The following is a 135,872-nucleotide window of genomic DNA, read 5'->3' as shown; positions in this document are numbered from 1 at the left end:
CCGGACTGTATATCCAGAGGGATTAAGGCTCATGGTCAGCATCTTGACTCCTAATCCACAGGGGCGCTCCTGAATCTATTTATAACAATGTCAACACAGTCCTAGATGTAAGCAGTTACTTCAGAGAATACTGATAGAAGTGATGTCTGCTAAATGTTTATTGCAGCAGCAGAACACAGCTTGTGTTTGGCGTCTCGGCTCCGACCTCTTCACTCCTCACAGATTCATTTTACATGCAGAAATTTGAGGAGTGATGAGATAATATCTTAAACTCCCCCAGCCGGAGCCTGCAGGTGGATGCTGGGGCTGAAAGTATGCAGGGCAGCGGTGGCAATGACAGAGCAGAGGGAGAGACCGAAAAATCTTGCAGGTTAAATAGACGCCAAATGTGTAGGACGTGTTTGTCAGGTGATTGAGGAGAATGACGCATGTCAAGTGTGAATTCAGTGCAGCTCAAGTTGCCTGCCTGAACTAGCCCGCAGGCGTCGCTCCATTTGTAAATGTCATTTAACATTATGCTTGCAGAGCTGTGAGGTCAAATTAAGGCACTGTAATACTTTGAGCTAAATTCCAACATACTTACAATAACAATGCTAACATGCTAATGCTAACCAGATATATAATAGCTGTGTCCCAATCCGGGGGCTGCAGCCTTGAAAGGCTGTATTTCAAGGCCGATTGGGTCACTGCGGCGCGTCGAAGGCTGTCCCAATTCAAAGGCTCCTTCAGATGCAGCCGACAAATGTGTCCTCCTTTTCGCGGGCCGTGAAGAATCCATCGGGTGCATCCTTTGCGGCCCATCCTGCGCGCCAATTCAAAGAAGATGGCAGACTCTTACGCGGCCAAGGAATTCACATTTAAATGTAAAAGTTTTGGGTTTCAACTCAATCGAAAAGCTAGCGTTACACACGTTTAAGGAAACGAAAGGGCCCTTGAATTTTTATTTTTAAATAATAGGTTAACTTACTCAACGTTAGTTATGCTACCTATTTAGCCCGCAAGCTACCTGTTGCTAGGCGTCAGGAGCGGCATTTGGTGACGCAAGGGTAAGGGCGGGAACAGCTGCTGACGCAAACAGGAAATCCACTGTAGACCATACTGTCTCATTTCAGCTCGGCCTTAGCGGTCTTTGCAGGCTTTGAATGATGCATCCTCCGTGGACCGCCTCTTTCGAAGGCTGCAGCCCCTGGATTGGGACACAACTAATGTTCACCATGTTAGCTTCACATGCTTGCTTACCAAAATCTGCAAACAAGCCCAAACATCGACCACATCTGAGGTGGATCAGAATGTCATTAGTTTTGCAGAGCTTTGGTGTGGATAAAGATATTGGTAGTGAAAACATTGGACAAATTGAAATGCTGACTATTTTGTCAGACACCAAACAAACAAACACTGATTATGTCCATTGAATTTGCTGTGTGAATGCTCACAAAGAGAGAATGAATATTAATACAAGTCAAACGTTTCTCAGAGCTTTTAGTCCTTGAAAACTTCCATCCACTGCTTTCATAAATACCTCATAAATACAGCTAAAAAAGTGTTTAACTCGAATGAGTATTCATCACTTTAAAGACGCCTCAGTCGGTGTACTATATCCAGAACTGCAGAGGTCGTCTCATGACCTCTCATTAGCATTAGCATTAGCGTTACAGACTGACCTCACCTCTCCGTAATCTCCTTGCCCATATGACGGCCACATCAATTATTGAGCCATTAATTATTGGCTCAAACAGATGTCAGTCAAGTGAGACGGACACTTTGACCCTGATGAATAACGCAGAGCTATAAACACACAGTGAGTGTGTCCGACCGTCCGGCCATGAGCACTCGTGTGTGAACACATTTGAGAGGAGCTATAAATTTCAAGGACAGGGAGGGAGCTAGTAAAAGGAGAGCTCCTCTGACAATGACTGACTCATATATCAGCCTGTACGATGGCATAAATACTCACTCTGCTCCATTTCACCTCAAGTAACCAAATAAGCATTGCAGTAGATGATATTAGCGCATTTAATTTGAGCCATATGGATGGAAAGCACCTGGATAGACTGGATGAAAGATGCACTGCTGCTCTGCAAGGTGATGGCTGCCGGAAGATCACAATCTCTTAATATAACCTTCCTGGAGCCCTGCAGAGGAAAAAAAAGCTGAGCTTAGAGGGTGATTTTATCTTCTGCTCAGGCTTATTGAGCTTATTTTAGGCAGTTCAGACGGTATGAGAGCTGCTCTAAAGCTCTCAGGGTTGAGCTTTTATTCCCTCTAAGGCCACAGACGCTGAAAATATATGTTCATTTATGACACTTGTGGCGCTTTGGAGAAAAGTGTTATGTAAGGCGGATATGCTAATTTAATGGATCTAACATTCGTGGTTAGATGATGTCAAGGATAAATCAGGTGATATCTATGTTTCATTTTAGTCAAAAAAAAATACGACATAAACACCAGAACCATAAAGAATTGATATTAAAAACATGAACTGATACATAATAATAAGTAGTGGTAGGCCTGTAGTTAAATTTATTTTTAATCCAATCCCATAAACACAGTCTTGCTGCCAGAACTACTCACTAGAGCACTAATCCACGGCGGAAAATAGTCCCTTACAAACACACAGTTCGCACTTGTTTGAGCACCACTGGCTGAAACTCAAAGAGACCTTTCATTTGCTGCTTTTTTTTTTATTCTATCTATATTGAATGAAATGAATTGTAATTAAATATTCAGCCGCTCTCTTCTCAAAAGACTTTCTCCTCATCATCCTATCTGAATATTCTCAGTCATCCAGGTCATGGTGTATCCATGGGGCTCATATTGTTACCAGTGTGACGCCTCAGAAATATAATTAAAAAGCTGAAATATGGAACAGATTTAATGACACAGTTAAATGAAGTTTTTCATTTTCGCTTAAAATCAGCGGCTAGACTGTCGGACGAGTGATTAGATACTGTTGCTGTCTGCAATTACAGGTGGACAAATCAGATCTAATAAAAGACAAACTCCCTCATTCACATTTAGCAGGCTGTGGTTGTCAATCAAAGGGCAGCCGTGCACTAAAACATACCCTGCTGTACTGTCTGTTTTACTCTAAATGGAACCAGAATTTACCAAGAAGAAGAAGAATTGAAACTTGTGATTGAGACCGTAAAATCATTAGGAAAATGTTTACTGGGGGAATATATCGACTGAGACATTTCTTATAGACTTTAACCGGTGCAGTCGCCCTCTGCTGGCCATTAGAAAGAATGCAGGTTTTTTTGTGTGTGGCTATGTTAGATAGGACAGCTGAAGATTGACAGGAAATATAGGGAGTAGAGAGTGAGGGTATGACATGCATCAAATGATCGGCAGAGCGGGAGTTGAGCCTGCGATCACTGCGATGAGAATAGCCTCTGTATATGGGGCGCCTACTCTACAAACTGAGCTCAACCAGCGCCGCATAAGAATTCAGGTTTCAGTCTTTTCCACATTTGCTTCACTTTTTGGTGATGTCTCCTTCTTTATAAAGTCTTTCTTCTACACCTGACAACCTGCATCACCAAAACAAAAGGACCTGCAGGTGTAGAAATGTTGATGTCGCCCCCTTCAGGCCAGTACATTTACAGTTGCTGCAATTTAAGCACTTGCACCACCTGCAGGCAAAGAGTGGATTTGTTTTTTTTTATGTTCGTTTGAATTTTGTAATAACTCTTTTTTATGACACTTTACACAGCAAAAAAACATGTAATGCTTTTGTATCGCACAACCTCCCGCATATACAAGAAAACAACAAAAAAATTGTGCAGCTCGTGGTTGTAAAATCCAAAATGTTAGCCCCTTTTTAAAACTTTATTTTACTTACATATTAGAAATGTAGGTGTTTGATTGTGTGTGCATATTTTCACCTTCACGGAGCAAAATATCAGGCCAATAAAATATTGAACATTGAAAGGAAATAATTTTAAACACACCTCAAACACATTTAGCACCAAGAAATTAATCCACCTCGTGACGGCCTTCCTGCTATGTGTTCCTTGTTTCTGGTTTGTTCTTTCCTGTCTTGCAGGTCCCTGGCAGGCGTGGCTTCCGTGCACCTGGGAGTACCTGGCCAGCCTCCTTTGGTGCATGTAAGCCCTGGCCTTCCCTGCGTGTGGATCTCTGTCATGATCGCTCTCCATGCTCCGGGCACCGTGTTATTGTTTGGTTGGCTTCGGCCGTCTTGTGTTTCCCACCATACAACATCACTCAGGCACCCATCACTCAGGCACCCATCAGCAGACACCCTGATAACCCCAATCAACACGCCCCATAACCTTTGTATTTAAACTTTGTACTTTTGTAATGAACATTTGCATCGTTAAATTAAAACAAACGTGTATTTCCTCCTTTATTCATGGCTCACGAGCCGGGTCATGACCTACACTTGTAATGTTCTGTCTTTTCTTTAAACGTATGAGCTCTGCATCCTTCAGTCCTAACTGCATCCACTCATACGGTTGCTTTTCTTGCTTATAAAATGTACTTTATTTTTTGCATCTATATATAACACCATATGACCTGTTAGCTGTGAAGGTGTGAGCCACTGGAGAGCTGGCTGGGTTAGATAAGCATCAGGCACATAGTGATAAACCACAGAAGCTTATAGGCCGGGGACGCTGCGGTTTGACGCTGTGTAACCGTTTCCTTCCCCTGTCTTCGGCCTGCAGGTCGAAGCTCCACGTAGATGAAATATCTCCCAGCCTGCAGCTCAGGAGTTAAAGTCTGCAGAACTCTCTCTCTCCTGCCCCCGGTCATCACTGCAACAGCGCACATCATAACATCAGGAGGAACATACCGAAATGTTCTGAGCCTGCAGAGTTATCACTATAATGAGGCTGTCACGGTGGAGACATCCCAGGGTTAGCGGTGACAGCCAGGACAGGTGACGCATGCCGGCGGCTCTGGAGATCACAGCGGGCAGCAGGCGTGACTTTCAGGAGGTCTGACCTTGTGTTTCACCCTGACGGCTCAAACGCAGGCAGACAAACAGCTCTGTGGTGTCGCCTGTCTGCTGGCATTTCTGCTGACTGACGGAGAAAGGTGGAGAAGGTTATCTTTTCTAAATAATCTTAATTTCTTTCTAACATTTTTTCTCACTTAAATTCTGCTATGGCTAGGTTAAATTATTATAATGGGTTTTCTGTTCCCCTGTGGAGAACAGTAGTGTATCAGTCAACAGACTATTTATTAGTATAGACTCTTTAACGAGTGTTGAAATGGAACAGCTAATTTTGCAGGCTAGTTACACTATTAAACTTTGGTTAAAATAAGTATCGCAAAGGCTTTACAGTAAGTGTTTGTGTATTTGACAAAGTGAGTATAAGTAAGCTATACTAAGCCACACACATACTACTGCGTATGTATTTAAGTACAAGTACTAGCATTGAAATTACAATACATTTAATAAGTAGTAGAGACATAAACAATCGCACTTTGAGAATACACAACTGTAGTAGAAAATATTTATGTAAGATTATGTAATCTGGAAGATCTCAGTTTCGTTCTCTTTGGCGGCATCTATGGCGATAAACGGTAATTGCAGGAGCACACACCCCAGATATCCAGTGCTGCATGTGTGACGTCCACGGTTGGCTCCGGTTGTAACTCTTGACTTTCCTGGCTGACGGTCGCTTTCCTTTTTAGACTGTTTGCTTCATCTGAGCGTCGAGTTTGTTTTTTTTTCTTTGGATTTTCACTTATTTTTGAAGTTGTATCTGTAGTCATCCATCTTTTCTTTGTTTGTTCAGCCATAGTAGATTACTGTTTACTCGCAACACTTGCAGAGAGCGGAAAAGCAGCCGCTTAGCTCCGCCTACCCTCTCTGGCAGACCAACCACTGCTGGGTGATGGAAAAAGCGTCACTAACTGGCGATAGCTGGTGACTTAACAGACATTTATTTAAATGAAGATCTTTGAGATTAATACTTTAATAGCGTCCTTGTAATCACAGGCTACTTGAGGTTTATTTGAAATACCATGATCATACAGTTATAGGTAAGGCTGTCAGTGTCAACAAAAAAAAATACTCAGTATACACTGCTACAGTTTTACAGTATTGTAGGAAGTATTTTCAAAAATGTATTAAAGAAATATACTTATTTACATTTATAATAACATATTAAAACTAGATTTTGTTGAAGTGAGTAAACTACTGTGCTCTTTGTTTTTTACACACTTACTAAAAACCAACAATAAATACACAGAAAAATGAGCACCTGGGACGCCTGTTTAGCTCAGTGGTTAAATCAGGTGTCCCATATGGAGGCCACAGTTCTTGATGCAGTGGCCCTGGGTTCGACTCCCACCCTTGGCCCTTTGCCATGTGTCATCCCCACACTCTACTCTGTACTCTACTGTTTCTGACAGTTCACACGGTCCTCTCCCTCAAATAAAGACAAAATAATAATAATTATTATTATAAAAAAACAAGCGTCTAAAAAGTGTACTTCAATTAAATACAGTAAATATCAACGACAAGTGTATTTCACCACAATCTATTACTTATAAGTATACTAATTTACAGTTTACTAGAGTGTGATCAAACTGCTCTGACAAGCATTAAATGGTATTCTATATTTTGAGCATGAAAGTAAATCATGTTTATTTACCACATACTTGGGAAAATGTAATTCTATTTAAATACATTAAGCAGATTTGTTTTTCCATATCAAAGCAAAAGTTTTGTACTTCTAACAGCAACAACAAACATCATGTTCGTAAGAAGTGATATCTGATAAGTGCAGCGTAAACTCACCACGACTGATCACTTAGAAACAAAAGTTTCTGCAAACGTAGAAGAAAACAATCACGTTATTGCCCATGTAAACACAGTCAGTGGCTCATTTGATGATTGATCTGCTTCGGGCACGATACCAACTGGACTTGTTCTGCATATTTTCCCTTTTTCCAGTCTGTGAGCAGCAGCAGTGTCGCTTCGTCAGGGCTGACAATACTGCAAAGAATAAAACTTGTGCACACAGGCCGACTTCGAACCAGGATTAATTAGCAAATGATCCCTCTATAATCTCGTTCTTTCATGTTCTTCTTTTTGTTTTAGTTGTAGAAAAATAGAAGCAAGAACTATGCTGTGACGAATGTTAAACATTTCTTAGTTGTGATTCACTCAACAATCGGTAATGGAACTGACGAGCGGTGAGAAGTAAACATCAATCCAGCCAGTCAACATGTTAAGTGCAAATGCATCCGTTTCAAAAGAGGGTGAGTGATGTATTTTTGGGACATTTTTCAAACATTTTTCAGAGATGTTTGAGCTGGTAGGAATTTTGTAAACCAAGATACAGTGCTCTGCTGCCCCCACATGGCAGCTGGAGTAAATGCGAGAGAAGGTATTGAACCCTTAGTGTCTATTATGAGGAATAAAGCAGACGTGGTTGAAAGATTAATACATTTTTCATTATATTTTGGGATCATTCAGTTGTTTAAGCGGATTTATTTTAGAACATGCAGCAAGAAAACCAACCAAAGGAAGAGAGGAGTGACGTAGTTAGAGTGGAAGCCACTTGAGTAAGCTGAGGCCCAATTAACTCAGGTGCAGGCGGTCTCCTGATGTCCACCCCGACTCTGCCCATCAACTCCAGAACCAGGAAGTCAACCAAACCAATAGCAGGCAGAGAGGGCAGGGCGTCACACGGCTTGCTTTCTACTTAAATGCAAAAGGCACATGTCTGGAGGTATCTTCAAGAAAGACAAAAAACAATTATGTGTCTGAATGAATTGATTTACCCTTGAGTGATTACAACAACAAGCATGTACAAGAAATAATGTGGCTTATCTAATGGGCCTTGAAGACATTTAACTTGTGCTAGAAAAAGGAAGGAGAGGCGCAGGTGTTTCAAATTAATGCTTTTCCTATTCCAGTGACCCACTAAACCGCAGTGTTATTTTAGGTGCACAAAACCAGGCCACTGAAACCAAAGCAGCTAATGAATGCACACCTGTGATTCCTAAAGGGAAAATGCTGATTGGAGGCTGCAAAGAAGTAAAGAAGAACAACTTTAAACACATTTACATGGACGTTAAATATATTTTAATAACATTTTAGATGTTTAAGAAACCTTTAAAGTCTATGTTGAATAGTCAGGAAAGGATGAACACCACTTTATTTACCTATCTTAACACAGTTCCCATCAAACAAACAGCTGATAGACATGTTAATGGAAATAAACGACTGTCTAAGCAAATACAAACTTTATTTATAGAGTTTTCTTTCTGCCAGCTAACACATTTTTGCAGTTTATGCCTCAAGATCCAAAAGTGGCCTCATTAGTAGAGTTCCTGTTCATCAACATGCTTTTCATTTAACATGTGTGCAGCTTAGTCTTGCTGTGCACATAAACAGGAGTTTGCTGGGTGTAAACAGGAGCTGATCCATTGATAACAAATACAGAGAGAGGAGATAAATACAGGTCTGTCTTCAGGAAAGGCTTCTCTGTTTTATTCTGTTTAGAGGGTGAAATGCCAGAAATGCTTCAAACCCACTCAAGAGAAACAAAGAGCAGACATCAGTGCTGGCATTTTAAAAAGTGTTGACACACTTTAATACACTGTTGTAGGAAAAGTTTATTCACACAGTGAATTTTGTTTTGAATGGAACGAGTATTTTCCACGTCCACGTCGGGAGCTCGGCCAAAGAGTGTGAAGGGCCAGAAATGGAAGTGAAACAGTGTGTGACAGACAGAGCTGAGTACTGATACGATCAGTCTCAGACAGAAATAGAGTCCAGTTTGAGTTACGTAATCCTCAAATATGTCAAAACTTCACTGCAGATTTACATAAGAAAACTTTAATACACCTCTACAGGCTTTGAAAAATGATGATTACTGTAGTTCTTACTTTGTGCAGGCTGCAGACGGTCACGTTTCAAAAGGGGACTGGTGAAACTGTGAGAGGTCGAGAAACAGATGATTTTGATGGACTGCTCTTATGTAGCGCTTTTCTAGTTAAAGTGCTTTTACACTACATGTTACATTCATCCTTTCACACTCCATTAAGGATCTATAGGCATTCCTACACCCATGGCTCTGCCTTCCGGAGCTGTTTGGGGTTCAGCGTCTTGCCCAAGGACACTTCGACATGTGACTGTAGCAGTCCGGGATCAAACCCCCAACCTACCGATTGAGAGACTTTGAAATCTTCAGACGAGCAGAGATTCCATCGATCTTCCTTTATCTGTATGTCCATCCAAAAACCTTCAACACTCAACTCACAATGAGATTCTTTCAAAATGTCCCCTCTGAGGAGTTATTCTTACAGCAGCTACCTCTCCTTTGATGGAAATAGCTTCGGTATGCTTCAAAGGAAATGTTTGTCGGATGGTTGAAAAGCATCTCAAACTTCTGAGACTGAAAATCTGACAAGAAAGCCTGCATGATGCAGCATACACACGTCTAAACTTGGCTTAGTTTCTCTCCTCTGCAGACATGCTGTCAAAACTTCTAGTTTAATGCCGTGAGCAACAAAAGGAAATCTCTTCTCAATTATATTGAGTTAATGGCAAAAACCTCAGAACCTGGGCAACCCTTCATTATTAGATAGTTCAGAATTTGATCCGTAATTTTGGTGAAACGACCCTTTATTACACAGCACTGTCTTGTTGAGGGCCGAGACTCTATATAAAAGTTACAGAAAAAGCCAGGACCTCATATAAAGGTTTGTCATTTTGAAGCCTCAAGTTTGACATTTTGTACGTCGCCATCTTTTTCTGGAACCAAATTTGGAACCAAAGCGACCAAATTTGGACGACAGGGTGGATATGAATTGTTACACCTTAATTGTGATTGGTAGGCTGCCATGCCCTGGTTTAGAGTCTATTTTACTTTAAAGTAGCCAAATAGAAAAGATTTTCATGTAAATAAATGTCTGTTCAGTCTCTATCTATCGCCGAATGAGGTAACACAATGGTGATCAAGCCTATGGCTCCCTCTGATGAAAGCCTTTGCATTTGCAGTATTACAGACTGGGTGTCTTTGGCGACTTTCACGGCAAAGATCACAAGCGGCGCCCAGTTAGTGACGCGTTTTCCATCACCCAGCAGTGGTTGGTCTGCCAGAGAGGGTAGGCCGAGCTAAGCGGCTGCTTTTCCGGTCTCTGCAAGTGTTGCGAGTAAACAGTAATCTACTATGGCTGAACAAACAAAGAAAAGATGGATGACTACAGATACAACTTCAACAATAAGTGAAAATCCAAAGAAAAGGAAACAAATTGGACGCTCAGATGAAGCAAACAGTCTGAAAAGGAAAGCGACCGTCAGCCAGGAAAATCAGGAGTTACAACCGGAGCCAACCGTGGACGTCACACATGCGACACTGTCTGGATATCTGGGAAGTGTGCTCCCGCAATTACCGTTTATCGCCATAGGTGCCGCCAAGGAGAACGAAACAGAGATCTTTGAGATCATAACTCTAAGTGAGGCCATAATTTACTAGATTAACCTTACGGTGTTTGAAGAAAACTTGAAAGTACAATTAAGATAATTAAATCATCAGAAAAATGTCTCCTGAAGTAAAAAGTCAACAAGAAGGTGGGTCCCCTTCTCACAGACTTTAATTTCCACTTCTTTTATACAGTCCGTGGTTAAGTGACATCATCAAGGCTACCAGAGGTCTTTGCCACTTTACTGACAATGAGCTTAATCACTTATTGATCAGCGAGCCCTGCAGCCTCACAACTGCTCTTTTTCTCTCTCCTGCAGTGATGTGTGGGCGGTGCTGGATGAACAGGCTGTTAATGAGGATGTAAGGGCTGTAATTGCCGGGAGTAGGAGGTCATTGCTGCACGGAGGTTTGAGTGTCGGCCAAACGTGCGATCGGGTCAGAAGAGATGAGTTCAGAGGACTCATCAATCAGGACTTTAAGGATGAGGAGGGAGTGCAATGTTTGCGTGGAACAACAGTCGAACAATTATAATGTCTTCTGTGACTCTGGGGAGCTTCGTCCAGTGTGACAGAAAAAAAGATGTTTTTAAGTGATGTCATTATCTGGCTTTTGGCTTTGAGAGTGCAATTTTAAAACTGAAGGCACGCGTGCTGCCCAGGGAAGAAATGTCTAATAGAAAGAAGCTATCAAGTTGCATTATGGGAACTGTAGCATCCTGTATTTTTGAAGTTCAAGCCATTCTAGGAACATGAAGTCTGGACATCTTGGCTTCTGCAGCATTTATTTTGACCACTGTCATGTAAAAATACCAGGGTTTATGGACGTGCACTGCTAAATTATGGGAGTATACCTTTTAACATTTAATTGGTTACTCTTTAAAATGCTACACACTGGCGAAAATGCAGATCCATCCATCCATTTTTTTACGCTTATCCAGGGTCAGGTCGCCGTGGGAGCAGGCTACGCAAGGTGACCCAGACGTCCCTCTCCCCAGCAACATTTTCCAACTCCTCCTGGGGGATCCCGAGGCGTTCCCGGGCCAGACAGGATATTAAATCCCTCCAGCGAGCTCTGGGTCTACCCCCGGGTCCCCCTCCCAGTTGGACGTGCCCGGAAAACCTCCAAAGGGAGGCGCCCACGAGGCATCCTAATCAGATGCCCGAACCACCTCAGCTGGATCCTTTCAATGCGAATGCAGATCCATTATTCCAGATTGTTATCAAGGTGCTCATTTTGTCCAAAAACTAAACATGTTGTAAACAATATCAAACACTATCCACACTTTTCCTTTTAGTGCGACATTGAGGTCGACATTTTGAGTGAAATGTTGATAGATCACATTCACACCTACGGGCAATTTTAGAGTCACCAATGAACCTAACGAGCATGTGTTTGGACTGTGGGACAAGGCCGGGGTACCCAGAGGGAACCCACGCATGCACGGGGAGAACATGCAAACTCCACACAGAAAGGCCCACTATGTCCAGGTGACAGCGCTAACCACTGCACCACCGTGCAGCCCTGATCTCGAGATATTGAGATAAATTAATCGGTTAAAATGGGAAAACAAGCTTCATTATCCTGAGATAACGTGAAAAATAAGTCGAGATCTCAAGAAAACAACTGAAATGAACTCATTATCACGAGAAAACCAGCGTTGTTATCTCTAGATAACGAGATAAATAAGTCGAAATCCTGCGAAAATAAGATTATCACAGGAAAACAGAGTAAATAAAATGTATGGATGCATGTCCACTTCGTGCTTTCGTAATAGAGTCTTCCATCTACAATAAATTGAAACTCTAGTTAGAAATCCCCACAATCCTCCAGGGGACTATGAGAACCCTGAACTTGGATCTGTGAACATTTTTTGGATCTGACTTTATTGGATGAAAAACAAACATCTGTTTCGTGCTCATTCAAACAGGAAATATTCATGTGCATGTGATGCCACTGACACGGAGCAAAAAAGGCGTACAAGAGACCTCTTTATTGAATTTATTAACTTGTATTCAGACACTCAAAACTGATCAGCCCATCACTAGTAATGCTGTTTTACATCATTAAAATTCATTGAGCTGTAAGAGAGACCACCAGTAAGGTTAATGATGCTACCTGCTTATAGCTGTAGGTTAGCAAGTCCAATACAGTCCGTCATATAAAATCGAAGGGCAGTCATTAATTAAAACATGATCAACACTGTGCAATGCAATAAAAGTTCCTTTCAAACATGACCATGGACCATTTCTGAGAAAAGTAACAAGACACCAGAGAGGGATTCTGTTAATAACACTACATATACCTAGAAAAGACCACCACTGCGTAACATTTGACCAGTTTGTGACAAAGGTCTAGGATGAAAGTAAAAATAAAATAAAATAAGCAGACCTATATTGAACTGTACAATTGTTCGGAATCTCTAAATAAATTTCCTTGTGAGCTCTGTAAGCTGTACTAAAGGAGGAAGAAGACAACATTGCACCCTAGAACAACATTAGAGTATATTTTTTTCCACAGACTCGTGACAATGGGTAGAAGTCCAATTTGTGTGCTGTCTGAACTCTATTCTAAAAAAACACCCCCCCCACTTTGATTGAGATCATCCAAATTGATGCAGGTTGACGACTGGCCTGAACAGAAGCAGAGCGGATTCACGAAGACGACATTGAACGCGTCGTATGTTCAGAGTCTTTGCGAGACAAATCGCAAAGCAGGATGTTTGACGGTCTTCAGGTTTCCTGTTGGTTTTCTTTCTAATGTGAGTCCATTATGTCAGAATTAAAATGTTATATACAGAGTATTCTAATACAGACTTGATGATCCCGTAACATGAAAACATTTTTTAAAAAAGCAAAGCCCAATCTAAAAATCCTGTCATACCAGCCTCACCTAAAGATGCTGTTTCCTGATGTTTGTGCATGTACAAATTCCATGTTTTCTGCAACACAAAGACTTAATATAATGTACAAATGTTTGCACATGATGGAAGCCAGATGTGTATCAAGGTGTTTTTTTTCTTCTATACACTAAAAAATCTATTTCGCAAAACCAGACAGTTCCAAATGTGTTTTCCGCACTTTCCATCAGGAGCCTCGGATGATCTTCTTGTGTAACAGATGTGAGGATGGAGGGATTCTTACTTTGCACAACAGTCCTTTCCTGGCTCCTGTCTCGACGCCTCACAACAGACAGTCTGAGAAATCAGGCGTCTCAAGATGGGAACAATTTGGTTTTCTTCTGATTGTGAGCATAACTTGAGCCGCACGCTTAAATGTATTTCAGGCAACGCATCCACTCGACCCTGTGAAGTGACAAATGAGGCTACACCTTCTCATCAGCAGATCACACTCGGTAATTCACACGCGACACAATCACACGTCCTCAGGTGTCTCGCACGCTCATCTTTCCTAAATGGGGTTAGTCTTCCAACTGAGTAAGAGATAAAAATGTGTGTTTTTTAGGCGTTGTAGTGATACATGCATCCATTATACTGATATACACTTCTTAAAAAAAGTTTAAAAAAAAGAAAAAAGAACATCAACAAAAAAAAGGTATTAGAAATGCAGCTATACAGAGTCTTTTAGCTATTCCAGGGGGAGTGAGGTCTGACGTCAGGAAGCCAAGGAGCCCGATGTCCAGATGTTCAGTTGGGGGAAGGGGGGTGACAGGAGGGGGTGTGTGTGTGGGAGGATGAGCTGGGTTAGTTACTGCAGCAGGAACGGCTGGTGGGCTGAGCCGTCTCTGTCAGGTCCACTCCTCGGTTCCGCCCGCTGCCGGCTCCGGCCGCCTGAGGCTCGTTCTTGGGAAGTTTCTTTGCTGTAATGACACGGCAGCAAGATCAGTGATGACATCACCGTAAAATATGACAGACTGGAAATAATCACACCACTAAAATCAATTCTTTATCATTGCTCACACTAAATCCTCTTGCTGCGATACGTAATATGTTACAACAGAAGTTTTTCAGAGTAAATATACTTTTTCGGTACCCAAAATTTGACAAATCTATGAGGATCATTTGCACATCACCCCCAAGAAATCAACGGTCGTCACACTGGACGGTAAGGAGTTGGTATTTGCAAGCAAGACAACAGCTAGGATTGTTTTTTATTAAAGGGCCAGTTCCCCGATTTTCAACCTCAGTCCTATCATGCTGTTATGGGGAGCTAATGCCATTAATATAGAAAAAAAATATGCAATTTTGCTCTGTGCCTTTAGAGGACGCTATCCGCTTCCTCCAATGGGCCCTGGAAAACCTCCATCAGACTATGTAAAACACTGGCGGAGGCCAGGGAGTTTGCTAACCTACACTTCCTCAATCTAGGACGCCCGCCTCCGATGTCATGTCTCGTTTAAAATCGTCAGGTTTGAAATGTAGACTGCAGACCTGAAGATTTTTTAGACGATCCACCGGTATATTCTAGTCCTATCTCAGATTCTGTACCGCTCTGAGCCATTGCCTGCAGTGAAACGGTAGTATTTCACTCTCGCTGTGCCATTCCTTTCAGAGGGAGGGGCACAATGCACGCTGGGTGTTGTAGGAATGTAGAATGGGCAGAACCACGAGCTGTTTGTACAGCTTTCTCCGCAGCTATGGCGCCAATTTCAAATATTATTGCTTCTAGTGATTACAGAGAACACCAGCTTTGACTGACAGTGGCTTTGATGATGATAATGATACACTTACCAATGGCCATGAAGATCTCATTCACGTTCATAGATGTCTTAGCAGAAGTTTCCATAAAAAGCAAGCTGTTGTCATCTGCATACGACTGTGCATCCTGTGAAAGTAACAACAGGAAGTCATTAGTCTAAATGACCTCACACTTTAACTAATACTCATCTAGTTGTGGCAGGTGGAAAGTACCTCAAGATTTGCATTGACAAAAAAACACATGTGGAGGAAGCAGTTATCAGGAAATAGGTACGTGCCAAGTAGAAGACAGGATCAAGGCCAATCAGAAAGCCTTATTCTGTCAGCATGAATGTTTTACATTTCCTCCAACAGACACTGACACAACCTTTGGTCGATCTATAATGAGTTTTCTGCGTCTGTTCACATCCTCCAGTTAATTAATAAGGACTTAAAGAAGACAAACCTGGAAGTCCAGTGCTCTCTTGTTTGCGAGATCAGCCTTGTTCCCAGCCAGAGCTATTACAATGTTTGGACTGGCTTGTCTCTGAAGCTCTTTAACCCAGTTCTTCGCCCGCACAAATGACTCCTGGCAAACACAACAGGGAGAGGAGGGGTGGGGGGGTGACTCAGTTAGAGCAAATAAAAATAAGATCCATGTGATTGAAAGATGAGGACTTCCCATGATGTCTGAACAGGCTTCAGCTAATCTTCTGATCAATGCCCAGAGACTCGTTATAATGACGGTTTGATAAAATATGAATCAAATATCTTTGGCTGACGTATATTTAGTAGTATAGGAGCAGCAGTTTGCACAGTACAGGAGGCACACAAGAAGTATCTACTACTGCACATGCCTGTTCATAAGATATCTATTGAAGAGAGTCTTTACTGTTCAGAAGTTGTTTTTAAAAGGATAATCTTGAAGATTTAATTTAAATAAATGTCTGTTAAGTCTCAATCTATCACTGAATGAGGTAACACAATGGTGATCGAGCCTATAGCCCACTGACGAAAGCCTTTGCATTTGCAGTATTACAGACTGGGTGTCTGTAATGACAAAGTGAAAATCCAAAGAAAAAGAAACAAACTCGACGCTCAGATGAAGCAAACAGTCTGAAAAGGAAAGCGACCGTCAGCGAGGAAAATCAAGAGTTACAACCGGAGCAAACTGTGGACGTCGCACACGCAGCACTGTCTGGATATCTGGGAAGTGTGCTCCTGCTGTTTACTGTTTATCGCTATTTGTGCTGCTAAGGAGACTGAAACTGAAATATTCAAGATTATCATTTTAAAAGGAAAATCTACTGAAATATAAATGACTTTATCAAGTCATAATATAAAACTTTTATTAGTGTCAGAAGGTACTTCATACCTTTCTGTGCATTTCGTCTTTTGCAAAATGTAAGTTGAACTAATTTAAATGTTATGATAGTGTATCACTCCTGTTCAATTGACACATAGAATACAACAAATATCAGCTACTGTCTTAATGCTGGCTGTTTGTTCCGGATGCAAATTGAATTTCTAAAAGTAAAAGACTGAGAAGTGGACACTCGCTGTTTTACATATGCGCAGCGGAGGATTCAATTCTAAGTCCAGTATGTCGTCTTTGTAATGAAAAATCTGTCAGCACACGCTGACATATTTGTGTGATGTGTAACCTGCATTAGGTTACGCATCACATTAGGTGATATCCATTGTCAACAAAACACTGTGTTGTTTAGTGATGACTCATCACTGTTGACTAATCTCTAAGATATAAAAATAAGGCTCCTATTTTGGCTCGACTACTAACCCCCACTGTTTCCTCATCATTGATAAGACTGCATAGGTTTACATGCACACTAGTTTCCCACTGTTATTAACTATATGAATATATTCCAAATTGGATACAGTTCATGTAAACAATATTTTGGTTGTACATTTTAAATAAGGCCTTATACCAAGTGTAACATTCTGATACATTTTAAGCATTTTTTAACCACAGTTTGCTACACACAGCCTCTTTTCTGTTAAGCTCAGCTCTGCTTGTTGTAAACAACTTATTAGAAAACAGTTTGTAAGACTGAAGTTAATCAGAAGTAAGATAGGCTGCCATGTAAACAGTTTAGTAGTCATTGTCTTTTTCTAGAATAAGACCAGAGTTGGCATATTTTGTGCACGTAAACATAGTCAGTGCTGTTCCAGCTCTAAAGGTGACAACACTGCTGATAAGAGCAACTGCATGACAGAAAACTTGGCACCTGACTCACCTCATTTGTAATGTCATACACCACAATAGCTGCCTGGGCACCTCTGTAGTACATGGGAGCCAGACTGTGGTAGCGCTCCTGACCAGCTGTGTCCCAGATTTCAAACTTGACTGTTGTGTCGTCCAAACATACTGTCTGAGTCAGGAAGGCAGCTGCAGGGGCACAAAGCAGAGGAGCCAATGACAAATGAGCCTGTAGCTACTGAACTAAACAAATAATGCTACTGTGGAGGTAAAAAAAAAAAAAGAGGAAATGATGGAAACATAAACAGAGAGGCGGATTTTCTGGTTCACCTACTCCACATTTAAAAATCTGGAAAAAAAGGGGGCCCGAAATATCAAACAGGTTTTATGCTGAACACCTAAAATGTGGACGGGTGCTGAGGCTCTAAGTAGGATGAATTCAGACAAACACATTTAACCTCTGTTGACTCTGGGAAGCTCCACGGACAACAATGATTTACACTCATCCACACCTGGAAACTGCCCAGTACAACATCACCTTTGCTCTTTTACCTGTGACCTATGATTCACCTTTAGGCCATTGCTATCCACCTAATACATCTCTTTAGTTCTAATCCTACTCAGAATCTCTGTTTTATTCTTACTTTAGAATGTATTTTGAAATATACTGATCCTCAGCCGTTACTGCATCTTCACCTTGTTAATTTCTTATTGTCCAGTGTGCGCATATTTACTTTCTGTGATCAGTGCTTTCTAGAATTTGGAAGTCTACAGGTGATTTTGTGTAGTAGAAGTTGAGTCTGAAAAAAGCAATTGAATGGAATGAAAATAATTTGATTATTGTGTGATACCAGTAAGTATTTCATGTTTGCTGCATAGCAGTCAGTGTAAGATTAAGTAGATGATTACAGACAGCTTCAACCTTCTGTTTGCTGCAGGACATACCTGAAACTAGGGCCAGGTGTCCAGAAATTCACCTGATTATTTCTACATTTCTCTGTTCCCATTGGCCATTTTTCACACTCCATCATTATTTGAATAAAGCCTGTTCACATCATGGCCTTATGAAGATTCATACCTCCGATTGTGCTCTCTTGGAATTCGTGAAACTGTCCCTTGACGAAACGAAGTACAAGACTTGACTTCCCCACAGCTGACTCTCCTAAGAGCACAAGTTTGAACTGGCAGATCTTGTTGCCTGCATTCGGCCCATTGGGTCGTGTGGCTCCGCCTCTGTTTGCCATGTCACACTGTCCGGTCTCTTCCTCTGCACGCTGATGGACTGTCAAAAACTGCAGAAAATACCTGAGCAGGAGAGAGAACATAAAGCACAGTGTCAACACCTGTCTAGCCCCCCAACCCCGAAAAAACCTCAATCAATGTTGGGACGTTTTTTTTGTTAATTTGAGTACCATCATATATTTTGACAATTTATTGTCTGCAACTATATATCATGGTTAGAACAAGTAAAGTAAACCAACAAGTAAACTGATTCCTATTAAGCTGTAGCTTTTGGAAACATACAGCAATTCATACATATTTATCTAATGATTTGAGGGTAAATATGAAACATTGTGGTTATAGAGAACTGTAGCAGCAAACACTATTCTCACTATTAGGTTCTAAGTGAAAACATGTGCATAGGGCTTAACAAAGATGCTGCTGCTTAATATTATATGTAAATAACAAAGTAGAAATGTCTTGTCCGGGTGTTCAGCTAAGAAAGGACTCATGGAAAAACATGCAAATGAAATTTAATAATGCAGCATTCCTGTTAATGTTTAATTATTGTTATATTTATGAAACCATATACCGTTAAATTAATACATTCTTAATAACTAACAATTTTAAATATATTATACCATACTAGATAAGACTATCTGTACTAGGTATGCTTTCAGCTAAGTCGTCTGTCAGCAGTTAAAATGTTTCTCCACTTTGTTAGTGATTAGGGGAGACATTCATTAATTGGAAAATTATAGGTTAATGTTGTCGTTCTGACTAGATTTCTTTAAAATAAAACAGTTACTATCCAAAGATAAGATAATGATCATGGAAGGAAACTGTAGTTCATTACACACCGAGTCAACAAGAGTCTCACATTACCAGCTACACTTTTTCACTCTCCAAACAATAGTTGCTTTTTTGCCATAATGATTTGAGCAAATAAGGATGAGAAGTATGGCAACAAAGGTTTTTCTGACACAGTAGTGACGGTAAACTTTTAGTACATTGAGCCATTTTTGCTTCCAAAGTGACTCACCTGTATCAATTTAACTGCAACTTCTAGAAATGAAAAAAGTGGACCAACTGTAGTGTAGCCCTGAAAATCTTTAACAACAAACCTCTGATCGCTGCTTGTAGCTTTAAGTTATGTGAGACAGAGTCACAAATGGGATTATTATGACACTGGTCTGGGCACATACGTGTGAAAACCTTTCAAGGTGAAGTTACAGGCAGATTTATACCTGCCGGCCTGTAGATTTCAGGTGAATAACAACAACTAGAAAACACCTCCTTTCTGTAACTTTGAGATTTCGCATTACCATCAAACAAGTAAACGGGGAGCCTTGAGGCCCAAAATAATTACAGTCAACTTCGTCGAAATCGCATTACAACAGACAGCTAACCACAAATAACCTGTTATGTTGTTGTTGACTAGCTCGAATTAGCAGACAGCTAGCGTTAGCAACATGACGTTAGCTACATTGTAAGTTCAAAATCTCTAGACCAAAACAAAAGTCTGCTTCTGAGAAAGCACAATTTAACCCATTGTAACGTTAGTTTCTATGTGGGTAGTGTAGTACATGCCAAAATTGAACACACTAGATGTGACATTTATATGTCGTTTGAGAAAAACACAGATGATGCAGTTTTGGGTGTGTACAGCTAATGACAGCTAGCTAACCTTAGCTGCATGACGTTAATTTAGTGGACTGCCTTATTAAACAGTGGACTAAATAGATTCGCAGATGTTCGTTAGATTAAGCATGGGTTAATGTTAATGTATTAATGTTTATACCTGATGACTGATCCGGATTCAATAGCCGCACAGCGTTAACTTACTATGCTAACAAGCTTGGCCCTTCTAGAGTCGGCTAGCTAACGTAAGCTAGCAGATAATAGACACAGTAAGTGAACGTTGTTTAGCTGTGGCCGCATCGGGAGGAGCCCTCCGGATAGCCGATAGCTAGCTAGCTAACGCTAATATTAGCTACTCACCAACAAAAACAGGAAGCTAGTTGATGTGAATGGTGTCTCCAGGACAATATTTGCAGCACTTCACAGCGTGTCGATCACCCAGCCAGCTGTTGTAGCGTTAGATTTCATAAGGCTCCGCGATGTCCCTCTCCCACTTCTTTCAACTTCCCTTTTCGCATTGTACGAACGATGATGACAGATCGTATGACTGGAATTGACAATCCGCCTACGTCATAGTTCGACGGACCAATCACGTGTCAGGATGTTTTCCCAATTTACCTTTCCAGAGAAAATAAAAAAAACAACAAACCCCTGACCCACTATAAAGAGGGAAACTCGGCCAGGATGAGGGATTTTGTAATAACGTTACTGCTGGATTTTAAAAACTCTGTACAGTTCTCAATTTTAAATATAAAGAAATACAAAACTATTCGTCATTTTTGTGATTTACTTTTAATTTTGGACACATAAATATCACATTTACATTCCCTTTGGCTTAGCTTAGGCTTATGTAACATTTACCTGAAATTTCTTTAGAACATTATTTTGAATCAAACTGACCGATGTTGCTAGGCAACATAACTCAAACAGGTGCACTACTCAACGTCGAACAGGACAATTTGGTGGAGCCAGCTAGGAAGTTGACACAAACTTTTCCCCGGTAGGAAAGTGGAAGTTTAAAGATAAAAATATTAAGGACAAAGCTACCTTTGTTGCCTCTGTTGCTGCTACGTGTTTATTTAAGATGGACATGACTGAAGGAAACACTTGTTACCACCTCAAATATGCCGATAAACGTCCAAACATACCGAGGGTAAGTCAAAGTTAGCTAGCTAATGCTGCGTTAGCTCAACGTTATTCATAGTAGCATAGCGTTTAAGCTAACCCTAAGTAGACATTTTTCTTGGTGGATACTGTGTACTGGATTCTGAATATATTTTTTAACCCCATGCAGGCTGGAAAACTAATTCCTACAGGAGACAGAGCTAAGTTGTGCTTACAAGAAATGGCAAGGGTAAGACCTTTTTTTTTTATCAGTGTAAGCACTGTCACAATGGGATGTGGGCGCTGAGTGTACCTTTAACTGTGGAGTGAATTGCTGCATACACGTTAGTTTAATCTCTGGGTGTTTAGGCATAACTGAAGGCAAGGTCATAATTTGAAGCAGCAGACAGCTCTAACAATTTTGAAAGTGAAGGTTCATTCTTATTGATATATCAACATTTTTACTTTTCAGCCCCCTACCCCACCGGTGGTAAGGAAATTTCGCAACAGCACCCAACCAGAACCAGGAGCTATCAGAGTGCACCAAGGGAAGGCAAATGATCCTGATGTTGCCAACACCCTTGTTCATGGAATCAGCACCAAATCTTCCCTCACTGTAAGTACCACATAAATAACACACACTCACCTTGTTTTTTGGGGTTGGAGGGGCAATACTGAGGGTTTTAACATCCACTAATTCAGTGGATTGATATATATTTTAAATAATTACTAATTAATCACTATTTACTCTGTTTGGTGAGGAGATTTGTAGCTTTTAAAACCTATGCTTTACCTAAACTGAAAAAAACTTGTGATTGTAGGAATTTAAACTGTACTTACTTGCTTACGCATTTTTGGTATACAGTACCATAGATAAGATCAGTGGCAATTACTGTTGTGAGTTTCTTATTTGTTTAACTTGAGGAACGTGTTAATATAAGACATTGGGTTATCAGTATATAACACAATCCAACCTTTCATACGCAGTTTTAATCATAAAAAATTGGGATGATTACACTTCGATTACTTATTTAAGTTTCCCATTTCTGTGTGATTCCAACAGGGCAAAAGCTTGCTTTATCCTCCCCGAAAGACTTTGTTCCAACAGAAGTTGCATGAGCTCAGTGAAGCAGGCTACGCCTCCAGTAAAAAAGCACCAGTGGGAAAGTCACATGGTCAGCATGTTGGACTTCCAACCTGGTATAACGACAGCACTACATTTGGTGTGAAAACAGTAAGAGGTACAGTTTGTATGCTGTCAAATAAGGTCATGGTTAATACAATTTATACAAAATGAGATAAGTGTTTTAAGTCTGGTAACATGAACATGAAAAGGTTGATCAAATCAGAAGAAGTCAACCCTGTACTAAAACATTGCTTTTTTTCAGGGTCGGGCGTGGGTGAGATTATTCACCCTTCAAAAACAACAGAGGAGGCGGAGCAGGAAGCTCAGGAGGGACACGAGTCCTACATTCGCAGCCACAACGCCTATTTCGTTGGTAGGAAAGATATTTCATTATCCAAAAGGCCTGTTACTACCAATTGTCTATTTGTTGAATTGTTTTGGTCATTATGAATATGATATCTGCCTTCCTTTTACAATAAAATCACCTTTTTCTCCTTCAGATGAGAAGATAGATCGGAAGTATGACTGGAGTCGCTACAGTAAAGACAGTAGGTTTGGGATCCTCACACCTCATTTCAGTGACGGAAGGGATCTTTGCAAATCTCTCCGCTGGCTGGGGGAGTCACAGAAGTAAGATCTCAATAAGTGTTTTGTTGTTAATTTCCACAACACTACATGTTCATTCAATTTATATAGAAAATGAACTCACCTGACCGTGCTCTCATTTTTTTTGCCATAGGTTTTACGATCCAAAGCCTGTTTGGAAAAGATCTGGAAACAGGGAAAAGTTGATGGCACAAATCGGCACAACAGACAATATGTAAGTGTCTGTCACACTTCTTCTGACCAATTCTGTAAACTCTGACACACTTTAATAACTTGTGTTTAACTTTATTCTCTTTTCTTTTCAGTAGAGGAAATACCTTCAATGAACCACCAGATCGTACCTTTGGAAATCTTGTGCCAGCCGATGAATTTGGTAGAGTTTATATCATTTTTTTTTTCTTTTCAATGTTACATTTTGAAATATAAAAACGGTAGCATTTTATGTTCAGGTAATCAAATATGATAATTTGCCTGCTTCGTGTACAGGTGCTGGAGAGATAATCCACTCCACAGAGCCGGGCCAGTACACAAGAGGCCGGGACCATCAGCGCAGCCTGGTTAACGCAGTGCGACACCACCTCAAGAGGGTTAACTTCCAAAACTTTAACTCCCTGCTGGAGGCGTTCAGACATTATGACAAGGTACAACTGGAATCACTACAAGCTGATAATCAAATAATTATCAGTGTCAAAGAAATCAGAGAGCTGTCCTTTCTCACAGTGGACATTTTTAGATTGTATATTGCATCAGGTAAAGCGCAGGTGCAACGGACACCATTTCTAAGGCTGCTTTTCATTTAGGTCTGGGAGCCATTATTGATGTTGTTGGTTACGCCTGTGTTGAACAGGTCAAATTGTAGGCTGTGAGAAAGGTAGTCTGTAGGTTTGAGTTAAGGCCAGAGATGTGACCCTCGTGTTAAGACATGTAATGATGATACTATAATTCTCCTATGGAAGTCTCATGCTTGAACAGCATTTTGAGTGTTTTGTTGTGTTTATGTTAATCACCAGAAAGGCAAAGGAATGATTGACAAAGAGGACTTGCAGGCAGTGTGCGATCAGTTCCAGCTGGGCGTGAGAGGGCCGGTTCTAGATGACCTGATTGACTACTGTGACCTAGACAAGGATGGACTAATCAACTTCCTTGAGTTTGCCAACTTCCTCAACTGGAAGGACAAGATGCTGATCAACAGTCGAGAGCAACGCATTAAGACAAATGGTCAGTTAATGCATTGTAATGTTTCAATTTCATCATGACAGTTGACACATGACAGTTTAGATTGAGGTTACATCTCCTTCAGATCGTCAGACCAGCTCTGCTCCAGCCAACATAGAGAGGAAGCCTTCGTCTGAATCAGCACAGCTTCCTGTCTCCCTGACCGTGGTTAAGCCCGAGGACCTGGAGCCTGTTGAGCCAGGCAGCTCACTGAAGACCCTCAGGACCCTGAGGCGACCCAGGGCAGTCCCAGACCACTTCATGACGTCCTCCTCCCTCATCGGGGCCGTCAGTGATGGTGCATTGGTATCAAGTAAGTCCGAAGTGTGGTAGTAAGTCTGTTGTGCAGCAGCCCATTTTGTTGCACCCAATAATACATTTAGGGGGGAATTCACTAAGAATGAATTGTGGCCGCTGATAGCTCCATAAATTGCGCATCATTTGCACCCCTTATCTGCTCCATCTCAATATTCAAGCGCAAACACGACAGATCTTAACTCCAAGCACAGCTCGATGATGAGCAAGGAGAGGAGGGGCAGCTCTTTTAATAGTGTATTGTAAAGACCGGGCTCGACAGGTGTTTACTAGTTTAACTGTCTGTAATGCAGCTTCATTTTTTTTAAACAAGCAACAACAACAGCAGCTCGTCCATTTAATAATCCCCGTCATGCGTGATGGCTCCACAGTGTGCCCGTGTGCCAGGGTTGAGCCTCGCACAGCCCTGGACTGATTGGTCTTCGGATTCGAATAATAATGACAATATTTTATGAACAGATTGTTTTCACAGACACATTTTTTGATCCCGAGTTGTCGTCATGATCAGTGTAAACTCAGGGTGTGACAGCCCTTATAATACTGCGCCACAGTTACCACCAGCTCTCGGCAGGCGGTAATAATTTTTATTCTAACTGCACGGTGCTGTTAGCGACGAGGCTCATTTGCATAGAAAGGGGCCAAATTTGCCCCAAATATCTGCATAATGTCTCATTTAAATACACGCAAACGGCCCTGGAGCGCAGAGATGCTGTTTGCTCTGCAGCACACTTTGAGGTGCGTTCAACCCTCTGCATGTTCTTGGAGAATGAGGCAGAGTCTTTTTGTGCCATTTGCACAGGTTTTGCGGGCACAAAAGCATTGCAATTCCCCCCTTGAAGTGTCACCTTTTCAGTTTCCTTAAACATTGAGTTTGAAATATACCTCTTCCTTTCATCACGATAATCTGTGAAAATAATAAAGGGTTGTTCAGTGGCAGCTGGCAAATATTCTAGGTGGGGCTGCGCTGTATTCAGTCACTTTTAATAACTATCTCAAAACAATTGAAGACAAACCGCATGATACCAGTGCTCTGGGAAATAGTCTGTAATTATTTAAAACCAATAATTAAAAGTTGAGGCAATTTAAGACAGAAACAAAAACATATTCTCTCCTGTTTGTTGTGTACAATGTTTGTTTAGTCTTCTGCCCGCCTTGATAGATTGACGGCAATTCTCTCTCTGCATGTTTTTTCATATTGTCTTCTATAAGTCGCAATTCTACGAACTAAAAGATACTCACTTCCTTGAGAATATCATACATATACGTTTTCTTGCAACACCCAGCTTTTTGAGAACATCAGCTTTGTTTCTGTGATATGCAATAATTTTATGTGCACTATTTTAAAGGTTTTATATGTGATTCAATCGGATCATTTCAACATCTTACTCTTCATGTGGTCTCTCCTTACACAGGCAACCGCACCTTTGGGATACCGAGCGTGCGCTCCGACCTTCCTGCACCACGCATAAAGAGAGTCAGTGACACTAACAACTACGGTGATACATCCACGGCTAGAGATCTCCTGCATCCATCAGTTCATGCTGTTCAGGGTGTTTATGAAGAACACTTCTTCTGTCCTCGCACCAAAAAAGAGGTATGCACTATGTTCAAGATCAGTGACATAACACAAAATAAGAATAAAAGTATGTTTTGTATGATTCTGACACTCTCATCCTCCTCTTCACAGATGGCAGAGATCTTCAAAAATGTGGGTGTGAATCTTTCGGAGGAGTTGTTCGAGGAGGCCTGGAAGCTGGCATCCATGAAGCATCCGTCCGGGGAGGTTTGTGTCGAGGTTTTCCGTAACACACTCAAGGAAATAAAAGCAATGTAATGCTCAAGACGTTTTTACCAGCACAGTGTTTCCTCATTACAGTCAATATTTGTGTTTAAACAGTATCACTGCTGTCCGGAGAAAACTTTTTAGTTCCGTTTAACCAGAATGCATATTGACATGATAAAGAAGAATGGATTATTTAAGCCAGGCAGGGGTAAAAATGTGTGTGAAGTGCATAATACTGGTGCTATTATGAAGAAATCTAAATCTATGTATTTGAAATAATATCACAATTTAAAATCCTCCCCTTTACACGAACATTCTCAGAAACCTTAAAGACAATAGCTGTTTAAAAAGAGCAACAAAAGAGGCCTCTATTTGAGCTGGTTGGGCACAGCACGAAATACAAGAACATTCTCCCTGTGTGATTGTTTGTTATATATTCTACTGCTATTGATTTATCCAACTGCCTTACGCTTTTGTTTCACATTGTTGGTGGTGTATAGGAATCTGACACAAATACTCCAACATCACTAATGTGTTTCATCCTATGGGCCGGTATCAGTGCATCCTCTTGACCAAACGTTTTTTGAGACTGTTGCTGTTCCTGTTATTTTACAAAATAGCAGAAAGCATTCTACATTTAAAAACATTAAAGCATAAAAAAACAACAACTACAAAACAAACATATAATTAAAGGCATATGAGAACAAGAGTTTTTAGCATGGATTTGATAGAGGCTAGGATTGGAGCTCATATAAAGTCATTTGGTAGTTGGTCATTTCTATTATAGTAGCTTAAAGCAACAACAACAAACAATTTGTGTGATTTTGTACTATACACAGTTTTGGTGTAGCCATTAATGAATCAAGAAGCACATTTTACCACCAGTAAATGAACTTTCACTGTCCTTAGAATTCCCCAGAGAGTACTCACCTGTCCGTATGGATGGGTTTTCTTCTCTCAATAACAACCAACTCTTGTGATACCAACCAGGCTTATATTTTCTTCACCAGCAGGGGGCACATCAGCACGCAGGGAAATAACAGTACAGTACATGTATTGGTGGTACTAAGCAGAGCATGGTTATCATTATCACTGTCTCTTTCCTTTCCTCTTGGTTTTCAGATCACAGATTGTTTTAGTCTCAGTCTTCACTTGTTTTGACTTAACATGCCTTAGTTCTTGTCTAAATATGAAGTCCAGTTTTATATCTGTCAAAACATTTTTAATGAGTACAAACACACAGTAGAGAATCTTCTGCCCAAGTTTGTATTTCATGAAAAGTAAGCTTTGTATAATATTTAATCTCGGGGTTCCTATGCAGTATGACAAAGTATGGAATTTTATTTTGGTCATTTCCAGGTCTGGATAAGTATGGAAACAAGAAAAGAGAGTATGGAAGAATATTTGTTTCCAGACAATTAGCCCTATTCTGTTTCATAAGATAAAAAATTCAGAATTTCTAAATATAAATTGATCATGGAGGATTGATTTGGAGGAGACAGCCAGCGCAACCAAAATGTGTTCTGTGTGGAGGAGTGCGGGCCAGAGCGAGCTTGATCTCTAAAGCAAGGCACTCCTGAAGGGTGGACTGAACGACTGCGATGGGGAATTGCAAGTTTTCCGAGTGCTGGCTTGAAAATCCCAAATATAAAGGTTAGCTGACTAAAGATTCCAAATTAGAAAAGAAAGCTAGATGCAAACTTTGTCTAGAATTGTTCAACATCTCCAAAAAAAGAATAACAAACTGAATAATATAATAAAATGCTGTGCTTTGAACTTGTCTGGGTTTGGTGTTAATTGATTTGTATGAGCTACAGTACCTACAGGAACAATCTTCTGGCAAGTTTGATTTTAAAACAATTGATTTACATAAATATGTAGCTATTTGCACTTTGATGTCAAATCTGGTCTGAAAAATCTACTGAGAAGTCTGGAAATGTGAGTCTGAAAAAGTATGGAATTTTAAAAGGTGTAGGAGCCCTTTAATCTCCCTGTACAAATGACAATATACACTAAGGCATTTAGGGTTTGTATTCCTGTCAATTCTTCAGTAGCAAAAATAAAAGACTCATAATTAATAACACCACAAATTCAGAGATAAACATGTCAGCAATCAAAAACTCTTTTTTCCATATGACATGCTATTTTATAGAGAATGCATCTTTGTTGAAATGAAAATAGAACTTCATGCTCTGACACAGCTCATTAGTCGCGTCAACATGTCACCTTTCTTTTGTTGGAAGCAACATGCCATCTTTTGTTTGTACACCTAAGCTGCTGTGAAACAGTGTTAAATCTTTCGGGTGATTGCTTTGGACTACCACTATAACAGCCGGTTAGACAGTTTCAATGCTGATGAAGGACCCTTATGCATACTGAGAGTTTCACTTTAATTGTTATAATCAACCTTGAAATGGGGGTCTGAACAGATAGCACAGTTAATGACTGGCTTTTTGAGACTCAGACACATGTAGACGTACAAACAGACTCTGAAAGAGATACGAGGAATTGTTTGTAATCTGTTTGCTAACAAGATAAATAAAATAGGTTTGCATGCAGCCTTGCTTGAGTCTCGTCAGAATATTACACAAAAAGCGCTAATGATGAAGTCATCAGCTTTTTGTATATTCAACACTTGTTTTTGTTTTCCTGATAATTTCCATTAAGCTGAATGATGCACAGGCGTGGTAAATTGTTTAATGTGCTCTCACCATATCCATGTGCATATTGACATGTGCTAAGCTAACCGCACTCACTTAATCTTATTATGACTCTGTGTGATGCTCCACTGGAACCAAACACCCCCACGCAATCTCCCACAGACCACATATTAATATGCAGCAAAAATTACAATAATCCTCAGTGTAGTTCATTATGCATGAATAAGCGACCGCTAATGACAGAATTCTCTCTGTTTGTTGGATATGTTGTCAACATTAATGATATTGCATGCTTTAACAGAATGGGATGGCATGCAGCATCAAGTACCTGCCGTACGATGATGTTTTTAGACGCAACATGTTTCTGGCAATGACCGCAGGCTTCGTTACAAGCCAAATTGGAGTTCGTTAAATGGTACGGGAATTTTATGGTAGAGTCTAGCTAGTTTTTCTTGTAGCCATGCTCTGCCACTTTTTGCACTTGGTAAAAAACTTGTGTCGTGGCTCCATAAAGCACAAACATTTGCAACCTCGTGCGTGCTATAGAAAATTGGTTATCTTGTTGCTTGTTATCAGAAGTACCACAACGCTACTGTAATTGGTCCCTAACAGGTTTCATGAATCATATGCAGAGAATTAAGTTATGGAAAACAATGATTTCACCTTGAGTGCTTTTTTAGTTTGTGTTATTTTAGCCTGTTGATGTTAAGGTTAGTTGGATGTTAAAAGTAAGGAACTGTATGGAGGTTTTTTTTCTTACCCTGAATGTTTTGACTTTCCCATCAGGAAGATGACTTAAATGTTGCCATGGTCCCTAAAAGTGTGCTTCATCGTGTGAAGCTCTGTCTATGTACACAATGAAGCACATTGTACTATTATATTGACATGAGGAAGTAGCTGTTGTAGTTTGGAGTAGCCAAGGGAGGTTTTGAGAAGTGCATAATGATGGGGAGGGCCTTGCTCTTTTACAAAGAGAAACAAAGATCAGCTGCCCTGTATCACTCCAATCATCTTTGTACAGTCCAGTAGTTTGTCAGTGCAGTCTCAGCAGCTGCAGTTAAATGGTTAAATATTTCTTTAATCTGATTGAAACCATCCTGATTTGAGATTCCAATTCAAGTGTTTACACCTAATGTTACTCATTAGGTGTAAACATGGACAAAATTAATCTTTATTTCAGATGGAGAGAAAGGATGGGATTAAGAATTTACATTGCTATTAGGCACTAATATTTTCCAAATTAACAGATTATCTAAAGGCTCTTAGCACCTCTTTAACCCGATTGAAAATTCCCTTTGAAAAAGCCGGACTGGGCCTCGTCCTACTGATTTAGGTATTTCTCGGATGCATTTTTTTATTATTGGGATGTTTGTCTGGTTTTTAGTTAAAGTGATAATATTGAAGATTTTAATTTAAATAACTGTCCGGTAAGTCTCTATCTATCATCAAATGAGGTAATGCAATGGTGATTGAGCCTTTGGCCCACTGATGAAAGTCTTTGCATTTGCAGTATTACAGACTGGGTGTCTGTGGCGACGCGTTTTCCATCAGCCAGCAGTGGTTGGTCTGCCAGAAAGGTTAATCTACTATGGCTGAACAAACAAAGAAAAGATGGATGACTACAGATACAACTTCAACAATAAGTGAAAATCCAAAGTAAAAGAAACAACTTTGACGCTCAGATGAAGCAAACAGTCTGAAAGCATTGACGTCAACCGTTGACGTCACACATGCAACACTGTTTGGATATCTGGGAAGTGTGCTCCCGCTATTACCGTTTATTGCCATAGGTGCTGCCAAAGAGAACGAAACTGAGATCTTTGAGATTACAACTTCAAGTATCGGGGTCCTTGTACAACAGCTAGAGAGGCATTCTGTTGGTTAAGTCTAGGCAAGTTCTTTGAAGTATTCACAGAGTAGGAGAGGGTCAGAATTCCAACATAAATTAAAGGCTTTTACAAACTGAATGGAGTTGAATGTTAAAGTTTATTCTTGACCTGAAGAAAAGTGGTTTGACAAAAAACGCCCACTTACCAGCTTTTTCTCGAGCTTTCAACTGAATTTCATGGTCTTTCTCAGTGGATGGATTTTTATTGGATGCTATGCAGATGGATTCTTTGCCATCACCTGACCTACAGTAAGTTAGGGACTTTGTTCATGGGACAATAGTGACTATATGTAAGCACTTGTTGCCATGACATATGTACTGTAGGTTTAGTGATCGCAAATAAGCACTCTCCATTTGGAAGATTGTGCGATGTGATTGAAAGCTCAGGAAAAAAGCAAGTAAATGTACCTACATGGAGTGGAGTTTCTTTGGCAACACGCTCAACAGATTTTTCAGCAACAGAGAGTTTGTCGGTCTTCTTCCAGTGACATCATAAATCTGTTCATACACTGTATCTGTGCTAAAGATACCTGATGTGTTGTACAGGTGATTCAGAGAGGTTGTACAGTATGCTGTGTAACAGTGAAGTCCCTGAAGGGGGCTTAAAAGGCAACTAAGGGTCTGAGGACGACCTTCAAGTAGGAAGAAGTGTTCATTCAAGTTCTGAGGTCTTTAGGTGTCTGCACAGCTTCAGTGATATGGCTCTGGGTCCCGTTTCATGTGAATCTTATAGTCAATTTATTCAACCATCAATCTGCTGCTTGCTTCGTCTGTGGTCCAGTTTAATGTTGTCTTCTTGGTGTGAAGCCAATCTGTTCTCCCCCCGTCGTGTCCTGATGACTGGCTTTTCAGGGCAAAGTCATATCACTCAGCCATTTTCCAGTGCCAGTGCCAAACAGTTGTGACCATCCAGTCAGGAGAGGCTCCCCTCGTCAGCTCTCGGTGGAATCTGAAAGGAAAGAGGCAGGCATGTTTAACAGGAGCTCAAATAGTTTATACTTTCACAGCTCCCGAGACACCCTGTGTCTCCAATAATGAAAATTCAGAAGAGTAAGTCGATTTAGTCGTACGAGTACAAGTGGATTCTAAGTGAAGGAAAAGGCAAATTGACCAACACTAAAAGTTCTGCTTCTTGTCTCACCTTGAGAGCGATGAGGTGAGGATTGAAAATTGCTTCCTTATCCTGTCAAACTGTTTGCTAGCTCTTCGGATAACAGTTGAAATGTAATAGGCTTTCTCTGCGGGGAAGCTAAGACCTGAGACAATAGGAAAGAGAACCGGGCTAACTAGATAAGTGGGCATTAGGAACAACAGCCACAGCATGTGGTCCTGCAACTGACCAGATTACAGAATGGCAATGGAAAGAGGCTTTGACTGGTACATGCACTAGAAGTTTAAGTGTTTCCCCTTTTGTTACAGCAGGAAATCATATCAGCAGTTCTTTGGACCCAAATCAGAACAACTGAAGAGAAGTGTGGTAACGGAATTTTACATCAGCCAGAACTGAATTCTTTACTTATTGAACAAGACACAAAGGTCCTTTTCAGACACGTAACATTGCTGGGTTCATCCAGCTTGTATGGTGATGAAATGGGCGACTGTTGTATTCCTTTGCCTCATGACTTCATTCAGACTCGACAAGATATTTCAGCGACAATAATGCTTGTTATGATATTTGGCACCAGGTGCACGAGACGTAGCAGTGGCACCGCTGAGAGCAGCGGTGAGTTATAGAGATATCAAGGATGAATGGTTTTGTTTGTTCTGTCACAGGATGAGAGCCTGTTTCCAAATGTTTGACAGTAATCAAGAACGGAAAGACAACATTTTTTGATGGGACTTTTGTTCTTGCACATGCTTTGTGTGAAGAAATTTGTTAGATACTTAGAAATTCATCCATCCTGTTGGCATAATTGAAGATCTAAAACAATAAAGGAGGAGACGGCTTGTCTGATTGTTGATGTGCTTTACAAGAGTTCAGGATTTGGACCTCTTTTGCCGAGTGTAGGACTTGGCAACGGAAAAGAAATACACTCAGCGACTCATATCTGACACTATTCAGTTTTATGAGTGCAGACAAAAGCTCAGATTGGCGCTGGCTCCAATAAGGGACAAGGATTTTTCAACCTCAGTCCTATCATGCTATTATGGGGAGCTAATGCCATTATGGCAGAAAAAAAATGCATTTTGGCTCTGTGCCTTTGGAAAACGCTATCAGCTTCTGATCTATTAGCCGATGACAGCACAAGGTATAGGGCAATGGAAATATCAGTGGAGGGGAGTCTTAACGGCAGCAGCAGCGCGTCATATTCTTATCTTTTTCTTCCTTCGGACTTGTGCCGTGTTGAAAGTGATTCGGAAACGTTCACAGATCTGACTGTTTTCTTTGTGAAAAGTTAAAGTGAAGATCAAATGATTGCAGCTTGTGTGGCTTTTAATTATTTTTTCTTTCAATCGATGCTTTTATTATTTCTTACTTTTAAATTATTTAGTGGCAGTCCTCAAATGAAATCAAAATATCACATTCCTCAAGTGAAGCATCAAATATTCGCTGAACTTTCATCCACCCATGCAGGGCGCTTTGGACCGATCCTCTAAAATGATTCTTTCCATATATATTAGAGAAACATTTAACTCGCCACCATTAGCTGTGGCTCTGTTATCCGCCCAACAAAAACAGACAAGCCATATGTTGTGAAGCCTGCAGGTAACTCTGAGCTTTTGCCAACTTATAATTATCTCTCTAAGTAAATATTTGTACCTTTTTGATTGTGATTCAGCATGCTCTATATGGGGAATTAAACCAAACAGACATTTTGGCACATAACATCTGAGCAAATTAATGATCAAAAATGAGTTTTTTGAAGAAATCAGCACACACACGGCATGAAATAGATTTGAATATGAATGAGGGAAGATTTGATTATAATCCATACTTTTGGATGCATGGCATGGTTGCAATGTGTGCAGATGAAAAGCTGGGTTCTTACTCATAGACTGCTGTGACTATTTTCTTCTGTGGGCTGCCGTCTTCACTCGAGGCCACTCTGAAGATATTTGTGCCCTCTGGGTCATCAGGGCCTTCATGTGTCGACAGGAGCCAAAACCTCATAGTGATGTAGCAGAACTTTCTACCTGCAAGGAAAAAGGAAGAAACCACAGAGCATTCAGCCGTGAATTAGCAGCACAGACAGTGACAGAAGTTTTTATCCATCTTATTCTTTGGGGAAGTACTGTCGAAATGATGATGATGAGTGTACTTCCACAAAGATAGTGGAAGCAGCTGTAAGCTAGTACGTCCATCCATTTTCTATACCGCTTATCCTGTTCAGGGTCGCGGGGGGCTGGAGCCGATCCCAGCTTTCATTGGGTGAGAGGCGGGGTTACACCTGGATTGGTCGCCAGTCAATCAGGGTCCCATAAGCAAAAGTGCATGGTGACTTCTTTGGGAATCATGGACAGTTTTATAACCTTTGACTTGCTATTTCAGGAAGCAGACTCCAACAATCTTTAATCATACAATTTTTTAATCTGTTCATGAAATCAAGGAAGACTAATCGTGCAAAACTCACCATGACTATCGAACACAACGGAAACGTCTTCTGGCAGCACAAATACAATATCGTCCTCTGTGACGGCCAGCTGCTGCCTCTGAGCATCAGTGAGAGACCTGCACCTCGTTTCAACATATTCTATCATCTGAAACGACAAAAGAGATCGTCAAAACAACACAATACATATTCTGTAACCCTACAAACAGACCATTCAGTGTTACAATATTTACTTTTCTTTTAAACATATCTCCTGCATGTGTGTGCATGTGCGTGATCGGTTACCTCTTTGGACACTATCCCAACTAGCCTGTGGTAACTGCCACTAGACATCATGTTGGAGACATGGACCAAAGCCTGCGATGGATGACAAAAAACAATGTGATTTATTCTCCTGTGTAACATTAGATAATGTTAAATCTTCTATGCGCCATCCATGTTGTTTTAACATTACAGCTATATAAACCTGTCAACACATCCAACGACTTCTCAGCTTAATCCGGGTAATGATTAGTAAATCTCTTCTACATAATGTATCACCACAAGATTCATTGGAAGTTTGTTCTGAAGCTTTCAATTATATAACGTGATCTTAACCAGCAGATGCAGGTTGAAGTTCAGATCTTAAGTTTTCGTCAGGTGCTTTAAGGATTTGGACCTCAGCCTCAATCCAGAGAGCTTTGAAAAAAATTGAAATTTGAACAAATAAACTGACATGACAACTACGAAAAATACATGCTTGTGAAGATCATAACTTATGATTCAAAGCTCCAATATAGCAACTAAACAGACCTAGTGGTGAGAATGGAATTAGTTTAATATGAAACTAGATTTTGTGAGTTACAGTTGCTGTTCAAGATAAATTATCTTAAAACTTGTGTCATTCTCATATTATGTTTGACCTCTGTGAAACCACGTGTGGATATGAAAGAATCAAGAATGCATCTGAAGAACCACAGAAAACACGAGAGAAAATAAACGCTGCTGTTAAGATGTTGTGCTTAAATGTTTGCAGCAGTTTATGAGGCCTACTGATGCAGTAGCAGTTATAGTTGAAGGTTGTTGGTACGTTGTCAGTAGTTACCTGCTTTACTCCTTTATCAAACTCTGCAGAGTTTATGTCTAACTGAAAGTATAGCTCGATCAGAAAGATGGTGACTCTGCACCGGATCCATGTCAGCGGGTCCGGGATGCCGACCACAGAGATAGCCGGTTGCCCCCCCGGCGGCCCCTCTCCTCCAGGCTGCGAGCTGAACAGTCTGTGTTTCTGACCGGCGAACACGACCCTCCTCCTGCACAGCCTCCGGCCCTGTGCTCCTGGCTCCGCTGTGAAAAGGCGCGCAACACGCAAACACATCCCAGTCCGCTGCCGTTTAAAGGCCGGCTGCGTGCTGCAGGTCGGGCCCCTCTTCCAGCCGCAGACCCCGAGTGAACACACCGCGAGGCCGCCGAGCTCGCGACATGCAGCGAGGCTGGTGATCCGCTGCATCAGAGCGGCGAGGCTTCACAGCCGGCTTCTACACTACGGACAGGGGCTGAAACAGCCACCATTGTCACAGTTGCCTTTGGTAACCTTATGCAACTCACCCCATGCTGTACCCACAATCCTTCTCGTGTTCACAACGTAAACACACATGACTGCTGCCTTCAGGTACTGTTGGACATGCAAGAATTTGAAGAACTTTTTGGGGGCTTTATTTAATTGGCATTGGCTGAAAGTTTCAGCTTCTCAAGATTGAAGTAGTGCTTTTGTCTTTGTCTCTGTCTGCTGCTGTTTTTTTTTTTTTTTAATTATCTGAGTTATTTTTTATTTTTTTACCATGCCTATTTTTATTAAGGTTATGAATATATAATATATTACTGTAATGTTTTTGACTAATGCTGCTTGATGGTTCAACTTTTTTAGATGATGTTGGAGAGTGGAAGGTGGGAAATGAGGAGATGGGGGCAAGTGTAAGTATCAAGGTCAAAAGTTAATATTTACATTTGATATGTATAAGTTTAATGAGATGGGGATGTGGAGGGCTGTTATCTCCCTAACAAAATGACAACATATTATTAACCAATACCAGCTAAGCCATAAAAGGTATTTTCTAGGACACATAGCTACATATTTATAGCTTTGATTCTCATTTGGTTTTTGCATACATATTCAGTCTTGTTCTTTACATTTAGATAAGTTACATGCCTGATGTGAAGTCTCCCCTCATTCTGCTCCTTGATACAGTAGGTCTGAGGTGAAATCAATCAAAGGCATTTTAAAGGATAAATCAGTAGAAATATTGCTGCTGATTTAGTGTTTTTTTTCTCTTTATGTTGAGAAAACTGGAACTTACAAGCAGCACTTAAATGCAGCAAAGTGAATTTACTGACAGAATCCAGTAGAGGGAGACAAACACCCATTTATCTGCCTCCTGTCTCGAGCGTGTGTGAGAGATGACGCATGAGGAAAAGTGCAAAACAAACTTCAAGTGTGTCTGTGTTCGCATGTAGGCCTATTATTAACAAAATAACAGAGGAAATCTAAAAAGTCAGTTAAAGTATCTGCACACACACAAACACAGTGAAACACACACACACCACCAGTTGTTCGCACGGGCCAGCAGTTTCCGCCAAGGCATTGTTTTCTGCGCAGGTGCCCAAAATGATTGTTCGAAAATGTGAAATTTGATCAGCAGACCAAAACATCATTAAGTCCCCGCTGTTCTCGGTGATTACAGGTCAGCGCCGTTTCCCCGTCGCTCTCTCCCTCCTCTGCACGCGCTCACGCACGCGGCAGACACCTGCTCGCGGCCCCGCCCACCTGAAGTTCTCTCCCAACTAATTTTATTTATCAATAATTAGCAGCGCAGCACTTGGTTATTTGAAATTGCGCTCAGACACGGAAACCTTTCCGGGATGTATCATAGTAATTATGTGTGTCAGTTGAGAATGCTTTTTACATCTGCGAGTCGGATGGAGCAGAATATTAACGAGTTCACACTGGATGGGATTAATTGCTGGAGAATCTGCAGATGAACACACGACTGAAGAAGAGTTAGAGTCCAGGGCTACACAGTAATCAAGATATTTAACCAGGATAGAGGACGGGAGGAGAGAATTAAAAAGGGAGACAACAAACATGAAGAGAAAGAAAGAAAGAAAGATGGAGGAGTAAGAAAAAGAGATGGCAAAATAAAGGGAAAGAAAAGTAGCAAAAAAGGTAACATCTATTATTCACATTTTAAACTGTCAGAATAAAGATATATTTGCATTTATCTATTTTAATAAGAAGAATAAAATAAGCAACTAACAGAAATACTGATGATGTGGCCCTCAACTTAATGATTCACGTTTGAAAATGGCTTCATACTTAAATATAAACCACAAACATTACTTAACTGCCCTTTCAAACAGTTCAAAGCCAACATATCAGGTCATTTACAGCCAATAGGGTTGCATCTACAGGCCACTAAAGTCACATAATATGTCTTGTTACTGTAGATTTGGACATTTCAACATCCTGAAGGGGAGTTCAAATCCATCAAATATCTTTCAATGTGACCAACAATGTAATTAAATGATATTAAGGGTTAAGTATTTTCCCCACAAATTATATATTTCTCTTAGTGCTGAAAATTCTTCAAAGAACCTGTCAGACCCTTATTTAGAAATAAAATCAAAAGAAAACACAACAATAAAACAACTTAATTGATTTAAAGGCAAAAAAGACGATACAAATATGTAAAGATTTTGTTAGGGTGGCACTAAGTAGAGGAATTGTACCCATGATGTCAGTAAATCTTTCCTGCGTAGAGTTGAAACAGTCTTTTACATTAAGGTGATTCAGCTTCATGATGCTGTGTGAGCTGTACCGTCGCAGCCCGCGTCTCACCTCAGCTCCTTCCTCTGCTGGGCCACTGAAAGGCACTGTTGTCCACAGCTGAACCTCCTCTGTTACAACACCCACTGACTGGGACGAAGATGTCGTGTTGATCAAACCTCCAGAGAGTGTTTGAGGCAGGTCACTGGTGGAGCCACGGGTTAAATACAGAGGCTGGTTTATCGATAATAATGAGACAACTGGATCAATCAAATATCACACGCTTCAATATTTCCTGCAGGTTTAAATAATTCTGAAAACAGCATTTAAAATCAATATGACTTTATTGCTTTCATATTTAAAAAATCTAATGGCACTTTACATATAACAAAATATAACAATTAGATAGGAAAGAAAGAGCACGTTTCAGCTCCATACAATTATATAATTCCCATTTAATTATATAGTTTACAATATTTGCTTTGTGTTAATTTAAATGAGTGTCCAAATTCTGATGGAGAAATATGTCCAGTGCCTCAAATTTACCCTAAAAAGTAGTAAGTAAAAGTAGTTTCACTGCTTTCTGCTAATAATTTATGAATGTAATTACATATAAAATGCAAAAATTACAGTTGCATGACACAAAACCAGTAAATAAATTCCAAAATCCCAGTTTAGTGCTCACGATAAACTAAATTCAAGTGTCTTTTATTTAAGGAGAAATGAACGAGTGAGTAAGGGAGTGATTTTGGACACAGCTTATGTTTCTATTTCTCTGTTTTCATGCTGCTGAAGCTTCTCTCCTTAAACAGCATCTTTTGTTGAGTTGGTCTCAAACCGAAAACATGTGAAACCTGTGTCAGGTCGACAGTCATTACTTTGTTTTAATGGTCAGACGCCACAAACGGATTGAACACATTGTGGTAACGTATAAAACATGACATAACATGAAATGGATTATATGTTTTAAGTCTTTTCCACGATTCGTTTATTCTGACTCAAACTGCATCTTGTTAAAAAGTGAAGCCATCGTAGATTGTAGTTTTAGTTTCCTTCTTTCTTTATTCTCAGGTTTATGAAATAACTTGGTCAACTTTCAGCTGGAAAAGGATGGCATGTTAAACCTGGAAAAATGTTGTTTTTGTAAATATGAATTTAATCTGGGCTACAGGTATTGGATTGTGTGTGTGTGTGTGTGTGTGTGTGTGCTGGCAGGGAGCCACACACAATAGCAGGCACAGGTGTTGACCAGAAAAAAAAAGGCGAGAGAAAAGGGAAAGGCAGAAAGTGATTTGAATTATCATTGTAGAATTCATTTGGCATCTCTGCAATAGAGGGAGCTTTAAATAGAGGCACAAAGTTTTATGTAAAATTGGGGCATGGATGGATATTTCCAAAATGTCTGTCTCTACGTTTTTTTGTTTTGTCTGTGTTTCAGGTTTGACTAACTCTGGAAGCTTGTTGATCAAGAGTACAGATATCTTTGACTGCGGCGTGGCGTAATGAGAGAAATTAGCACAAATGCTCTTAGTAATAGTTCCTGATTTTTTTTTTAAACTCACAAATTATTTTTCAACTTGTTTTTGTATCTGTGCATAAATTAAAAAATCTGCTGAAATTTATTATTCATCTGAGATGTGATTAATATGCAAAATTATGCAAATTAAGATGCAATTAGGCTCCAATTCTCTAGTGGAATTTTCCATTATAATTTAATACAAAGTAACAGAGTAATTGGTGTCACGTGTAATTACGGTTACTCAAGTGCACTTTCAGGCATGCAAATGATTCGCTATATGTTGGTTATCCTATGCAAATGCACCATGTGGTGTTTTAACAAGTTGAGGAAAACACAATGGGTGCGTGGTTACCCAGTGGGGTTGGAACAAGGTAAAGCCACCGGGGTGCGTTTTTTTACATGAGAGGAGTTGGAAAAGTTTCAGCGCTCAGATTATCACCAGTTAAGACTTCCAGTTACTTTTTTCTTATCTGAATTTTTAATGAAACGAGAAAAGGCGCAGACTTCCATCCATCACCAATCAATTAATGAGAGAGAACTGCTTTTGGATGTGACTTCAGACTCTGTTTCCAACATGAAACTGTTGCTTCAGTTGACGAGAAGTGTCACCCCAACACCTCCACCTCCACCCCTCCTCGACTCAGTCATTCACATCTTCATTACCGCTGCGCCCTGTTTGATCAATGACACTGCAAATGTCACAAGCAATCACAAAACGTTATGCGCGGAGGGACAATTACGCCGCAGCTCTGTGTGACAAACTTTGCAGTCGGCGTCCGCGCAGAGAGAAGAAAAGCGATTATGTAATTGATATCTATTTGGATAGAATGAAAGTCCTGTAAACGCTCGGAGGGAAAAATGTCTCGCAGAGCAATTCCTTCTTGGGAGGCAAATTGATTTTAAATTGTTACATGGCTGGTTACATGTCCTGACATCTTGCTTTGCCTGCTCTCGCTCTCTCCCTGACACACACACACACACACACACACACACTCTGGCTTTAAAAACACACACAGATACACTCACACTCACGCAGACACACACCCTCTGCTATCTGTCTTGTTCATGATCAACGCTCTGAACAAAGACATCCTCCTGCCCCCTCTCCTCACCCATCCTCTCTCTCTCTCCCTTTCTCTCTCTCTCTCTCTCTCCGCCTCCACTCTGTGTGCCTGCCTGCTCACACAACTCTCTCAAAGAACATAATCCCTCAACAAAATGGAAACACAAAGGAAACTTGAGCTCAATCCTATAAACGCGCGGACACAGCAGACAATGCCTCCTCCCACCCGTTTCCCCCATCCCCGTCCCCCTGCCTCCCCAACAGCCATAAATGCCCTGTGGCACAGATCAGGCTTTATCAACCCTCCCTTCTTCCTCCTCCTCCTCCTCCTACATCCATCCATCCCTCCCCGATTAGTACCCCACCACCAGCGCGTCTACCCCGCCCGTCCTGCTCCCAGCATCTCCCATACCTCCACACTGCTGGTTCTCCTGTAGCAGGAGGGTGGAAGGCCGTTTGAAGGGTTGGCTTCGGTTTCTGTCAGTTTTTTTTTCACTTCTTACTCGTCTTTGATTCCAGAGGCGTGTTGAGCTGCTGCATCTGCTGCTGTTAATGTAGACAGAGGTGACGCTCATGTAGGTGTTCGTCAGAAAGTTCGACTCGAGCAGCAATCAGTTTCACTACGTGCAGGTTGATCCGCTATCGCCATCTTTTCATTCTGCGAGACGCTCACTTAGCTGTTGCTTTTCCTTTGGTGTTAAAGTTCATTGATGCGACAGCCGCTTGTCAATCAAACCTCAGCGTCCAACACCTTAACAGCCTTTCTTTCATTTTTTTTTTTTTGTTGATGATGTTCTGGTATTCGTAGGTGTTTTCAGCCACGATGCTAACCAACAAATTCCCGTAATTAAGTTACATTGTTCATCCATGCCCTCCAGAGATACATGGGGGTGTTTTCTGATCTGACGCCCGAATAGACAAGACAGCATTGTTTGTCAGCACCTTCCAAAGCACGGCTGAAAAATAAACAGTTTTCGGGATATTGCAACGCTATAGTAAAGTTGGTTTGAGGAAAGATCGTTTTGGTTTTTTAACTGGTTCCAAAAAAGTCACTTTATACTCATGATTCTCTAGCAAAACAAACCAAGATTGACTTTATCTATATCGTTATTTTAAATGGGTTTCTTGCAGTCGGAATCAAATGAAGCGATTTACATGCAAACCAAAAGAGCCTTTGTTTACCTTCTCCTAAAGTTTCACACTGAGTAGTACGTTAGCTGTTGTGACTGACAGCAAAGGCCATCCTGGAAGGCCCTCACCACCCGCTTCATGCAGAGTTTTAGCCAACAGGGGGAGGTTCACTTACACTCAGAGGGCCAAACACAACAGATATCTGAGGTCATTTGTTCCATCAGCAGTTGGGTTCTTATGCTGCGTTCCAGACAAGTGGGAACTCCAGAACTTCCCAATAAAAATTTTCTGACTTCCGACCTCAGAGCGTTCCAGGTGCACGATGCCAAACGTAAATAAAAAACATGGCCGACCGTGACAAAGTGATGCTTCTTTCTTTCAGAGATTATTTATAGTAACCAGCTGCCTTATCACATTAGCAACATTTTTATGCAGAACATGTCTTACTATATGATGGTAGTAGTTATTTCAATTATTGCTTTTCAGCTGATGGTTTACCATTAACTCCAATGGGTTCGGCCATTGTTGTGTGACATCAGAAATCTGATTCTCGTGAACTTGTAGATGAATCTGCTCCAAAAAAAGTCACACTCATATTTCGTTGGACCGCCTTTAGCTTTGATTACGGCATGCATTCGCTGTGGCATCGTTTTGATAAGCTTATGCAACGTCCCAACATTTATTTCCATCCAGAGTTGCATAAATCTTTCGCCAAGATCTTGTATTGATGATGGGAGAGTCGGGCCGCTGCGTAAAGTCTTCTCCAGCACATCCCAAAGATGTTCAATGGGGTTAACGGCTGGACTCTGTGGTGGCCAACCCATGTGTGAAAATGATGTCTCTTACTTATTTGCTTAGTTAAATCCAGGTTGTTGTTTTTTGGGGCCAGACAATGTATGTCAAGAACTGTTGGCTTTGTCTCGTATCATGATGACATCCATGGGAGTATGTGTTCTGTGTATATATTAACGTCTCCTGCTCTTGTATTTATGTCTTCTATGTGTATTGCTTGTGTGTGCTACTGTTGCAAACCAAAATTGCCCCTCCCGTCATAGCTGCTTTAAAGGGTTAGGGTTAGCCTTGTTGTCAGGTTTCAATATTGAACACAAGGTAATGGTTAGGGAACACACTTAAAAAAAGTCACTGGTGTTTCACAGTTGGATGGAAAGTCCCATCCATCCACCAACCTAGGTCTCCTTCTTGGAAAGAGTTAATCTCTAACGGCATCATCTATTTCCTCCTTCGCTTGAGTCATAAACCCGTAGAGGGCTTTGTCATTTGAGTGTAAACATATCCTGCACTTGCTGGCATAATGGACGCCGTCCTTTTTCGCAAGTAAAATCTCATAATGACCAATTTCTTCCTTTTTTTGTATCGGTTAGGTTTGCAAAAAACAGATCCCTTCCTTTGAGACGGTTTGTTTCAGGACAGACGTAGGTGGCGTATCCTATAAGTTTTTACACAATCTAACATAATATCTGTTTTTATTTGCTTGCCCAAAGGTTTGCTCACTGCTGTCCAACACTGGTCACGAAAAAAGGGCAACAAAGCAAAGCTATCGTTATGAAGATGTCGATCTGTAGATTTCAAACCAAATAAACATCAGTTTACTGTAATCAGACTTCCCATCACTGAGCTCTACAGTCACTGTGCGTGACGTGAACTGAAATTGTCTTGTGGCTTTGGCAATGTAGGTCAGTGTCGGTTCCACATGTGACTTAAATGTTCTCCACCCTTTTGTTATTAGAGCTCATCCAGACCAGCACCTGAGCACCAGGTGACGGCCGGCGTTCAACTCCTGAGAGGGATTCCTGAGAGGGGACGCAGACGTGCCGGAGAGGGAGCCCCCTGGAGGTGAAAGTGAGGTGGGTGAGGTTTGATCTACTCTAATCTGATTGTCAGTGGGAGGTGGGGATGGTGTCGGGGAGCTGGTTGGCATCCGTACCGGGACTCTCTGTGACTGTGTGGTCTTCGGAGAACCACTTACCGCCCCCGTGCTCTCCTCCAGTTCCAGGCTCGGGAAGGTGAGGCAGACTCTATCCCTCTGTACCCCCCCCTCCTCACACCAACATGCTGATTAAATCAACCCTACGCAGGGCAAAGCGCGATAACAGATGCAAAGTAGGGCGCCTTCACTCGCTGTCACAGGAAGAGGAAGTGCCTCGGTGTACCTTCACCTGTGCCTGGTGCCTCGCTGGTGCTGCCGCTACAAATGTTGCACAGCTGGAGACGAGGCAGCGAGCGTGTTAGATCAGAGAGCAGCGAGGCTCACGTGTTGCGTTTCCTGCTACTGCGAATGTGTCAAGTGACCATCTGAGGACTCAGAACAAAAGAGACGCAGACACGGCGGCTCGTCTCTGTCTGTAACTGTAATTACTAACCACTCTTTGAAGTCCCGGTGTGACAAAACTGTAATTTACATCCTGCTTTTCTATACATTTAATCAAAACTATCTCTGCAAACAACACCTGCAAAGACATTCAAACGCACCGCGTGTGAACATATATTCCTTTTGATCAAGAACGTCAGGTAAGTTGTTGCAAAATGTGTCGCTTACATGTGGCTCGATAATTAACCTAAATCAATTTGGAAATTTAGCAACTGAAGAAAAACAGGTTGGGTTTATTTTATATATTTCCCTACATTTAAGATGCCAATGAGCAAATCCCACAAACATCAGAGATCTGGGATGGCGAGTCCTTCTCTATAAATTCTATAAATGTCTGGTCTCTTTTCATGGATTACTGTCATTTGCCATCCGCTATTGTGAGCGCCTGCCAGACTGGCTTGCCATTTCTGGGCCTGTGTTTCCAACCTTGATATATTTGCCAAATGAATATTTGAAGCTGTAATTAAATTTATCCCACCTCTACACCTTCTGTAAGACGGCCACCTTGCACATTTCTCACATGCCATATTTCAGCTATTTTTTTTTGTGTGAAAAAAAAGAAAAAAAACACAGCTTGTTGCCATTTTTTAATGATTTGGAATGAGGATATTTTTACTGGATAAATCTGATTTCAGGACATTCATAATGGTCCTGCTTACGTATTCAGATGCAAATAGACGCTGTGTGCCGAGAAGAGCCTTCAGAGCTGTCACTGGCTTCATAAACAAACTTCATAAAATGTAGTAAATATGATAGAAAAACAGGAGGTGACATTATAGCAGAATTTAAGGCATTAAGCAAGAATCAGGCACCGCTCCACATTTCAGCATAAATGTGTCCAAATGTAATAATAGAACCGTTCTCATTAACATATTTACATGTCCACTGTGGAGACGTTTCCGCTCACATTTAAAGGAAAGTGTATTTTCATATATCTTATAGAGGGTTCAAATGAGCTTCAGACTGCAGGAAAGGTGATAAATTATTAAAAGACTAAACATGAGGATGCTTACACCATTGTTCATCCAGAGACACGAGGCCTTGATGCATGCAAGAAACAAACAATTGATTAATTCATGACGGGGAACAATGTTGTCCTAGCTGTCGTCCTTTTTTGTGAACTTTCATTTACCTCCGAGAAAACAGATTCCTGAACAAACACTTTTTAAAAACACACTTGCAGAGCTTATTTACAAAATGTTACATGATCGTTTCCGACTAAAAGTCATCACTTCGGACTGTGTATCTAACGTGACAAGGATTTTGTTAAGTAATGAGATAAGATATGTCTCCTTTCAAATCACATGTTTTGTTTTCAGTGTGTATTTTTAGATTTTTTCGGACCGGTTGTGCCTCACTTTGTGGTGAATCTTGCCCTGTTCATCCTCTGTCTCTCCATCAGATGATATAATAACTGACCCGCCGTCACCCTCCCTCTGAATCGTGTTAGTTACACTTTAAAGGAGCCCACTCCTCATAATTAGAATCTCCAAGCCTCCCAATAATTACCACTGGTTCCTCTGCACTTTTGAATTGCACTTGTGGTGACATAATTCATTAGTGTTTGTCCAAAGAAATGATTTAGAGTCTTTAAAGTGCTCCTCCATGCAGAATAGCTATTAAAGCAGCCATATGCACATATGCTCGGAGCGTTAAACGGTTTGTTGAAGTCAGCCGGGGTACAAGCGATGATAAACATAAATTATGACTAATACACTGCACCAGTGGCTTTTTCGAAAATAAAAAATTACTGACACAGGGAAACCACTTTGGATTCTCCTCCGCTGCCCCCCTCATCCGTGTGTGCTGAAGCGAGGATGTAGGATGCACAACACAAATGGCTCGGGCATCACCTTGAATATTCAGATGGGTAAGCTAATCGTTTATGCCTGGATACACCATTGTGATTACCTGGCTCCTTTGGCATCCCTTCTGAGCCCTCTCAAGGCGAGGCAGAGTGCCTTTTGTTTTCATTCGCTGCTATTAAAAGTTTAGAACACACAATTAGACTCCATCCTTAAAGTTATTGCTATATTTAGAATGTGATTTATTTCTGCTTTATCAACCGGTGATTCCAAAGTGCAAACCAGTCGCCACTTTTTGCGACAAACAGCGGTGTCTCAAATGACGAAAGAGGAAGATTAATTTATCACCTAACAGTTGGTGCAAATGAGCAAAATTTGAGTCATAATTTCATGTTACTACATGAGCATGGCTTTTTGAATTATGTCTTTTATAGCAGAGAGAAATATAAAAACATCTTATCAAAATTAGTCTTAAATTTGGCCTTTTAGAAATGTTTTATTCACATAATTGCAGGTCTGTAGGTATGTTCTTTCTTATGGCAATTTCAAGAATTTATCCAAACAAAAACATGAAGCTAAAAAGGAAATTAATAATAATAATAAATTAATTGACAGAAAATCACATGAGCAATTATTGTGCTTAATAAACAATTGTTTCAGTCATTTTCCAAACAAGAATGGGAATAATTCTTCGGCTCCTGCTGCTCAAGTGTCAATAATTAATAATAAAAAATGAGTGCAGCCCTTAATATCGACGGTGTTATAGATTTATATTGTTGTCTTCCTGTTTCACAGCACTGTGCTGGTGAATATGCATTAATTCTAAAGCTGACCCGTCTCGCTGCCCCAGCACTCACACCTACCCTGTGAAAGCCCCCGCAGTGAACCTGGCCTGATGTATTACCATACACCCTGCATTCATCACTTTGTTTCCCCTTTGTGTTCCTCCTTTTTTAAGGGAACTGCAGGAATTATTAGCGGCTTAGCACCGAGAGGCCCCTAAGTAGCTCTCAGGGTGTAAGCCCCTCTCCCAAGTCAAGGCCAACAGCTCTCTGAGCCCCCGGTCCCATTCAGCGATAATGTACATGTCAGCAGGGACATGCAATGATCCCTCACTTCTCCATGCTAAATGATCATTTTCCTTTCTTACACTCTGTTTTCATTCAAGTAAATCCACTCCCGTAAAAAAAACTCCCAGAAAATATTAACACGCTGTTGAACAATAGTGCTCAGAAATCATGAATCAGCAGATGATTCCCAATTCCGTGTACACAACAGGGGATTGTATTTAGTGTGTCTAAGTGTGTGTGAGTATTACGGTGGGTGCAGGGGAGCCTCTGTTAGCACGAAGCGCTCCCATCCAACAAAATTCCAAACCCCCGGCATCAGTACAGAGCTTAGGATCTGTGGGAAAGCTGAGGCGAGTAGCGGAGCCGTGGAGCACCTCGCCCGAGTCTCCAGACGGCCTGATTTGGGAACGCCGTGAAATCTGTGGCACCTCTCCTGGCTTCCTGGCTGAACGGCTGCCATATCTTGTGATGGACTGAGGCAGGAGAGAGCGAAGCAGCCAGGGATGAATACGGCTTAATCTTTACCCAGGCCACATGTGTGTGCATGATAACATGGTTGCTTTCTTCCTGTGCAGGGTTATTCTCCGCCAGCTGCCAGGTTAGCTGCCTCGCACAGCCGTGTTTCGCTGCGATATTTGCCCGCTGTAAAAAGAACTATTGCACCTAAGGTGGGGGCTAATGCATGTTTTTGGAATTGGCGGTAATTCCTGACACATTTCGAGAGACAGATAGGGTGTCTTATAGCAAATGACAATATATGTAAAGACACCTAGGCTTTTCCCCCCCTTTTAGTCCTAATATTTTATTTGTGAGGAGCCTCCTTACGCTGGGGATAGAGGTTATTTTTATAATTAAAAGGCAGAGTTGCGATCAAAAGCAGCTAGACATGCGGCAAAATATCCAAACAGACATTTAAGTCGGGCTATTGGTCTGCACACACAGGAGACATCTTATTTTTGCGACATAAAATCACACCAAGCACAGGTCTAAATGTGTGCGAGCTAAATAGATGCTAATTTCAATTTTGCTAAAATTATAGGCAACAAAGAAAACAACATTAAACAGCTTTATCTCACATTCTTTACCATTTAAAATGTCCTAATTTATGTATTTGTGTGTGTGTGTGTGTGTGTGTGTGTTACATGCAGGTGCTCTTCACTCCATACATTTCTGCATCATCTACACTGGTTTTAATGCAATCACTCCAGCAGCTTGCTGTAAATTCCCCTCTTTCTCGCATAAACTTTCTCCCCCTCCGCTCATCTGCCCGGCTTCACAAAGCCCATTTATTATGATTGCATTACCATAAATGATTTTATAACATCTGCTTGTCAATAATTATCGTACAAATTCCCGTGCACTCTGACCCCTGCTCTGAATGAACCCCAGGTGTAAGGCACTGTCGGGCTAATGAGTAGCGCCGCGCTAGCACATTGTCCCCACGTCAGTGCACACAGCCACCCACCCACTTCAATTAGAGCCTGGCACATGCCTTAATATTAGCTGAAAATAGAGGAAATCATGCGCTAATTGAAAACATTGCATTCAAGAAGAGAGAGTTTGTGAGCAAATGGTGACGATATTTGATCTAATATCCTAAATGATGCACAGATAGCTGGTTGTCCAAACGTGGACAGTGTGTGGAAAGGAAGGTGCAGTTTTTTATGCTCCACAAAATGGTCATAAAACAGCAGAACCCACGTTAATGTAGCTGTAAGCAGACTTGAGGACATTTATTTGTCAACAACTGTAACGTATTGAATAATTGATGATATATAACATAGTCGTGATCATTTAAAATTCCATCAATTATTTGCTATATTTATTAATTAAGTAGTTTTTTTATTTATTAATACTTCCTAACTCTCTGTGACAACTGAGAAATCAGAGTACTGATTATGAAGAAGAACAATTTCATAAAAAATCATTTTATCTGATAAACCACATTATAGTTTAAACAGTTTAAGTGTCAATGCGCTGCAGATAAATACCAAAAAAATTACGTTAAAGTTAAATGAACGTGTAAAACACTAGATTTTTGCAAAATAAGCTAATTAGATCGTAAGTGACCAAAATCTGCACCTTAATTTTCTTGACATAAAGCGGAGTCATATTTAACAATAAAAGCACTGGCAAACATGCACATGCAAAATCTTATAGCAACAAGAGTTAATAATAATCCCAACTTCCAAAAGAACTAACTGACTTCACAGAGTAAACTGTATCTAAGTGAGCTCTAAGACACCAGCACAGAAATCAATCTCCACCATAATGATAGCAACTGTCTAACATCAAAATTAAATCAAATGCGTACAACTATCACTTTATGCCACATGCTCACATTACAAACCATTATTCAAGTGCTCAAAGAAACTGAAGTGCATCAAGTCTTTGCCTCCCTGTGCAGCAGTCTAGTTGCTCTAAAGCAGACACGACTGCCGTGTCAGATGCAGTCCTAATTGAAAAGTTAATTAACTTTCTGAAGTCATCAGCTGTCATTCCTGCAAATCAAGCTCCAGGCCGGCCCCCCGAGACCAACTGTATATCAGTCTTAATAGCTGGGGACCCACTGCTAGGCTACATGGGAACATTTGGTCATTGAAAGTACCATTTATAGAGTATTGTTTAATTAAAGTCAAATTAAGAGAACTGTATGCAGAATTAAATTCTGGTATGAATTATTGTCGAAAACAGAGTGCAACTCGGATAATCAAACTTTTCATTATCCTCTCCTCCCTCCTGAGGTGCCTCTGCTGGTTCTCTGTTGACGACTCCCAAAGCATAAATGAGAGGAAGCTACCCACAATGCCTTGCATATCTACAAGTTTTCTCTCATACATCAACTTCCCTCTGTCAAACATTTTTTTGTTTTTAATAAACAAAAGCTTTCACCCGCAGCCCCGTCTGGAGCAGATAACCGTCTGTAAACTGTTGCTATCAGTTTGATATGTGAAACTCTGCAGATATTATGAGGACTGACACGTGAACTTTGATGGCCAGGAACTTCTTGTTCACCTGTGATATCTCTCTGAGGGTAAAATATGCCCACATTACCCGATCAAGTCTGCACAATGTGTTTTTGCTGTATCAACAACGCTCTTTCCTTTGGTGTTCTTTTGGCATCGTGTGCATTCCTTGGAAAGTGTAGACATTTTTAGCAACTGGGGCAATTTTTTTGAATGGAAAGATCTTGGAAAGAGGGTACATTTTTGGGAAGTGAGGACATTCTTAAAAAGTGAGGACAATCTATGAAGTGAGGACATTTATGAATCCGAGAACATTTTAGTAAAGTGGAACCAATTTGCAAAGTGAGTACATGTTTGGGAATTTAGGACATTTCGGAAGAAGTGAGGACATTTTTTGAAAGTGGGGACATTTGGAATATGTGAGGACGTGTTTGATCAATTATGACATTTTTCAAAAAGTGAGGACATTTTAGGAAAGTGAGGACATTCCAATAAAGTGGGACTTATTTGCAATGTGAGTACATGTTTTCAAATTTAGGACATTTCAGAAAAAGTGAGGACATTTTTAGAAAGTGAGGACATTTGGAATATGTGAGGATGTGTTTGGGAATTTGGGACATTTTTAAAGAAGTAAGGACACTTTTAGGAAGGAGGACATTCTTCAAAAGAGAGAACAATTTTTCTAAAGGACGCATTTTGAAAAACTAAGGAGCAACCAGGAAATGAGAGGACATTATTGCATAGTGAGGACATATTTGGTAATTGGTTGACATTATTTGAAACTGAGGTGATATTTCTGCAGGTATTGTCACTGGGCCTTAGTTTGTCAAATCACAGTGTTGATAGATCTGGGTAGAGAGGGGGATACTTGCAACTTAAGTTCCTGGTGGGAATCGAACCGTTAATGTTGCAGTTATTTGGTATGAGTTTCAACCACCAGGTCACGAAATGTGTGGTGTGTTCTCATTTAGCTCTTACTGCACAGTTCATGTATGAAACCTTTTTTACATGAAGTCGTACTTTTGGATTAGAAGACACATCTTTCCTTTTTAATGATAAAACTGTTAGGAAATCGTGGACCTGTAAAACATTGCCCTTTTTCACATAAGCCTGGACTTACTATTATTTCCTTACTTTCTACATTATTTCTAATCAAGCCGATCCTGGCAAACTCAGTGGGACAAGAGTTAAACTGAGCCAAAGTGCTGTGTCATTTCAGAGGTTCTTTGGAGACAGATCATCCCGTGTTGTTTCTGGGGGTCAGCTCAGGTTTAATTGATTCTCCTTCTCCCTCCGTCTCTTATTAGGGCCACAGCGCCCCTCCATGGGATCTGCTAATTGGCCCTCCCCAGTGGCCACTTGGAGAGGCAGGCAGACGTGGCCCGGTAGACACTTCTGCCGGTCCACAGGGACGGCAGTGAATAAGAGATTCACGCCGACTGTGCGGCTCCGTGGTTCTGCCTCTTTAGGGACGACAGTCTGACGTCTCCCTCCTTCACCATCTGGACACCAGATTCACTAACAGAGACCGGAGAGACGCGACGTGATTTTAAGAAGATAACACCTCTGTATGTGCAGACTGGTGTGTGTGTATGTTCTTGTCCTTCTATCTTTGTGAGGACTATAGTTTTAAACTTTATTTTGCAAACTGAAGTTACTCTTGAAAGGTGAAGCCAGGTTTGCAAAATGAGGACATTTATTCTAAAGCATGGGAAGTGCAACAATCATAGGAAGAAAGGGAATTATTAAAAGTGAGGAGAAGTTGCGGTTCAGGAGGGAGAGCTGATGTCGCAGTTCCTCGGATCAGTCTCGGTCTCAAAGCAGATCTCAAGACCCCGTCTGGAAGGTCTCGTCTCGGCTTGTTTTGTCCAAGTCCTGCACAAAGAGGACTCTGGATTTTAAGAGCGACAAGACCAAGACTGCAGGGATATCAATAAATTAGTCAGAGATTTTATAGGCTCTCTCAGACCAGTTTGAGGAGTGCCTATGGTTTTTATGTTCCACGTTTTATTAGTCATGTAACGTGGGACTCGCACTGGTCTGGTCTTGTCTCTGTCTTGCCATGCCTTAGTCTTAGTCTTGACTCATTATCAGTCCCTCAAAGTGGATACACCCTGGTCTTGGGCATGACTCTGTTTAGATAGCCTTGACTTGAACACTTCTGTAGGTTTCTGTCTGCAACTCCGTCTGTCACTTGTGCCCATGTGTGATAGGCCATTTGTGTGTTTTGTGTAACTGACCTTGATCTTTGTTACTAAGAAGTGAAGATGAGCAGATAGACAGCAGACTTTTACAACAGTCGTTCTTTCCTCGCTTCTTATAAACCACAAAGAAAAAAAAGTTGTCACATTTATTCTCTGTCAAACGTTTTCTAAGTCTGTACTTCCTGTCTTTGCTTGATTAAAACCAGCACGTTTCCCCGAATATGACATTTAAATTTTTGTAGGTAAACTCTTGTAAGAGAGCTTAAACGCAAGGCAGGATTTTTTTTTTTTTCCTGCCATAAGTCAAATAGATTTCACACTTTAAAATAAACATGAGCAACAATGCAATACTGAGAAAAGTAAACGGTTTCATACGCACATGTCGAGATATTCTCACGGTCCTGAAAGGATGAGGATGTACAATTTTTACAGTTACTTGAATAATATCAAAACACTCACACTACTGTGACTCACAAAGGGGCCGGGGTTAAAACTTTAACTCTCAGTCTCTTTGTTGTGGCACATGTTTTTAATGAAATGCCCCAAATTTACCTGAAGTGCTTGTCACCACTTTTTCAGTTTCGTTTTTTGTAAACCATCAAACGGAAATCAACTAAGAATTAAAACTTTCCACTGTCTGCTTTTACAACTTAAAAACATCTTGAATGTAAAAAAAACCCTGACGTTTATTGTGGTTTAAACATCAGCGTGAACGCTATTAGAGCAGAAGGTGAGTAGGGATCTTCTCTGCACACATTTAAAAAAAATATATATATATTGAGCGAAGAAGCATCCTGTGCAAAAAAAAAAAAAACATCATATCAAAAGTTACCAGTCATAATGGCTGTAAAACCACAGTGAAGTCACAACTGTGCACGAAGAGTGGAATTGAAAGTGAATCAGGCGTGAAGTTTCTCAGCGTGAGTACAGAGAAATCACAGTGGATTCCAGAGAGAGCCCGGGAGTCAGGATTAGCGTTTGAAGGCTAAATGGTGTTATCGGTTCTGATTAAGGAGCATGTACGTGGTACTCGCTCCACCTCTGAGACAGCCATGGATGTCAATAGGGCTAATTGGCTCATTAGAACAGGTATTTAACTGTGCTATAATCATTCTGTGTCATCACTTAAGCCCTAGTGGAGCATGAGGGGCTGTGGCGATTGAATACCCCCCTAACCCCTGAAATAATTTGAGCTGCGAGAGGCTTGACAGGAAGAGAGCTGGGTGGCTCATGATATCTGTGGATTTTAAGTTTTCCTGTTTTTAGGGGAGTTTTACTTTTCTAGTGAATATTTAAAAGAAAAAAAGCTGCACTTTTAAGTCTTAATGGTCTAGTTTCCGTAACACTGTGGATGATGCATTTGGGGCAGAGTCGGTCGTCTGTCAATTGGAAGGTTCGATCCATGACTGCTTCAGTCACGTGTCGAAGTGTCCTTGGGAACCCCAAATAGCTCCCAAAGGCAAAGCCATCGGTGTATGAATACCTATAGATCCTGATTAGAGATAGGTACTTAGGTCATTGCCATTAATGTGTGAATGTGAGTGTAAAAGGGTGAATGTGACATGTAGTGTAAAAGCGTTTGAGTGGTTGGGAGACTAGAAAAGCGCTATATAAATAACGTCCATGTACTATTTACCAGAGAAGAGGACTTGAGACTTGGACTCGAGTTGACTCGAGTCACTGTTTTGATGACTTGCGACTTGACTTGACAAAAAATAAATGACTTGAGACTCGACTTGGACTTGCAAGTTAATGACTTGAGACTTGACTTGAGGCATGATGACTCGGATGACTTGCATGTGTTCATAAGTTTGAATGTTAGCTGTTAAATATAATATGAAAAAATTCAAAGTTTCTGTCTAACTATCAAGTATGTACGCAGCGCAAACTGGGAATCATGATTGGACGACTCAAAAAAGCTCCCCGGTGTGTGATTGTCATGATTGGAGCGAGGAGTTTGACTGACAGCCAGTCTAACGCCTCGCTATGGCAACACGCAATATTAAAGCCCCAAAGAGAAGCCTCATCAGTCGTACTCGTTACTACTCAATACGGTCTCAGAGCAGACCATCATCATGGCTGCGTCTGTGCCAAGATAATACAGATACAATAAATTGTCATACTTTTTGAACAGGTTATATAAATTGGCCAATAATATCATTATTAGACGGGCTACTAACACCTTGTCTTTTCTCTTTCTAAAGAGCGGATCCTACAGGTAAGGGTGCTGGATCTTGGGTGGAAAAAAGTGACTTGACTTGCCTTAACTAAGGACTTGACTTGACTCGACTTGCCCAAGAAAAAATGACTCGAGACTTGCTTGAGACTTGGACCAAATGACCTAAGACTTACTTGAGACTTGAGCAAAGATGACTTGGTCACAACGATGCTATTTACCATTGAACACAAAACATTTCCATTTGGTCCAAGCTACCTGAATCTGCCGCAACCACTTGACTTTTTCAGTGAGTGTTAAAACTATTTCATTTGCATTGAAGATTAAAATCTACAAAGAATAGACGCCCTAAGTACAAAATGGATTTCCTCCAAAAGACATTTCTTTTATTCTTGATAAATAAGCTCATTTTGAACAACTTAGAACCTGCAGTGGACTTTAATGGATTGCAGGTGAATTATCATCAGAGTTCTGGCTCTCCAAATCTAAACCCAGTCTAACGGCAGTTTGTGAAAAAGTCACAAAAAGATCAGTTCATGGACACCGATTCCCCTTTTTTCTATTATTATTTATTTATGGTTGGGCTGCAATACTCCGCACAAATTTCGTTCCCGGCAGCTTTCAGGGCTTTTTGACAGATAGCTTTTTGTCTTTCCCCCAGGAGGCTGCTGCTTGCGTCACATGTGAAACCAGAAATCAACTTTTACTTATTATTTCAGACCATATCTTGATCATTTCGGAAACTTAACCAAGTACTTTTGGTACCCAAACATAAACCTGTAGTTTGGTTACGAAAGACCAAACATGTACAAGTACCTACAAGTACAAGTACCATGTACAAGTACATACCTTTGGACTGAGAAAACCAAATATTTGGAAAATTTTGCCGCATTTGGAAGGAAGCCAAGTCATACCTGTAATTATCCCACAAATTACAGTATGTGGCCATAGTTTAAATAAAAGCAGATAAGGCAGGTTTGAAAAATTGGGAAGACCAAAAGAAGTACATAAAATGTCCTACATCGAATGAAACTGCTGTTTATGTAGTGGATGAATGTAGGCGTACAATAGTGGAGGCTTCCCTCAAGCCTATACCTTGATATCTGTAGTCTGCATGTTAATCAATGTGCTTGATCAAGGTCAGTTTAAATTTTACAGAAAAGAAATCTGAAAAGTTAAGACCAAACACATCTTCCCACTTTGTTTGTTTTCCCCGTCTGCACAGTTCCACACATCCGTTGGAAGCCTGTGCCATCCCTGCCTTGGTCTTTGCTTAAAGAAGGGAGGGGTGGTGGTGTCCTTAGGGCCTGTGGGAGCTGGCATGGTGCTGACCACGCTGCCGTTTCCTCTGAAAGGAATGTCTGGTGTGGCATCAGTCACTGCTGGCATTCTGGAGATGGTCTGCCAGTCCCTCATCATTGTGCCATTGCTGCACACACACAAACACATAGAAACATAAACGCGTCACACTCGGTTCCCACCCTGTGCATGGCAGTGATAGGCAGAGGACGAAGAGCGCACATCCTTATCGACGCCAATCCAGATGAACCTACAGACACGCTTCCCCAACACCCCAGACCCACTCGCTGCACAGTTGGCCATCATTAGCCTTCTTTTAGCATTGACAGTCCTAAGGCTAAGGGGAGGGGGGAGGAGGGGTGGGGGCACCATTGCCAAGGTGCTCCCCTGATTTGCTACATTTCCCTGGGCTACAGGGCCTCTAGGCTTACTGGCCCATGGAGACATAAGCCCCGGCCTCCCTGGAGGCTCTCGGCCAACCCAGACGCTTGGCATGGGCCGAACCGCCCAATGGGAGCCGTCCAAGAGCCATGGATGGCTATGATATGTTTCCACCGAGGGCAATTTCAATCATGTGGAATTTCGATAGATGAAAGGAATGTGTTTTTGCTGGGGGTGGACTGAATGATGGCAAGTCAGGCTGCTGCTTTCACACATTACCCTGTCACACAGCAGAGAGAAGAAGGTATTCTTCGTCAAAAAAGGGGATAATTCAGGGCATAAAAACGTTAAAATGTAGAATAAATTACCTGCTTTTTTACTATAACAATAATTCTCAGTTGCGTTAACGAGGGAAATGTAGCCATGAAAATAGTTTTGCCCACATTTTGAAACAAGCGTCTGAGATTTCTGCCGTGACCCCAGTAAGACAAACATCCATGTAGTGTAGTTTCCTGGTGAGAGCATAAGAAATCAATACCAACATCTTTTTCCTCAAACATTGTCCCCTTTACTCTGGGTCATCCAGGTCAGCCATTTTCATATAAAGTAGGTTGTAGTTTCTACGTAACACCCTGTCGTGGTTTCGATGGCACCATTAACTATATCAATATCTTCCACTGGTGGGAACGGTGGGGGGCCCAAAATGTTGTTATATTCCAGGTAGCAAGTCATATGTTTGAACTCATTATGTTTTAATCCTAATGTTTAACCATTAGGAATCTTAATGTCCCTGCTTTCTGCTTGATAAGGAGCTGAAAAGTTGATGGATAGTTGATAGATATTTGATAACTCATTAGGTTGTGTTAGACAACAGCTAACGTTAGCATTCAACCACTTCCTTCCGAACATTGCTGTATGATTTCGTTAGCTGACTTCATTGATGCTCTCCACTTTGAGCATCCTGCCGATCAACACACAGCTCGATGCTGTTGTCGTAAAACATTTTCAACAATTGATTCCCACAAAAGTCTGCCTGTCTGTAACATTTATAGAAATAAAAACCTCGTCAAACCCCCGTCGTAAGAGCTCACAACCATTAAAACATGCTAGTGTTAGCCCGCTAGCAGCTCAGCTTCCCCTGTTCACGTGAGCCTCGCCTTGCAAGATGTTGCAGTCCAATGAGAGTCAACCTGAAGCACGACAGGAACACCACTTCCTGTACCGTTGATGAGTATCATGATCGGGTGGGATAATATGTGAATTAATAGAATCGACCAGCATGAACAGAGGTTCTATGAATGCAGCTCAAGAAGACGAGGACATTCTTCGTGGCTTTATTGTGGTATCAATGTTTCTGCTCTCTATCAGCGATATGGATCTGAAAAATGATCAATAATCGGACTTCTAACAGTCATAAAGTCTGTCATAATGTCAAAAACATTTATAAAGATGGCACACATCAAAACACCCCCCGATCATAGGGCTATAGGCACGCTGATGAAGGATTACGGTAATTTTTAATCTAGACGTGTTGTTTTTTTAATTCGCTCTGACTGCTCTGCCTTGATGCTTTTGATTAATACGACCATGAAATGTTTGTGAGTAAGACATATACTACGATTCATCTGCAAAATAATCCAATCATTACCAACTAATGACGGGGGGGGGGTTGGTGAAAAATGATGCGAGCCTGCCGCGGTTCCCCAACATGCATCAGGGCCCCGTAGACGCAGAGGATTGGAGGCCCCACCTGTCACAGCGATGCAGTAATTGCATTGTGGGCTCTCGGCTCAGCTCGCGCTCCTCTCTTCCCCATCCACCGCCGTTCAGCTGCACAGACAATGCTCGTCTTAATGAAGCCGTCTGACGAGGTGGCAATTACAGACTTCTGTCACTGTCACCGGGGGCAATCGAGGAGGAGGTGGAGGAGGGGTGGAGGATATCTCACCCCTGAGGGCCCCTCCACACCCGCTGAGTTACACTGGATGGCAGGGTGGCTAAGCTGCTGTCAAAGGCAACTCGAGAGTGCGCGCTGGATTAGAGGTTCACTGTATGAGTGATTGTTAGAAGTGAAGTGAAGCATCGCAGCGTGTGGAGATGTCTCCGGATTGACGGATGATCCAGTGACACTCGCATGCGCGCTTGAAAATGGAGCAGTGTTGATAGAAATCCTCTGACTGGTCTGAGTTTTTTCAAAGTTGTGTAAAAGTGTAAATTCACCCAAATAAAAATGAATGTGTCAAAGCTGCACAAGTTTTACACATGGCAATAAGTTTAGTCAATGCTGTTAGTAATATTTCACCTGTGAACACACTTGTATGGTGTCTTTTTGCGAGAGAGTTTTTTTGGTTTTGGATTGTTTTGGATACGGAAACCTGTGTTACAAAACGTTGCAATACAGTTTAAAAGATAGCTGTCGAAGGAGGGAAGCCACTGGGCGTTTTTTTTTACGAGCGATGCCCTGATTCAGTAAAGGCATTTTAAATAAAATCCTTGTCTCGGTGCGAGTGTGCCTGAAGAAAGCCCAGTGGCTTCCCTCCTCTGACAGTTAACTTTTCAGCCTTCATGAGCAACCTGGCATTCACCTGGAGTTTAACAACTTGCTACCGTGAGCACCTAGTATCCCTCTTTTTTACAGCTTTAAAGATATAGGCAGGAAGGGTCCAGTGAAAGACAGTCCGTAGTTGTTGTGCAGCTTATCCCCAATTGAAGATATCATGGCCTTTGCTGCATGTATTTCAACCTTCAACCTCAAGCTTTGGTTCTATTAGCTCAGGTGTTCAGATGTGTATCTCTGAGATGGACAATTGAGGTGAATGGACAACCTGATCTTACAGAAATACATGAGCTTACCATTACTTCTTAACATCACATTACATGGTGGTTGCACTTAATGTGTTAAAATTCAAATTTCTCTGATACCAACACATCATTTTAACGCATTAAATGCCGCCACCACGTAATGCAGTATTTAGGAGTCATGGTTATTTCACGTATTTCCATGAGACCACATTGTGAACGCACCGCGTCTTCAGTGGAAAGTAGATGAATGGAAAATGTTCAGTGAGGTCTGGAGCATAACAAGGATGAGATACTGTGGTTACATAAAAGCGTGTTACAGTTTAATGTGTAATTTGGTTGAACTGACGCTTGAACTCAACGCTCCTCATTGATTCACAGTCAGTTATGGTTGCAGTAAACACTCATGAAGAAAACACTCATGTGCATTGAGTTACATTGAGGTTCTGTTTGGTCCAGAAGTTACATTTTTAGCATTTTTCCACCTCATTAAATCACGTAGCTTTGTTCACAGTTTTGTTAACAGACTTAAAGCAGCTGCAACAGTTTGAAATATACTGTACAATCAGTTCATGCACAAGTGCCATTTTAACCTAAACTCACCTAAACTGCTGTTGCTTCAGACTTGAAGAACACGATCACGTTAGCCAAGCTTCGCTACAAAATTTATGCAGAATTAGAGATTCCTCTGGTTGCAGTGGTTTCAATAAAGTCATGGTGGCTAAAAGCGAAATGTACATAAGAGGCTTAAAGGCATTCCAATTCTTAATGGTGAGGTGATGGATGCACCAGCACAAAATGCTATTGGGGGCCTGAATAAATGGTTCAGTGCAGATATGGTCCTGTTAAAAGATAGACACAGGCAGCCTCTGTGTTCCATGTTATTGAAAACAACAGGAGAAAGACTTTAACCAAAGTTAATTTCCGTGCATTTAATTAAAACAAAAAAGTAGCTGGAACTTTCTCATGTGGAGTGACTGTTGCTCAATACAATCAAGGTTGTTTATATGACATCAAATTAAAAATGGATGTATTAATTTATGATTATTTCTTAGAATAAATTGTTCATTCAAATAAAAACTGATTCTGATCAGTTGTGCAGTTCTCTCCTTGCAGACTGTCTCTAATTACAGCTGCATAAATCAGACTGTTTTTCTTGTGTCCATGATTATGCAGTCAACATACATTAGAAGAAATTAGTTTGTATAATTTAAACCTCTCCAGCCAACATACTGTACACCTAACAACATCTGCGTACTTAACATTCCCCGCACAGCAGTTTAACACTGCTGTGCCTTTAAAGTATCTCTTACTTGGACTAAAGCTAATTGAATCAGAGTCTCAGCGCTGCGCTGCAGTGTTTTGACGTCTCCAATGAAGCTTAAACTTCAACCATGTTCGCAAAGCACTTCAGACCACACACACACACACACACACACACACACACACTTTCCCTTTTACACCAACACAGGTGGGCCCTGGAGCCTACAGACGTTGCCATGGTTGCATCATGCCTACCTGCCCTATATAATTATGTGGGATACGATGACATGGTAAACAAAACAAAGCAAGTAAATACATTGTCCATCCTTTCTTCTTCTTGCGTCTTTAATTGAGAAGACATCAGCATCAACTCTTAATCTGGTTTACTTTACAAAGAAACAAAAGTAAGCAGCAGAGTAGGTTTAACTTTTACACCTCTGTTGTATGTTTGTAGATATTTTTACAAAACAATATCTAAATATTTCTATAGTTTGTCCATAGATCGTCGTATGAATCAAATCAACTTAGAAGATTTTCTTCCTCTTTCTTTCACTATCTCAACTTTATGAAAATTGTCTTAAAATGTGCATTTTGAATGAAAAATATACCCAGTTGAAAACATTTGCTGGTCAGAGTGCTTAACAGGTGATTTAATATGTTTGTATTGGTGTCTTTGTTAGTGGTGTTGACTAATGCGGGTTTCTGAAGGCTCATATGAGCAGCTAATAGTACTATTTCTGACTGTTTCTGCCAAAATGGGAGCAGACATCTGTGTTTCCCTTCACAGATTTATTCTCATCAGGGTGCAGAAGCCTCTGAAACAGAATTCACAGCATCACGTGACACCCGCGCTCCACGGAGAGCTGGTAGTGATTCCGCTGCCATAATGTCGATTCTCTGAGCTCGATTCTTCTGGAGCTACATCCAATCTACAAACCATCTGAACCCTCCCTCGCATACATTGGCTGCTGTTGTGACCCCTGGCTGAGGGTAATTACTGTTGCTACGCCTGTCTGTTTGTTCATGAAGAATATTCAGTTTACAATAATGCGAGGGCAGCTTTTGTCACTTCTTGGCTTTTTGATGTCACACAGAAGAAAAGAAAAACAAGCTGTCATTTGTTGTGTTTTGACTGTGGCAGTATATTTTTGTAACTGCTAGCTAGCTAATAAAAGCTAATTACATTAGCCTGTAGAAAACCCTATCTCCAGGTGGTGTTTTCTGCTTACCTGGGGTAAAAACATCACAGTCCATTTATGCTCTCACCTGAATCGAACCGTCCCGTGGTTTGTTGGGAAACGGACCATGTCCCATCTTATCTAGGGGACCGTGGTTTGGTAGTTTGGTCCGCACCAGAGTTCTCACCTGTCCAAATGAACCAGTGGCCTGAGTGGCTCAGGCCTCTAACATGTAAACTTCCACCAGGCTGTCAGAGCTGTAGCTATGGTCGGGTTTTTGAAACACGGGTGGTGTGTGATGGAGCGGCTTATGAATGGTAAATCTGAAATATGGATTTCTTTACACAGTGTTGGTTTTATATCTATCCAGGAGTTGTCAGATCGATTAGGCTTGGTCCATTTATGAATGTATTGATTAGCAATAAAGAACCAGACCTCCTTGGGTTTTGGATTTTTGTGAAGTGGCTAGTTTGATTCGGGGTGTCTAGTTTTTCCAGTGGTATTCTGTAGTGATGGAGTCTTGGGATTTGAACCAGGAGGTGGTTTAGTTGGAATCATTGAAAAAAGATAGTTTATCATTGGTAGTATTGTCATTTTAATTGTAGTGATTCTGCCTATAAGGGATATTGGTAGATTCGTCCAGCGCTGCAGGTTGTCCTCTATTGTTTTGATTATTTGGTTGAAGTTGAAATCAACTAACTCTGACAGCCTGGGGGAAATGTTCATTCCTAAATATGTGCTGTTACCAGTGTGCAGGGTGAGGAGTGGTGTTTGGACTGCCACCTCCAAACAAAGTTCAGAGCGGGACAGAGCGGCTAACATTAGCTTCAATTATGATATAGTAGCATTTTGCTCCCACATGGTGAACATACTGGTCCAGAATGGCACTTGTTGGTAACATGCTCTTTGGGTTAAATAACACTGCTAGTGCAGGAAGTGTGCTAGTTAGCTCGGAATGCTAACGTTAGCAGATTAACAACGCTGTATGATCGTTTCCTTTCACTTTTCTCTTCTTCTTTTGTTTGTGGAAAGCCTCTTGTAGTCTCTAACGGTTCTCAAGCTGCCTCTAGACTTTAACATTTTATGGGAGGAGTTTGGTAAATGGTCGACTGAAGTTGTGTATTCTGGGATACATACTATTAGATAAAAGTAAAAAGACTTTAATGGATAAATACAAGGCAGAAACAACCCTCCTAATATAGTGGACAATAACTGGACGCTATTTTCATGAGAGTAAAGTTTTAATGGAACATATAAACAAACCAAACTCTGAACTGTTACCTGAACTTTTCAGCTATTAAAGACCTCATTAGTTTGATTTGGCTCTGACCCAATGACATATCAGAGCCATATTACCTGCAGCAGCTCATCAGAACCCCTCGGTTCACTCCGACATAGACAGACCCTTGTCTTTAAAATAGTCCTGCCCTGGATGTCCAGGTTATCTGTGATTGAGTAACGAGCGCACAATCAAATTGAGCAGCCGCAGAGGGCAGAGGAAGTTCAAACTTTAACTGAGTTTCTGCGTCTTTCTGCGACTTGTTTCCTCAACTTCTGAGAAGCAAGGTATATTTTTTTGACAAACGGTTTACACTGGAAGGTGAATTGAAATGACTCAGAGTTAAAATCCCCCTGAAATATTAGCACATGGAGTTGCTTTAGTTTCTCTCTCATGTTTCTGCGTCTCTGTCAGTGATTCATCTTCTACAAGTTAGTGAGAATTTCCCTGCTGCTTTCCACCTGGTTACAGCTGACAGCCGTGTCTAAATCCCACCCACATACCCAGCACTAAATAACCAGTGATCACTCTGTTATTAGTTATCACCTTAATCCTGACACTCCCTGCTCCATCCTCTCTGACAGTCAGCATTAACCGTGATTGACAAACTTCAGAAGTGGACCTGAAACGTCGCTGCCCCGCGCATGTCTCACACGTAAACTCGGCAGCTCGCCGAGGTGTGCGTTAGTGTGTAATAGGTGCTATTAATAAAGCCGAGCCATGCGTGACTTCTCTTTCTCTCTGCAGCCGCCTCTCGTGGCTGACTCCTTACCAGGGATTCAGTTGTGTGAGTTTGGATCAGTCTAATCACATTTGTTTAATTAAGCACAGCTAATAGACTCTCCAGGAGATAGGGTGTCTCACTGTGACGGCGGCGCCGCGTTGAGATGCATGTCAAACACAGAGGCCTGATATCGCTGCGGCTCCCACGGCTCTGTATCGGTCGACGTGCTCGACATCCAACCATGTTTGCGAGCCTGACACAAACAAGCTGGAGGTTAAATGATGAAGGTTACAGACAGGAGGATGGATGGATGTCAGCGGTGTGTCTAACAAGACTTGTACTTGTAGTGACTTTGTGACATCTTGGACTTTCTCTTCCTGATGAGGCTGCAACAGAAGATTTGAGAGTTTAATGTCCTTTGCATGCAGACAGCATCCCTGTTGTAGTAAACGATCTGTGTAAAGTGTAAAGTGTTGGGTGGCACCAAAAGCAGTTCGTTTGAGTCCACTGAGAATTCACAACAGAATCTGCTACAATGTCATTATCCGAACAGTAAGCAAGTGCACGACTACTGTGTCCCATCACATAGCATCGGACGCTAAATGTCCACTTTGAATCAGTTAGATTTAATGAGCGAATCAGCTGCACGCTCAAGATCAGTTGATCTCAAGAACTTTCAACACAAGAGACAACAATAAATGTAAATATGGTGACAAGAGTTCAGATCAAAACAGCTCGCTGTGGCGCTCAAAGCCTTCAATACATTCCAATAGAAATGATTACATTCATCTGATTTTGTCACTGAGCGAGTAAACGAGACATGGAACTTGAATCTTCTTGAAACTTGAATATCCAGACAGTGCTGCATGTGTGACCACGGTTGGCTCCGGTTGTGACTTTCCTCGCTGACGGTCGCTTTCCTTTTCAGACTGTTTGCTTCATCTGAGCGTCGAGTTTGTTTCTTTTTCTTTGGATTTTCACTTATTATTGAAGTTGTATCTGTAGTCATCCATCTTTTCTTTGTTTGTTCAGCCATAGTAGATTACTGTTTACTCGCAACACTTGCAGAGACCGGAAATGCAGCCCCTTAGCTCAGCCTACCCTCTCTGGCAGACCAACCACTGCTAGCTGATGGAGAACGCGTCACTAACTGGGCGCCGCTTGTGATTTTTTCACCCAGTCTGTAATATTGCAAATGCAAAGGCTTTCATCAGTGGGCCATCACCATTGTGTTACCTCATTTGGTGATAGACTTAACAGACATTTGTTTACATGAAAATCTTGGAGATTATCACTTTAACTCAGACGCCTTGCACTGGTTTAGCTCAGTCTGCAGGTGTCCCATACACAGAAGCTGCAGTCCTCCCCGCAGCGGCCTCACGTTCGACGCCCTCTGCCCTCTGCTGCACGTCACCCCCCACTCTCTTCTCCCAGTATTTCCTGTCTCTCTTCAGCTGTCCTATATAATAAAGCCAAAATGCACCCCAAAAAAGACTATCATCCCAAGAAATCATAACATTAAGGGAAGAATTGCGGAAGAATTAACCAACCAAGAAAAATCAATTAAAGCTTAATTCGGCGGCTTAAGTTTCCGCCCACTAAGGCAACAGTTGATACATATCAACTTTCAACGACTGAATTACAATTCAATCTCAATTTACCTCCTGGGGATTAATAAAGTGACACAAATACACAAGCAGGTTTCAGGAGATCTAAAGTAAAGCTCTTTGGCTCTGCATGTAAATAAAGCTGACAGAAGTATGTCCGGATTGTTAAAGATGATTATCCACCTGATCATAGGATGTGTCCTTAGTCAAGACGTAAGAATGTAAAGGTCATCCAGTGTTTCAATGACGCTCAAAATACCAGGAAGCTAAAGACGTCACAGTTCGGCCCCCACACTTTGATTGACAGGTGAGGGTATTTCAGAAACACCTACCTGTAGAGTGAAACCAGCAACTTTCCTCTCACAGAGTCCTCTAACATCTGGGCAGCTGCTGCCCGCGTTCAGCTGACGCTCTGGGCACGCAGTAATGCACTGAGTGACACTAAGCTGCCACAGCTGATGGGAGAGTTCACACCACACAGTAATTACACCAGTGGGCTGCTTTCTTTCGCCCAGCTGACTGACATCTCATTAACATCTGGAGGCGTGCGCGCTTTGGAGGCGCCGCTGTGGGTCAGCTTTTATTGTTGTGATTGGCTCTCATCTCCTCTGTCCTCCTTGGCAGCGTGCAAATGAGGATAAATAGAGTTTCATTTAAGAGGTGAGCTTGTGGAGTACTTCTGTTTCAAAACTCAAAGAGAAAAGCGCGGAGGAAAAAAGGCACCAGCCAAAATCCAGACTTCAATTTCTTTCCGAGATGATCGGAGGAACAAAAGTCTGAAAATCCAGCCCTTACCCCGGATAAAGTAGACAAGTGTTCACCTCCTCAGGAATCCTTGTTAATCTTTAAAAGGTGAGCAATTATAAAAGAGCTACAGAGGAAAGTTGCAAAGGCTAACCACAAAACCAGAGCAGCACAAAGTGGCTGAGCATTCCAGATTTAGACGAGACGTCTGTCTTTTAGCTCGTGGGCATCTTTCTGAGACAAATTACTTTCAGTAGTCAATAGCCTGTAATTAAAATATACCCACTTGATGGAGAGGCAACAGTGTCTCTCTATTTAGTTATGGGTTGGAAAGATTAATTCTGGGGTGTGTGACCCTTGTAATTTTCCAAGTGCTTTTTATTGTTTTCAGAGAAAAAAAAAAAAAGTGCAGACGATTGAAACGTCTCAGCTCAAGGTCTGCTTTGATTTGTTTACACTTCACATACATTTAGTTCTCTTTTTTCCCTGCCCTCTTTATGCTTCAGCAACATAGATGCACATTATCAATTTGCATTAACGTTTTGGAAGCGGTCCACGGCTCTCACACGACGCTGCTGCGCCGATAATCTTCCTCTGCGTTTGAATGCAGAGGTCAGGGGGCGCTGCTTTTAAATCTAGAGAATCAGAAATCTTGGCTCAACTTGCTAAAATGTGTCTTGCAGAGAGGGGGTCATCATTAGCTGCCCTCCTCTCCTCTCCTCTCTCACTCCCTCTTCCCTCTTGTTAAAATGAGACTCAGCGGTCCCCCTTGTGGCCAAAGCGATAACTGCAGCACATGTGGGGCTCTTCGGAGGCAGCTACATGAATTGTGGGATAAAACACTGGCTGCATTGAAATCACCAGCTGTTGTCTGTAATGATGAAAACATCCCTAAGTTAGCATGAATTTATAATTATGCAGAAAGCAAATCTGAATCTCTTTACTGGAACTTTTCGATTCCCATCCAACCTCCCAGGAGAGAGCGAGCTGCTGTGAATCATATGCAGAGATTGTGTGTGAGTGTGTGTGATTTTGTTCCTCCTCTGTCTTTTTAAATGCAGATCTCAGTCGCTTCATAATGAAACTTTTGTGGAGACCCAAAGCCACAACAAATGAACTTTTCTGAGAAGTATTTGTACGTATCGGCTTACAATAAGAGCCCCAGTCCTTCTGAGTCCTCTCTGATAAAGACGCTGGCTGCGGACACTCACAATAATTTCCATGATTTTTCAGGCCTCTCCTCCGTCTCTTTCTCGCCTTCTTTTGTTGTCTTGCTCTTAGCTCTTTTTTTTCCACACTGATTCTATTTTCAAAGGGACGTGTAAATTAAGTGTAAATGTAAATGGATCAGTGTGTTATTTATGCTAAACCCTGCAAGAGAAACACATTCATATTGTAAGTAAACAGCTGCATTACCTGTGGGCTCCTGCACACCTGCTAGTGCAGAGCAGTTAGCCTGTGTGCAGATGCAAACTGTCAATCATTTCAAGCACACACACTTACACACTTTCACATGCACACACACACACGCACACAAAGGCGTACACACAACAAATGAGAATAAATGTGTGCAAGGGTGCAAAGAAATCTAAAAACAGACGCATGACACAAATATATATTCAAACCACAATATATGACGCTTGCTTTCACACACACACCTACACACCTACACACACAGGCGCGCACACACATTACAGGCTTACATATGCACTAACCACATGTGCAGGAGCTGCAAACACACATACACACACAGGATGGACACAAACATGAAATCAACCTGGGTGACTGGGTTCACGTTCCTTCATGCACTAATATTAAATATTTTTTAGCACACATTAATACAAAAACATGAAGAGGTGTCACAACAGGAACCGTCCTCTCTGTACTTCCTGTAACACGTTCTTTATTTAAGAATTTATTTTCTCTGAAACTTGAGATTTTTTTTTTTTTTACCGTCTTATTTCAGACTTTGGCAGGAAAGAAAAAGCGACATTTCCTCAGTACTTTTCCCAGCGCGTGTCAGCGTAGTTACAGCTGAAAATCAATTAAATTAGCACAAATACATCTCGACAGTGTGAGGGCGCAAATAAAAGCTTTTTTCCCTCCGTTATCTGTCGCTGTCCTCTGTGCCTCGGCTGATTCCGCTCCGGGCTGTGTTCTTAAAGATGTCCAAGAAAAGAGAAAAAAAATCAAATTATTCTGCTCTCCACGTAAATTTCAACAAATTTGCATTCCTAAAGCGTCGATTTTTATTTTTAATTTTTTGGATAGGCCCGGCGGTGGGATTCTTAAATGTGATGTGTGTGTCTGTACGTGTGCGTGCGTGTGTGTGATGGCCGGAGTTCAACTAAGTTTTCCAACATTAAAAAAGCAACAGCTCGCTCTGACTCAATAAAAGTGATTCTGGTTCAATAATGACGCATTAAAAATGTTCACTGGCGGAATAGTCAGAATAATAATTATTTCCCGCTAAAAGCCTGGTTTGGATTGGAGAAATTAATGGATAAAACCGCTTCCGGCAAACACAGCACGAGAGCAGACGGCTGCATTAGTCCCTCTCTCAACAAACAAACTTCACAAGTCTTAAAAACTTTTTATTCTCTATTATTTCCGCACATTTTCTAACAGATATACCCGTTTAAATAAACAGCCCTGTGCGTCTGTGAGAGCATCTGATGTATAGCCGGCTATAGCGGGGCTTTATGGTTTCATATTCCGCTCAGGTGTGTTGGGAGGAAAGCTGGCAGGTTGCCCTCCGCTGTTAAAACAACACGCTTTGACTCTATACGGCGCAAAACGCACAACGCGGCGCCCAATCGACTATTTACCAGACTTTTTCTCCCCTCTTCTTCTTCTTCTTGACATGCAAACATGTGGCGTGTAAATATGAAAATGAATGAGTGTGAGAGCTCTCCTGGCACTCGCTCTCTCTCTCTCTCTCTCTCTCTCTCGCTCACTCTCTCGCTCACTCTCTCTCTCTCCCCCGTGTCCCCGGAGAGCAGCGCGTCGGAGAGGAGCGGCTGTAAAAACCAAAGTGGGGCAATGAGACAAGCTGCGCCACAGCTGGCAAATCATCGATTTGAGCATCAGAAACGGGGAGGGGCGGTTCGTTTACCTGCCACCCTCTCAAAGCAGCCCTTCCTCACATGCCGCTACTCTCCTCTCTCCTCTACTTCACCCCCGCTGCCCGCAGCGCACGGTTGCTCACATTTCTGCGCTCCATCCGCCGCGTGTGCGCTCTGCAACTTCAACCTCAGCCGGTGCGGTTTCTACAAGACGACTCCCCCCTCCTTCTCCTCCTCCTCAAACACAGGACTTTTGACTTTTTTAAAGCAGTTTTTCCTCCCACAGAGCAGTTGCCTATTTTTGGATCTCTCGTGGTGGAGCAGTGACAAGAGGTTGCTCAACTTTTGATGGAAAACAAGAGGTCGGGCGACTGCTGACTTTAAAGGTACGCTCCCATCGTGTCACTCTCTCGGCTGTCATTCTCTCTTTTTTTACTTTCTCTGCATATGTTTTAAATCTCATTTATTTTATAGCATGACTCATAAAAAGAAGGTGCATCTCAGACGATTCAGCAGAATGATCTCCTCGGTTCTACATGAATTAAAAGCAGTTTGCAGACCTATCTTCTAAATCACTTAAAACCCACACACACCAGACGTGGCTGCTCGGAGTAAATATTTCATAAAGTAAAAAAAAAAAGAAGCAGAACATAAATGCCATGCTTAATGGTAAATATAAATGCACGCATTCAGAACTTTTTTTTTTTAACCATCTCATTTTTAATGTGCAGAAAGAGGCCTGTGTCGTTTCTGCACGAATAAGCAAAGCACTCGTGATATTGGCGGGGTTAAGTACATCCATCTCCTCTAATTCATTTAACAACTTATTCAGCGCGCGCAGCAGAGGAGCGAGCAGTGATGCTGCCACCTCTGCTCCTGAACTCATCACTTTAGGAACCTTATGTGGAGGATAAAGTTATTATTTTTGTCCTGAATTATAAATCTTAAATTCTGTCATTTAAATCAGGCCTTCACTTCCATTTCTCCTCCTTATAATAAAGTGTGTGTTCTCCTCAAAGCGCTGACATGTCTGCTAGAAAGGCTGCAGCCCAACTGCCCATCTACTTTTACTACTTTTTATTAGGCCATTAGAGACACTTCATTTATTCTCTCCCCACACTTAATATTTAATTACGTGTCAACTTGCTTCAACACTTTTATAGCTTTGAAACACTTTGTGTGACTCTTAATAACACAGCGAGCTCAGCAGCGTGTTTAAAAAAAAATCAGGTGGGACAGAAGCACGTGGAGGCAGACAGGTGAAGAATTTATTGCTGTCTTTCTGCCTGACTTGGTGTGAGGCATTCAGACAGATATTGTGCAGTAATGCTGCTGGTCTGCGTGTGGCTTTTGTGCTGATAAAGTAATTTCAGGTGCGTGTGTGTGCGTGTGTGTGTGTGTGTGTGTGTGTGTGTGTGTGTGAAACAGAGGAACAGAGAGCAGTTATGAGAAGATGTATTGCCATCTTAAAACTGCGTGGGCACTGATGTTCTGTGGTTTACAGGTTTTTAAAGGTTTCACTCGCCGCTCTTTGAGAAAATAGCTGACATTTCACACACCAGCACAGCCACTGGTTTCTACTCTGGTATTTGAGATTATTTAAATCTAGAAATCAGCTCAGATATTCTCCTGTAAGACCGATCAGAGAGTCTATGCTACTAGTATCTGACATGAGGATTATATTTGTTAATTTAGCTGCACATAAAAGGGCAATAAAACCCGTTGAAGTTCGTGTTACATCACAAACTTGATCAGATAATTAAAGAGCTACAAGATTACCCTGATATAATCTGCAGCCATCAGCGTCACTGCTTGTTGTTTATCACCTCGCTGTTGTTGTCAGGTTGTTCGCTTTGCTCGCTCACATGCGATTACCAGGTCAAGACTGGCACCTCTGCATGGGAAAAAATAAATCAGGTTATGCCACAGCAACCGGTGAGTTTTTCTCCTTTTATCTTTCTGCAGATCTGCGGCAGCTCAAGGTGCTGTGGCTTATCTGGTCAGTGCCTCTGACAGCAGTGACACACAGCCCTTTTCCTGTCTCTGGCTGCCATGTGTCACTTCTTGTAAAAGTCTTCAGACAAGACGAAAGCTTGAGAACGTTGAAGCAAAACTTCTCGGTTTTACTCCTCGCCTTTGTTACAACCTCCTGTTTTTGGATCAGTTTGTGGTTGTGAAAGTGGCACAAAAAACACACACATGCACCGCGGCGTGTTCGTCTCATTGGCAAAAATGTCTCCTCTAAAACTTGTTTGGCAGGAATGATAAGAATCAGAGTGTGAGGACGGCGGCGGCGGAGGCGCTGCGTATGACTGCCGGGTCACACACATCCAGCAGTAAAGCCTAAACATCTGTCGCAGCTTATTAGTGTGTAATTAATTCCTTTGAATGTGTCGCGTCGTGTTCACAGCTCTTACAAAAACCCTACTGTGATTTACAATTAAGAGGCGAGCTGGGAAAACACCTCAGTGTTTCCACCTTTCTACCTGTCGTCTTCTAACTTACAGGTTTAACCTTGTTACACTCCTTTGCCCCTCTCTGAGCTTACTTTTGTTTTCATTCAGCTAATCGAAACTAGTGCACCCTGCATTTACTGTATTGTAGTAGTGTAATGGCAGGAAATGAGCTTGTTGTGTATATTATAGGAAATATTATCATCTTTTCCTTTAAATTTCTCGGAGACACTTTTGCATCCGTCTTTAATCGCCTCTTCAGGTCGTAAATTCAGCGTTTCGCAAAATCTGTCGGAGCAGTTATATCCCTGCGGCGTAAAGCAGATTAGTAAAGCACAATACAGCGACCGCAGGTTGGCGTGCAGAGCTCTCAGTCAGTCTCAGGTTGTCAGAGACGAGCGAGAGCAAAAGGCAAAGTTTGTCCTGAGACCCTGAGAGACCAATTAGTCTGCACGTGCGAGAGCAAAGGGGCTGACTTTTTTTAGCTCATGTTCCTGTTTTCGCTGTGCTCTGACATGATATTAATAATGCTTATAAATCACTTTGATTTCAAATCGGATTACACTCCAAATGATCTGTTTTTATTACATAAAGGAAACATGAATGTGCAGGGAAAGTGTTGCTGGTAAAAAAAGAAACGTGTGTGTGTTTCATTTCATGGCCTCTGCTTTGAGTTCAGCTTTAAATCAAATCAAAAGATGCAAAAAAAATAAAAATGCAATTCTCCTTTAAAAAACCTCCAGGTGAGACTAGAACCTGTGCTAAATTAAACTGCCTTTATTTGACACATCAGTATACGTTTAAAACGGCCGCACAGTTTGATATCTACAGGTAGTTTAGAGTTTGAGGCCGTGCTTCACTTTGCTGAGACTGATATCTCGGCTAAAACCATTAATCGTCTTCCCTTTACCACCTCGATAATTATCGCTGTAGCAAAATAACAGCTCAGCAAACAGTGAAATTATACCTGTGGTAGGCAGCAGAGTAAATACCTGTTTAGCTGCCAGCAAATGTATTTATTAGACTGTCGCCAGTAAATAAGAGGCCTGTCTCGTTTTTTAATGTGTGGCTCTTTGGGGATTCCACACACACCACACACACACACCCCATCCCTCCTCTGTATGAAATAGCTCTGTTATGATTGCTAATAGAGGAGAAAGATAACAATGATTCCCAGCGTTTTTTCTTAATAACATGTTGCAACTAGTTTGGGAAAAAGAAAAGGTTGGTGTGTTAATAGGGACGGCTGCATTCCTGGGCTCAAAAATGTAAGAACCCCCCCCCCCCCTCAGACGGTTACAGACATACCACCCTGAGTGAGTGCTTAGTGTGTGATTGGGGAGTTACAGCTCATTTTGTCATTATCTGGAAAGTTCTTTATAAAAAAAGAGAAGGAGAGGAGGGGGTTATGTTGTCCCGGCATGTTGGACTGCATTTATTCTGGCATATGCTTTGCATACTGTTGATCCAGATTCCTTGGCTTAGCGATAAAAGCGTCACATTGTTTTTGGGTCCTGACAATCAGCCCCGTTCGTCAGATGGGTTGGCGTGTCCTCGCCGGGAGATAAAAAAAAAACGCAAAGTCCGTCATGTCGGTTTTGTCACGCTTTTACAAAATGACATCCCTCCTATGTTCAATTCTCTGTTGTTGCTCTTGTTATTTAGCGCGCTTCATGCTACCATAGCAAATATCATTTAAGAAGCCATATACGTCTAAGTTTTCTAATCCAAATCACATTATTACAGGTCTCAACATATGTTTAAATTTTGTAAATATTTCTTCAGAGGAAAAAAAACCCTCATTGTGTTTTATTCCGATGCTTGTCTTTATCCAATCTGTGTAGGTTTTTCTGATTCCTTTGTTCAGAGAGAAAAAAAGGAGCGATTTAGAGGAAAGCGCATCCGCTAAGATCAGGTTGTTAATACCCACCCACATACTCCAATGAAACAATTTCAACACACACTGATTCTCTCTCTCTGCCTCTCTCTCTCACACACACACCCTTGCCTTATCAACTGTTTTGTTCGTCAGTGGATGGATGATGCATCCTTTGACAAGGGATTAAATATGCAAAGAAAAATATGTAGATAAAGAAGCGGCATCCTTAAGTCTGCACCTCTTCTTCCATACTTCTGCCTAAGCCTCCATATTAAGAGCCGTTCTCCCCACATGCTCACATCCCATCTCTCCTTTCATCTCAGCGGAGCGCCCACTTTCTCTCACACTGAGGCGAGTAACACCCTCCCATCACCTGCCTTCATTTCTTTAACACTCTCGAGAAGTCCCCACACGGCCCGCTGCTTGTGCCCTTCACCGCCTTCCCCAAATTCAGGGAAAACCCAGCAGGACGAGGCGACCTTTCTCACCCCGGACAGTCTGTCCCTTCTCATTTCCATCCTCTGCGTCTTTCTCTCTCTCACACACACACACTCCTGTCCTTCTTACTCTATTAATTGTTTATTTGTTGCGATCCACGAGGCAGAAATTAGAGTTTAATTATTCAGTCATGTGAAGACAGGAGTCCAGCGAGCAGTGACAGAAAAGTCATTTCTTAAAAACGTCTCAGCCCTGATGCCCGTCGATTGTTCGATGACTAATTGGTTTTATGATTTGATAAAGGCGACGAGACAAGAGAGGGAGGAGAGGATAAACAATGGATGCAGCTTTGAATCTTTAATATAGATCCCAGTGAGGAAGACTCGCTCAGGCCTGAGTCGACCTGGCTTGTTGGTCATTGTTTGCTGATGTCGACCTGAAGCCGACTGTAGATTCAGGGCTCAGGCTCGGGCCCGGACCCCGGACTAGAAGGCCGTGTTCAACACGGAAGCATGCCTCGCCGGCGCTGTGTGAGGCGTGCATCAGCGTGGGAGTTGTTTTTGTGTACAGTGCAACACCACAAGTCTAAAGGGTGGGTGTTGAGAGTTGGAGGGTTACGATGTGAGAAGAAGGTGGCTGTCTTTCATACATTTCATGTTTGCCTTCCCTTCACGGCGTTGGAAGCAGGGACCCGTCGAGGCTAACTGGCATTGGGGCCTTCCTGTCAGCAGACCTGAGTCTGAGACCACTCGCCCCGCTTCTATTTCTGTCGACTTCATGAGATTATAAAACAATTAAGCACTTAGAGGAGTCGACTCTCAGTTCATTACACCCCCCTCCTCTTATTCTTTCTTTCTCTCTTTTCTCCCTCCTCCCACACCGGAGCGCGGACATATGAAAATGTAGAAAACACCTTATTTCCCAAGTAATTAAAAGCCACGCCGGCTGTATGAGAGGCTAATGGAAAACACAAAACTAATTTGATTTGGTGGATATGTTCATTATGGAATATTTAGTCGATCTGTGCTTACCTCGTAACAAGTGATTAAGCTGTTTTTCATGGCCGTCAGATGACTTATAAAGGGACGTTGATAACATCAGCAGAGGTGAACCTGGTTGTGATTTAGTGAGCAGGAGATCCGTCATTTAAAGAGAGAAATCACTAACAAAGAAAGGATGGCGTTTCTTAGAAAAGCGAGCCCGTAGCCGACTGAACAACGACTCAATGTCTTTGTTTTTGTAGGAAACGTAATATTTTCTTTCAGTAAAACATTTGATGGTTTAGTTTTAAGATGGGAAAGTATTTAAAACTTGTTTGTGGCACAAATGCCACCGACTTAAACAATTCCTTTGTTCCAAAGTCCATAGCCTAACCTTTGTGCGAGTTCATTCATGACTAAAAATTAAATCAGTAATTGTTGATACATATAACACTTTGTATGTGTGCGTCTAATCAGTGCTTTTGTTTCCATTACTCGTCATTTAACTGCTTGTTGGTTTTTGCACGGCATCTACTGTATACCACCCTCATCTTCCTTTTTCCGCTCTACATGACATCTTGTCTCTTCTGGTTTCATCCGTGCACCCACTCATGTTGTGACGCGCTCCCCGACAGATTATTAAATCCTTAGCAGCCTCTAATAATACCATTATGTTTGTGTGTGTGTTTTTATTGAGGCAGACACTTGCAGAAAGAGCTCAAAGTCAAACCAGTGACAGCACTTATCCCCGTGCTGTTTGTGTTTTCCGCTCAGACTGGATGCGCAGACTAATTTGTATTAGTAATCCAAATAATCGTATTAATGCCTATTAGAAGCATCTAAAGTGGCGAGCATGAAGACATCACAACACCTACGTACAGCGAGTGATGCGGCGGCTTCGCCTGACACAGTAAATAAAGACGATTCTGGATGTTGAGCCGACAATCAGACATTTTCTTATTCATTTATAGCCTTTTTTTCCTCCCTTTGTGTGTTGATTATTAGTGCCTTTTAAAGAAAAATACACAATATTTAATCCTCCTGAGACATAAACGTGTGGGCTTAAAAGACGCAGGCCAGATGTGATAGTCATGATAAGTGTTTTAAGGGAAAAACATACAGTACCTGTGGTAATACACACAGAAAAGGTGACATGTATCTGCGGTGTAATGCTATGACTCCTGACATTTTAAATATGAGGTGTCCTTTGTTGCGCTTCAGCATCCGGTCTGTCATGTTTCTCATGTCATTTTTCATGTTTTCTTTACAAATGCAGCCAACAGGCACAAAATCTTCCCTGAACAATTACACTTGTGTGCGCGCACAGCTCACCGCGTACTGTATCTCACCGACACAAAGCCACACAGGCTTGTAAAAACCCACCTTGAACAGAGCTAAATCTGTATTCAGCACATGATTATAACAGCACACAGCTAGTATTTTTAAACAGGCTTTCTGTGTTTCAAAACCCATTTTTTCTCCTCTATTCTGTGCGATACAAAACGGTATATGTTAATTGATAATCAGCAGTGTTGATTCAGTGGTGCATTCAGTGCAAATCTGTGCCCTTCTGGATGTCAGAGGGTTTTCACAGCCTCATCGGTGCCAACCTTGCTGGCAGTGCCGGCACCTGTTGGCGGTGCCAAGGCCTGGCAGGGGTTATCGATGCTCTCTGATGGTGCCCGACAATCACAGTGGAAATGACTGCGGCTGCTTGCGTCATGCCAGATAGAAAAGAACATTTGCCGACAATGGCTTGCTTTCACCGTCGCTCCTGTTTTTTCCGAATGCTGCTAAGCGAAGCCAAGGAAAAGAGAGAAAAAACGGAGAGAATCAGGAACATTGTGTTTAACATGTTAACGTGGAAAACATGTCAACATGCAGGGTGTTGTGCAGAGATGCCGCGCAGGTGTAGGTGACGCAAAGTGATCTGCTGGGGAGAAGGTTGGGACGTGAGGGGGGGGCTGCAGCCTGATTCATGTTACTACATAAAACAGTTACACTATGAACCTGAACAGTAGGTGGAACAATTAAACACTCTTACAGATGTTGCACGTACATTTTAGAGACAAATTATTACCCGAGTTTGATTTATTTTTTAATATATATAAAGACATATGCGGGACAATTTCATCCTCCTTAATGCCCCTATAATGTAAAGCTAAAGGTAAATTTCAATATAATTTAATCATGAATTTTACTTCTTGTTTTCGGGGACTTTGTGGTAATAATACTTCACACTGGAGTGAATCTCTGAAAATAATTACTCCACAGTTTTTGGGTCCTTTATTCAGACACATAGCAGAGCCATTTAACCACACGTCTCACCACAGCTGTGTTTAGTACACAGTATTGGCAGCTCACTGAAACCCAGAGAATAGTTAAGATAAGAATTGGTTGCTGAATCTGTGCTGCAGCCCTCTGCTCATGAATTCACACATGTGGGGTCTTACACAAGATGTTTCAACAACTCTTACATTTCCTGTTCAAAACCACAGCGTGGGACCCTTTTAAAAAACAGCCGCCTCCTCTAAACTTACATCTCGGGCGTACGAGGTGTCAATAATACTAGACATTGTTCCATCTCAGGTCCGAAAGGTGAGTGTCACGTTGCGTTTTTCCGTTAAAAGCTTCTCCGCCGGCCTTCTGCGGTGAACGCAGCCTTTTTGGACGCGAAGGTATTTAGAGATGAGAGAACTTTTGACCTCATATGGGTGGGTGGAACAATGATTTTGGTTTCACAAGCAGGATTGAATGAGAGGTTTAACTGTACTGTTTCTATACACATCATCACTTCTTCCTTTTTGATCCGTTCCAACTTCTTTTAAAGGACTCCTTTATATTTTCCCCTAAAAGTGAGGTGTAAACACCTCCTGTAAACCTGCATGATTTTCTTCACAGTTGTTCCGTGACCGTCTTCGTCACCTGACTGTGGTTCCTGTCGAGCTTAGCTGAGAGGCTCACGTCTGCGGTGTTGCATTGTTTATGAAACAACAGCTTTGTGTGAGGCCACATTACGGTAACTGTATTGTATTTACGGTCACACACACAGAGGGAGTTTATGAGCCAGGCAAAGATTTATTAGAAAGCACGTAGTGTGTTGTAGCGTTTCACACGCACCTGACCTCCACGCTCGGCCTCACAACCCCTGACTTTTTGCCGTGATGGGTGTACATACTTCCTGTTATCTGTTGGTTTCCTGTTTTTGTTCTCACCCAACCTGGACGGACTCGCTTCTTCATATTTGTTTGATGTGGTTATTGGCCTGATGAGTCGGATCAAATCGAGGCACCTCGCTGTCACCAAAAAGTAAAAAAGATAAAAGTTAAATCTGTGGCACAGTGCTGATGAAGACGTCTTTCTTTGCCTGCATCCTACACTACAAATTACTAACTTGTATAAAAAGGTATCTCTGCGTACACTTTACCAAGTCAAGAGGACTTCTACGTAAATTATAAGTATTCCACTCAGGTTTTGTCTTTGTAAATTGTAAGTTTACTACATGAATAAGCATTTGCTTGTACAATATACAAATGTATTCTGCTTTAATGAGGACAAACAATTATCTGTACTTTGTTTTTTAAAGCATGCTTGCGTGGTTTGCATGCTTATTTAAAGTTAGGTTATAATAAGAATATCATATATAGTTGCTATTTTTATGATATCACTGTATTTGTAATGTGTGTAAAGGCCTCTGTGGTCTTGTCAGTGAACTTTACCTCACACACTCACCCCTCTGCCTACAATAGGACCTAAAGATGGACAGCCAAATACATCCACACCTCTCACTAGCCGACCAAACTGGTGCATGTGTGTGTGTGTGTGTGTGTGTGTGTGTCCACAGGATATTAGTCCAGCCTCTGCTCATAAAGTCAAAGTGAGGCAGTTATTATTAGGCCACCTTAAGGTGAGCTACAAACACCATTCCAGACCTTTATTGACAATATCAACAGAGATTAGCTTGTCTGATATTTTTGCAGTTTGCTCTGGAGCGACAAAGCTCCGCCAGCAGGGGGAAGGTTCATGAAATAATTACTAAATAATAACAATAGCTCTCACATCAACTTGAGAAAACCTCCCAGCTTGCCATTGTTTGCAGAGATTGTGTGTCGCTCTCCAGCCTCCAAACATTCCTCCGTTCCTTTCTTGCCTCCTCTCAGCTCTTCCTCCGCAGTGACAGTTCAGGGTTTTGTTGACAGTATCAACAGAGATTAGCTCGTCTAATATTTTGGTTTAATCCAGTTTGACATTATACAGTGTGAGCTGCTGTGGAGGTACGTTTTTGCGATAATAGCAGAATAAAAACAAAAGCTAAATGTTGATATGGAAAACGTCTGCTTCCTTTGCATAGAACACAGTCTGCAGAGATGTAATGTCAGAAAATCTCACCAAAATACACTTTTTTATTTGTTGCATAAAGAATTTAAACTACTTTTTCTTTTCTTTTTTTGTGTATCAACACTATTTTCTTGCAAACTGACCTCGATTATATTACAATTAAGAGGAAAAACCCTTAAAATATATTGAATATTAATATTTATTTTGTGTTTGTTTGGGGTTTATATATTGTCAGGATATATATATTTTATTGACAACGCATTAAGTTAATATAAAAGTGAGAAATATTTACAACCAAACATTATTATTCTCTCACAAACCAACTCACAGTCAGAGATGATGTAGCTCTCCATAGTGTGCAGGACATGTTAAAGATGAGAGTAAAATACCAACTTTAATGTATACATATTATGTTAGATTAATTTTCCAGGAAGTAATGGGAAGTAAAGAAGAATTCATGTCGTTTTTTCCATTTGAATAATATCCTGTACACTTTTTTGCCTTTTTGGTTTATGATGTCAATTCATAGCATATATAAAAATAATAATAACAAGTTAATTAAAAGAAGTGACAAACTTAAGACATGCCTATACTATGATACTGCACCAAACTGATGTAAGCTAAAGGAGGTGTTGCTATTCTGGGTGATATGTTTGAGTAATGTGATGTTTGACCGGAGGTTAAATAGTTCACCTTTTTGGCTATTTTTTGGCCAAGTCACTAAAAGTAAAAGACTTTGTAAAGTAAAAACTTATTGTTGGTAAAAAGTAAATATTGAAAAAAAAAAAAAACAGCATAAATGAAGGTGTTTAGTGTGTGTTTGTGTGTGTGCGCGTGAACATCTGTGTGTACCCGGTAATAAATGCAGGACCGCCTCACTCTAATCAAGCTGATTAAAAATTCCTGCGCGCACAGCCGGAAATCGCACCACCGTGCTTCTCTGTTGTGTGTGTGTTCATGTCAGTGTGTGTGTGCGTGCTTGTGTGTTTATGTGTGTGTGTGTGGTTTCTCTCTCTTGTACACTTTCTCCACTTTATTTGTCTCCTGTCAGGACTTTTCGGCCTGACAGGCGGAGGAATCGTGTAGTCCTTATTTTATAAAGGAGATTGTTTCTCTTTTCCTCACCCCACACTCTCTCTCACACACATTCATCCCCCTCCTATCTTCTATTTTTTCTATTTTTTTACCCCCTCTTCCACCACGCCATTTGAAATGAGGAGGAGAAAGGGAAAGCACGGGCAGGCAGCGGCAGCACCAGCAGCGAGGAGAGAGAGAGCAGAGGGGGGGAGTGATGAGTCAATACAACTAATAATTTAATGGGGACAGAGAGGGAGAGACGGAGTGAGAGGGGGAGAGACAGAGAGGGAGATAGAAAGAAAGAAAGAGGAGCTCCGTCCGGACGCCAATCCCCAACCAACAGGACACCTCCTACTATTACTATCGCAGGCAGCTCTCTTATGCATCCACAGCAAGCCTTATTTTATCCGCGACGTCGGAAAGTAAACCGCACTTTTTGACCCCCTCCTTCTGCTTGTTTTATTTTGCGAACCTGTTCCGACTGTCCGCATATCGTCTCCACATCGCCTCCAACGCGATAGCAAGCTCACACTGTCGGTTATTATTATTATTTTGCAGTCAGTGTCTGCCGGTAGTCCGACGTTGAGCTATTTTTCTGTGTATACGTTACGTCCCCTTCGTGAACATACACAACGAGGGGTTTATTAGGTCTCGGCGGCGGTTATTATCATTACAACTGTGTCCGAGGTGCTTTGGTTTTACACTGGCGACGGCTAACTGTACTGCCTGCCAGTCTATTTGGATGTGGTGGTGCGAACTAATGCCGAAGTCGCGTTCACTTGTAACCGTTGGAAGCGGTTACTAAATGTCGCAGGTTCTAACGGTTACCGTTAGCATTCTTTTCCTCCAGTTGGACGGAATTAGCTAACGTTACACGGACACACATACACACACATAACCGCTTACCAATGTTCGCCTATCACGGTCCATCTCGACCTCGTCGTCTCTCCCACAGACCCGGGTTGTTGTTTTTTCGCACCGCCTGTCAGTCCTCCGCGAAGAAGAGCAGGAGGAAGCGTCTTTTTAAACACTGATTTATTTTTTAATTTGCTGTCATGCATACGTAGACAGAGAGAGAGAGAGGTAACAAGAGAGGAACCGGGAAGCAGGAGTTGTTTTGGGTTTCTTTTTTCTTTTTTTACCCTGGCCAAACTTGAAGAAGACGCGTTTTCCAGCCGGTGTTATATGCTCCTCAGAGCTCAAGTGCTGCGTTCAAGGTTTGTTTCTCTCTCAACTTGTCCTCCTTTAACTCTCCCCTTTTAGACCTTAATGTGTCCATTTGAACTATTGCTCCTGTACCTTGTGTTTTAAGGGTCATTTAAAAATCCTGACCTGGATCCGGGTCTGGATTCGTTTAACCCCCCCATCCCTCCCTTCTTTCCTCCCTATTTGTGGGGAATTAGTTGCCTCATTGCATGTTATGAATGGGGGAGTTCATGATCTTTTGCGTGGGGGTGGATGATTTTGCCCCTTTTCACTCTTTGACAAACAGCATTCCTGTTCATGTTCATCAGCACAACCTGCATGCAGAGTCACCCATAATTACTTTTCCTATCGCAGATTTATAAATGAACACATCTTAATGTTATGATTGATCATATCTTAAAGTTTATCCAGGGAGATCAAATATTGCATTAATTATAAGCTTCAGCCTCAGTCAAATGCTTTGACTATGTGCTGTAAAGCACCTGTGGTTGAAGCTGCCATGGACACTTCATCTTTCCTTCCTCTGTATTTCTCCGTCTTCTTGTCTTTCTGAACTTTTTCTGTCCGTCTTCATGAGTCAGCAACTTTGCATCTTGAGGTTTTCCAACTGCTTTTTCCCACCATCGTAAAGTTGTAAACTCGCTGCTTGCCGTGCATATTTCTCTACACATGCAAAAGCTAAATATAAAAGTTCACACCTGTAAAGTCATGTAAGTGATTGTGTGCGTCTGTCACTCACAGAAAATTGACGTGGCCGCCTTTCACCTTCCTCCCCCTCCTGAGCTGCGTCATGAATGTGAAGCCACACCAAGTGACTCAGAAACCGAATTACGTTAGTTTCCCCTCTCTGCGTGCGTCGCAGCAGCAGAACCTTGTTCCTTGAACTGCACTGTATTCATTCAAGTGGAATCTCCCAGCAAATTAATGTGTTTGCACTAAAACCGGAGCTTGTTTGCCCCCTCTCGCATGGGAATCTCTAGCGGGACACCCATACATAATACATGCGTTGAAAAATGGGAACATTACAGCAGCACGGAAACGTCACCATGTTCTGCGTCGACATAACTGAAGCGAATTGACAGTTATTGCCGTAATGGGTTTGTTCTCAGAGGTTTCAATTACTTAAAGCACATTTTTTTTGCTCTATATAAATGTCCCTTCACATCTTCGCATGTCAGTGATATCAACACAAAAAATTTCGTGTTCATTGCTCCCCTCGTATCACCTTTCAGCTCTCCGTTCTCGTGCCTCTTTTATGCCGCACACATATCTCCTCTGACAGCTGAATCATTGAGTGTATGTGTCTCCCCAGGTGATAGTGAGCAGAGGTGCTGAGAATGATGGAACATCTCAGCGAGGCGTGTATGGGAAAGGAGAACTCTGAGCTGGTCAACAGCATGGCAGAGGCCAAGGCCCCGCCGGCCAAGCTGCCCCGGCTGGAGCAGAACGGAAGCCCCCTGGGCCGGGCCAGATTGGGCAGCACCGGGACCAAACTAGCCGGGGTCCCTTACAAGCCCACCGGGCATCTGCTGAAGACCTGCCACAAGAGAGGTACGAGTGTGTGTGTATATGGATGTGATATTTAACAGTTGAATGGATTGTTGAATTATTTGCCATCCAGGAAGAATAGATGACAACAATTTGCTTAATTTAATATCCTCAATTTGAAGTTTAACAGATCTTTTTTTTATGAGGGGCTCCTCTCACTATTTCTGATTGAGCTGAAAAGAATGACTGGATGAATTGATAAGTTTATAGACAGAAAATTAATAACCAACCAACAAGTCATTTTTTAAGCAAAAACCCCCCAAACAGTTGCTTCTTAAATCTAAGGATTTGCTGCTTTTCTTTGTCTCGTGATGAAAAACAGAATCTTTTTTTGGTTTGAACTTTTTGTAGGACAAAACAAGCAGTTGCTTAAGGCTCTGAGAAACGACCGTGGATATCTTTTACAATACTTTGACTTTTAATGCAAGACTATTTATCAATTAATCTAGAAAATTTTAATTACAATAATTAGCTCCGGCCCCAAATTCTGACATCTTTTATAGTAAATTTAATTAAAACACCAAATAATTGACAAAATACTGAAAAAAGGAATTACTGTCTGGTCTCAGCCCTACTCTGTATAAAACTACCAAACATATATAGTTAAACTAACTTTGTCTTTGTGCACAAGTAATAAAAAAATATACTATGTAAAGAGAGGAAAGCTATTTAAATACGGTTTTAAAAGCCCCCCGACCACACACTCGAACACACCACCTTCCACCCTCATCAACCACCCCCTGCATGCTCTCCAAAACTCTTAAACCTTTTTACAATGCATCTTTAGTCATCTCTACACACGCACACACACACACACACACTCACGAGCACACACTCCCACTTATTTGCCCAGACAATAGCTTATAGAAGAGCACAGTGAGAGTTATTCTGCATGGCGCTGTGTCACGGCTCCTGTCTCCAGCCGCAGCCCTCCTGCTCCGACATTTGTTTGTTAAGGGAAAGTTTCTGTCCTTTAAGAGCCATTCGCGTTTAAAGGGAGCCTTTACTTTCAGATTATGACATAGCTTTTTAATAAAACTGGTGTCGTCTGGTGAAAAACAAGCTATCCAAAATATGAACCTTTTTATGATTATGTTTTTTTCTTAGCGGGTTGGAAATGAAACCTGCAGGTTCGGAGTTGTAATTGTGCTTGGCAGCTAAGATTCGTCTGTTTGTTTGTATGGCTGGTTCGGTCTTCTTTGGGCAAGAGGGACTCAGGAACTCTTGGAATGTGGCTGTGTGAGTGTCCTCGGATGGGCCGTTTCTCTTATTTGCTCCTTTAATCTACGTGTCGCGCTCCAGCTGAGAGAGCCTAATTTTTCACCTTCATCATCTTCTCTTGGCCTCCTACAAGGTTCTTTCCTCCAAGCCTCCTCCCCTTCCCCTCTCCCGGTCCCCTTTTGTCAGTTCTGTTCGTTTCTTCCCGGGTAAAGGCTGAAGCAGCCGAATGGAGGCGGGCGGTCCACCGCGGAGGCTTTGCAGAGAGGGCCCACAGTGGGCATTGTGTCCGAGCCCGAAACAATATTTACCGCAGCCCTCTCTGGGCGCCCTGGAAACAAAGCCAGTATTGATCCCCCAAATGAACCTACACAGCAGTCTTTATTGTTAGATCTTTATCTATTAAAATCAGGGCAGGAGAAAAGCAGCTCTTTCAGCACATTCCCTGGCATCTGTCGGCTTATTGATTGTTTTGCCAGAGCTTTGTGCATCTTCTGGAATGCCTGGGATTGAAAAAAATATAAGAATGGGAATCATGTTAATCGGCAAAGACAATAAATATAGAGAAATTTGTTCAGGTGACAAAAGAGTGGAGACATACTGAGAAAGCAAGGCAACAGGGCACCTCATAAACACTGCATTGTATAACATAGATGCCTTCTCCATCAACAAGTTTGACAATGTTTTGATTCTGCTGCTGTTTTCTTTTTGATTGATCTTCAAAAGACAAATTGTCCCCATGCTCCTAAACTTTCTTAAACTTCAGGCATGTTATTTTAGAAGAAAAAAAAAGCCATATTGGTTGATATTTGCACAGTGGGTCTCTTGAACATTCAGCAGTCTTTGGACAAGGATTGCTCACTCCACCTTAAAGCAGAGCCACTGTTGACACAGACTAGTAAACGTCTGCGTGCGGAGGTGGTGCGAGATTTGAGGCACTGCATCATGGGTGAAGGAAGAGGGAAGGGCAAATGTGACTCTAGAAATCTTAAAACGTAAAATGTTTCCATATGAATTAAAGGATGTTGTGCTTGCTTGATGTTGGTTCACACTGAAATAGAGTTGAGAATTATCTCCATAATATACATATTTGTTTATTAAACCCTCAAAACCTCTTGTGCAAGAAATCCATCATGTTATATTTTATTTTAATCTGCAGGAAAGAATAAAAAACGTCCCAAACCATCTTTAAAAAACTTAAGTGAAAGGTCATTGAAACAACAGGACAAAAAGAGCTGCTCTAAAAGAAAAACTAGGTGGAAAAAGTTCAGTCTCTGAAATTGTGCAGGTTGTTGAGCAGCCAATGAGTGTTTGATTCTTCACGTTGATGGGACAGTTTGGCATTGAGACAAAGAAGTGAAGGTTCAGATAGAAACTGCCCTATAAAAGATGAAAAATGCCCATGTGTGGTCAAAACTCTAAACCTAATTTCTCTCCAAAACGTCCACTCAGTAGCAATCTAATCACTCACTCATGATCCCTTGACACTCAACCTCAGTGTAACCTAATCATCAGCACTAAATATTAATCTCTTCCCTCCGCAAAACACAGAATACTTGAAGGTCAAAGTTTGCATGTGTGGAAACGTGAACCCTTCCATTTCTCACTCGTGTCTCCTTGTCCTCAGGCAACATGCTGCCTGTGTTCTGCGTGGTCGAGCACTACGAGAATCCCATGGATTTTGACAGCAAGGAGGAGCACGCTGAGTTCGTCCTGGTGCGCAAGGACATGCTCTTCAACCAGCTCATCGAGATGGCCCTGCTGTCTCTGGGCTACTCCCACAGCTCGGCCGCCCAGGCCAAAGGTAAACCGCTGATGTCGCCCATTGACTCCCATCATCGTCTCTTCCTCCTCTGCCCTCTTCCTCTTTCTCTCTAATGCTCATTAGCGTCTTCTTTACAGCGTTTTCTGACATGCTGCACACACTCAGACATACACACTTTATGCCTCACGCACACACAAACACACGTACACACACACACTCTGCTGTGACCATAATAGCCGACCGCCAGCAGATCTGAAGCCACAGTAACACATCCTGACACTGATCCCAGACAGGAGATGCTCAAGTCTCCCAGGGGTCACACACACACATTCCCACACAGAGACTAAATGCACAGACTTGCACACAAAAATGTTTACTTGCACGTACACACAGTGTGCATATAAGCAAGACACACACACACTCATAATGTATATATTTATACACACTTACCCTCAGTGAGTCAGTGGGTGGGAGGGGCAGGTGGAGGAAAGGGTCTACTAATTGCACTTGAGCGCACGCAGGCCGAGGGTGGCTGTTTCAAGGTGCCTCTTAGCGTGCTCTTTTATTATAGCCTGTCCATCACACACACACACACACACACATGCACGCACATACACATCCTAGTTCATCTCTCCTATAAGCTCACTTCCTGCTGTGTGGGCTGCATCGTTTTTTTGAGGCAGTCTCAGGAGGAAATTTTGCATATTTGTTGGGACTTCAGTAAGAAATAAAAGTATATGAAGGGTGTTTATGGCACTAAAATACCTCTGGGGTGGCTACATGTGGCTTTATTCATGATGTGCATGTGTTACCGTTTAAGGGGTTTGTGAAAATATCCATACTTTTGAGTTATGAATTGTCACTATCTTGACAATACACAGCCAAATAGTTACAAGTACATGCACTACACTTGCAGCGTAGTGAATGCGAGTTGCTAAAATAAACCTGTGCTTTTGTGAGTCATTATTCCCATGCATGTCCATTTTTACCCATGTTGTCCTTGTTACATCACCCAGGTATGATTCAGGTGGGGAAGTGGAACCCTGTCCCGCTGTCATACGTGACAGATGCACCGGACGCTACGGTGGCTGACATGCTGCAGGACGTCTACCACGTGGTCACGCTTAAGATCCAGCTGCACAGGTGAGAAACACACACCAACACACGTACACGTTTACCGATCCAATACGTGTGTATGTGCTATTTTTTAAAACCTAAAACACACTCGTATTGAATTGCTCTCGCACGTAAAGAGACACAGTTTCAGACCCTCACACAAACACACGGCACGTATTGTTTGCCCAGAGGCAGGTGCCAATCTGCAGATGCCCTCTGCATGTATGATACTGAAAATAGCATTACTCACAAGCATGCACACAACAAGAAACACACAACAGGCTGACCTTTTCAAGGAAATGGGGAAAAAACCCATCCTAACACAGAGCGCTTCCTTGTCTAATGATGCCAAAGAGATTGGTTTATCTGTCAATTTAACTGTTAAAGTGATGGGAACCAAGATAGCCAAATCAGTCATATTAACAGTTCAGCTAACAGTGATCATGTAGGTTTACCTCTTGTAGCTGCTCTTACATTTAATAATAAATATGATAATAAAGCTCTCTTCATAAAAAAATGACTGTGGTGGGCAACTGGAGACTGCTCACAGCTAAAAATGACTCTGCAGCAGATGAATGCAAGGTTGTTCACCTGAAATAGTTCCATAAATAAACCTGGCTGCACCGGCTATTTTAAGTGTAATATATTTCTCCCGGATCTACATCACATATAATAAAAAGGCCCTTCTCATACTGAGTGCTGCTAGCTGTCTTGTGCCATCACTCACCATATTGTATGCTAAATGCTACTCTGTAGGTGTGAGGCTTCGTTGTATTTATACATACGTGCATTTATAGACGTGGACGCCAACAGGCTCGTATGTGCTCACAGACACACACACACACACACACACACACACACACACAGCCGAGTGGAGCTGGTGTGGAGGCTTGTGACAGCTGCTGTTCCTACTCTTCCTCTCTCTCCTCTCCTTCTGTGCCCCCCACCACCATCACCACCGCCACCCACCTTCACTAGTGAAGCACACACACACACACACACCCACACACACACACACACACACACACAAACACACACACAAACACTGACTCTACGAACACGTCCACCAGCCAGAATACAGAAGGTTGTGTTTATTTCCGGCATGCTAGCCCCCTGAATGCACGGATAGCTGTCTTTCTCCACTACCCCCTTCCCGTCTCTCCCTCCTTCGCTCCTCTTGTTCACTTCCGTCTCCCCAGAGGCTCTCTAGCTGCTGGAGCAGTTTAAGGTGTTCTGGAAAATCCATTGTTTGCGTGCGAGTGTGTTTTCTTACAAGCAGATGTTAGCCTCGACCGTTGCACGCATCCTTTTTTTTACTCCGCTCTCCTGTTATCTCCTCGCTCGTAACGTTTCCAACACATAGACTGACAGATTTATTGACACACACACACATTGTCTGAAGCACCTGTACAGTCATCAGCCCTCACTCAATCTCCCATCTCCGTCACTTATCAAATGTCAAGGCAGCTTTAACTGAAAGTAAAACAGTGATACATGTGATGCAAAACGCGTCGAATATATGTCCTACACACATGAAGTGTTCCTCCAGAGTTAACTAGGCACCCTCATTGCTGCTCAGCTTTAGTTACTCCACACTTCCACCCACCATGTAGATATATTTCTCCTTTTCAAAACCCAGAAATGTTCTTCAGGTGGAGCTGAATCCCTGCGGCACACGACTCGAGCAACAGCTAACGTCAAAGTCAATCTATCTGATATATAAATCTATTTGGATTTTGCTGCATATTGTTGTCAGTATTGTTATTGTTTTGTATTTGTTTTTCCTCCTTTCTCTCCCCGCCCCAACATCCCTTCATACTCCAAACCCCCACCACCCCATCCCCCTCGCCCCGACTGCTGCAGAAATCTAGCCAGTAACACCTTAAATTGTTTCGCCGAGCACAACGAGCCAGGAAGGTAGAAGTAACACGAAATAATAGTCGCCACATGCAGCTGATGTATAATTCATGCATCAATCCAGCAGATGTGTTGTATAAAGTAATTAACTAATCAGAACAATCAGGGGAGAGAGAGAGAGAGGGAGAGAGAGAGGTAGAGTATGAAAGAGGGAGGGAGAGAGCGAGGCAGGCAGAGAGAGAGAGAGACAGAGCAATCTCCAGATGCATCTGCTTGATGCGCCAAATGAAATCTGTCTGTCTTGGAGGGGCGCTTGCAGCAGGGAAAAAAGAACGTGAGCCTGTGTGTGTTCAGCTCTCTTTCTCTCTGGTTTCCTCGCTCTGCCTCCACCGCTCTGTCTATCTGATTGTTCCAGTGATTCGGCCAATTCATCAATACATATTTTTAACAGGCTTGGACTAATGTTGCAATCTCTGATGTGGGCGAAATAATCTGTTCCCAATTTCTAACAGAAGCTTGAGCAGTGCTAAAACAATAACCGATTGACAAGAAATGCTTCAGAAATTTTGATCGTCTATTTGTCTCTTCTCAAATGTGAGGATCTCGCTGCTTTTCTCTGAGCTCTCTGTTTGCTAATTTGAATATCTTTTGGTTTTGACGGTTGATCAGAAAAATAAGCAGTTTTAAGAGGTTATTTTGGGCTTAGGTAACTTGTGATTATATTTTATGTTGCTGCTTTCTGACAAAGATTAAAAGAGGAACCGAACTAAAAGTTAATAATGAAAATATTCTGTACATGATGTTTTTATAAGAACTCGACTTATATAGTGTAAATAGAACGCTTGTTGCAGATTGTGCCAATGCAAATGTCCTTCAGAGGCTACTTTCTTTAATATAAAGAATTTTATTGAAGAATACGCTTCATTATTTGACATAATTCGAGACCGTCTTCTTAGCTGTGATGCTTTGTGCTGCAGACAGTGCTGAGCAGGGGTGTGACAAAATATCGATATCGCCATATACACTCACCGGCCACTCTATTAGGTACACCTGATAAATCTAATGTAATCCAATTCACCAGCTCTGCCATAAGATTTGCTTTTATGTCGCCTGTAATGTACAGGCTTTTTTCTAAGCTGTCACAGAGGTGTTAATTCAATCATATTTCAGAGTCAAAGTCATAATTGGTGGTGGGGCTGGACTGAGCTGCATTATATTCAGAGGTGTTTCTCTGGCCCCCTCATGTATACAACACCACCTTTAACTACGGCCTCAGTCATGAACATCATTGAATTTAGACACTTCCATCTCTCAACAAAACCAAAGTCAACAAAAGCTGAACTTGATGAAAGCAGAATCCATGGCAGTGCTGTTGTATTGACCTGCATTAGATCTTTCAGGTGTACCTAATGAAGCGGCTGGTGAGTGTATATCGTCGCCCCGACTGGTGTGATACAGTAATCGTATCGCTGGTGCCGAATATCGTTATTTAAATCGTAAAAAAATTAATCACTCTAAACAGATCTTCCTGCCAAATTTGAGTCACTGCCTCACTGTATATCTCAATTTGTGTCAAAATCCGGGCATTTTGTATTCTTCAGTTAATCAGATATCATGATGCATCATTATATGATTGTCTTGTAATATATCGATTACCACAGAATCGCTGTATCGTGATATTATCGTGGGCCACGTATCATATCGTGAGTTACCCTGTGATTCCCACCCCTCGTGCTGACAGTATTAAAAACTATAAAGTCAGAGATGGCACCATTTTAAATCACCCCAACCACTGTTTTCTGCATTGCTTGTAAAGTAAAGTTTGTGAGTTAATTAAGTAAAATGGCGCATATCTGAAAACATAACAGATATGTATTTGTGATGGACCAACAGTATATTTGCCTGATGATATCAGACAACAGACACATCAGCACAGCTCTAGTTTTTATATATGTTTTAATACATTTAAAGATCGGGCTGTAATGTCAGAGTGAGTCTGAAGCTTTGTTAAATGAATGAACTTGGATGAGGAAGTGTTGCAGTCAGTGTTCAGGATGCTGCAGGAGAACTTGTCAGCGTGTCCGCAGTCGCAGTTTGTTAGAAATGTATTTCCAGATTTAAAGATTGGAGTTATTACCCCTGTGCTCCATATATCAGGGAACTGTCCGACCCTTACAACCAGATTAAATAATGTTGATATTGTGTTGCTGAATTTGTAGCTTGTGTATTTTATCATTCCGATCAAGATACGATCAGGGCTGCTGGCTTTCCTTTCTACCTCTGTCTCTTCTCCATCTGAATTGTTTCTCATGCTCTCCCTCTCTCTCCCTCCACATCCCTACCTACCCCCCCCCCCTTTCCTCTCCCTATCTTATCTCCCCTTATGCCCCCCCCCCTCCACCCCCACACCTCCCGTATGTTTCCTCTCTTTCTCTCTCCACAGTTGTCCTAAGCTGGAGGACCTGCCGCCTGAGCAATGGAGCCACTCTACAGTAAGAAACGCCCTCAAGGAGTTACTCAAAGACATGAATCAGAGCTCTCTGGCTAAAGAATGTCCCTTATCACAGGTGCTGAAGCCCAGTCTGCTTATTCCAAAAACTTTAAAAAAAATGATAACGATTAGCGCCAAACCCTACCCCCCCTTGCTACCATTCTGCACACCCACACAAACACCCCTATCTCCATCACCTCCCTCTTTTATCCTTTACTTATCAAATGCCCTGAGTTTGATCAAGTGGGAAAGAGAATCGGCATAGAAAATCCAAATCAATGGCTATTGTCGTTTGTTTGCCGCATGATTTTGTGTTTCTTTTACCGCCCCCGACACACACACAAAGACACACACACACACACATGCTGTATGCAACGGCGGCCAAAAAGCAGAGGTGTTGTTGAACGTATGGTTATTGTTAGATAAACATTGGCCCGAGCCCAGAACGATCTGGATTGTTTTTGTTCTTTTTTCTCATTTAGTTAATTCTCAACATTTCATAGCGTCAGGACCGGAGAGCCAAACGTGAGGTGTTACAGTCAGTGTTGTTTTATTTATTTATTTATTTTCTGTCGGCTGGGAGGTTTGGATAGAAAGCACTAGTGCAGATATTGTATTAACAGGCGGTGTAGTCAGTATATCATGGAGGCAGCTCTGGAGTGAATGGAATGAAACGGCAGTATATCTCTCACAGGGGCCAATAATGTGTGAGTGTTAGGAAATATGTGCGTGTGTATTCGCTTGAGTACGTTTGTGAAATGTATATCAACGTACAGGACGTGTATATGAAAGTCTTATTTGTGTTCTGTGTGTGTGTGTTTGAATCCAAGCATGTGCGTAGGTGCCTTCGGTATGAAGCCAGCCCTCCTCCTAGGCCACCGTATGGTCACCTGGAGACCCTCATTTGCGTACTAGTGTGTGTGTGTGTACGTGTGTGTGAGCGGCTGCTCACAGTGTGTGTGTTTGTGTGTTTAGCCGGGCATGAGCAGTGCGCTGATGATGTAAAGAGTCCCTGGGTGGCGTTCAGGCGGAGCCCAGCCCGGTCTGGTAATCACCCTGTTTACGGTCCATATGTGAAGACGGCTCAGAGGAGAGCACACGCGAGCTCAGAGGATCTAACACACACACACACACACTTCCTCAGACACACATTTGCTATTTTCACATACACACACTAGTCTCAAATTAAACTGAAAATTGTTTTAGCTTTCCAGTGAGAATGAAAGACGAACTGAAAATATCTTGCACTGAATCTGTTTCTCTTTTTCGTGTATGTATTCTATAATCCTAAACAGTCCTAATCCTGAATCAATCGATCATGCAGAAAAGCTCCACTCCCTGCATAAACGTTACGTTCCCTCCAATGCAGCGTGGTGTAGTTTTATCTGTCTCTTCTCATTGTTATGCTATTTGTTCAGTAATAGTTTATCATCATCTTTTTACTGTTTTTGAGCCAAATATGAGCCATTTTGTGTTTCAGAAAATGTTTCATTTATATTTCGTCATGTCTTTTTTAAGGCCGCTACCCTTGAAAAACGTAACAATTTTAAGCTTTTTTAAAAATATAATTTACAGAGAAACTGGTCGCTTACTTACTTCACACCCTGGGGTGGCTTTCATAAAGATATTTTATCTCATACCTAAGACCCATGTCACACAGAAAACACAACTTTGTTACAGAGTTTATTGACATGTAACTGGCTGTATGGCTAAATTATGAGTTGGTTAGCTAGCAGCTCAACATTAGCGTACCAAAACCCGACATACTATTAAACTTTAACTGTTTTTTTTTGTTACTGTTGACTGATATTGACATAATCCTTTGAGCCAGCACTGGGTGGTCTGGATGGGGGACCCCGGTAGTCTCACTATTGCTGACCCAACATACTCCTCTTTCCAACTGACAATTCTCCCTCAAATCAAAGAAGCTGCCCAGTTTATATCTTCAGCATTATTTCTGTAGTGTCTTCAAGTTTTTCCTGTGGGAACCATTCTGGGTTTTGTCCCTGTAGCCGTTGAATGATTCCCAAAGACAAACACTTTATGTTGCGGAAAAAACAGAGCTGAACGCTCCACACACAGTCTTAAATTACCCAGAGTTCTGTGTTTTGTAGTCTTGTTTGAGATGGTTATACATTGGATTGTTAAATGGATAAATGTAGACATCTTACTGAAGTCTTTTTGTCATATGAAGTCTCTCTTCGTTAAACCGGCCCTGTATTATCTGCTTCTGTCTGTATCTGCCTCCTTCAAACATGGCTGCCATGATGGTGTTTGACATCTGTTACTCTGTGGGGTTTAATGTGGCCTGCTTCACCCATAGAGCGGCAGTTTGTCCCTCTCAAACCCAATTGGTGTAGCAGGCTGGTTGTGACGTTTGAGGGCTGTCCCCACGTTGCTTCGATACACCGACTCCCTGCCCTGTGACTGGTGATGTCACCGCCTGCCTGTAGTCTGATGAGGAGGTGAAAAGCCATCAAGCATAGACCCCCCCCCACCACCACCACCACTTCCCCTTTGTGGCTTCTGAGTTGACCAAAAAAGTGGAGTGAGTGGGAGGGGAAGGGGGCGTTGCAGGAGTCAGCAGAAGATTGGCACCTTTTTAGGATTAGTGTTTTCTTCAAATTCTGCTGCGTAATCCCAGACCGCAAAGAGAGGTTAACAGATGACAGAATCACAGCGAGTGAGTGAAAGAGAATTAGCTCACCTCTGAACAGAGCTCTGAAGAGAGACAGGGAGGAGGGGGGTAGTGTGGCGGGGAGGGGAGGGCGGCGGGGGGTTATTTTGTGAGACGCCGCTTTTGTCCGGGGCCTTGTCAAACATTTAGTTTCATTCTTTTGTAGCGGGGAGTCATGCTTTGTGTGTTTGGCCTGCAAATGGCACGGGGAAACTCAGAGAGAGAAAATGTATTCACTCATGTCCATTGTCACTCCGCTAGAGGAACGGATTCTGACCTGCGCTCATGTGAAGCTAGCTTAAACACGCACAGCTTCTCAGCAGCCCCGCCAAAATAAAACTTCCCCTGATCTTGCCTCAATCAGGCTATCAGGTTTAATATTTTTTTCTGACGTTGCTATCAAGCTTAGCAGCCCCCTTGCCCATATTCACAGAAACTATGGCAACAAACGAGCCCCCCATATCACCCCAGTCTTCCTCATTGCCACCACCTCTTCTTGCCCGCCCCCTGCTCGCTCTCGCTGGGCGGCCCCTGATGCACCAGCTGCTGCGTTGCGTAGCAGCAAATAGTCATCAAAATGCCATCTTTGCAGGTCTTCACCACCTCTGCTGCCATAGGCCCAACGTGGGTGCCAGTTTGTGTGTGTGCATGCGTGTGCGTGTAAATACGCGCGTGTGTTAGATTAAAGGGAGGGGGAGGGGTCACCCCAGTTGAGGTGGGTATGTGCCATAATTGAGCTGTGCTAGATGTTGGCGAGAGACAAGGCACAGAGTTGCAAATGGGATGCACTTTTTCCCCAGCTGATTCAAGACATCAGGCTAAGTTGGAATGTGTGTGTGTGCGTGTTTAATTGTGTATGTGTTTATCTGCATGTGTGCATTTGTGTACCTGCACCATGTGTGTTTGTCTGCAGGGGTTGTAGTTTGTGTGTGTTTTTGTTTGCCAGTGTGTGCACCACACTCTAACGCTGGCAGCTGGGTGTCTACAGTACCTGCCTGCTGCACCGTTATTCTCCTACACACACACAAACACACACACTTGCTCTCTCTCTCTCTCTCTCTCTCTCTCTCTCTCTCTATCTATCTCTCTCTCTTCCTGTCTCCCATGATGGGGAGTGGAGTAGATGTTGGGGACCGATAGTAGCCCAGTGCCACTTCCTGGTCTTGCTGATAAGCTCTCTGTGCTGCAGATGGCTATCACTTAAAGGGTCCACACACACACATGCTCATGCGCACACACACACTCAAACACACACACACTGCCATGCTACCTGTTGACAAGCCCTAGCACAGCCCTCCTGCTGGCACCGCAGTGGCAGCAGAGGCTCTGGTTATCTGCTTGATTTCACTTAGTGCGTATGCATGTGTGTGTGACAGAGCAGTGGGAGAGAGTGAGACAGAGAATAGGTGTGTGTGTCTGTGTGTAAGTGTGTGTGTGTGTTGTTTCCCTCACACATACACGCAGGGCCCCCTGTGAGAGGTAGAGTGATGTATTGAGGGAGAGGGCTGATTAATGAGGAGCGTTTATTAGAACATCTGTGTCAAAGATGGCGGAGAAAGAGGGAGCGAGAGAGATAGAGGGAAAGATAGGAAGAGAGGGAGAGAAAGGCACACTGTCTTCTGCAGGCCTCTTGTTTGTTGCCTGGAGCTGCCTTAGCCCAGATATACTGTAAATAAAAGATGGCAGGCTGGAGGAGAGGAGTTCATTATCCCACAGACTTACAGGAGAATTCTCCTTACTTCATATTTATGGTTTTCAGATGGGTCTTCGGTTTGGGTGTTGGCTCCAGGAACCAGGTTAAACTGGAATTTGTGGTTTGCTGCTCTACTTATTCTCTTCCCAAATATTCACTTTCTTTTTGCAATAAATCAAGAACTCGAGCATCCATTCTGAACTGGTGTAGATTTGCAAATGATGAGTAATAAACAGGACGTTGTCATTTTAAAACCGTAGATTGAACATGCATTTGCTAATTCAAACGCAGATCTTACATAAATCTAAAAGAAGGAGCTGCTTCATGCATAATTGTGTGACCCATTAAAAGGGAAATTCTAACTTCCTAACCCTAACTTGAACTCTATTAGGGTTTTCATTAAATGAAGGCTTTTCAGTTTATCTATAAAAGCCTGCTTTGTTATCCCAATGCAGACATCCTCACCCAGCCACCCCCCCTCTTTATTTTTAATCATGACACGATACACCACAGTGTGGTTGGCACAGTTTTACACCAATCTGCAGCCTCCAACGTGACTCTTGACTCACTTGCTGGTATTTGACTTCACAAAATAAGCAGCTAACTTTGTGTTCACGTGTGTATGCTGAGAGTCCATGATGATTACTGTGTAAAGCAACACATATTACTGAACTCTTCTTCTACATTTGAGAGCTTCTGTTACATTTTAATTCTATTACAGCAAGCTTCTAGCTCAGTCAATGTCTTTGAGGACTCTAGCTGTTTAAACTGGTGTTCCATTGAGCTAGTTTAAACAAGCAGATCCCTCCCTGCTACTGGTTCACCGAGGAAACTTGTTATGGAAGCTCCTTTGTATCCTGCCTTGACCTTAAAGTTTATTTTTGGTGTTTTATGGTTGAACATTTCGTAGACTTTGGATTGGTACCACAGCACAAGATGAATACAGCTTTAATAGACAGGTCAGGAGTTCAGAGTTAAGGTGACCGCACAGTGCCCAACTCACCTCAACATGCTAAAGTTGGCAGTTGCTGGTTGCCGTCTTTAGACTGTTCTGAAAGCCAACTGCCAGCTCCACACTGCCCAGACGCTGGTGTCTGACAGGACAGGCTTTTGTTGCCTACTTTTTCTTATTTAAGTTTTTGCTTTATTTCACATGGACGAAGGCCATGCGTACTGATGTTCCGCATGTGAGTTTAGGCAAGTTGTCAAGGGAACGCACTCTCAGATTGTTGCGGTTTGTTGAGAAAAGGCGCACATTGGTCCGACTCACCACGATTGGACATGTCAAACTCGAAAACAACATTCGACAAGCACAGACTGTCGGCGCACACTGACCCGACAGTTGGTGTTGGTCTGGGCGGTGTGCAGCCACCTTTAGATCAACCTCTCTGACTGAAGCAGCTAACCTGCACAGTCCAGTGTTTGACATGTCCCGGGTTCATCATGTTATATTTGTTGGCCATAAAGTTGTAATGAGTTGACTAATCCGTCTGATATCAGGACATTGTGCTGGCATTTCTGAAACCCCCAGCTTTTGAACAGCAGGTACAGCCACTGTTCCTCGCCATAGCTACAGCTGACACTGACTCTCACACTGATTTTACGTGATGACGTTGATAATAAAAGTTAAACTGAGTTTAGAGAAATAAATATATTTGTTTTCTCTTACCTGTCTCAGTTAAGCAAGTCTCTTAAATGTACATTTACATAAGGTCTGATTTTGACCTCGAAAAGTGTTCAAAGGCAACAAAATCCAGGGGCTTTGTGGCCTGTGGGGCCAGTAGTTGAAAATATAAGCGTCTATTTCTGCCATCCTTTTGTGCAGAAAAGCTGCAGCCAGAGAACCAGAATCACCCTGAACAAGTTCATTGTGCTCACACCGCCACGCTGCTCTGCCAGAAGGTTCCCCCGCCATCCTCCGAGCGCATATATTATAAAAAATGATAAAGATGGCATACCTGTAATTTGAAAACAGATGGTTTGGTTCTTTTGAATATTTATAACAATCAAAAACAATTTCTCCTGCACCAGCCTCCCTATTCGCCCCGAGGCCGGCAAGGTGTTAAAACATTCATTTTAATGAAACTAGAAGGAGAAAAATATCGCCTCTTTGTTTTTTCTGCGGCGAAGGAGGACGGTTGAAGTGAATGCAGAGAGGCCGAAGAGTCGACTGTAAAGGGGGATACAGAGAACAACACACTCGGCGCAGCCCTCGATCTGCTTGAAGCTGTTGTCTTTAACAGATTGTATAAATAAAGAGCTGGAAAATAAAAGAGGTTTATCTGTTTACATCGCACGACTCCCCAGATGCTGATATTCAATAAGGCGCTATCTTCTTTCTTTATGAAGGTAAATATCCTCCCTGCCGCCTGCTCTTGATGTCAACAGACGTAGCACTCAGTTGACTTTATAATTTACCCACTCTGAAATAAAAAATGTTCAGACAAACTCAACGGCATTTGATAAAAAAGAACAGACAAAGCCTTCTTTGATTTAATTTGTTTCACCTTTTAGATGAGGAAATCCAAAAATATCTGCATGTCTGATACTTTTCACTTGCCTTTTTTTAGTGCTGGGTTTTACCGTGTCCCTATCTTTTATTTGTTTTGACAAGCTACAGTGTTACTGCATGTTTCACAAGCTTTAATATTATGTCTGTATATTTTCCACAATGAGAATCTAAAGTCTCTCTCTCGTCCTCTCTCCCTCTCAATCAATCTCTCTCTTTCAGAGTATGATTTCCTCCATTGTGAACAGCACTTACTATGCAAATGTGTCGGCGGCGAAGTGTCAGGAATTTGGGCGCTGGTATAAACATTTCAAGAAGACAAAAGATATGATGGGTAAGCAAAACGGAGGGGCGCAAAGTATGGCGCTCACACTTTTGTCTCTTTGCACACACACATTCACACACACACACACTCACCAGTCGCCATCACAATATGTTCTCTAACCAACCGTCTCTTTGTCTTCCTGCCGTTGCATGGAGCAGAAATAAATTTTTATCTTGTTATCTAATAATTCAAGATTACTCCACTCTGTGCTGCAGAACACAGTGTTATCTTTGATTTATCCATTATCGCTCTAACTAAAAGTAATGCCAGAGCCAGATAGAGGCCTCTGACTGTTTTTGTTTGTGAGCTTTAGTTTCCCATGAACAAAAGGCAGCGATGACTTTAACCAGCCACCGCCTAGTCTAAGATTCAATTAGATTTTCTTATCAACCCCCTAACAACGCATGCTTTATATTATCTCAAAAAAATCCCCTTTGACCCACCAGGAAATGAGGTTATATGATACCAGTAGCACCCCAGCTGGAGATAGAATTCCGGTATATTTTTATGTCTTTTGATTAAGCAGAGCTGCACTCTGTTGCAGGGCTCATAAGGCAGTGTAATGTTGAGATATTAGCTTTAACAATCTGTTGAACAATCTCTTCTCTTTGCCAGTGCGCCACTGCTCGCAGTGATGACAGATGAGATATTATATCAAAATGTTTTCACAGCCTCCATGCAAATAGCGTGTTGTGATCATATCTTATCTGATGTTTTTTTCTTCTTCTGTTAAAGTGTTAAAGTGTCTGCTAACATACGCTGGGAACGTTATTTACTCCAGACCTGCTGTACTTGTGTATTATCTTGCATACTCCTACACATTTTCTGTCATAATTGTTTTCGATCTGGTTTTATTTTCCTCCAAAATGAGGCTCCTGCAGCTGCCAGTACGGCCTCAGTGAAGCTGATGCTTTAAATGTCATCTTTCTGCTTAGCTGCAGTGGGAGAGAAGGACTGGAGAAAGCTTTAACCCTGTGTTTCTTTCTTTCTTCACAACTCCACACTGTATGCTGCGTGTGTGCTTGTTTGTTTGTGTGTGTGCCTGTGTGTGTGTGTGTGTGTGTGTGTGTGTGTGTGTGCATGTGCGTGCCCTGCCATCCGACTGTGCAGGCATGCGCCAACCCTCCCAGCTGGAGGGCTACCTGGGGACATGTGTCCTCCGTGAGAGCCCGCGTGCCAATGCACTAGGTATGTTGCAACATGGGCACACATGAACACATGCATGCACACAAACACACACACACACACACACTTGGTTTTCTTTCACTTTGGAGGACATTACATTGATAGAAAAATTGGTTGGAGACTGACCATAACCTCACCTACAACAGTGTGTAATTTCTAAGGGGGTGCAAGGGGTCCCTCAATCAAGCAATAACTGAAGATGTAGTCATTTTCACAGAATATGAAAGGGATTACAGGTTTATTCATGGAACATTTATTCATGTTATGGCATAAAAATGAATAAAGTAGCTGCAGGTAAACTCACTAGACTGCTACTTGTTTCTTAAAGAGCAGCTCCAGTCATGTTTTAAGACATATAAAAGGCTCTGCTTGAAATAATAAATTGTGTCTGATATGTTTTTCTGCAAAATACGTAGAATTAACAAAATACTTAAATTAACTTTAATCCTCCCAAGGCATCTCATCCCAGAATCTGCATAGGCCCCGCCCACTATGCACATTTAAAACCGCCCCCTCCGTCGCAAAAACAAAACACGTCTCTGCCGTCGTTTAGTGGCAACTTGTTGAAACTTAGCTAGCTTGAAATGTAGTCATTAGCAGCAGTAACGTTAACGTTAGCAGTCAGTCGTGAGTTTGCAAAAATGACAATGACGGTAACAGCTGGCTCGTGCATCGCCGAAGTGCTTGCCATAGGTTGCACATAATGATATGCATAGCATACCCATGCTAGATCCATGTTTGCTCCAAGTTTTTAGACATTTTAACGCAAAAAAAAAAACTATACCTTTTAACCACGACCACTATGTGCTTATCCTGGTCGATAGTGTAATTAAACCTTAAACCTAAAAAACAAGTTTTAACTACTAAACTTTGTGCTGTGTGAACAGATATTGATAGCTTTGGGGCAAAAGTACATAAACTCACACACATACTGATTAGTGTTAGTTGTGAGGAGCTGCATTCCTTCCCTCGTATCTAACCTCAATATTAAATGCTTGCCTTTACTAAACTGAATCTCAAATCTGAACTGAAAACCAAACAATGGTTCAAGTCCTATTGAAATAAAAAAATCCTTTTTTTAAAATACATTTCTTCACCCTTCTCATCTTAACCTGTAACCTTGCTTTAAAAATGACATCATGCTCGCACCCTTTATATAACCTCCCCTTTAAGGTAGAATACGTTAAAATAAGGTTTCCGTTTGGCTTTAAAGAAGCTTAAGCAGCGAAACTGTTCACTCTAAAGGGTGTTTTGTTTCTCTCTGTGGACAGCTAACCCTGATAAGAAAAAAACCACCCATGTATACGCACAGCAGTGGTGATATCATCTCAAAATGTGCTCACACACAAACTCTAGCCCTGTGCCATGTTAACCAAACCTCAGACACAAAACCCTGGCACACGGGCCTCAGGTGCCCACCGCACGCTCACAGAATCTCCCCCAACCTCAATATTCATGACGGGCTGCAGTCTGCTGCCTTGGACACAAAAGTTTGCATGCTGGAAGAGAGAGTGGCACGGTCATCCCTCTGTGTCTTGGCAGTGGTGTTAAATGTGACTCCGCATTTACTTCACCACACTGCATTGGAGCCTGAAGTCAAGGGGAATAAGTACCTGGTCTCAGGTACTGGCAATCTGCTCTGCTGCTCTGCCAGCCGAAGAGGTGTTAGCGCCCGCCGGCGAATGTGGTGTCTCCTCTTTTTGACGTGGCAGTGTTAGAGCAGGGAAGCCAACACAGGAGAGAGAGTTGGGTCACTTTGTATGTCTCTCTCTCTCTCACTCACAGTCACACACTCCCTCCCTCCCTCAGCCCACATCCCATTCCCATTGTGTGTTTAATCCGGGGCTCTTTTGTGGCAGGATTCCACACGAGGACTCCCGCTTCTGTGGCAGCCTTTTTCTCCCAGGGCCTGCCATGCTCTTCTGTCACCCCTTCTCTTTTCAATTTGCATGGAAATGCCTCCATGTGCCTGTGTTTGTGTGTTGTGAGCATGCCCCCCAGCAGTCTGTGCGAGCAAGCATATGCACACACACACACACATACATTCACATATGAGTGAATAGACACGCCATACCATCAGAGCCAGGGGATGCCAGGGATTATGGGAAGAGATGTGATTATTACCAAGATTTTTTTTGTTTTGTTTTTTCCCCCCACATCATTTGTTTTCGACAAACGCTCAATAGACCCGTCTTGGCCGGGTGTTTTGTGCTTGCTGACAGTTAAGAAACAGGCAGCTCAAACACACGATTATTGTGGGTATTTTTGGAAAACATCCATGCACTTAATCTTTCATCTGCTGAAAAATTCAGCTTGTTGAAGACCCCCACCCCCTCCTCATCCCCATAACAGCAATTTACTCTTTTCACAATCTCTTACTGTGGGATGTGGAGGCCGCAACGCACTTCTAAGGTGTTAATGTTGCCATCCGTATGAATTCTTAAACGCTGCCCCCTCACTCACTCGCTCGGCATCGTGCGCGCAAAAAGCCTCAGCATATGTGATATTCCTTAAAGAGAGGCGGAAACCTGAAACATTCAGCTGCTCCAAATGCTCGCTCACTTCGCTGTGGGTAGCACTTTGAATCTTAAATCATTGTTTTTACCGTCTAAGCACATAATTTAAACCTGCCTTCAAATATTCCCGTGCAACCATTATGGACTTAAAGATTCCCAAAGCAGGAGATGCTGCAAAGATCTCCAAAACGCCATTAAATGACGGCACATGGATATTTTTTCAAATCTTACAGACAGTTCATGTCTATTTTTGTGCAGCTTAACCAGGGCGTTTCTCAGGTTACACAATATATCCTCTAAAGTACTCCTTCTGTCCCCGTTCACTGCTCCCTTTTTTTATATTTAGACCATCCTCCCCTAAAAATGCCATAATGGTTAGCTTGTGTTTCTTATTTTAGAATTAAGGATGTCAAGAGAGAATCAGATTTCTCGACATCGCTTCTGTTTTTGTGGGGTCACACACACACACACACACACACACACACACACACACACACACACACACACACACATTTATTCTGTACCTACACACACACAGACACACTCACACACACTCCACTGTGTCTCCGGGATTTATTTTTCACATGATGAGGCCACAGACGTTCTGAACTTAATTTCGAAGGCATGGGTTGTGGAAGACACAGGTCAAACACAATGAAGCTCTTTTATCTGGGTTTGCATCTTTTTCTTTTTTTTAACCAGTCGTCGGCTGATCAGCTGTTTCATATCCAATCAGGGAGGAAGAGGCCTGTGAGGGGTTCTGGTTAGGGAAAATACACTGCGCTTCTGTATTTTTCTGTTAGTGCTTTGGGTTTGGCTGCAAAAAATATCTTCCCCTCCTTTATGTCACCAACGTAAACAGGAATGTTAGCTGCCTAAGATTCACTCGAGGCTAACGTTTGAGCTCATGCAAAGATCTGTTTCATTTCCTGTGACCTGTGATGACATTAAACTGATTGTGAGATGAAGGTTTCACTTTAGATTTTTTTTGTCTCCTACATTCTCCTCTGCTGTGTCTTTGAACCAATAACTAACCTCATCTTTTCCCCTTCTCTTTCCTCCCACAGCAGAGATGGACGGCCTGGCCGACCTCTCTCCACCCGGCTCTAACCACAACCACAACCACAACCACCTGGGCTTCTCCCAGCAGCAGCAGCCCATCCCCGGCAGCACAGCAGAGCAGACTCCTTCCTCGCCCGTGCCCCCGCTGTCTCACGCTCCACCACCACACGGAGGGCAGACCGGAGGTCGACAGCCCCAGCTTCCCGGTCTGCACCACCCGGGCCTGGTGTCCACGCCCATCAGCCCCCAGCTGGTCAACCAGCAGCTCGTGATGGCACAGATCCTCAACCAGCAGTACGCAGTGAACCGGCTGCTGGCACAGCAGTCCCTGTCGCAGCAGTACCTCAACCACCCACCTGTCAGCCGCAACTCCCACAACAAGCCTATGGAGCCACAGGTGGCGTCCAATACAGAGGTGTCCTCCGAGATCTACCAATGGGTGAGGGACGAGCTGAAGCGGGCTGGCATTTCACAGGCTGTGTTCGCCCGCGTGGCCTTCAACCGAACCCAGGTGAGGAGGGAAGACAGATGGGCTGGAATAACAGGAACTTTTCTTACCTTAAAACAGTTCATTCACCAATTTCATCCACATATGCTGATTTGGCTGCAGGTTGAGTTTGCAGGTTTGTATGAAGGCATTAAAAAAAGAAGACACTCTTGCACACTGCTTAACCTTCTCGCACCGCATTTTTTTAAATGGAAATTGGAATTAGCATTATTTGGAAAACATTCATTTGCTACATCATCTATGGTTAAATAAAACATAAAAAAAAATATTTATATATTTTGTAAAATTTGATTTTAGTATCCTGAACATCCAGGAACACTGCGTATCTTTGAGAGTGGTATAATGCAGCAACATTAAAGTTATAGAGCGTGACGGAAAAATGTGAATCAAAATGTCATCTAAAATATTTCCTAAAATCCTGCTTTTGAAATCAAACTGCACAAACCCCTCACTGTTAAACATCCTGTTAAAAAACATGTTAAGGAGGTTATAAAAACAATAACATGCAACTTTATTAATAAAAAACACAGCGAGAGGGCAGGAGTTTGAATCTGTTTGTATCCGCAGCATATTTCTCATTCATAATTCTCACGTCAGTAATGCAACACCTCCACTGTACTTCAAGACAGCTGGCAGCCTGCCATGACAGAGACCCGACTCGGTCATCGCGTGCGTTCTCTCTCCCTGCCAAAATATGTGTTTTCACTTCATAGTCAGAGGCCTTGCACACATACCAACACACACACACACACACACACACACACACACACGCGCGCGCGCACGCGCACACAGAAGGCAGATAATGTTTTAAGACGCACCGTCTGCGTTAAAGCAGGGTGGAAGGAGGTGACAGCAAACCTCATTAAGACTCCATTTGCTTTGAAGTCGCTGTGTATGAAAGAGAAAAAACACTGAGACTGATAAGGATCAATTAGAATTACAACATACAACAACCCAAATAAATGTGTGTCTGTGTGTGTGTGTGTGTGTGTGTGTGTCACACAGAGTCACACAGTGGTGTTTTAGTGCGGATTGGCGAGCTCCCACACAAACAGAGTCTTATCTGTGGCTGATACGAGGAATTAGCCCAGTGTGCCGTTGGAGAGTTTGCCTTTGGAGATTTATTTATTAGGCGTGTGTTTTTCCACAAGTCTGTGTTAATAAAAAGGGAGCGGGGGGGAGGGAGGGTGTCGAGCAGTGACACGAAGGGGCTGATTTCAATGAAAGAGGTGTCGGAGGTGTGTTTTTCTCCTTTGTAGAGGAAACTGACCGAAAAGATAAACTGTAAGCTCTGATGGCAAAGAATGATGCACACGCTGAAGAATGCAGACAGTGAACACATATGCCACTAATCTATCCTCTGAATACTTGTGTGTATAAAGCAGCAGTCCCCTTCGCCATAAAACCGTCACTCCAGATTTCACTTGTTCATACTTGTCTGGAAACCACAGACATACCTTTTTAAACATGACACATATTGTTGTGTACATTTTAATAACCATACAACTGTCAAGCACATACTTGCAGCTTTGCTCATTTCTTAAGAGGAACATGTAATATATATATATATATATATATATATATATATATATATATAAATAAAAGCATGAGCACATTTTCCCCATCACCTTGTTTTATCACCAAATCACACCTATTGATGGGGAGAGAAGCGGAGCGATGGTTTGCACAGTGTGTGGCCAAGAGCTGATGAAAAGGCCCAATCACACGTCTCTGATAATGGAGTCATCGTCGTCTCATAATGATGGAATTGAGCGCTATTGAGAGTAAACAGAGGATACACTGATTGCCCGCTGTAGTAGACTTCCATATTTCAGCCGAGTAGCTGCGGCTCTACTCCTTCCAAAGCAACATACAGCTCTGAGAAAGTGTCCAAGACCTGCAGAGTTACACACAACAAGGTGCTATGTATTCAGAGGCTACACTTCGGTAGCAATCTAGGATTATTTGTTTGTCTTTCATTCATCTTACTGTCTTTGTTTCTCCTTCTGTACCCCCATTTCATAATGCAGGGCTTGCTGTCTGAGATCCTGCGCAAGGAGGAGGACCCTAAAACAGCATCCCAGTCACTGCTGGTCAACCTGCGCGCCATGCAGAACTTCCTGCAGCTGCCGGAGGCTGAACGCGACCGCATCTATCAGGATGAACGAGAGCGCAGCCTAACAGCAGCCTCTGCGATGGGTGCCGCTCCGCTCATCAGCACTCCACCCAGCCGACCTGTACAGGTAAGTGAAGTTGTATTCCTCTGTGGGCATGTTTTTCTGTGGTATTCCTGAGTTCACAATGAAGATAACTTGGTACTTGATTATTAGACAGGAGCTTTACAAACACAAAGAGATAGAGCTGCTATATAGACCAAAGGTATTTCATAAACTGGAATAAAACTTGATGCACAAAGACGATTGTTTACAGTAGCATTTGAATTTAGAGTCGAGGGCTGAACATTTTTTGGTGGTGCTGCTTTCAGATTTTAAAGATTTATAGTTTGACCAAGCAATTTTCCCAAACCTCTGCAGAAAAACCTGAATGTGTCATGCATCTAAAGCTATATTTACATTATTTTATCCACTTTTTATAAGAGAACAACAATCACGGAGGAAAGTTCTTCGTTTCTCAATTGCTCAATCAAAGTTTTTCTGGTGGAATGAAAAGAAAAAGATTTGCATTGTTCTCCATTGGCAACAATGCTATCAGTGGTAGAAATGCGGTGAAACATAAAGCAGCTCCAGACGACTAACCCAAGCCCCTCAGTCTCCATGTAGCCAACATGTGCTGAGGGATGCACATTAGCTATAGTGGGACCCTCTATGTAGCTACCAAAGAAAGCCAAATCCAGGTCTGCGGAAACAAGCATCCAGTCGGGTTAGAAGCTTAAAAATCCTTTAATACACAACCTTGTTACCCGTCTCCGCCATCGCGTACAACTCAAGTGTGCCAGTTCGCTCGTTGCACTACTAAAACTGTTGTTGTCAGCTCTTCCCGTTAAGGGTTAATGAGATCATTTCTCACTGTAGAGCAGCTCTGATTCAGAGAAGTATCCATGACTAAAAATATTCTTTGCAACAAGTCAGAACATTGTGTAATAAAAGTTCTAAAGACTTTAAAAAAGGGCAGTTCTATATTGGAGATGGATCAAACATGCAGCCATAGTTCAGAAATCTGCAACAGAAAGAAAGACGACAAAGGCTGCATACATTTATCATGTATAAACTTATGTTATAACAGATCTAGTCCTGTGAACTGTTGTGCAGGCTGTTGAAAGGTGTTTTTGTGCGGCTGTTTTTACATGCAGTCACAGTTAAGAACAGGTATGCAGGTCTGAGGGCGGGTTGGAGTGTTTTTAAGAAGCTGAATTTTATTGTCTGTCTTGTGGTGGTGTCATGGACCGAATCCAACATGTGTAACAACAAAGTGTCACCAGACCGGCTGCATGTGATTCTTCCTTGTTGTTCTTATTCAGTCTGTTGGAGAGTTAAAAGTTGTTTTTGTGTTACTATACATTTTTCTGCTGTACACACACAAACACACTTATGTAATGCCCTCATTAGCACACTGTGTTTACTTGTGACAACTGCTAGCACGGATACAAGAACCACCCTAGCACATTGTTCAGTTACACACCTCACATTCCCCTCCATTGTGTCAGGCTACAACCTGTCTGGAAACACGAGGAACAAATAAAAGCCCAGTTGTTTGGAAAGCGTGCACAACATAGAACATACTTTACATTCTCCCTGCATGTAAATGAGTCCTGCATCATCCCCGCCCTCACCGCACAGGTGAGAATGGTGCACAAATGACAGATAATTTTTTGTGCTAATTTTGACCTTTTACTGTGCATCCGGCAGCATTAAAAGCCCTCCCTTTTTAAAAATAAAGCTCTCTCAGTGATGACAAGCTCTGTGAAAGATCAAACATCGTTTAGTCTGTCCCCTTTCCAAATCTCTGCGCACCACAGCGCAACTTTCCAACCTCACCGCAAATCAGTGTCCCTCATCTGAAAGGTATGTGGCAACTTTCTACCACTTAAGCCCATTTGAAGTGCGGTCAGCTGCATCTGGGAGGTGAGAGGCAGTGGACAAAGGCCTCCTCTGTCCTGTCCTCGGTGACAATTTGGCTTTTTATTAAGGTGAGGTAGAAAGACAGAAAGAACACGCAGACCCATCAAAAAAAAGCCTCCTCCTGGGATTACTCAGCAGGATGGCAGTCGCTGTCTTTTAAAGAAGTGAAAAGAAAGAGTCGCTTTCTGAAGCAGCAGTGCTGAACTTCAGCAGGGCCACTTTGCAGCTGACAGCTCATCTTTACAATGAGGGGCTGTGTCAGTGCAGGACAGACACTCCGAGTCAGAGAGCGGACTTTTGCACAAGAAAGGAGGAAAAGGTGTTCTCGGCTTGTAACACTCTGTTAATTGTTTTTATTAAAATCCCAGAAGCAGACAGAGAATCATAACTGCAAATTTTGAGGTTTTCAATAATCACATCAGGTGAATTACAAATCACTGATCCACTTACAGAATGGATGTGTAGAGGGCCTTTTAGCATATCTGTGACCAGCTTGCAGAGCTGTAGAGATTGATAACACAGCAGGAATACATTTGCAAGCTGAACAGTAAACACAATGACTACAACATTGCGCACAATCTGTAAATATTTCAAACATGACCAAAAACTCAAAGGCTTTGGTCTGTGTGTTTTATTTACGCATCATTCACAATTCTGTTGGCACATCAGTAGAATATATAGATGCCTTATATAATTCACCTGTATGACTTAAACCCATTGACATTTATCATGTAGACCTGTTCCTACACAAGGAAACCACAAACGCACACACTCGCACACTCATACACCTGGCCATCTGCCAGCCTCTCCTATGGAGCAATGCGGTGTGAATTTAAGCACATAAATCAGCCAGGGTGGCAATTGAGCCCGAGACAGAGGAGGCTTTTTATTGGCCTCGTAAAAACAGATGCAGAGGTATGTTTCTCACACGTGTGTCTGATGGGTCGGCTCGGCTCCCCTGAAGCCAGTTAGTGCACGTCCCAGCCTTAACAATTAGCCCGACATGGTAACCTACCGCTCAGACTGACAAGCCCATGTCGAGCTGTCGTAAAAAAAACAGGATGAAGGGCCCAGAAATGATCCGACATTCCAGTTTCACCACAAATTTACCGATTATGAGATTGTTTTTAACACATAAAGGAGCTCGTGTTAGTTGTCTAGACCAATATTTTAATGTATATGTTTTTTAAGCACAAGCTGTACCTCGAGTTAGTGGCTGTTGGTGTTATTATGGTTTATTTGAATGCTGTGTACTTGTAATCATACCCAACCCTCTCCTTTGAAAAGGGCTCGTATGGATGATTCATATGCTAATGGTTCTTGGGTAATGCTTTTATTAGGATACTTGTTACTTTGTCAAAGGATTTTTGTCAAGATGCAACAAGCCGCTGAATGAAGATGATTTGATTTCACTCGACTTGCACTTATTTTTTAATCACCAGCTTGACACGAGAATAATAACATTTCATACAACACATCTGAGTGTTTTTGAGCAAAGTAACATGGGAGAGATGGGCGACTGTGCGAGTGTTTAGCCAGATTATCTCTTATGTTTTTTCTGAAGTCTGAACAAGAGTGGTTGTGTTGTGTTCCCGACTCTGCAGCCTCGGAGGGAAGACTGCAACAGCGTGAGGCCTGAGGACTGGAATCCCAGAATCCCCGTGGGCATTTCCCCTGTGAGCAAACGACTGCACCCTCACCTCACCTTTTACCTCTGCCTGCACACACACTGGAACAAAGTATCATCCATTAGTTTCTGTTTGAAAAATAGTCAAAGGTGACCTATAAATACTAAAACCACACTATTTTACATGATAAGAAAGCGTTAGGTTTTAATTACATGTAAAGTTGATAACTAGATCAGGGTCAAAGAAAGCCTTTGTTCCTGTGTGTCAGCCCAGTTTGCTAGAAATCTTGTTGCTCAGTTACAAAACCCAGTATTAAGTACACCAACGAACCCATGACTTTTAACATTTTAAAGACAATAGATTTAAAGCAAAAAATTCTTCAAGTGCAGTCCAGTGACCCAGTCTGTGCACACAACCAATTACATATTTAGATAATAATAACTTTATTTGTATAGCACCTTTCAAAACACAGATACAAAGTGCTTTACAATACAAACGGAGCACATTTAGACGCACGAGAATAAAAGCCACAGAAACAAAAACACATAATAAAACACAATGGAGAGTAAACTAAAATGTCATAAAGCATAAATAAAAGGGATTTAAAAGAGAGTCTAGGAGCCCTGACTGCAAAGGCTCTGTCACCTTTGTGTAAAGGAGAATTCAAAAAAGTATTTAAATAAGAAAAAGTGTATGAATATGTGCAGGATTGTAATTTCCTTTGTCTGCACTCCAGGTAAAACCATCGCCTCTGCCCAGCGAGTGGAACGGCAAAACCGAGAGCTGCATCCTCAACATCAACTCCACCATCTACGACGAGATCCAGCAGGAGATGAAGAGGGCCAAAGTTTCCCAGGCGCTCTTCGCAAAGGTGGCCGCCTCCAAGAGCCAGGTACTAAAACACACACTACACACGGCACAGAATATAAATACTCTCTAAACTCTTAAAAAAGGTCATAAAATAAAGAGTAGTCCTTCAAATCTAAACATTTTGTCAAAGAAGGATGTCACGGTTAAGGTAAAGAAGTAGAAATCCACACATCCCCCACAAAAGTTGCCTCAGAGCATCCCTGCAATGATTTATCGCCATAATGACACGTCCTCTTTATTGTGGGTTTGGAGTTTAGCAGTCGACACTGTTTCGACACCAAACAAACCTGTTTATATTAGCTCCGCTCAGTAAGACGATGGGGCCCCTGTTATCTTCTCCCAGAGAGCAGAGCGCTCACACAATACAAGCCTGTGTGTGGTGGAAACAGCCCCAGTTTAACTCTTTATTAAAAGTAATTTAAAAAATGGAGCACTAAGGAGTTATTATTAAAGGTTTTCATGCGTCTGTCGGAGGCAGAGTTGGGAAGATTTCCGCAATTGTGCTTGATGAGGAAGATGGGGGGAAAAATAGATCACCAAGGGCGGAATAATCTAGAAATATCTGCAAAGGCTTTATTTTTTTCTTGCTGATTAGGATGATTATACCCCCAGATAGCTTTGTTTTACCAAATTGCAGTTTGATGCACAAACCACTGTTTTTGTTAAAGAGTTCAAAGACTCCTTGGAAGGATGGAGAAAGAGAAAGGGGGGAGAGCGCGTCTCTCAAATGAAGGTTTGTCTGGGAACAGGTTTCCACCGTTGCCTTTTCCACCTCAATCCCATCTTTCTGTCTTGCCCCCTCTACCTCTTGCGTTCCCCCCGATTTCTGCCTCCCTTTCACGTTCCATTCATGGCAGGCGGGTGTGAATGTGAATTGAGCAGCAGATAAGAAGTGTGCTAATTATGCCTGTGAAAGGGGGCCTGGGAGAGCACTTATCTCTAGCTCCATCTCGTAATGGGCGCTCCCCGGGCAGCTGGTCTCCCCCCTTGCTACCCAGCCGGCATCACCACAGCTACCAACAGCAGCCAGGCCAGGACTGCTGCTCCCCATCAGGACCCCTGTACCCCCAAAATAAGAGACCAGAACACAGCTTTCTGCTTCCAAAAAATCTTTCTTTTTTTATTTAGTTGCTTAAATGCTGGCAAACCGTTCTATAGCATTTTTATTTGACTTCCTAGAACTCACATCATACTAAAAAAGTGGGTGGAAATGTGCTTAGTCTTTACTGTAGAAGTAGAGCTGCAACAAACCCAAGTCAAATACTTAATTAGTTAATCCACAGAAAATTATTTGTAAAGTATCTTGCTTATGATTCAATCATGTGAGTCTCTTTATCGGCAGCAATGTAAAATATTTGCTTGTTCCAGCTTATTTAATGGACGTATTTTTATGAGGTATTATTGTTTTTCATTTGCTGTTTGAAACCGTCTAATGGCCAATTGTGCCACAAACAGCTGCACATTTATACAAAACTAAGAGACAGTCTGAAAGTACATCATGACAAATTACATACAACAAAGAAACTTATATAAAACAAAAGTTTATCGTAAAATTAAGTAGTAGATGCACTGATGATGAAATAACAGTTGAAGCCCTAGAAAGCAGTGGTTTCCTTTGTTCACACTATTAATTACTAACCTTTAAACGTCACACAAGCTATGATAGTCTCAAGTAGGTGAGGTTTTAAAAGGACAAAAACATGTTAAACTCCGGTTCAGGCGAGCGTTTCATTCTGCTTGTTCCAAATTGATGCCACTGCTGGAAGTGAAGGAATATTTACTCCATCTGAGCAGAGAATTTTTTATCGGGAAAGGCCATCTTCTGTGTTTCGTACATCACTCTTAATTGTTAATGAGCCTGCTATAGTGTTCATCAGCCAGCCGGGAAGAACAGCAAAATGTATATTTAAACAATATGTTGTGAACGGCAGCTTCAGCCCAGGGAGGTCTGCAGCCGTACAGGAAGAAAATAACCGCTATCACAGCCTCGGGTAGAGCACCATGCCAGCAGAGACTGCTGGTACGGAGGTTGGGAGAGCAGTGTGGATGTGGTTGGTGATGAGGATGGAGGATGGGCAGGACTGGCAGGATGCCCATATGGGGTCCAGGGAAATAATCATGGGGGGAGGGTGGAGGAGAGGCCTCATCACCAGAGGCTGGCACGGTCCTGTCAGCTCGGTGTGCAGTTCCACTCTGCCTCTTCAGCTCTGTTTAGGGTTTCCCAGCATGCTTACGCCAGCACAGGGTCAGGTGACCAGGTGGTGTATATGTGCTCCGTGTAGTGTTGTATTGTGTTTAGCATTGGTGTACAGCATATTTGCCTCATTCACAGAGAAATGGAGCTGAGAAGGGAGGAAAGAGCGATGAAGACGATGTGGAGTTGAAGAAGGTCATAGCTTGTATTTGTCCTCTGGGTGGAAAACAATAAACAGGAGTTTACTCATTGCTGTATGCTCCACTGAGTGGGTATATATTGTAAGTGCGTGTGTGTGTGTGTGTGTGTGTGTGTGTGTGTGTGATTTCTGGGCATCAAATACTTGTTTCTGCGCTGCCACATTTGAATGTGTGTTCGTGTCTGTTGGTGTGTGCGTGTGTGCGTTAGGGGGGTTCCTGGATCGCAGCCATCCTGTCCTCTCTTAGGGCTCGTAACCACAGCAGGCCTCTGCCACCCCTTAACTGCCCCCCCTCCTCCTCTCACATATTCAATGTTGCATTTCAATCACTCTTTTACTGCCACATATTCAGAGGAGTAACTATAGAGCAGTGAATCTAACCCAAGCCATATTACTGTATCAGATTAATGGTCGCTGTTCACTTCAAGTCCAGACATATGTATGTTTCTTAAGTAATCTGTGCTGCAATTCTGATTTATTAGGACGGTTTACTCTTGATAACATCAGAATCATTATTCACAATACATTCCTTAATAATTCAAACTGATCGAACGCTCCAAGAAAGCTTCATCTCCATTTAGCTCGAGGAGATGTCAGACTCCACGAGAACATCTGCGCACTACTGGTTCAAATCCAGAAGTAGCTATAACCAGCAAACAGCCCATTTCATTTTAGCCTGCAGAGGTGCGAGCTATGATCTGGGTAGCCTGGAGTTGATGTCAACATTATTAACTGGCTCAGTTGGGCTAGAGCGCTCTCTAGCAAGCTACATTGCTTTGTTTTCATTCACGCTAACAGGGGAGGCTTGCTGTGTTGGCTAGCCTGGCAGAGAGGGCGGCTCATGTTCAGCTGAGCGATGGGAGGTTAGCTGAGGGGTGGGGTAGGAGCGGGTTGGGGGCATTCCTTTGACACGACTTTTATGTCCGAACATCCCCGACACTTCCTGAGAGGAATTGCGCAACGGGTAGAATCAGAGTCCCTGCTGTCATAAAACAAGCACCCCGGGAGCCTTGCGCACCGCGGGGCTCAAAGCCCTCCGACTCCTCAATGACCAGAAGAGTACAGAACCCCGGCACCGCCACCAACACCGCCCTCTCTCCCCATCTCTCCGTCTCTCTCTCTCTCGCTCATTCTCCCCTGGAAGAGGCTACGCTAATTAGCCAGGCTCTAATGAGACAGAATGGCACTGATCTGGTCCGCCGCTGCGCCACCGGGGGGGCCGGGCAGAGGGGGGGCTGGTGCAGTAGGGGGGAGAGGGGAGAGCGAGAGGGGGAGGTTGGTGTATGCCATCTGTCACCCTGCACCCGCCTGGCACGGCAGTCCCTGGAGTGGAGGGTGAGGGAGGGGGGGAGGGGGGTGAGTGCCTTGTTGGTCTGGAGAGGTGGGGGAGTGGGTGGAGGTGGGTGGGGACACTGATAGGAGTAGGAAGGGAGGGTGACAGAATAACTGCTTCCTTCATGTTTTGAAAATGACTAATTTCCTGTCAGAGGGGGAATCTTCTCGGGCTTCATACATGTTTTACTCAATTTGAACGCTTTTTTTTTTAGCTTTAATCTCAGATATTTGGCAAATGACCCACCCAACCAGACACACACACACACACACACACACACACGCCACTTGTATCATTCTGCTCCATCCAATGGCTGCTTAACAAGAGGGGCAGATGGCTGACCTTTCGGGTGTCTGTTTCTAGATTGTGACTGTTCAGAGGTTTGTCTGTTACAGAGAAGCCACTTGGGGTCAGCGCGTTAGAAGCCATGTTTTGCATGAAGAGTTGTGTGCTAATGGCATTAAATGACATCCGAGGATAGTAATGTGATATATCAGAACTGCTAGGTGTTGTAAGTGTTGGAGCAGCACTGTAAAATCTGTGTTTTAAACAAGTTTTATTTTCTGGGCAGGCATCGAGATGTCTTCATTTTTAGTTCTTTGCTCTCACAGTTCTCCACACTTCTATCCCTCAAATTAGGCAGATCAGAGCAAGACTATCACAGCCTCTTGGGATGTAAAAGGGCCGTGACTGTTTATTAATTGATTTATTTATTTATCTGCTGCGCCTGCTTGGTTATTAGGTTGCCATGGGAAACAGGCTAGGCCAGATCCTCTCTATTATTAAAGACACAATTTCTTGAACTGGAGACCCAGCTGTCTGAATAATTAATTTAGCGAATGAATTATCTTGCAAACGGTAAGTCTTCCCCGCCCTCTGAAATGAGCCTTTCTCTTATTGTTTAATGGACAGTGGAATTCCCACCAGCCTGTTTTTTTTCTCTCTCCACTTCCCGTTTTCATCGGACCCTCCTCCTCTAAGCGGGAGCCCCGGGTCTCACTGAGCATGCCCAGAGCACTTTGTGTCTCTGCTGCCATCTCTCTCACTTACGCCTTACATGCCACCTCTCACCCCATCTGTCTCCAATTGCACAACCCACTCCCTCCTCCTCGCCCGCCTCCCACCCTGCAGTCCAAACTACGAATCTGCCCCGACTGTCAGGACTCCAAATTATGTCTTCGTCATCACCTCTAATGCATTATTATATGACTAATGTTTGCTACTGTGGAGCAGGTGTTAGAGATGTGCTAGGTCAGTTAACTAGCAATCTGGCTAATAGTTTCATAGCCCAACCTTAATAAATAGTTCTACAGGCCTAACCTGTGCTTAACCTACTTTCCCTAATGCCTAAACTCACTAAACATTACTCTTTGTTAGCGTGTTAGCAAATACTGCCCTTGTCCCAGTGTCAGCCACAGTACTCTGCTAGCTCTGTCTTTGCTACAAATGTTCGCTAGCTTACCCTCTCCCACTGTCTCCACTTCTCCTGACAGACCACACAGGGCTTGTTCTGAGGCCCATTCTCGCTAATCTGATCAGGCAGGCAAATACGCCGGGAAAAGCGCTTTAATGATCCCCCTAATTACCTCAAGTCAATACCAACTGTATTATTAGACTCGGGGAAAATATTCCATTAGGGTGCCCCCCGTGGGAGTCCCCCCTGTGCGCGCTGATGTCACGCGCCGCGCGCCCCCTACGCTTGTAATTAATTTTATTTACACACTCAGGAATGCACAAGGTCGCACCTGCAGCCCGGAGCCGCCCGACTCGGCCCGCCTAATCAGATCTGTCATAATTATCATTCTGCATGCTTCTGACACACGCCGGGAAATATTTCAATTTAACTACAGCCACTAGCTCCGGCAGATGCAGTCTGAGAGAGAGGGAGAGTGTGTGCCTGTGCGCACACAGGAGTGTGTGTGGTGCTGAGTGAGGGGGAATTGCATGGGGAGATATTAGGACTATCCAAGTGCTCATGCTGATGCTTGTGTCTATTTTCTCTCTCGCTCCATCTTTCACAATCTCCTCTCTGTCCTTATCTCTTTCTCTAAGGGAGTCTGACTTTCCATCCTCATCACTCTGTCCACACCATATTCATTAGTCACTATTCTTCCAATATGCTGCATAACAGGAGCCTAAAGGAGGACATATAAGTTCCCTTTTTGAGCACATAGATTTTTGCGTTAACCATGTTGCTGCCTGTATAAATATTCCTTTCTTAAGTTCAGTACTAAAACCTAAGCTTAGTAAGACACACAGCTGCAGCAGTGAATGAACTGCGTGTGAAGACGTCTGTTTCTGAGCACTTTTTAGGGATAAATTTGCTCAGTTTCATTAGTATCTAAAGCAAACTTGTAGACCTATTAAGAACAGTTATTTAACTGACACAGACAATTTGCAGGTTCTCTGCTATTTCAATCCCTAATTCAATAAGATCAGTCATGATTTATCAGCCTAATTACGCTTTGATATTAGCAATTAAATCCCAGCTTTGAATTAAATATCAATCAAGCTCTTATAATTGATGGAATCAGACTGCATGTAGGTGCTTTCTGTGTTTGTAATGTTGCCGCTGTCGTTGTTTATCTCTAGTTCATCTTCGCCGTGTTTGTTGTCTTCTGTGCATTCATCCTCCATCTGCCTCGGCAGTATTGAACAGAAAAAAGATTATAAACAAGAGGTAAATTTGTGGTGGGAGAACAGTGTTTGAACATTCAGTGTGCTGTGCAGACAGCGCTGGTACCCAAATATCAGTCCACCACCAGGCTAAACTAGATTATGGTGCAATTTCGACAATACTAATATTTGATACAAAGAGGCACATGTACTGTAGCATCATCAGTGACTCGATTTTCAGCCATTTTGTACACATCAACAATCTGAAGTGCTTTTGTGGACAAGGAGAACACAGTTTTACTCAAATGTGATACGGACCCATATTTAAAGTGAAGTTTGATGCTGTTGTAAGATAAAATGTGTTGCCTGTCGGAGGTGCAATGATTAATATATTTATTGATCAAATAAAAATAGTTGCACGCAAAAATGTGAAACATTTGCTGGCTGCAGCTGCTTAAATATGAGGATTTACTGCTTTTATTTGTTATTTATTGTAGTAAATAAAAGTGTTTGGCTTTTGGACAGTTGGTGGAACAAAGGAAGTCATTTATTGGCTTTATATGGGCCGAACAGATTTATAGATTAAGATAATATAATCATTAAAATAAAATAATCATCAGTTGTAGCCCCAGTCTTTTTGTACTCTGGGCATTTTAAAACATCCTTGGTGTCTATTTTGTAGAGAATTACAAACGTTCACCTGTCTCCACTATTTGTTTGGAGCAAGCCACTTATCCCACAAGTGTGGTTGCATCGGGGATCTCCCACGTTATAATATTGTTAGTGTGTTTTATGCGGGTGTGTGTGATGAACAACTTTGCTGGAAAAGAACAAAATGTGCAGTAAAAAAAAACGATGTATCAACACAGATGTTTAATGTGCTCCATTTTAGATGGACTGGTCATTTGCCTTTGGCTATTCTTTATGCTCCATCTGCCTCTATTTGGTTGCTCGAAAATTCCCTACACACTTTATTGGTTTGGGAGCCATGACGTAAACTGCCACACAGAACTGGTCGGTATTGTTTCTGGGAGCAAGTGCTGACACAGAGAGAGGGCCATTTCCTGCATAGTCATGCCTCGCCTCCACAATGTGTGTCGTGTTAGCTGTCAGTCTGTTATTGTTGTCGCCTTGCTTATTGTATCTGGAGAGGTCGCGACCCCTCTTCAGAAAACGTCGCCTGTTTGGCTAAGACTTCTCCATGTCGAAGCCCGAATAGAGATGAATTGTTTGGCATGTGTGATTCAGACTGGCAAATTTTTCTCCTAAAGCTCAGCACTGACATGCTCACAAAAGAGGAATAGTGACACAATCTGGCAACCGCAATCTGGAAAGCATCCACTTTGACAAGACATCAGAGTCGTATCAACGTGATTTAATAACGAAAAAAAGATTTTTTTTTAAATGCAAGTTTTAAATGATTTAGATGACTCAGTTTTTAATCTTCAAAAGCCGTCCTTAAGAGAGAAGCAGCTTCACGACTGGTACATATGAGGACTGAAAATTTCATCATCCATTACTGTGGTTGTAAATCCAACCATCCTTAGGGCCTATCTGTCATTTCAAAGAGAAGTCCGTTTGATCCTTCTGTTTTGTAGAAAGCCTCCTTATGATTGCTCAGGACCAGCGTGTGAGTTGAAATCAGACGGAGAGGTTATGAAAAAAAGTACCTGAACAATAAATTCACCTCTTTGATCAGAATATAGTGAACAGCCTCAGATACCGTTTTAACAAAGCAGGTTATTTTTAGAATGATGTTCCTTTATCTGTAACTAATCCTTTTTCTCTTTACCATTATAGGAAATATTTAATGTTTTATCCTCTTTGTGGTGTTGTGTGAAATGATCAGAAAGGTGAGCTTTTGACCCGTAGGATCGATGGGTAAAGGTGGATTTAGCTGCTGCATGAAATATTTTTTCAATATTGAACAATATTTATATTTATCATGATCAATAATTTCATATTGTAGACAGTTTAATGAGTATTATGAAAGAGGCCTGAAGAAACCTGTCTGTTCATTAGTAATACTTTAATGTATAGTTTATTAAAGCTCCTGTGAGGAGTTTTTCGCTGGTTATGAAACAGACTGAAATTAATTCTGATGACTCTATATGAGCTACAAAAGCAAACCAGACCATTTTTAATTAAGATAATTTACCAAAAACACTGATTAACTAGTTTCATGTTAAATATAAATGTCTGTATGACCTCAGTCACTCTTCAGTGGACACAGTATGTCTTGAGGGGCTGCTAGCCAAGCTGCCGCTAACATTAGCTCAGCTTATTTCTTAGGGCTTGGCTTGTTCTCGTGTTGGGATTCCATCAGTATTCTTGGTTTACAATTTTTTTTAGAGGGAGTAGAATGAACCCCAAAGATCTCCTCGTCTCCAAACAAACAGACCCTGTCACTAAAACCAGTGCAGAATAAATCAGCTTCATAAATCAGCGTCTCTAAATGCTTTAGGATGTCCAGTGAGGGGGCTGCTATCCGAGCTGCCAGTGTGTACATAACGTGCCAACAAAAAAACTGCAGAATTACTGACTTTTGTCGGGATGGCAGCTGTTATTAGATATCTATATCCAAAAACAATATCTTAAGTCTATCATTGTTAGAGAAGTACATTTTATCGTGATCCCCATCAAGATTGTTTTATCACACAGCCCTAAGAGATCACATGTAAGGGCCGCAATAAAAATGAAAGATTGTTAAAGAGGTTCAGTAATTATTCTTTTCAGTAATGCAGGATAAATCAGTATTTTGTGATCAAGCAAACACACCAGCCTTCTCCTTTCTGCGCTTTGACTGAATGAAAGAACGCAAACAGGATTGCTTTGGGTACATAATGAAAGCACATGCCAGTAATCTTCCCCTTTCCGTTAGTAAGACACATTAGTATGTTAAGATCTCGCTAGCAGTCATGTTTCAGTGCTAACCCTGCCCTCGCAGTGATCTCCCTATCACACAGTCAAAGAATATAAACATGATTACTTTTGGTTTATAATGAATACAAAACATTAGCATCGTTTTTATGTAGCATTGCAGTGGCGCTAATATAATCAAAGGGTTCAAATCCTACCATGAATCCTAAATGATTCCCCTAGCTTTAAGCATTGAAGGTGGGACAGACGGAACACCTCCACAGAGGAGCACACATGTCCCTTCACAAAGGGACTTTTTTTAACCGATATACAGCAACAAAATATTGAGTTTGCATGCTCTTATTATGTGTAAGAGTGTATAAAGTGTTTGCTGCACAGCATTTTAAGCTAACAACTGTCTCTGGCTGTGTGGATGTGAAAGAAGAAATGTAATAAAGCCCCTAATAGAGAAACAAATAGGACTTTGTGGTGTTACAATGGGTGTTTCACTGTATTTTTGGCGCATCATTGCCGTCTTTCCACTTGTCATTACAGTTCAAATAAGGCCACTGACCCCATTTTCATCGCTCATCTTTCTCACAGTAGCAAAAGATTATTTGTACAGTCTCTCAGAGCGGTTCTATTTGCATATAAAGACTTATTCTCCCCCCAAAATCTGGCCATGAATTGTGCAGTCAATTATTGCTTATTGTTGCGGGAGGTTCGCATATGCCCGAGCATCCGGAAGGTTTCAACACTCCTCTGTCGTCAGCAGATGGGCGTCCACCATGGCTAATGTTTTTACAACACAGCACACGTTACCTCGCGGGAGTCAACGAGCACGTGCAGCCGCCAGTTTGGCGTGCTCGGGGAGGAGGAACATGTTATCGGCTGCATTTATCTGCATAGTGCTGTCTGCCAGTCCTGGGCCTCCGCCAGGTTCAAGGAGGAGGAAAGACAATAATGCATTGTCTTCCTTCACTTTTCGCTCTCTCTCTCTGTTCAGACACAGAAGAGGTTTGTCTGGCTGCCTTCGAGACAGTCAGCCACAACAATGGCCACAATCATTTCTCCATCTGAGATTTTTTCTCTCTCATTTTTTGATGTGTCATCGCAGCCTTTTTTTGTCCAAATGGTCAAAATCCAAATGATGCTCTGTTTCTCGGGTTGAAACCGAGGCCTTATTTTTGTTCAGGCAGTAATCCGAGGAAGGGAGCAGGAAAAAAACTGGAATGGCAAATTGATGGACATCTGTTGGCTTATTTTATTAATTTATTTTTGCAGTGGCCGAGGTCAGCCTGATGGGGCTGATAACAAGCAAATGAGATTAGGGGGAAGGTGTTGGCCAGGCCGTGTGACAGACCTCTCTGTCTGTCTGTCTGTCTGTCTGTTTTTCTGTTTCCCGGCACAGCCCCTTTTTTCAGCTCTGTTCCTCTGCGCCTCCATGTTGGGGGTGTTTGCAGTGGTAGTTCGGTGGTGTAAGGGTGAATGGGTGGGTGGGTTGGGGCGGTGAATACCATGCTGTTCTCCGACAGAGCGGGCCTATGCTCTTACTGGCAGCTTGTGACTGCGGCGCTCACATACACAGTATACCACACTGCATAGCTGGATGAATCTCGCGCATGAATTCAACTATTGTGTTGCGAGGAAAATATTTTTATCACAACACCCGGGTGCTATTTATACCGAGGTTATACAATAGCCTGCTGAGGAGTTTATTACCCTTTTAATTTGGCACCTTATGACCCCAGAGCCCCGTGAGCCTCTGGTCAGATCTGCGCCTGTTGTAAAACAAGAAAAGGCTGCTGGTTCTTGATTGCCAGCTCTGTTGTCTGAAACTAATTAATAATTAAGAAATTATGACCTCGAGGCAGCGGATTATTGTGCAATATTGTCGCAGGTGTGTGCCAACATAGCAAGATAATCCCTTCCTGTCAGTATTTATTGCTTCGATGAACCTGTTTGCAGCATCTGTGAGTTCAACCGAGAGATATTGAATTTAGCATTAAAGCTGTGAAGTCAAATGTAATGTAGGTTGGAAAAAATGATCCACCAGGTCAATTGAAAATCTTATCAGTATTTGGTTTAAATATCCGTAGATGTGCAGGAAATGGGATTTATATCTGTCGCTGTGAAAAGAAAAACATGCATGGGATCTGCCAGATAAACAACACCTTCTACAACTATCACTAAAATTATACGATAATGTTGTAATATTTTCTTATACAACAGCAAATTTTAGGTAATATTGTCCACTCTTTTTATTCACGACATCTACCACAGAAGTTTTCTTGAACCTGGAGCGATTTCGTTTTGCAGTCTCTTTTTCTTTTTGTCTTTTACTCCACCTTACGAGAAGCCAACTCATTTAAAATCATTTCTAAATACAACACAAAGCTTACTCCAAAAGGCAACTGCACCTAGTGAAGGTTCTTGAAAGTCCAGCTGCCTTTTCGATTAAGCTTTGTATTTTTAACCTGGATGACTGAGAACCTTCATTTCCCATAAAGGTCTTAATAAGAGCTGCTCATGTGCTCATTTTCAGGTAATCTGGTGATTATTTTTAGAACGAATCTATTAATTGTATTGTGTAAAATAAATCATTTTAATTCACAATTATTAAACCCAGTATTTTCATGACTAAATGATGATTATCTTTTCTATAAAAAGTCATAAATTAGTTAAAAATGCTGATTATAACTTCCAAAAGCTCAGGTGGACGACAAACACTGCATGTACAGTGTTAACAAAGACAAGTTCATTTATATAGCACATTTATAAAGAACCAGAGGTGACCAAAGTGCTGTTTAGTTTAAAATAAACCACAAAAACAACTATAATTGATAATGGAAAAATACAACAATAAATAAAACATTATAAAATACTAAAACCACGAAGAGCAACCAAAGGCCATTGGAAACATGAGCCTACATTAGTGACTCTTTTATCATTGTCTCTTGTTAAAGGATGAAATAAATGACTGCGAGTTGGCCGTATGTGTGTGGTGAGACTCGTCCTCACCGTCTGAGTGCTGAGTTTATAAAAGGACATATTTAAGTGAGTGCAAGTTGGACTTTTCTTGCAGGAACACGAGCACTCGTGAAACAAAGTGAGAGTATACTGTATTCTGTGTTGGCCCGCAACCAGGCCTGCGCTGAACTACCTGTTCTATTTATTTATAGAGAGCCCTTAATGATCTCCAGCACAACACAGAGTACACTGCATTGAAGAGCCCTAGATTTTTGTTTTCTGGACCGTGTTGGAACACTTTAGCAGCAGGGGCAGCAAGTTCCATGATCCAATCAAGAGCGGTTGGTGCTTGTCAGCTGCGGTGGAGAGGCTCGACAAATTACATTAAACAATAAAGGGGAAAACAGATTTGCAACAGTATGGTAATGCTGAACGGGAAGGTTGAGCATGTTATCCTGTTGATTAAGTAATTCTTACTAGAATATTGATAGATAAGTAAGTTTTACATCAAATGAATTCCATGCTGCTTTACATTTTAGAAGAAAGAAGTTTTATGTATTAAAAATATCCCTACATTTCTAAGAAACAAGGAGTCAGATAGCTAACTTCTCCCTCTCTCTCTTTCTATTTGTCTCCATCTCTTCCCCCCTCTCCTCCCTTTATCCCCGCTGCCTCTGCCTGGCCTGTGGAAGCAATGCAATTAGACAAACACAAACAGAGCTCTTGAAACTGCCACGGAAAATGCTGACTGTCCGCTGGCCACAGAGCTGGCCGGGAGCAGAGCTAACTGCTGTTTGACGTACATCACATAAAAAACGTTTAGCACATGTCCATGTCTTCCTTCTGACTCCGTCTGTAAAAGCTGCTTGTTCGCTCAAAAAACTGTCGCAACAGAACAGCAAAGTTAAAAGGCACACAAACGAACATTCCCACTTGTGAACTAATAAACTCTCTGTACTTTATTTCATCAAATGGACTTCCTGGCATAGAGATGGAGTTCACGTCGTGCCTTTGTTTGATTGGCTCTGCTACTTTGGGTTTAATCCTGCTGGTTTGGGGAGTGTTTGAGTTGGATTACTCCATCGTTGGGCCGGGGTACTGTTTCTCTGGCTTTGACAAGATGGTGTGTGGTGGTTTTTTGTGCATCTGTTTGTGTGTTTGTGTTTGCGGGGTGTGTGTGTTCTCCCTCACTACCGAATCAGCTGAAACCACAGACAGCCCAACTGGAGCGCCGTCCAAATCCCTCTGCATGCAAATTAAAAACGCAACAATAAACGTGGCAAAGGAACAAGGTGGGCACGCAGGCTTTATGGCCTCCCTCTCCTCTCTCTCTCTTTCTCTCTCTTTATGTCTCTCTCTCTCTTTCTCCCCCTCTCGGCTTCCTCCAAAACCCCTCCTGGGTTTGATGTGGCTTATGGGAGGAGTTGGAACAGGGGACAACCAAACTGCTGAGTTATCTCTTGCATGCAGTGTGGCGGCGTGGCTCTGCCCTCCGTGTGTGTGCATGTGTGTGTGTCTGTGTGCGGACCAGCAGCGCGGTGTAATCCTGTGGAAATGAAAGGTGCTGCCGCACACTGGCCGGGAGATTACAGCGCTGCTCTGTCACGCTGCCAGGACAGACTACCCGGCTGAAAGAGTAGCCCTCCGTAACACACACACACACACACACACACACACCTCTCTGCTTCTTTTTGACACGGCGTTTCCTCCTCGCTGGTTTCACTCCTCGTCCCTCCTTCTTCATCCACTCTTGTCCCTTTACAACTCTCTCGTAGATTCACTACAGCTTCGTACCCACATCTCTACTCTTCGCTCACCCACTCAGCAGTACAGTGTGTTATTTCCCTTCACTCTTAGTCACACACACACACACACACACAGGCCTGCTGAGGTTTAGGTCATCATGTCGGAGCCTGAGAGACCACGTCACTCAACCCCCTGCAGAGCCCTTCTGTCGGTGCAGTCCTCAGTTTGTCACTCGGCTTGATGAGCAAACACAAACACACATTTGAATCACTGCAGCTAATACGTGTCTGTTTCTGGTTATCCATTACATACAACTCTTTTTTTATAGTCCATTCATGCGTGTCATAAGATTTTGCTCCCAGTCCTGAACTCAACTAACCAAACATGAGCACAGATTAACCACAGGTAGAGAAATGACTGAGGACGAGGACATGTCATTTGAATCGACTATTTTTATTATCGAATAAACTTTGAGCTATTTTCTTTGTCTTTCGTTTTTGTTCAGAAAATTGTTTAAAAATTGTAACTTAAAATTGCTGTTTTTTCTAATCATTAGTCCAAAATCTACAAACTTTTGAGTACATTTTAAGATAATTACAGCAACAAACCCTCAAATATTAGCACCAGGAACCAGACGCTGTTTTTAAATTTTGGATATAAATTTCGAAACAATCGATGGATTTATAAAAACGATTTATAGCCTGACTTTTGTTTCTTCTTATTTTAACATACGTGTAACTTTTTTCCTTCATGATAAATATACATGTGTTGCAAATACAAGACACATTGCATGTTGATATTCACACTGACTTACACTGACATTGCTGTTCAGTATCACACAAGGAATTACGTTTTGCACAGGTAAACCAAAACTTACTTTAATGCTTATCACAACTTGCTTAAGATTTTAAACAAGATGTTACGACAGTCAGGTTATATATCAATAAGCCTTGTGACTTACTTGTGCTATGCACAGCTGTAATTTTGTACAGCTTTGCAGCCTTTACTTTGCCACACAATATTTTAAGTGAGTTACAAGTGAGTCGATGGTCCTTTTTGTCACATATCGATCTTTCAGTTATGACGATCAGACTCATTGTGCGTCTCTTTTATTGTTAAATATACAGCACTTGTGACTGTAATTGTCCCACACTGTTCCTCAGCTCTGTCTTTCATGGCCCTCTGCTGGAGTGTTGCAAACATAGGAGTCACTGTCTTCCTCCCAAGGGTGCTGCTCAATATGCGAGTGTGTGTTTCTCGTCACGTTAAATTGTTCCTTCCTGCTGTGTTGCCTGACCTTGGCTAATTCACATCTTCATGTTCAGCTGAGGCAGAAAGACATACTTACTGCAGGTGCAGATACAGTGAAACAATGGGCTGTTTGTGTGTGTGTGTTTATTTTAGTGCTTGGAAGTATTTCTGGAATCATAGCCCTGTTTTTAAGTTTGTTTGTTATATTTTTTAACACCAAATGAAGCTTATTCAAAAATCAGGTTCTTCTAAATGAAACATGTCGGCTGTTTGATCCAGTTCCCGTTCTTGAGCCACTAAATATTTGTAACAGCCGTACCACCTCTTAGAGACGGCAGTCCAACATGAAACAATTATTTTTGACCTTTCCTCACATTTAAGAGTAAGGCCCTCGTTTTACTGACCCACTCCTCCTCTCACTGTTCGCCTCCCCCTCTCTGATCCCTCCCTCAGGGCTGGCTCTGCGAGCTGCTGCGTTGGAAGGAGGATCCCTCTCCAGAGAACCGGACGCTCTGGGAGAACCTCTCCATGATCCGCCGCTTCCTGAGCCTCTCCCAGATTGAACGCGACGCCATCTATGAGCAGGAGAGCAGCGCCGGGCAGCAGCACCACAATGAGCGGCCGTCTCACCTAATGCACATTTCTGCTGACCAGCTACAGGTGAGCGAGACAGCAAGAGTCCTGACTGTGGCCTCGGGCAAGACACTGAGCGACAGTGAATCACACATCACCTGTTTCTGGAATATCAGCTTAGACGGCAAACTAGGGATGCACCATATATTTTTTGCCGATATCTGATATGCCGATATTTCCCAGTCCTCTCTCCTGATTGCCAATTTCGATACCGATATATTAGGCACGTTTTTTTCCACCTAACTGCAAAGACCATCAAGTCTCCCCTGTAGTAGAGTTGATATCATGCCTGCTCTTATTGTCTTGGCCCACTGGCAGATGCAGAAGTAACATAATACATTGCTTTTTAAAATGTACACATTCACTGGCAGGAAAACTACTTAAACTTAGCTTATGTACAAAATGCCATATTTATCTGTATGTAACATTTCCTTCAAATAAAACTGTAATATTTCATCTATACAACTTAGACAGGCTTGGATGATGAGATTTGGTCGTCCTCGCGTGACTGATGCTGAGCGACCATTGCAAATACAACCTTGCTATCAGTTTCAGAAACTCTGCGAAACTGCCCGACCGCAGACGCATTTTTGTTAGTGTCAAAGTTTTGTTTTATCTGCGGAAAATATCGGCAGAAACATGACATATCAGCCGATGCCGATATGTCATTTTCAAGCCATAATCTGCAGATACAGATAACGTGCCGATAATATCGTGCATCCCTACTGCAAATGTTTCTCTTACGCAAACATACTCAGAACTGTGTGTGTGTGTGTGTGTGTGTGTGTGTTTAATAGGAAGACATCACTCAGGGATTAGTCTTTTTCTTGAACAAAAACTAACAACCTAATTTGCAGTAAAGTTTAAGGAAAAGAGCATCAAAGTTTTTATCTTTTCTGTTTTTGTGTTTTTTTTTAATGGCCAGAATCTGAGGTCCACACATCATCCACTGACTGTGATATAGGAGTGTACAGTCTGTGCGTTTGTTTCCAAACGTTGTTGACAAATTAAAAACAAAACATAAAAATTAATAGAAAATACACGTTCAACAAGAAATACAAACAAATGTAAGCCACACTAACAAATGTGCATGTTAATTAAATAGAATTATTCTGCACACACTTAATAAATAGGAAGCGTAGTACATTAATACACACAGCAGAACTTACAAGGTTTCCCTTACACATATTATGCACTGTACCAACAGACCAAAGCTTTGTTGTTACTGGATTAGATTGTTTACCCAATAATTGATCAAAAGAAAGTAAACCAGCAAATATTTTGACAATAAATGTAAGTCAAAAATGCTCCCGAAGTCTAATGTGACTTTACTGCTTTCTTTGTCTGATGTGATAATTTATTAAATATTTTGGGTTTTGGAATAATTTTTACCGCTATTTTTTTTCATACATGATTGTTGAAAATGATTTCATGTAAATGGGTTGCAATTAAGACAGTGAAACAAACACTATCCTGATAAACATCTGCTCACTGTATTCTGAAGTTCTTAATCAAAAAGAACGGAGTAAAAAACTTTATTTTAACACATTTAAATATTAATTTAATCACAAGTTCTTTTTCCAGGAATTTGACATAAACTCTGGAGTTTTTATAAACCGTTTTTAATTAGAAGTTCCTGCTTTTCAGGCTGTTTTCAGAGAGACGATTAAAGTTTTTTGAAAGACATCTGGGGGATAAACAGGAAGGTTCACAGGCTTAGTTAAAGGTCCAAATGTCTTAATGAAGTACAATAATAGTTCTATTAAAAGTCTGGGCCACAGCTGAGTGGTTGATTAGTTATTTGGGTACTCGGAGACGCGACCAATGTTTCACAAAGGCTGCCATTTACTGGATATAAATAAGGTAATAAGATTTCTCTTACAAATCACTTCCAGCAGCAGATATGGAATGAGGGACATTCTGAGAGTACTGTGCGTGCAAACAGAACTGCTAGTAGATTGATAAAATAGGATAATTTCTGATTTAATGGACAGCTTTATACTGTTCATAAGAGACTGGTGTTTAAACATTTTGAGCTGCTCCTTCACTAACACGATACATTAGCCAAATTAGCTCACATTTGCTCAACCAGAAGTATCACAGCTCGGTATATTGGTACAGTAAAATCACATCTTTGGGTGCATTTATGCAGCTGGCAAACAGAGGCCCTGCAAAGTGCTGTTTTGCAAAACTTCATTATGAAACACCTATTCGACAGTGTCTGACTCAGAAATGAAAATAAAAGAGCACCCATTCTGCAGGGTCAATAGGGACCACGAGTTGCCCACTCACTCCCTCTCTAACCACACAATGAGACATTTTACGAGTAATGTGTCATGTGTTTACACTAACGGGACTCTGACGGCCGAGTGAAAGCCATCGATAGCATTCTCACACTGCGGCAAATCAGCCAGACCATCGCAACCAGAATTGTGCGCAGGGAGCTTGTTTATCAGTGCCTGGCAATAGAGCCTGATAAGCAGCAGAGGCTATAATAGAGAGGCCAGTTTCCCACTGTGTGTAGGGCTGATTGTGTCTTTTCAGTTCATGTGTGTGTGTGGCTCGACTAGTGTCTACCCCCACAATGAGAGACACAATCTCCCACTACCATAAAAGGAAAAAGAAAGTCATATCTGCAGAACAGATTACATACAATGAGATATTACATGGAAAATTCCTTCAACCAAGTGCCTGTTCTCTGCACAGCGGGCCCATTTTCCCTCACAACTCAATTGATTTTAATGAAAGGCCTTATTAAGGCGCCGATAAGTGTTAACATCTGATAACATCCCGTCTCCTTTCTCTTCCCCTTTTTTTCCCACTGCAGGCTCAGCCGCCTCAGTCTCAGCTGCAGCACCAGTCCTCCCTGTCCCTCCAGCACCCCTCCCAACCCCTTTTGTCCCAGCAGCCCTTGCAGCATCAGCAGCCCACCACTGGCCCCCGGTTGCCACCTCGCCAGCCCTCTACCGCCTCTCCGGCCGAGACAGAGGATGAAGGCAGCCGCGGAGGGAGCATCAAGTCCCGCACGGTGGGAGGGAAGATCTCCCTGGAGGCTCTGGGCATCCTGCAGAGCTTCATCCAGGACGTGGGCATGTACCCCGACGAGGAGGCCATCCACACCCTGTCGGCCCAGCTGGACCTGCCCAAGCTCACCATCATCAAGTTCTTCCAGAACCAGCGCTTCTACGTCAATCACCCAGCCAAGGCGCTCAAGGAGCCCAACAACAACAACAGCTCCTCGGCGACCACCAACACCAGCAGCAGCAGCAGCTCGGCCTTCGAGGAGGAGCTGACGGACTTCAGGGAGAGCGGGGAGCTGCTGAAGGAGCTGGACGAGAGCACGCAGACCAACAGCACCATCTTCTCCATCAAGATCGAGGAGCAGCTGAACCGAGGCGCCGAGGCCCAGGCAGAGTTAGAACACGAGGCCAAGGAGTAGAAGCTCCCCCGTCTGAACATGACTGAGTTTTCATGCGCGCACACACAGACTGATGACTGTGCTAAATGTAACGCTCCGGCCGACACAGAACCACCACAAACGCAAATAAAGAAAAGTAGTGTTTTTAATCAGAACAGCGCCTGGACTGTTTGAGGAGTGTTTATATATATCTGTAACAGACTGACAGGCTATGTGAAGCGAGTGTTCACACACTGGAGAGCCCATTTCAGACTCAAGTACTACTTTTTGGATTTTGTAAAACTTGTATTATTCACTGTAAAGACTGATGCATCATTTAAATAATCTGCACAAAAAATTATTCTAAGTATGTTGCCGTGGATATTTGCTGACTGCACTCTATGTCTGTTGTTTTACACTGACTTACTTTATCTTTTTGAGCTACTGATTCTATTTAAAAAGAAAAAAGTCCCCCTGGAGTTTGTCAGGACTTTGATAGGTGTTTACTTATGTGATGTTTAACTGGATTTAAAAAAAAAATAAAAAAATAGCAAATGAAATTGAGGACCAAGTGGTTGACAAGGCCTTAATCAAGAGGTATTGAGTGTGGAGCCTGCTGGCAGATTAGTTATTCTTTTAAAAAGCGCATAATGTGATAATGGATCACTCCAACTCTGGAACGCAATCACCCAGCCCAGGTGAATCTCCGAGAACAGCTCAGTCTTTACATATTATTTGTTAGGGAGGAAATATAAATATATATATATAGACATTATATTGTAACTGTAAAAAAAATACAGTCTTAAAGAAACTATGCCAACAAATGCCTTGTACTATACGGCACTGCCGATGTTAGATTATTTTGCAAAACCTTTGTCACTGTAACTTTCTGAATTTGCCACACAGTTAGAAATGTGAATTTCCACCATGTTTATGTTGTCCGACATTATTTATTTGCAGTTCATGCAGTGTTTCTGATGTAATTACTTTTTTAAAAGTTTATGTTACGTAGAGCTTTTTTAAAAATTCCACCGGTTCTTTTTTTCTATTTATAAATGTGATTTCGATGGGCAGTAAAAACAAAAAGTGTCTTAAACGTTTTAAATGGAGAAATGTGCTTTAAAGGTTGCCTATAAAAAGTGCTGTATGTCAACCAACTCATGCTACAAGCTTCACAATTAATGTTGTATGCAATTTTTACTATCATGCAAATAAGCTTAGGTAAAATGACTAACCTATAGAACACCTTAGAAAGAAAAACATATGCAATCTGTGTGAAAATCGATGTCTGCGATGTGTCTTCCTTTGGTTAACAATCCAATTCAAAAAGCTATTCCTGTATAAATATCCTGTATAAAAGTGTTTCTTTTTTATCAGTTGATTTCAATGAGAACACCAGTTATTTTGTTACGACTGACTGTTTTATAAGTGTTTCTCGGTTCCTTTCTGCAGAAAAATGTTCTAACTAGAAGTGGTTATTGATTGTTAATTACACAATTAAACTGTTTGTATTGTACCACAGATTTCTTGGCATTAACTTGACCAGACTCTTTTGACAGCAGAGCGAGGACTCGCCTCCTCTGCGAACAAAAGACGCAACAATGTGAATTGTTTTTAAATCTACTGCTAAGAGAGATCAGCTCCCGTTAGTGACTCATTCAGCTGCAGCCACTGAACACGTTATTTGTAATAACTGTAAATATCACATCTTATGAATCATTGATTGTTTATTATTGTAAATATATTTGAACTTTGTGCAAGAGCTCACCGTACAAAATCAACGTTCTGTCGTGCCTCTTTCTCTCAAAGCGACTGTACCGGGCTCTTCTCCTGCTGAGTGTATCTGATGCACCTGTGAAACCTGAAATAAATAAATGTTAGGTGTGAACACCTGTAACAGCGAAGCCCTCTGCAGGGAGTTCTAAGATATAAAACAGCACAGGTGTCCTGACCTCGCCGTGAACCCCGGGTGAGGCCAGGTGTCTGCACCTTTAGGAAATTATCCTCACCTGTTAACACCCTGCGAAATGTGCCAGCCAGTGTTGGCTGGCGTTCCCTTGATGTTTTGCTCTTTTTTTCATGAATAAAAAGCCAGAGTGTAACGTTGTGTGTGTTCAGAGGGGAAGACAATCACATGAAACGGAGCATGCAGGAGTGTTAGACGCTCTGTGGGGGGATTTAAAGGAGCGCCGACACGTGTCAACAGGTAAAAACACACATGACAAAGTATGGAGGCGCCATTAAGCTTCATTATTCCCTCATTTTGACATTACAAGTGACTTACTGACTCACAAACAGAGGTGAAGGCACCAACATGCAGCAGGAACTCCAGTTTAATACTCCTCATTATCACTGTGTTCATAAGGATCAGCCATATTTGCATCAGCGTTAGAAAAGGTGTTTCAACACAGACTCCTTGAACAGAGGTTTTTAAACTCGGAGGTGGCCACACGAATATTTCTGAAATGATTTCAGGGAAAAGTTTAAACTAATAATGAAGTCAAACCTCCACAAACACTGTCCACATACATCTGTAGGGAGTCTTCAGCAGACATGGCTTCATTTTCTTTAATCACGAGCTGAAAAGGATCACACAACCGCTCCTTCCCAACCACTAGGCTCTATTTTCTGTGCGAAATGTTGGAGTTTCGCCACGGGTGGGTATCATGGGTGATTGCTGGGAGAAGACTGGCAAGCACAGAACACTTTTTAAACTGTGTCTCCATTAGCCTGTTCGTTGGCTCTCCACGGCATCAAACACACTTCAAAGACTTTCCCCAGATGTCAAAATAGAAATCATAATTACGACAAGAATGGTGACTGATGAATCACTGACTCTGTTACCGCGGGCTGCTCATACTGCTGCTTATTTTAAAAATTAGCAGGCTACACTAGACAAGTTTCCCAGGAAGCATTCATAGAGGATGCCACATCACGCTGCGGTGCGCCACTTATGGGGAAAAAAGGCCGAGCCGATACTTCTGGTGATATTTGTAGAAAGTTAAAGCAAATAAACAGTTTCCACTTTAAAGCCCCCAGCTGACGCACGTTGCTTGCTGAAGGTTGGGTGGAGTTACTGAGGTCAAAGTGTCAAATAAAGCTTCATTTTCACACACAGAGATTCACAGACGTGTGGTTTAAAATGTTAGCTGTCAAAGGAGGCTCCCAGCTGTGAGCAAACACGGTGATATTCACTTCATGTGATGCATTTATGAGTCATATTTACTTTTAATTTACCAATAATATTAAGGAAACTTAAGCACATAGTGTGTCATCTCTGCCACTATGAGTCTGTCAATCAAAGCTGTAAAAAAAAATATTAGCATGCCAATAAACACTCCAATGAAATACCAGCGAGTAACGTTAGCTAACATCAAAAGTTCACCAACTTCCTCTCTCTCTGTTTTCTGGTGTTTCCATGTTTCCAGGATACAGGCAACCAAATATAACACAGCTTAGCTTAAATACAATGATGGATTCCTCTGTTTTAGAATATTGTTGGGAACATTTAAGTACACAACACCAGAAAGCTTGGTTTTAAGACATCTTAATACAGAAATGTTGTTTTTATGGGCGGAGAACAAACAAATTATGGCTAAAAATGAGTGTTAGAGGCGTCAGCAAAACTGCCCGAAACAAATGTCACTTTATAGTTTAATACTTGCTCTTAAAATGTTACTTAAAAGGTAAAAGTATGTAAGTGTTAGCTAAATGAAATAAAAGTATCAAAAATGGACACCTAATCTAATAAGTCAAGTTGTTTGGGTCCCATTGGAGCTTATTTCTACTATTCAATATACATTTGTGTAATTTAATCAAAAAAACACCATATGCTCTACATGAAACATGTGGTTAACACGTCATGTGACCAAACTGTTAACAAAAGCTGTCAGATAAATAAAGTAAAGTAAAAAAGTACAAAAAAAAGTTCTCAGGTAGACTACAAGTACCTCAGAAGGTCAATACTTCAGTAAATGTATTTAGTGAGACTCTTTAGTGAGAAGTTCACAGACGTACTCTCCTGCTCCGTCACCAATCGTCTGATATTTTTCGGCCTCTTTGTAATCCTCTAAAAACATCGAACGTTTTCCCGAGTTATTAAGAAAACAAATAAGTTTGGAGAAAGGACAAAGTCTGTGTGTCTCCTGCAGTCTCCTTTGTCAGACTGTAAAACAAAGCACTTGAAATAAATGTTCATATTTAGGCCGAGAGGAAGGTGCACATTCCTCTCACTCACAAGTCAAGATTTATGTAATATGTTTGTGGATAAATATAGACTGTTATCTAGTTGATATTATTTTTTACATGAACTAAACTTTTTCCTGTTAAAATAAAATAAAAGTGTTTACTTTATTTACTTCTTTCATAATATGTCTGTTTTGGTCAGACCTGTTATGAAGCTACATTCTGATTAGTATTAAAACATGATTTAGTCTCATTGTCAACAACAGTTGAGGGGCGATTGACTCCACCTGAGGCAACTTGGCACTGATTACAGAGCTTCAACCTGATTGGTTCAAAGAAGCAGATATATAAGGTGAGGGGGAACAGCAGACTGGTTGCTCTGTGAGAAGAGACAGTTTCCTGTTGGGATCACTTTTGTTTTGTGTGTGTGGATGAATTCTTCTTGCAATAAGAAGCTGATCCTGGTGTTCCATCCTTTCCACTCACACTGCCATCCACGAGTACAACCGCTTAAAACGATGGAATTAAAAGGTAACAATGAAAACACGCTCGACCCCGACACTGTATGCCGGCGCCGCCTGTGGTCCTCTCCACATTTCAGAAGTGACCATTTACATTAGTCAAACTTTCATCACTTATAAAAGGTGGAAGTTATTCCGATGACGTGCATTTTGTACTGCTGGGATGCACATCTGCAGGATGGACACATTTAAATAATGTAAACACAGTCCGTCGAGCACAAAGCCCCAGAGGACGCATCGAGGTGTCAATCAACAGTGAACATTAACACTTCAGACGACTCGAGGAACACTGGAGAGACACCACTTTGGGTTTCATGAATGCAGATTCAGATTGAGCTTCAGATTTTATGTTTTTTTCAGCCTGTTTTGAACATTACTGAACAACTGTGAAAAAGGTGGTCTGAGACTGGAAGCTGTGTGTCTGCGTGTTCGGTAAACCAGGACAGGAAGTGCTCTCCTCTCGGCTCAGACCCTCACAGTTTTCTGTTGTTTAATCCGTCACATGTGATACACAAGCTACTATTAGCACTCAGCAGTCTGATCCAACATTCAACAATTAGTTTAGAAATGTTACAGAATCATGAGGACATAAACTCCTCTCTCTCTCTCTCTCTCTCTCTCTCTGTCTCTCTCTCTCTCTCTCTCTCTCCTCTGAGCTTTCATGGGGGATATTGTTATTGTTGTTTCAGTGCCCTCTTTGAGAGGCATTGAGACATGCAGTCTGAGCTGAAATATGTTGAAAAAGATTTGATCTTATGGAAAAATGTTGGTATTGTTAGTGAGAATTTGCAAAAAATAAAACAAAAACAGGGCCTTAAATCCACTGAAGCTAATTTTAAGTAGCCATCATGCTAATTTTAGGAATTAAGAAGTATACATTTATAGGTATAGGTTTAGCTTATAGACTGTATAAAAAGATGGACGACATGACAGCTCCCTCAAAGTGAAGCCAAACCCTCTCTATCGCCCCCTGCTGACTGGCTGCAGTATAGGTCATAAAGCCCGCCTCCTCCATGTTAACAGATGGGACATGAGTCAAACTATAAAATCAAAATACACGTCAAATACATTTTTGTCAAACATGGTTTCTGTCATTATAGTTAGTTCTTATCATGCTGATTTATGTCCAAGTGTTCATTTTTCTTTAAAGTTTAGTTTTATTTAGTTATTTGATGCTGTCAAAATGATGATTGACAGCTCTGTTGACAAATCCGGCTCCTGCAGCCGATCTGTTCCGGATTAGCAGAGAGGAGGGCGAACGGCGAGAGGAGACGTAACTAAAACAATCACTACAGTCATTGAAGTTTACATACCTGTGAACGTTAACCTCACACCAACACAGAGAAGCTGTTCTGTTAAACACGCCGGCGAGCGAGATCTTTGCTGTTTTTTTCGGTAAGTTAAGTGTGTGTTTGGGTTAGCGGCAGCGCCACAGCCGATCTCTACTGCGCAACTCTGGCTCAAAAAGACGTCACCATCACAAGATATGATGCACGTCATCCCCACTCTCTCTCTATATTTCCGATGCACTGTTCGATCAAAAAAGATTCGATCAGAATCTTTAGAAATAATGTCAATGTCACTTTTATTTATATAGCACATTTAAAACAGCCAGTGGCCAACCAAAGTGCTTTACATAAAAGCAGGAAGAAACAAAAACAATAAAAGCATAAAACATATAAAAACATAAAAACAACAATATGGATAAACCTA

The 135,872-nt window shown here is 42.0% G+C and overlaps 4 protein-coding genes across 9 annotated transcripts; 2 read left to right on the top strand and 2 right to left on the bottom strand.

Annotated features, from left to right (window-relative positions):
- Positions 1-12,387: 12,387 nt before the first annotated feature.
- rab5ab (RAB5A, member RAS oncogene family, b) lies at positions 12,388-20,657 on the bottom strand. The gene is made up of 6 exons (XM_069656068.1): positions 20,486-20,657; positions 18,342-18,568; positions 17,301-17,452; positions 15,512-15,634; positions 15,100-15,193; positions 12,388-14,228 (listed from the first exon to the last, which is right to left on the bottom strand). The coding sequence occupies exons 2-6, from the start codon at positions 18,505-18,507 to the stop codon at positions 14,113-14,115; spliced, it is 651 nt and encodes a 216-aa protein (XP_069512169.1). The 5' UTR covers positions 18,508-18,568; positions 20,486-20,657; the 3' UTR covers positions 12,388-14,112.
- A 558-nt stretch (positions 20,658-21,215) lies between these two features.
- On the top strand, positions 21,216-26,325 carry efhb (EF-hand domain family, member B). The gene is made up of 13 exons (XM_069656411.1): positions 21,216-21,278; positions 21,420-21,479; positions 21,702-21,845; positions 22,293-22,470; positions 22,618-22,728; positions 22,856-22,985; positions 23,095-23,175; positions 23,267-23,334; positions 23,448-23,602; positions 23,972-24,179; positions 24,262-24,489; positions 25,904-26,085; positions 26,179-26,325. Exons 1-13 carry the CDS (start codon positions 21,216-21,218, stop codon positions 26,323-26,325), a joined length of 1,755 nt encoding a protein of 584 aa, XP_069512512.1.
- A 4,506-nt stretch (positions 26,326-30,831) lies between these two features.
- Positions 30,832-35,947, bottom strand: LOC138584586 (m-AAA protease-interacting protein 1, mitochondrial). Its single transcript, XM_069656858.1, has 5 exons — positions 35,458-35,947; positions 34,659-34,730; positions 34,395-34,521; positions 33,813-33,957; positions 30,832-31,771 (listed from the first exon to the last, which is right to left on the bottom strand). Exons 1-5 carry the CDS (start codon positions 35,860-35,862, stop codon positions 31,687-31,689), a joined length of 834 nt encoding a protein of 277 aa, XP_069512959.1. The 5' UTR covers positions 35,863-35,947; the 3' UTR covers positions 30,832-31,686.
- A 33,034-nt stretch (positions 35,948-68,981) lies between these two features.
- satb1b (SATB homeobox 1b) lies at positions 68,982-130,610 on the top strand. Of its 6 annotated transcripts, none has more exons than XM_069656214.1 (13): positions 68,982-69,223; positions 82,521-82,759; positions 85,602-85,778; positions 86,756-86,882; positions 91,156-91,204; positions 98,305-98,416; positions 99,518-99,595; positions 103,176-103,681; positions 105,709-105,921; positions 109,362-109,433; positions 110,122-110,277; positions 125,877-126,083; positions 128,884-130,610. In XM_069656214.1, the coding sequence occupies exons 2-13, from the start codon at positions 82,546-82,548 to the stop codon at positions 129,493-129,495; spliced, it is 2,523 nt and encodes an 840-aa protein (XP_069512315.1). In that variant the 5' UTR covers positions 68,982-69,223; positions 82,521-82,545; the 3' UTR covers positions 129,496-130,610. The 6 variants fall into 6 exon arrangements, with proteins under 6 accessions (XP_069512315.1, XP_069512312.1, XP_069512317.1 ...); XM_069656211.1 differs by having other exon boundaries at positions 91,156-91,279; XM_069656213.1 differs by lacking the exon at positions 68,982-69,223 and adding an exon at positions 70,749-70,772 and having other exon boundaries at positions 91,156-91,279.
- Positions 130,611-135,872: the final 5,262 nt, after the last annotated feature.

The sequence above is a fragment of the Semicossyphus pulcher genome, unplaced genomic scaffold, assembly GCF_022749685.1.
Source record: "Semicossyphus pulcher isolate SPU_LCO1_2020_fin unplaced genomic scaffold, fSemPul1.0.p SCAF_9, whole genome shotgun sequence".
Classification (NCBI taxonomy): Eukaryota; Metazoa; Chordata; class Actinopteri; order Labriformes; family Labridae; genus Semicossyphus; species Semicossyphus pulcher.
This window is presented reverse-complemented; position numbering and strand designations above follow the sequence as displayed.

Coding starts and splice junctions, on each gene's coding strand:
- rab5ab (XM_069656068.1), bottom strand. CDS start 18,507: ATGGCAAACAGAGGCGGAGCCACACGACCCAATGGGCCGAATGCAGGC. Junction 17,453..18,341: donor CCAAGAGAGCACAATCGGAG/GTATGAATCTTC, acceptor GTGCCCCTGCAG/CTGCCTTCCTGACTCAGACA. Junction 15,635..17,300: donor TGTATGACATTACAAATGAG/GTGAGTCAGGTG, acceptor TGTGTTTGCCAG/GAGTCATTTGTGCGGGCGAA.
- efhb (XM_069656411.1), top strand. CDS start 21,216: ATGACTGAAGGAAACACTTGTTACCACCTCAAATATGCCGATAAACGT. Junction 21,279..21,419: donor AACGTCCAAACATACCGAGG/GTAAGTCAAAGT, acceptor AACCCCATGCAG/GCTGGAAAACTAATTCCTAC. Junction 22,729..22,855: donor CCACAACGCCTATTTCGTTG/GTAGGAAAGATA, acceptor TTTCTCCTTCAG/ATGAGAAGATAGATCGGAAG.
- LOC138584586 (XM_069656858.1), bottom strand. CDS start 35,862: ATGCAGCGGATCACCAGCCTCGCTGCATGTCGCGAGCTCGGCGGCCTC. Junction 34,731..35,457: donor TTGATAAAGGAGTAAAGCAG/GTAACTACTGAC, acceptor CATCCATCGCAG/GCTTTGGTCCATGTCTCCAA. Junction 33,958..34,394: donor CGTTGTGTTCGATAGTCATG/GTGAGTTTTGCA, acceptor TTTTCCTTGCAG/GTAGAAAGTTCTGCTACATC.
- satb1b (XM_069656211.1), top strand. CDS start 82,546: ATGATGGAACATCTCAGCGAGGCGTGTATGGGAAAGGAGAACTCTGAG. Junction 85,779..86,755: donor CTCGGCCGCCCAGGCCAAAG/GTAAACCGCTGA, acceptor TACATCACCCAG/GTATGATTCAGGTGGGGAAG. Junction 98,417..99,517: donor GAAGACAAAAGATATGATGG/GTAAGCAAAACG, acceptor CCGACTGTGCAG/GCATGCGCCAACCCTCCCAG.